This window comes from Ranitomeya variabilis, chromosome 4 (assembly GCF_051348905.1).
Source record: "Ranitomeya variabilis isolate aRanVar5 chromosome 4, aRanVar5.hap1, whole genome shotgun sequence".
NCBI lineage: Eukaryota > Metazoa > Chordata > Amphibia > Anura > Dendrobatidae > Ranitomeya > Ranitomeya variabilis.
In genome coordinates, this window is record NC_135235.1 from 151536958 (window position 1) to 151681136 (window position 144179).

The 144179-nt window shown below is 44.0% G+C and overlaps 1 protein-coding gene across 3 annotated transcripts; it reads left to right on the forward strand.

Moving 5' to 3' along the window:
• Window positions 1-13479: 13479 nt before the first annotated feature.
• LOC143768536 (uncharacterized) lies at window positions 13480-120050 on the forward strand. 3 transcript variants are annotated; one of them, XM_077257184.1, is made up of 5 exons: window positions 13480-13773; window positions 58703-58771; window positions 115995-116218; window positions 117848-117916; window positions 119915-120050. In XM_077257184.1, the coding sequence occupies exons 1-5, from the start codon at window positions 13762-13764 to the stop codon at window positions 119982-119984; spliced, it is 444 nt and encodes a 147-aa protein (XP_077113299.1). In that variant the 5' UTR covers window positions 13480-13761; the 3' UTR covers window positions 119985-120050. The 3 variants fall into 3 exon arrangements, 1 of the variants encoding a protein (XP_077113299.1); XR_013213931.1 differs by lacking the exon at window positions 13480-13773 and adding an exon at window positions 42252-42352; XR_013213930.1 differs by lacking the exon at window positions 13480-13773 and adding an exon at window positions 56873-57011.
• Window positions 120051-144179: the final 24129 nt, after the last annotated feature.

Consider the following 144179-nt stretch of genomic DNA (forward strand, 5'->3'; position numbering starts at 1 on the left):
TGAAGGAGAGTCTCCTCTCCTCCAGACCCTGGGAACCATACACTGGGAACTTCCGATTCCGATTTCCGATATCACAAAAATATCGGAACTCGGTATCGGAATTCCGATACAGCAAATGTCGGCCGATACCCGATACTTGCGGTATCGGAATGCTCAACACTAACTGTGGGGCATCATACTGTATGGTGCCCTGTGGGGTCACTGTTATGATCCCAGTGGCTGGGGATCACAGGAAATACTAGCTAAGTAACTAAACATAGACACGAGCTCTAGGGAAGTGGTAACTGGACTGACCGCAAAACCTGATCCTATACAAACACACTAAAGGTAGCCGGTAAACGTGCCTAAAATCCTGGACGTCTCGACGCAGCCTGAGAAAATGACTACCCCTAAAGAGAAAGCAAGACCTCACTTGCCTCAAGAGAAATAATCCCAAAGATATAGGAAGCCCCCAACAAATAATAACGGTGAGGTAAGGAGAAAAGACACATGTAGGAATGAAAACGGATTCAGCAAATGAGGACCGCTAATACTAGATAGCAGAAAACAGATAGCAAACTGTGCGGTCAGTAAAAAACCCTACCAAAATATCCACGCTGAGAATTCAAGAACCCCCACACCAACTAATGGTGTGGGGGGAGAAACTCAGCCCCCCAGAGCTACCAGCAAGCTGGGAAATCACATATTAGCAAGCTGGACAAGAAACATATAGAACACTGATGATCAAAAAATGAACAAAATGGAAACTTAGCTTCTCTTGAAGAGACTGGGAGCAAGGTAGTCAGAAGGAATCAGAATAGCACTGAATACATTGACAGCAGGCATAGACTGAGAGTCCAAGTGAGCTTAAATAGAAAACCAGCCCACAGATAACGAGACAGCTGATGCCAGACACAAACCTGCAGAAAGACAGCACTCACACAGTACCACTTGTGACCACAAGAGGGAGCCCAGAAATAGAGTTCACAACAGGTCACTATACTGTGGTCTTTGGGGCATAAGGGACAAGAAATAGTATCATACTGTGTGTGAATATTAATAAGCTTTGCTAGGGGAAATAGTGTGTGCATATAAGGGACTAAGCAAGCTTACAGAAGTAGCTTACCATAATTTTAAATTTGGCATGGTGTACTATGCACACCACAGTATTTATCCCTCTTTATTACCTTTCAAAGTTAGGAGATGTGCTGTTTTGTTGTCATACACTATCTGTAGAATTTGTCCACTGTTTCTCTCCCAATCTGTGTTACTAAGCTGAGAGATATGATGGCCTACTCTGTCCAGTTTCACCTCAAAATGGATGATGCATTCCCTGTCTCAGCTTTTATACAGGCTATTATAGTCTCTGCTTATAAACAGTGCTATACCATGTGATGTAATAACTGTAAGGCATTATGGGTGAGCTTGTCAGACCGCGTCCAGGGTCATGTGAGCCTGCTTTGATTGATACAATTTTCTTCATTGTGTAAAATGATGGTGTTTTGTTTTTTATTGGCAATTTATGCAAAAACAAATTGCTTTAATTAATCGCGTCCAGAATTTTCAACAATTAAATACAAATTTGATCTGCATGAAATTGATTAATTAATTCCTCTCTAAAACACATGTAATGTAAACAATCTGCATACCTGTGTATTTATTTCTGAGTATGTGATAAAAACAAGATATCTGAAATAACCTGATGTAAACATGGGGAAAACATATACAGGTTCTTCTCACAAAATTAGAATATCATCAAAAAGTTAATTTATTTCTGTTCTTCAATACAAAAAGTGAAACTCATTACATAGAGTCATTACAGAGTGATCTATTTCAAGCATATTTTTTGAGTAAATGTTGATGACTATGGCTTACAGCCAATAAAACCCAAAAAGTAATTATCTAAGTAAATTAATAAAAATCACCTGCAAAGGCTTCCTAAGCATGTAAAAAGGTCACCTAGTCTGTTTCAGTAGGCTCCACAGTCATGGGGAAGACTGCTAACTTGACAGATGTCCAGAAGGCAGTCATTCACACTCTCCACAAGGAGGGTAAGACATAATAGGTCATTGCCTGAGGAGCTGGCTGTTCACAGAGTGCTATATCCAAGCATATTTGTTATGAGTCGAGTTCCTGCCGCTGCACAGGGGGAATCTCGAACCATGTCCGCTGCGGTCTACCTTTCTCCTCCAGCCGCAGTTGGGCCTGCTCAACAGAGACGTCAGGCTCAAGCTGATACTGTGCTCTTGGTTATTGCTTCCTTTCTAGGCTCTGCCTTTGTAGCCAGTACTGATCAGCAGCGAGCAAGCGTTTCAGGGACTAAGTCCTGCTTTTCCCATACTGAGCATGCCCACAGGACGACCTCCCATTGGAGGTTGGGGGTCACATACTCAGGTCCTGTAGCAGCTCCTATTGGACCACTAGGAAGGTCCTTTAGTGCTGCAGCTATAAAAGGTTTGCATGGCCGCACAGCCATGCGCTAGTATAAATCAGTGTTTGTGTGTGTGGATGTATGCCTGTTCTGGTGAAAGCTCTGAATCATTCCCATCCCTAGAGTTGTTGAATTCTCGCAAATGTTGTAGCTGTCTAGTGCCAGATAGTGCCATCCAGCACCAGACACAAAATATACTGTGTCTATCCTGCAGTGACCGCCGCTGCGGTACTGTACGCACTGTGCGGCTTTTTTTAGCGTCTCCTGACAATCCGTCAGTGTAGGGTGGGAACTCCCATTTGATCCCAGCATCTGACTCAGGGTGTCCTAAGGCACGGGCTCAAAAGCCACCGAGGGTCAGAGTGGGATCAACCACCAGCATAGTGGGGGTGAGTTGCAGAGATCCCACTAGTATTCACTTGCTGCGCCCTGTGAATGTTAACAGGGCATAGCGTTATCTTTAACCCCGGCGACTCTGTGAACCAACAGAGTTCGCTCCTATACAGACCGGGTGACGGAACCCGTGTCTATTCTGGCGTAGTACCGCCATATAGTGCTGCCATTTACTAGCAGCAGGTTCCACTTCTGCACGGTGGACCCCGGGCTGTGAACACACCTATACTATCTCTATATATTCTCCGTGCTTTCTGCCAGCCCAAACAATATTAATGGAAAGTTGAGTGGAAGGAACAAAAGTGTGGTAGAAAAATGTGTGCAAGCAACCGGGATAAACACAGCCTTGAAAATATTGTTAAGAAATGTCCACTCAAAAATTTGGGGTGCTTCACAAGGAGTGGACTGCTGCTGTAGTCATTGCTTCAAGAGCCACCACACACAGATGTACTCAGGACATGGGCTACATGTGTTGCATTCCATGTGTCAAGCCGCTCTTGAACATTAGTCAACGCCAGAAACATCTTACCTGGGCCAAGGAGAAAAAGAACTGGACTGTTGCTCAGTGGTCCAAGGTGTTGTTTTCAGATTAAAGTAAATTTTGCATTTCATTTGGAAATCAAGGTCCCAGATTCTGGATGAAGAGTGGAGAGGCATGAGCTGCTTGAGGTCTAGTGTGAAGTTTCCGCAATCAGTGATGTTTTGGGGAGCCATGTCGTCTGCTGGTGTTGGTGCACTGTGTTTTATCAAGACCAAAGTCAGCGCAGGAAATTTTAGAGCACAAGCTTTTTGGAGATAGAAAATTCATTCTCCAGCAGGACTTTGCACCTGTCCCCTTTTCCAAAAGTAACAGTACTTGATTTAACCCCTTAGTGACAGAGCCAATTTGGTACTTATTGACAGCCAATTTTTACAATTCTAACCACTGTCAATTTATGAGGTTAAAGCTCTGGAACGCTTCAACACATCCCACTGATTCTGAGACTGTTTTTTCGGGACAAATTGTACTTCATGTCAGTGGTAAAATTTCTTTGATATGAATGCGCTTATTTATGAAAAAAATGGAAATTTGGCAAAAATGTTGAAAATTTAGCATGAAACACTAAACAAGAAAGAGGATATGCATACTACTGGGATCAACCAGAAAATAATTTTATTAATACAAAAAACACAAAGCAAGGTAGAACATACATTTAAAAACATTTAAAATCCAAAAAACAAACACATGGTCAATACACTATGTGCAAAACCCCCAGCAGATGGAACACAAATACCAACCAGCACCCAATAAATTACAATATATCAAACAAATGGCATTTGTATATACATGTCCAATCAAAAACCGCCCATATGCTATCGGCTATACCCTACCTATATCCTGCAAATGGACCACACAATAGTGTAAGGAACTGGACACAAATTTCATATCCTAGGCATAGTTACCAAAGTCGTGCCCCACCAAGGCATGTGCCATGAGGTAGTTAATAGGCGTAACCCCCAAACCTGGGAGCAAAGCAAATACTAAGGTCCAGGATCCCAAAGATAAAACTCACAAAGAAAGGCGCCAGGTAGAGATGCAGCAGTAAAGATACTAGTAAAGGTGCTCGTGCTGGGGGGGCGTGAAGACCCCACGCGTATCGACGCTATGTAAACGTCTTCATCAGGGGAGATATAGAATACGGACGCCCGACCTTGCTTTTATATAGTGAAATAAGCCATAATATTTACCACCTGTGAGGATGCGCGACGTGCAGATTTCCCAGAGCGTGTGCTAGTTGATTACCATTTCCGGTTCAAAGAGAACTTCATCATCGCGCCTGCGTAGGAGAGTAACCCAGCCGGCAAAATAGAGGCTGCGCACTGGTGAACGTCTCTCCAGTGTGGGATTTTGTCACAACCCAATGAGCAAGAAGCTCATCGTGGGTTGCGCCTGCGTAGTCCAGCAAAAAAGAGAGGGAGGGAGGGAGGGAGGGGGGAGCTCGGCAAAGATCAAGAAATGCCACAGTCAGTGCCTGCACAGATAAGCAGCACTGTCACACTACTTTAACCCATTGCAGGACTCAAAAATATTAAACGCAGTCACAGCGCCATGATCTATAATAAAAACGCCAATACAATACATGTGCTTGCGTACAAAAAAAGACTGTAGTATAGTATGTAGATGTAGTAAGGAGCTTACAGCCCCATTAGGGCTACCAGCCCCCCTGCTCAACACAAGTGTTAGGGACCCAGAAAGCTGGGTCACCAAAGCCACTAAAGTTCGGTATAGCCCAGGTGCTAACGGCACCCCGATTTCAGGCTTCCATGATTTAAGGAAGAGTTTTTTGGAAGAGTTGTTTTGGACCGGTCCAAAGAGAGGGGGGGGGGGAAAGGGGGGAAAAGGGGGATTTTTCCCAATACCCCTATGATAAGGCAGTAGTGAAGCCTCCCCTTAGTAAGGGTGCATTATACAGAATGGTCGCGCAGTGTAACAGCCAGGTAAAAGAAGAGCCAGGCAAAAAATAAATAATGCCAAAAAAAGAGGGAAAGAAATGGAACGCTCTTAGTGACAACTTCCTTATAATATTTTTACTAAATACCATTAATTCTGAAGGCAGACATAGATCGCCAATAATGACCGGACACAAAATAGCAAACCCTAACCAATGAAGACACTAGAACTGTATAAAACAGGAGAGAAGAGATACAGGCATAGCTTGACACATGACCACCAGCCATGCCCTGGTACTCCTATCTCATCTGTTGATGTAACTTGAGGGTCCCATAAGAGATGTAACAAGGGGACAATAACACATATTATATATCGTATAATACAGTCAAATAATAGATAATGCTTCAACGAGATACATAAAAGACAAATAGTCCAGTCATAGATGAAGACGGTAGATCAGAAATGGAAGGGCCAGTCATCTCAGAGAAATATTCCACCTAGGAGGGGGCCGAAGGAGGATAAATATGTCCGCAGGCTCTGAAACAAGATGTAAAACATAAGTATCCAAATACACAGACACAGACTCAGGTGTATGGAACAAAGGCCCACATCCCTCACATTTGTTTATAAAAGCCGGTGTACAGAAGTTCCTCGTTCATGCCTACCGGGGCCAGACTATTGAGGTTGTAAATCCATTTGGATTCTCTCTTTAAAAGCTCGGGCACCACACTTCCACCCCTGATGTCCGTCCTGACCACTTCCAAGCCCATGACCCTTAGTCCCCTTGATGATCCCCCATGATGGTGTAGAAAATGTGCAGCCACTGAGGAAAGCTGCTTACCTTTATCTAAGTCCTTCTGGGCCGTGTTGATATTGGATAGATGTTGCTGTGTCCGGCGCCTCAGTTCCTGAGTGGTATAACCCACATAAAGCTTTGGACAACTGCAATTCAAAGCATAGACAAGGTTTCGAGTACGACAGTTAAAATATCCAGTGACCTGGATCCTGTCCGGGCTGCTCGGGAGAGATATCCCTTTATCAGCTATCACATAGCTACAGATATTGCACCTACCACACGGATAGGACCCATGGATACTGCTGCCCGTCCTTGTTTTGGTGGTTTCCCGTCTGAAGTGACTTGACACTAATTCATCCTTCAGATTCTTAGACCTTCTCGCCACCATCTTGGGGGTGTTCGAAAGCCATGGTGAAAGCTTGGGTTCTGTCAGCAAAATGTCCCAGTACTTTTTGAGTATCGCATACACATCGCTCCATTGGTTGTGGTAAGTGGTAACCAGATTGATGGTCCGAACTGGGGTCCTGCTTTTGGGCTTTAAGATCTCCTCACGCAAGACCTGCTGGGAATGCTGGTATGCCTGGGTAATAATCTTCCTAGGATACCCTCTGGCCCGGAATCTCCCCGTCAACTTACGCGATTCTGCCCGAAAATCAGTCGGAGTGGTGCAATTTCTCTTCACCCTAAGGAATTGGCCCTTAGGTATGCTATTCCGTAGATGAGCCGGGTGGGCACTTGAGTAATGGAGCAAACTGTTCGTAGCCGTTTTTTTAGCAATTTCCAAACTTTTAATTTTTATGCCCTTAAATCAGAGAGTCCTATCACACAAAATAGTTAATAAATAACATTTCCCACATGTCTACTTTACATCAGCACAATTTTGGAAATATATTTTTTTGCTAGGACGTTATAAGTGTTAAAAGTTTGGCTGTCAGTTAAGCCTCTCAGCAGTGAACCCATGGGAAAAGCTTCCTGCATGATCAGCATGACGTAACTTTATACACACGTGGTCAACATTGTTGGTACCCCTCGTTTAATGACAGAAAAACCGACAATGGTCACAGAAATAACTTGAATCTGACAAATGTAATAATAAATAAAAAATCTATGAAAATGAACAAATGAAAGTCAGACATTGCTTTTGATCCATCCTTCCATAGAATAAAAAATAAAACTCATGAAATAGGCCTGGACAGAAATGATGGTACTCCTGAAAATAATGTGAACAAAGGGACATGTTAAATCAAAGTAACTAGCATCACAGGTGTCTACAATCTTGGAATCAGTGAGTGGGCCAGTATATAGAGATACAGATACTCACTTTGCTGTTTGGTGACATGTTGTGTATCACACTCAACCTAGACCAGAGGAAGCGAAGGAACGAGGGATACCAACAATTTTGACCATATGTGTACATCATAGAGCATACATCTATGCAAACATAGGGTAAATGTGAATCTGTTAGGGTTGTCGGAACGCAATAAATAAATATGAAAATAAATGAATAAATAAATAAATGAATTCAAACACACAATCTCCTATCTGGGGACGCCGGAATTCTAATAACAATACTGTTTGGTTCCTCACACACACAAAACATAAATGATCTTAGCGCACCGACGAGAGCGCCAAAGATTCTTTCATAGTTTTTGCCAATTAGACAGGAACTTGCTCATGAACCAATCTGAAGCCGAACCAGGAACTGAGCATGTGACAGCTAACCACCACTGAGAAGTCGCCTCACGAGCATGCTCAGTATAGCGAATCCCGGACTTAGTCTCAGGAGGGATTGCTCGCTGCTGTCTATTGCCATTTACTATAGCTGAACCTGGAGAGGCAGCAGTAATCAGGCGCACAGCCTGAGTCTCAGCAAGACGCTGAGAATGATGCCTTTGCTGAGCATCATTCACTGCGATCGAGATTAAATGGGGACCGCAGGAGAAGACAAGGCTTGGGATCCATCCTGTGCAGAGGGAGAGTCCAGGCGCCTAACAGAATCTCCATATAAAGAGCTTTGCAAAAAAAAGTATGTTTTTTGTTGATAAAGAGAAGTTCAAAGACCATTAGAGGACAAAACACATCACATTGTATTCACTTGAAATGTTCAATATCAATAATCTTGAACTTTTTTCTGTACATTAATAAATTATTTGAGTCACCTAATGATATGAGATGACGATTTTAGTCAGCTGACTGATATATAATTTATATTAGTAAAAAGTTCAGATAAAATCTTGTTTTGTAAAGTTAGCTTGATAGACTTTTTTGGTCTAGACCTGTGGTACAAATATACAATCATCCTTGTTTGTTGATTATTGTATTTTTTTCCCATTTTGTGATTATTGTGTTTAGTTGCCCATCTCTAAGCCTGGACAGGTACTTGAAGTATCCTATGTCTGAAAAAATAGTAACGATCTGTGAGCATGATTGATCATACCAGCTTTCTGAGCCCAGCATTAAAAGGTCAAACAGACTTGAAAATGTGACTTTTGCCTAGTAGGACGATCACTGAAACTAAGTGAGCTAGATAATAGACTCATGGAGCGATGTCTGTACTGAGATTATCAAGACTGAAATGAAAAACAATATATCTGTTCTTGCCTGATGGGTACTCAGCTGTTTCTTGCAATTTTCAGCTGCACATATTCCATGTGCTTCCTACCATGAATATATAATATAATAAATTGGCACTCAACTTGTATGCATCTGTTGCTTAGAAAGTGATATTTTTATTGCAGTCGAAAATAAATAAACGTTTCGGTCTTAACACGACCTTCTACAGTAAACTGCATCAAACATATTGTACAAGAAAAAAGGAAATTCAAAAGAATACATCAAAATGTAGAAAAAAATACAAACAGGAATATAAGATAAATCTCAAAAAACACTATTCCAAATCGCTGCATAGTGATGGAGGTGAGGGTAGGAAAAAATAAGGAGGGGAGAGAGGGAAATAATTACATACCCGACTGCTCTTGTGTTGTAACTAAATGGGTGTCACTGTACCCCAATCAAGGCAAAAGAAGGTACAGGGGCTCGCTCTGTAGAGATATATGGGAGAAGAAATCTCCCTACAGAATAAAAATATGTTTATGGATAATATGTAAGAAACCCGGTAATGTGTGAGAAAGGAGATAATATACTAACCAGATAAAATTTATGTCCAGTAAGAACAAAAGGTGTGGATCTTCAGATTTTTCATTGAGGAAATTACTGTAATAGTACTGTATTTTCCAGCGTAAAAGACGACTTTTTAACCCCTAAAAATTGTCCCAAAAGTCGGGGGTCGTCTTATACGCCAGGTACGGCGTGTGCAGGGAGCGATCCTGGATGTTCCCAGGGTCTGAAGGAGAGGAGACTCTCCTTCAGGCCTTGGGATCCATATTCATGTAAAAAATAAAGAATAAAAATAAAAAATATGGATATACTCACCCCTCCGATGAACCCTGGCTGTCACAGCTGCAAGCGTCTGCCTCTGTTCCTAAGAATGCAGAGAGTGAAGGACCTTCGATGACGCCGCGGTCAGGTGACCGGTCACCTGACTGCTCACATGACCGCGACGTCATCGAAGGTCCTTCACTCACTGCATTCTTAGGAACGGAGGCAGACGATTGCAGCGGTGACAGCCAGGGTTCGTCGGAGGGGTGAGTATATCCATATTTTTTATTTTTATTCTTTATTTTTTACATGAATATGGATCCCAGGGCCTGAAGGAGAGTCTCCTCTCCTCCAGACCCTGGGAACCACACGCCGTATAAGATGACTGGGTGTATAAGATGACCCCCGTCTTATACGGCGGGCATATCCCAAATTCCATATTTTATATGGAAAAGTTGGGGGTCGTCTTATACGCCCAGTTGTCTTATACACCAGAAAATACGGTATATATATATAAAAAGGCCTATTAGGACCCTGTGATGCCAAATGTGTATAATTTAACAAAAAATTAGAGTACTTAGGTGTCTTACCTAATATGGATCACTTGGCGTAGATGAGGTAAGTGGGAGTATACCTTGTAGCGTATCTATAGGATAAAATGTATTGAGACTGCAATACATATAGGTGGGTATAAATAAAATGGTGTATAGCTCACCAGAAAAGGTAACTTGCTAGTGAGATCACAAGCGGTTACTGGAGCCCACCTATAATACATATTGAATATGCAGCTAATATCAGAAGTAGCATATAGTATTGTAAGAGCTGGTTAGTGAGAATATACCCTGTGGCGTGTCTATAAGATTGCAGCCCGTATAGGTGTCAATAGTATAGTATGTTGCTCACCTGGAAGCGATAACTTGATGGTGAGGTAACTTGCAGTTTAATGGAGCCCACCTGTAGTAAACATTTATAAGTATGCAGCTAATATAAGGAGTAGATCGCCAACAAACAACAATACCACATATTAGGGGGAGGGAGAAGTCACAGAATCATATTATATATATGTATATTAATTAATCAACCCGCCCCCTGTGGAAACCTTTATATTAAGGACACATCCATAACCATAAAAAACTACTTCCCGAAGGAAAAATGATGTACTAGTCCATAAACAAAATATACAAAAGCTTTATTAAAGACATAAAAATACATGAAAAGACATTCACCAGGTGTTAAGTCAGTTATCACCCTATAACAGCATAATACCAGGGGCCCCACCCCCACCGGTTACCCCACACTTGTAAATAACTTCAGCTATTATACTTTCTATCAGAAAGTTAAAAATACTGGTGCATGTGCACCCATTACCTGTCACATGTGTGACCCACTGCTATATATTCCACTATGAAGCAACAACGCTGTTAACTATATTCCTCCATGAGGCATTGTACAGCGGTACCATCAATTATTTACTTAAGCACCAATACAGGGCATAAATTGATATCGCAGCGTCACACCGATATTCTTATTTTATTTTATAGATATTCTTATTTTATTTTATATACCGGTGCAAGACATATAGTTATATTGAGGTATCAGAAAGATCCTCCCTACTCCGAGCCTCATACACGGAACAATGGATGTATACTTACATCAGTGCAAAGTGCGCAGCAGGTACGGGGAACGAGGGGGGGTGAGCGCCCGCCCCAACGCGCGTTTCGGTCCGTCCTTCGTCAGGGGGCACGTACAAGGATGCATAGCGCATCAGTTTTACTAGTTACTTTTTAATGGAACAATTGCTTCCTCTTTTTGCCTGCATGTTTTCCTCATGTCATAAATAGATTTTACAATGTGGGCACGTCACAGTTTTACAACATTGCGCCCCATACTCATCCCACTTTAGAAATGTCCATTTTAGAACAGTGCAATAAAAAGAAATGATGGTGAATGCGATGTCAGGTATTTTACTGCAGTAAATATCCTAAGGTGTTGAGTGGCTTACACTTCATAATTAATGTTTATTCTCATTTAGAACATTAAATAATTATACATATAATCATCCTATTAAATGCCTTATCACCAGCTGATGAGAAAACATGCCCCAATTCTCAGTATGTCCAGATATATAAGGATCAGTCTCAATGCCATCATCAAAACATAGCTTTTGAATCTCTGAGAAGTTCAGAACTAAGAAAAGAAATCAGTCATGTCTGGAATCAAAGGAGCAAACTGCCAGAAGAGCTCATGCCAGAATCCATGCAAGGATCCCTGCCAAAAAGTGCCTATCTGTGTAAATCCTTGCCAAGACCGTAAGTTACTCTGTTTTGATTTTGCCTTTTTGCATTGTTGGTAAACTTTACACATTAATTATTATTAAAGAACTTTGCTCCAGAATTTTACATTAGTATTTTTTTTAACTAAGATATAAAAAAATGTAAAGAACTAATGCATTTAAAAACTGTAAAAAAAAAAAAAAGCCTTAGACGTCTTGCTGAAAACATGTCACATTTAAGGTTAGGTTTAGCTCACATTTCATATGCTCTTAGGTTCAGCCTGTGGGTATATACAGGCCAGATATATAATTTGCAGCTGTATGTCATTCAGCCGTATACTTCCTTTTTTGACTTGAAGTCGCTTTCTAGTGAGATGAATAGTTGAATATGCTTTTTTGATTCAGTGAAGTGACTAAAGTCATAGAAGTAGGGTATGTTTAATGTATTCAATCTTAAATAGTGTTTTCCATAGAAAAAGTAATTGATCTAGATATTCATTATGACAGCCATAATTTGTGCTATGAAATTGGATTTGACCTTCAAGGGTAAACTGTTCAGGAGGTAATGTCCTATAGTGTACAATCCCGCCTAAACATCTAAACTGTCCATCATTGTGCCTCCCATTGTTATGTCATATAATCACTGCAGACAATCAGAGGTCACTGATTGGTCTGCAGCTTTTACTATTGCATAGTTAGTATATGTGAAAACAGACACGTCTATCAAGTTCAACCAAGCTGACCTTAGTATATGGCTTTTTTATTTTTTGATAGACAGTTTAGCTGTTAAGAATATGTTATCCACTTCTAGACAATCTCTTCAAATTGATGACATTTGATATATTCTTCATAATGGTTTTCCACTGATTGTAGTATATACAGTAGTTCTTGATGCTACTTTTTGTTATACAGTGAATATGGTTACTGTGTACACAATTCTGTAGTTTTTAAAACTCTTTGTATACTATATACACAGGATATCAAAATGGTGTTACAGACTTTCAGATTTTTGGACTAACTGCTTTAAATTTTTCTTTCCAGATTAAGCAGAATAGAAATTACTACTAGAAGATTAATTTTAGACCAGCCATTGTAATACTAGAGGATTATAACACATATCTAAACTTTTTATTCTTATCTCTGGGAGCAAAGAATTGGAAATAATCCATTAAACAGTCTCATATTAAATTCTGTATGACTCGAATTTGATACAGAAACATGTGGAAGTGTTTTCTCTTAGAGGCATACAGACAAGGCCTGTAATAAATATAATGAGGCCATAGCCCAAAGAAGGTTTTTTGTCATATTAAAAATTCTGGCTGTCTGGGGCAATGAAAGCATTGTTAATAAAATCTCTCCTATTGTAAGGCAGTGAACAAGTCAGTGTACATGTCCTGGTTGTATGAGGCAGTAAAAAGGTAACAGTTAAAGGGAACCTGTCACCCCGTTTTTTCAGTATGAGATAAACATACCGTTAAATAGGGCCTGAGCTGTGCTTTACAATAGTGTATTTTGTGTACCCTGATTCCCCACCTATGCTGCCGAAATACCTTACCAAAGTCGCCGTTTTCGCCTGTCAATCAAGGTGGTCTGGTCAAATGGGCATGGTGGCATCGCTGTTTCTTCCCCCAGATCTTGCTTATCTTTCCGTTGGTGGCGTAGTGGTTTGCGCATACCCAACTGCCGAATCCACTGTGCAGGTGAAGAAAAAGAGCGCGATCTGCGCTAATCCCCTGGTTATCGTGGGGGCGGCCATCTTCCTGAGTCGCATCTCGGCTTCAGAAAAATGGCCGCCGTGATCTCCATCTGCGCACGCGCGGCATCCCGTGGCCATTTTCCTGATTCCCCGGGCAGCAGAGCACTCCATCTGCGCATGCGCGGCCTCAGGAAGATGGCCGCCCCCACCAATAACCAGGGGAATAGCGCAGATCGCGCTCTTTTTCTTCACCTGCGCAGTGGATTCGGCAGTTGGGCATGCGCAAACCACTACTCCACCAACAGAAAGATAAGCAAGATCTGGGGGAAGAAACAGCGATGTCACCACGCCCATTTGACCAGACCACCTTGATTGACAGGCGAAAATGGCGACTTTGGTAAGGTATTTCGGCAGCATAGGTGGGGAATCAGGGTACACAAAATACACTATTGTAACGCACAGCTCAGGCCCTATTTAACGGTATGTTTATCTCATACTGAAAAAACGGGGTGACAGGTTCCCTTTAAATTGTGGTTCATGGGGATCTTGTCTGCAGGTGGGAAAAGAGTCTAGCAGAAAGTTTTGGTATGTAGGAATTGACTAGTAGGCCCTTCCTTGACACCTGTCCTGCATAGGTGGTCGAACAGCATCCTATAGACTTCAACAGGTTGCGCCACAGCTCCATAGAACTCAGACTTTGTGCATAACCACAATACGACCATAATCATACATAACTCTGTATACATTGTTTCAAAATGCAGTGAACACAGAATGAATGTTTCTCTTTTCTAGCTTGCCAATCTGGCTCCCAGTACTCCGGCTACAGCAATCAACAAGGTCGTGGACAATTCCCCAGGCAAGGTAAAGATAAGGATAATTTTAGTTGGTTTTTCGCTGTCATCAGTGCTAATTAATTTCTCTATGCACAGATCAAAATCACTGTACTTAAAAGCTGCTTTATAAGGTGTGATTCATACGACTGCATCTGGCATAAAATATGAAGAAAAACTGTGCAGGTTTCCAAAGTTCCAGAAATTCTTGGTAAAATTAGGGCACTTTTTCCTTGTCTGTAAAAAACTTGAATAGGTTATTACGACTGTAATTATCATTTTTTACAGTTCAAAGTGAATGCAGCTAATTTAGAGGTTGTAGACATGGATCACTTATAGTCATAATGATTTATTATGGTTATCTAATGTCACTGAAAAAATGTTGAGTGTCTGTGAATTCTTGCTAAGCTGTCCAGAAAAGAAAATCAAACTAGTGACCTTGATAATGTAAAGTATACAGTCTAACAGAGCAATTCTTTATAAAATGTGATGATTCACAAAGACAACTTACAGGGCCACAAAGAGTGCTCAGTAGGGATCTGCACACTGTGTGTCTCATTACAAGGTATCCATATCTCATAAGCAGGAGAAATGCATCATTTTAGAAAATTCCCTTATTTTCCTGGAACATGCTCTTCTCCAGAACTTGACACAGGAACATTTATTTTAACTATTATGTATTCTGGTAGTTTTAGAATTTCTCAATGGGTGAGTGCATGAAAAAATAAAATATTTATCTTGCTTTTTCCTTTTGCGCTGTGCTCCAATTGCTTTACACATATACAATTCTGAAAAATAGCAAACACATATATAGTAAAGTTAATTCCAAAACAATAAATATTATGAAAGTCTTATCTTTAAACTGCAGGTAATTTATTCTGTTAACTTGTACTATGTATTGCTCTTTTGTATTGAACTGTCTATTGTAACTAAACCTTTATCTTTTTTTTTATATTTGAGTGGCTTTTTGTTTGCAAACAAGTGAGTGGGGGGTCTACATCCTAAGGGTACCGTCACATTTAGCGACGCTGCAGCGATCTAGACAACGATGCCGATCGCTGCAGCGTCGCTGTGTGGTCGCTGGAGCGCTGTCACACAGACCGCTCTCCAGCGACCAACGATGCCGAAGTCCCTGGGTAACCAGGGTAAACATCGGGTTACTAAGCGCAGGGCCGTGCTTAGTAACCCGATGTTTACCCTGGTTACCAGCATAAACGTAAAATAAAAAAACACATACTCACATTCCGGTGCCTGCGTCCGCTTCCCTGCACTTCTCCTGCATCCTGTGTAAGTGCCGGCCAAAGCAGAGCGGTGACGTCACCGCTGTGCTCTGCTTTACGGCCGGCCGGCGCTGACACATTATGCAGGAGGATTGCAGGGAAGCGGACGCAGGCACCGGAATGTGAGTATGTGTTTTTTTTATTTTACATTTACACTGGTAACCAGGGTAAATATCGGGTTACTAAGCGCGGCCCTGCGCTTAGTAACCCGATGTTTACCCTGGTTACCAGTGAAGACATCGCTGGATCGGTGTCACACACACCGATCCAGCGATGTCAGCGGGAGATCCAGGGACGAAATAAGGTGCTGGCCTTCTAGCTCCGACCAACGATGTCACAGTGGGATCCTGATCGCTGCTGCGTGTCAAACACAACGATATCGCTATCCAGGACGATGCAACGTCACGGATCGCTAGCAATATCGTTGTTAAGTTGTTCAGTGTGAAGGTACCTTAAGACCCGCACCAATCTCAATCGAGAATGTAGCTCAGGTGACAGAAGCACACTGCTCCTTCCTGATCCCACACACATTGCAGCAGATGGATTCAATACAACAGCTGGAGCTGTGCAGCACACAAGCGGCTTTTTGAGATAGGTGGCCGTCTCACTAAACTGCTTTTAATTAAAAGGGCACTTTAATGGCACTCAGATATAAAAAAATGATAAAGTTTATCTTCCTTGAAATAAATGACTAACTGATATATGTTCCCTTCTCCATCAGATCCCTGCAACCCCTGCTGTCCACCTCCCTGCTGTCCACCTCCCTGCTGTCCTGATCCCTGCTGTCCTGATCCCTGCCAAGGTCAAGGGAATTTCTATTGCAATAAATGAACATGTGACACCTGACTTTCTTCCTTGCATTGTTCCCCATCATTCCACAAATGTATTATAAATTGTCGGAATCAATTGAGAATCCTGACCTTCGCCTTTGCTTGCTGTTTACTCATCTGTTCTGTTATCCAATAAAATTCTGCTATTAACACATGGCATATAGTTTATGTATTCAAGTTCTTATGCATTAGAAATCTTTTATTATAGGGGATAAGAAATAACAACCCATGGACAGATGAAGGATCCCTTCTAAGACAAAAAGGCAGACATGTTTTCTAATCCAGAACAACACCTTTAACAAAAAAAACGTTAAATATCAAATGCCTCTCATATGCATCATATGCAATGCAAAGCCTTTTAGGTGTAAATATACTTAAAGTAGACAACAGTAACATAAAGCTACGATGAACCACCAATAATAATAATCTTTATACAGAGCACTGTATAATTCAGTAGATGCACCTACCGAACTCTATAAGTAACAGGATACAATTCAAACAATTAGAGGGAAAGGGGTGACACAAAAAGATAAAAAATATAAAGAGATCAGTGTCTAATCCCAGGTGATCTATAATAGGTCATTATCAAGTATGCAAAAAAATCACAAAGGGCTGGCTTTTAAAGTGTGGAGACCAAGTCTGCACCAAGCACCACAAAGTCCAAACCCACTCATATTTAATACATTATTTATACAAACATTCATAAAGACTGTACATACCCTAATTGTGAATAGCATAAATAACACCTTATGCATTTAAATATGTAAATATGGGTTGCCATAAATCACATAGGTGCTGTGTCCTGGGACAGCTGCGATCACATGACCTGGATGGGTTGCTTCATTTGGCGTCATGAGGGGCAGTCTCGACTCCATGGTTACCACCGTGGTCTGGATGGTTCTCCTGGATGCTGCTCATTACTGCGCAGCGGCCGTGCGTGTCATTGGGTATGCAGTCATGTGGCGATAGTCATGTAACCTCTCTTGTGTGACGCTCGCTGGTGGTGGGAGCCTGGTCTGATGCCCAGGTATGAGAGGGAGGTGGTGATTAGTCAGCTGGTCGATACTGATGAAAGAATTTGGCCTTATCACTGGCAATGATAGGTTATATTACTGTCACACCAGCCTAATTACGATTTTGGCGCACTTCTCTTTGGTGGTTCATTATTGGACCCCTGGAAGGTGTTATCTGCATATTCATGATCGACCTACAGGTGGTTGGATTCTAGTATCCATGAGTATAGGGATGCCGTGATTTGACTGGCTGAACACCTTTTCCAAACCTATGTAAACAAAGAACATATTACATTATAGCAGTGCTTTTTTTCCATCTTTTTAATATATAAAGTGTTATTCACAATTAGGGTATGTATACTCTTTATGAATGTTTGTATAAATAATGTATTTAATATGAGCGGGTTTAGCTGTTGTGGTGATTGGTGCAGACTTGGTCTCCACACTATCTAAGCCAGCCCTTTTTGATTTTTTGTATACTTGATAAAGACTTATGATGAGTAGTGATGAGCGAAGGCGCTCGCCACTATTCGTTACTCGCCCTAGTATCACGTTACTCGGTGTACTCGGCAAGCACCGAGCATTTCCGGGATTATTCTGCGGGAGCACGGGTCTTCACTCTGTAATTTTCGTGCTCTTTAGAGCGCTAATGAACATGCAGGGATTGTCTGCCATGCACTGAAATACCGCAGCCATCTTTCTTGTGGTATTACAATGATTGGCTGGCCGCACAGCATCATCAGGTCTATAAGAGACCGGACGCCGCAATGCTCAGTGCATTCAGCTCTGGACTCAGCTAGTGTAGGGAGAGCTGCTGCTGAGATAGGGTCAGATTTGATCCTTTATTAATTAGTGTGGGTCTACCATCACAGAATCCACAAATCCAGATGAACCAACAGTCCTTTTTAGGGCTAATTAGGGAGTATATTGATTGCATTGCTAGGTAGGCAGGGGAGTCTATGTGCACATATCCACATCAGTGCAAGGCATGCATGCACTGTATGTGAGTATATAGATTTCACTGCATACATCAAGAGGGTCCATTACTGCCTGCTGCTGCCTGTTTTATATACATCTAGCTGCAGGTGTCTGTGGTTAGGATTAATTTTCTACGGCACTTGAGTCCTGCTAATTTTATTACAAAGCAATCCAGAGCTCCCTTTTTGTCTACATTTATTTGCTTAATCACGCTGCAGAAAACAGCCAGTCATTTTAATACAACAACGTGAAAATCTAGCAATTTAAAACAGCTTTTTTGGCCTAGGCATCAGATGTGAGTGTGCAGAAAACTCTGGCTTTTTTTTGGTATTTTTTTGGTATTGTACTATTTTTTGGAGTGTCTTACAACATTTTTGGAGACCATTTTGCTGACCAAAAAATCTTTATCTGGCCAAAAAATATTTAGTTACAGTTCTTATATTTATCAGTGTGTTTTGAATGTCACACGCATCGCATATCATTGCGCTAAATATTTTACACTTTTACTACTCCAACATTTTTATTTCAGAGTCATAGCCTACTTATTGACACAATTTTGGTGGGCCCAAAAAATCAAGGCCACATTTTGATCAGTCTGTTATCTTCGTCAGATGCACGGTGTATCTGTGATGTCAAAATCCTCGCTTTGCTGATGGTGCATGCAGAGGACGAGGCCGTGGCAATGCTGAAAGGGGGTCACAACAAAGACCCACACTTTCTTGCTCGACCTTCCTGTCCCAGTTTCTAGAGGACTGCAGCACACCACTATTGAAGCCAGAGCAGAGTGAAATGGTTGTTGGTTGGATAATGCTTCCAGTCACTTAGCCACCACCACCGCCACATATTACACATGGTAAAGTCTGAGTAGCTGTGAGTGTGGACCGAATATTCCTCACCCTGATCCTCCTTCCTCCCACCATGCTGAGTGCCCTGAGACAACTGATCCCATACTTGGACACTTCGAAGAGCTGTTCACTTTTCCCTTTAATGATTCTGGACTCTCGGACATCAACTTGAAGTGGGGCCAGATGAGATCGCATTTAATGATGCCCAAAGATTTTCACAGCCACAGTCACAAGAAGGCAATGGTGGCAAAGAGTCACAAGAGGTGGACGATGATGAGACACAATTGCCAGAAAGTCAGAAGGAGGAGCAGGGTGCGGATGTGGAAGATGAGGTGGTGGATGACATAGAGACTAACCCAACCTGGCAGGAGGACATGCAGAGCGAGGATAGCAACACACATGGGGAAGGAGGCATATCACCCAAACCGGCAGTTAGAAGCAGTGTGGTGGCCACAGACAGAAGGCTTGCATCCATTCCCTGTAAAACCAACATGACGGAAGTTGCCATTCCAACTGTTAGATTTTCCAGAGTCTGGTTATTTTTTAAAGGCTATAAACATAAGGATGAATGACCTCGGGGAGATCAAAACATCCAACACCGTGGAGACACCATCACGTGTTTCTCAACGCAGTGATCCAGAACACTGCCCCCATCCCTTATGGGAAATATGCAAATGCATGTAGAAAAGCCGCGGAGAGACCATCACGTGTTTATCAACGCAAGCAATGAATAGCCAGGTCTTTCACCAGGAAGGAACAACCACGGGAAGGGCAGCATCCAATAAAGGAAAACCACCTATGCCAAAACATGGTATCCATCCACAGACAGCTGTTTCGGGGTATTTGCCCCTCATCAGTGTGGAGTAGGAAACCTGGCTATTCATTGCTTGCGTTGAGAAACACGTGATGGTGTCTCCGTGGCTTTTCTACATGCATTTGCATATTTCCCATAAGGGATGGGGGCAGTGTTCTGGATCACTGCGTTGAGAAACACGTGATGGTGTCTCTGCGGTGTTGGATGTTTTGATCTCCCCGAGGTAATTCATCCTTATGTTTATAGCCTTTTCACTAGGCACTGCTCCTAATAGCCAGTTTCCTACTCCACACTGATGAGGGGCAAATACCCCGAAACAGCTGTCTGTGGATGGATACCATGTTTTGGCATAGGTGGTTTTCCTTTATTGAATGCTGCCCTTCCCGTGGTTGTTCCTTCCCGGTGAAAGACCTGGCTATTCATTGCTTGCATTGAGAAACACGTGATGGTGTCTCCGCGGCTTTTCTACATGCATTTGCATATTTCCCATAAGGGATGGGGGCAGTGTTCTGGATCACTGCGTTGAGAAACACGTGATGGTGTCTCCACGGTGTTGGATGTTTTGATCTCCCCGAGGTCATTCATCCTTATGTTTATAGCCTTTTCACTAGGCACTGCTCCTAATAGCCAGTTTCCTACTCCACACTGATGAGGGGCAAATACCCCGAAACAGCTGTGTGTGGATGGATACCATGTTTTGGCATAGGTGGTTTTCCTTTATTGGATGCTGCCCTTCCTGTGGTTGTTCCTTCCCGGTGAAAGACCTGGCTATTCATTGCTTGCGTTGAGAAACACGTGATGGTGTCTCTGCGGCTTTTCTACATGCATTTGGTTATTTTTTAAAGACTCTGCCGATAACCCCAAACATGCCATTTGCAGCACCTGCCATGCCTGCATCAGCAGCAAAACTACCAGCCTGACCACCACCAGCATGATTAGGCACATGGCAGCAAAGCACCAGACTTTTTGGGCTGAACCCCAGGCTCCAGGAACACTGTGTGCAGGTGACACCACTGCTTCTTCCACTGTTTTGCATAGAAGCCAATCCCCAGTTCACCGTGCATGTGAAGATGCCTCGTGCCCTGCACCTGTTGTTGCCCACAGTGAACCAGCACCATCATCAAGCCCGTCCTTGTCCTTATCCTAGTGGAGCCTTCAGTTGTCTATACCCCAGTCATTGGAACACAAGCAGAAATTCCCAGCCAATGCCCCACAGGCCACAATACTAAATTCTAACATTTCTTGTCTGCTTGCGCCCAAAATGTTGCCTTTTAGGCTCATTGAGAGGGAAGCTTTCCCCAATCAGTTGGAGGCGGCCATCCCAAGGTATTCGGTCCCCAGTTACCACTATTTCTCCCAGTGTGCCACACCGGCATTATACCAGCACATGTCCCAAAACATTACCCGTGCCCTCAACAATGCTGTTACTGGGAAAGTCCACCTAACCACGGAAACATGGACAAGTGCTTGTGGGCAGGGATGGTACATCTCACTGACGGCACACTGAGTTAACATAGTGGAAGCCGGGACCCAGTCGGACCTTGGGATGAAACACATTCTCCCCACGTCTAGGATTGCGGGCCCTACGCCAATCAGGGTTGACCCCACAGTCTACAGCTCCTGCACCCCCCTCCTCCTCCTTTTCAGCCACTTTCTCTGAAATGCACACATCAGTCAGAAACAGGAAGCACTGCCTCAGCCAAGTGGCAACAGGTCGTGCTGAAGCTAATCTGCTTAGGTGACAAACCGCACAATGCTGAAGAGTTGTGCACAGCACTGAAATAGCAGTCAGATATATGGATGACATCGCTGAACCTTCACCCAGGCATGGCCGTGTGTGACAATGGCTGGAACCTGGGGCAGCTCTGAGGCAAGGTGAGCTCACACACATACCTTGCCTGGCCCATGTGCTTAATCTCATCGTTCAACGTTTTCTTAAAAGATACCCGGAGCTGCCAGATCTGCTAGTGAAAGTACGCCATCTGTCTGCCTGTTTTTGAAAGTCAGCTACAGCTTCAGCTGCCCTTGCCATGCTTGAACATTGTTTGCAGCTTCGGCACACCGACTGATGTGTGATGTCCCCACGTGTTGGAACTCTACAATGCATATGTTAGAAATGATTTGTGAGCAGAATAGGGCAGTTGTTGACTACGAGCATCAACAAGGCCATCATTTTTCAGTTCAGATTCCACACATAAGACCTCAGGAATGGACATGGATGTCAGTCATGTGTAGCCTCAAGTCATCCCAACGTAGATTGGTACACAATGAGGAAGAGTTGGAGGAAGAACAGAAGCTACTTTCATGTGCTATAGACTGTACTACAAGCACAGCTGTCATACCGTCTGTTCAGTGTGGATGGCCTGATGACAGGGAGGAGGTGGACAACATGGTCAGTCATCCTGTTGGTGAGGACATGGAAGTCTTAGCCTGTTAGCAGTCTGGCATGCATGGCTGACTTTATGCTGTACTGCATTTACTGTGACCCTCGCATTATTAAAATTTTCGGTGACACTCATTACTGGTTGGTGACCCATGCTACAAGAACTTTCAATCTCTTCTTCCAGAGGCAGACAGGTGTACTAAAATGTTGCAGTACCAGAGGGCCCTTGTAGGAGAGTTACTTAAAAAAACTCAAATGTGAGAAAACTGGCAGCAGATGTCAGAGTTTGTAGTACAACCAAGGAGTCCAATCGAGAGAGACAGAAGTACAATCCAGCTCAGACAGAAGTACAATCCAGCTCAGACAGGAGAACAATGGCAAAGTTCTGGGACAGTTTTCTCAGACCCTCCCATTGTGCCAGCACAGAGGCAAGGGGTGCTGTCACACGAAGTGCAATGTATGGGAAGATGCTGAGGGAGTACCTTGCAGATCGTATAAACATCCTCTGGGATTCCTCTGAGCCTTTTAATTATTGGGTATCCAAGCTGGACACATGGCATGAACTGGCTCTCTATGCCTTGGAAATCCTGGACTGCCCTGCTACTAGCGCTCTGTCAGAGCGGGATTTTAGTGCCGCTGGTGGAATTATGACAGATAAGCGCATCCGCCTGACAACTGAATATGCTGACAGGCTGACTCTTATAAAAATTAACAAGGGCTGGATTGGTCAAGACTTCTACACACCACCAAGTGAAAACAGCGAAACATAACCTCAAATACATTGTCTTTTTTGTGGAGGTGTATTCTCATGTACCTCTTCACAACCACACATGGGTATACGTTTCCTGATTTGGTCTGTTTGGTGTTATCCTCCTGCTTATCCTCATCTTCATCTTCCACAGCCATATGAACACCAGGGTAAACATATTCCGTGATGCAAAAGTGACTCATTTTTTTGTGCACGGGTCTTTTTATGATGTACAAAAAAATTCTTACTCTTCCCCCGGGGGAGAAATGTTTGTCAGCCCAATGTAATGTTTTGTAAATGTTTTTGTAAATTTTGTTGTAAAAATGAGAAATTGATAGGTTAACTTTTAACCCTTCTAACTTAAAAAAAATATGGTCACAAAATTGTATTTATGTAACGTACACATGTGGAAAATATTATTTGTTAACTATGTTGTGCGACATAATTCTCTGATTTAAGGGCATAATTATTAAAAGTTTGAAAAAGTTGAAATTTTCAAAATTTTCACCAAATTTCCTTTTTTTTCATATATAAACTCAGACATATGGAAGAAATGTTAACTCTATCATGAAGTACAATACGATATTAAAAAAAAGTATTTTTTGGCTTGGTTCTTAAGGTCAAAATTGGCCCGGTCATTAAGGGGTTAATCATAATGGGTGAGTATGATCCAGAATATACAGAATATGGATCAAAGTACTGCATGCTACAATAGTAATAGGACCTGCATTATTACTATTTTTCATCCAGAAAACTGGAACACATTTCATGATTAAAGGGATCACATTCTGTGTGACTACAGACTTCTGAATTCCCCCAGCACACGCACTATAATCGATACTTGGGATGAATGTATGTAGAGTTCTGGTGAAAAGTAGAAAACAACAAAAAAAATCAACTGATCAACATATGATTATTAACATAGCATAAGATTATATTACAGTTTTAGAACAGATCCACACTAAACCAACAGTCTATACAGAAGGAATTCTTACTAGACAGTATTAAAAAGACACATGGTACTATGCCCAATGTTATATATTTATTTGGCTTCATGTACACAGACTTTCTGGTTTCTTAATTTCTGTCTAAAGTACATTTATATATATATAAGGCTTGAGAAAGGCTCAGTTGAGCCGAAACGTTGCATGGAGATGTGGGTTTAATAAACACCTACATATTGTCCCAAAGACTATGGAGTGCTGCCTGCTTTTGTGAAAAAAAAAAATAAAATATATATATATATATATATATATATATTATATTGTTCAGGGTATTGGAATGCCATTATATCATCTCATATGCACCAACCCAATCGCTCATTATTATTAAATGATTCATTTGAGAATAATTATATGAGCTGTGCAGAGTCATGTTTGGAATAATTTTGAACTTATCTATTCTTATTAGGTATGCAGCCAAGTATTTATTGACTTATTTATTTTGTTTTGCTTATGTAAAGTTAAAATATGATGTACAGCGGTTGTCATAACTCACATTAGTTTATGATCCCAATGTGGCTCAAAACTATCTCCATCTCATACAGTTACATACTTTAGATGAGCATTTTTTAACAATTCAAATCCACCACCGAATATTTTGAAAATTTGATTTGCTGCAAATCGATTTGCCATGAATTACATTTACTATAGTTGCTCTGAAAAGAGGTCCCTTAGGAATGTATATAACTCCCTTAAAGCTCTTTGACTTATACACAACCTCAGAAATGTCACAGTTGCCTCAACATATATGACTATAGATAAACAGATGGTAACCATTTTTCACAGCTGCATACCTCCCAAGTAACTCAGATTGAGCAGAATAGTCCTCAATCTGGGTAGCTGTCCCGCTGTCCTTGGAGGTGAGACGTATGTCCTGACTTCAACATTATCGGTGTCTTCTGAGTGCAAATACAGTTAAATACAATGGTGGAAGAGAGAGCCATCGGAGCCCTACTCAATCATTTAGTGTGGGTAAAGACTGAACGAACTGAAAGTATCTTGAGGTCACGTGACATTCTTCAGTTAGATGACATATGGCATAGACCAGCTCAAAAAAGAATCATGACATAGAGGCATAGTGTATGCTTAATTGCAGGTATTATAATATGTCAGGTGTGGGGATCTCTGGGGGCACCATGCGATGTTGGGAGCTCTGGGGGTAACACACTGTATAGCAGGAGGATCTAGGGGAATAAAACAAGGTTGTGAGCTACGGGGGGATGTACTCTGGGTGGCGTTTGATGCATTATAATGTGTGGTGAACACTAAGGACACCATAAATTGTGGAGGGTTTTATGAGGACATCATACTGTGTGTGAAAGCATGATATACTGTGGGTGGCTGTGAGGGCATCAGGTTGAATCAAGGTAGCTTTGATGGCATCATATCGTCTGAGAGGAGATGAATGGTAATCATATTAGGTGAGGGGCATCAAACTGTATATGGTGTGATTGTGAGTAGCATCATACATTGTAGGTGGCTATGGGGGCAACATACTGGGTGTCTGGAGGATGATGGAAAAATCATACTGTGTGGAGGGGAATGTACTGTGGGGCATCATACTGTATGGTGCCCTGTGGGGTCATTATACTGTAGTCTTTGGGGCTTAAGGGGCAAGAAAAGGTGTCATACTATGTGTGAATATTAATAGGCTTCACTACGTTAAATAGTGTGTGTGCATATAAGGGTCTGAGCAAGCTTACAGAAGTAGCTTAGCATAATTTTAAAATTAGCATGGAGCACTACGCTCCCACAGTATTTATCCCTCTTTCTCACCTTTCAAAGTTAGGAGATGTGCTGTTTTGTTGTCATACACTATCTGTAGAATTTGTTCACTGTTTCTCTCCCTATGTGTGTTACTAAGCTGAGAGATGTGATGGCTTACTCTATCCAGCTTCACCTCGAAATGGCTGATGCATTCCCTGTCTCAGCTTTTATACAGGCTATTATAGTCTCTGCTTATAAACAGTGCTATACCATGTGATGCAATAGCTGTAAGGCATTATGGGTGAGCTTGTCAGACTGCGTCCAGGGTCATGTGAGCTTGCTCTGGTTGATACAATTTTCTTCATTGTGTAAATTGATAGTGTTTTGTTTTTTATTGGCAATTTATTTCCAAAACAAATTACTTTAATTAGTTGCGTTCAAAATTTTCAAAAAATTTATACAAATTTGATCTGTATGAAATTGATTAATTCCTCTCTAAAACACATGTAATGCAAACAATATACATACCTGTGTATTTATTTCTTAGTATGTGATAAAAACAAGATATCTGAAATAACCTGATTTAAACATGGGGAAAACATATAAAGGTTCTTCTCACAAAATTAGAATTTCATCAAAAAGTTTATTTATTTCAGTTCTTCAATACAAAAAGTGAAACTCATTATATAGAGTCATTACAGAGTGATCTATTTCAAGGATATTTTTTTCAGTAAATGTGGATGATTATGGCTTACAGCCAATAAAAACTCAAAAGTCATTATCGCAGTAAATTATAATAATTAATAAAAAACAACTGCAAAAGCTTCCTAAGCATTTAAAAAGGTCACCTAGTCTGTTCCAGTAGGCTCCACAATCATGGGGAATACTAATAACTTGACAGATGTCCAGAAGGCAGTCATTCACACACTCCACAAGGAGGGTAAGCCACAATAGGTAATTGCTAAAGGAGCTGGCTGTTTACAGAGTGCTGTATCTAAACATATTAATGGAAAGTTGAGTGAAAGGAACAAAAGTATGGTAGAAAAAGGTGTGCAAGCAATCGGGATAACCGCACCTTTGAAAAGATTGTTAAGAAAAGGCCACTCAAAAATTTGGGGGCTTCAGAAGAAGTGGACTGCTGCTGTATTCATTGCTTCAAGAGCCACCACACACAGATGTACCCAGGACATGGGCTACAAGTATCGCATTCCATGAGTCAAACCTCTCATGACCATTAGACAACGCCAGAAACATCTTACCTGGGCCAAGGAGAAAAATAATTTGACTGTTGCTCAGTAGTCCAAGGTGTTGTTTTCAGATGAAAGTAAATTTTGCATTTCATTTGGAAATCAAGGTCCCAGAGTCTGGCCAATTTTTCCAATCCGATCACTGTCAATTTATGAGGTGAAAGCTCTGGAACGCTTCAACAGATCCCACTGATTCTGAGACTGTTATTTCAGGACATATTGTACTTCATGTGTTAAGACTGGCAGCACGCACCGAGTAAATAGTGAGATGATATTTGGTGCGTTTGCAGCCCGGGGTCCACCGTGCAGGAGAGAACCCGCTGCTGACAAATGGCTGCACTACATGGCATTGGAAGCGAACTCTGTTACGTCACAGGGCCTCGGTACCGCACAAAGAGCGCAAGCAAAAAGTCACAAAACTCAGTTCCAAGACTCAGTATTGAGTTTGTCTAGACCACTTGCGTTCGACACCGCTACTGGGTGTCAGAGTATAACTAAAAGTAATTTTAACCCCTTCACCCCCGGAGCTTTTTTCATTTTAGTCATTTTCGTTTTTCACTCCCTTCCTTCCCAGAGCCATAACTTTTTATTTTTCCGTCAATATGGCCATGTGAGGGCTTATTTTTTGCAGGACGAGATGTACTTTTGAATGATACCATTGGTTTTACCATGCCGTGTAACAGAAAATGGGAAAAAAATTCCAAGTGCGATGAAATAGCAAAAAAAGTGCAATCTCACACTTTTTTTTGTTTGGCTTTCTTGCTAGGTTCACCAAATGCTAAAACTAACCTGCCATTATGATTCTCCAGGTCATTACAAGTTCATAGACATCAAATATGTCTAGGTTCTCTTTTATCTAAGTGGTAAAAAAAAATTCCAAAATTTGGAAAAAAAAATTGCGCCATTTTCCGATACCCATAGCATCTCCAATTTTCGTGATCTGGGGTCGGATGAGAGCTTATTTTTTGCATGCCAAGCTGGTGTTTTTAACAATACCATTTTGGTGCAGATACATTCTTTTGATCACCCGATACTGCATTTTAATGCAATGTTGCGGCGACCAAAAAAACGTAATTTTGCCGGTTTGATTTTTTTTATTGCTATGCCATTAAGTAATCAGGTTAATCCTTTGTTTTTATTGATAGATCGGGCGATTCTGAACGCGGCAATACCAAATATGTGTAGGTTTGATTTTTTTTTTATTGCTTTATTTTGATTGGGGTGAAAGGGGGTGATTTGAAATTTTATATATTTTTTATTTTTTTATATTTTTAAACACTTTTTTTTTTATTTTGACATGCTTCAATAGCCTCCATAGGAGGCTAGAAGCATGCACTACACGATCGGCTCTGCTACATAGAGGTGAAGCACAGATCACCTCTATGTAGCAGAAATGCAGGTGTGCTTTGAACGCCGACCACAGGGTGGCGCTCAAAGCAATCGGCCATCAACAACCATAGAGGTCTCAAGGAGCCCTCTGGTTGTTATGGCAATGCACCGATGACCCCCGATCATGTGACGGGGGTCAGCGGTGCGAGCACTTCCGGCCGCGAGGCCGTGAGCGCTAGTTAAATGCCGCTGTCAGCTTTGGACGGTGGCATTTAACTAGTTAATGGGCGCGGGCAGATCGCGATTTCGCTCGCGCTCATTGCGCGCACATGTCAGCTGTACAAGACAGCTGACATGTCGCGGCTTTGAGGTGGGCTCACCGCCGGAGCCCACCTCAAAGCGGGGGGATCTGCCAGCTGATGTACTATTCCTTCAGCTGGCAGAAAGGGGTTAAGAACAAGAGTGCGAGCAGTGCCGCACTGGCGGACGCCACTAACCACCCAGACTTGGGTAAGGGAAGCGCTCTAATAGCGCATGGCACCGCACTGGCGGTCACAGCAGTAGACGCTGTATAGTATGCTTAATGCTGATAGCTCAGCCGGGCGCTAGATAGCAGACATCCACCTTATGCGAACAGTCATACACAAGGGAGGAGATGTTTTAAGAATGACTTGCACTCATCAACACACACTTGTGTTCAAATGTACTCTAGCTCATGCCCATGCGGCCATGCGAACCTTTTATAGCTGCAACAAGTACAGGACCTTCCCAGAAGGACCAATGTGAGGCTGCCACAGAGGTTAAGCACCTTCAGGACCTTCCTAGAGGACCAATGGGATTTTCTGCAGTATCTAAGCATGTGACCATTGATCTCCAACAAGAGATCTTGCCCTGGGCATGCTCAGAAGGGGAAAAGCAGGACTTAGTCCCAAAAACGTCTGCTCGCCGCTGCCCAGTACTGGCTGCAATGGCACAAGCTGGAAAGGCAGCAGTAACCCTTTGCACAGAGACAGACTGAGCGAGATGCTGGGACCGACGTCTCCACTGCGGCAGGAGAAGAATGGGAGACCGCAGCGGAGATGGCCCGAGATCCCCCTGTGCAGAGGCGGGAACTCGCCACGCTCGAAGGCAGCAATGAGCTGCAGAGCCCGAATATTATCTGCAGGCTCCCAGGGCCTGTCCTCAGGACCATAACCCTTGCAGTCCACCAAATAAAATTTTTTGCAATGTACCACCTTGCACCCCAAAATAGCGTTCACCTCGTAATCGTCTGAAGACAAACCCAAGTCCCGGCAGATGACTCGGAAAACTGGGACATGTATACGGGCTTCAAGAGGGACACATGAATGGTGTTGGTGATACTCAGGCGTGGCGCAAGTGCCAGACGGTAGACCACTGGGTTAACCTGTTCGAGGACCTTGAAGGGGCCCAAGTAGCGAGATGCAAACTTAGTGAACTCAACTCGCAGCCTGATGTTACGGGCGGAGAGCCACACTAAGTTGCCAGGAGCAAAGGTCAGAGCGGGGCACCGATGTGCATCGGCGGAGGACCTCATTCTCTCCTTGGAGGCCCGAATGGCATCCTGAGTGCGGTCCCAAATGTCCCGTACCTCCACAGCCCAGTCTGCCACCCTGGAGTCAGAGGAAGACACGGGCATAGGCACAGGTACCCACGGATGCTGACCATAGTTAAGAAGGAATGGTGTCTGTTCAGTGGAGTCGACTACAGCGTTGTTCAGCGCAAACTCCGCCCATGATAGCAAGGATGCCCATTCATCCTGCCTGGCTGAGACAAAATGTCACAGATATGTGACCAAGGTCTGGTTGGCCCTCTCTACCAACCCATGCATCTCGGGATGATATGCAGAAGAGAGATTCAACTCAATGCTGAGAAGACGACAAAGCTCTGTCCAGAACCGAGATGCAAGCTGGTGACCCCAGTCACTGACAATTTTGTCCCGCATACCATGTAGACGGAAGATGTGTGTTATAAACAACGCCGCCAAGGCCGGTGCAGAAGGTAGCAGTGGAAGCGGCACAAAGTGCACCATTTTAGAAAAATGATCGGTGATAACCCAAATGATGGTACATCCACGAGTCTTGGGCAAGCCCACCACAAAGTCCATCCCGACCATCTTCCAGGGCCTGTCTGCCACTGTCAAGGGATAAAGAAACCCAGCTGGCCATTGTCGAGGAGACTTATTTTTGGCGCAGGAGACACACACCCGAATATAATCTCCGTTGTCACGGACCATATGCAGCCACCAGTACATCCTCACCAGCAGCTCAGATGTACAGATGTACTCTTTGTCCCAAAATGTCCACCCACCCTGGATGAATGAACCCAATAGAGAACCTCCAGTCACAAATTAATAGGTGCGAAAGTCTTGCCCGGAGGCACTGACTCTAGCGAAACCGGAGCTACGGTTCTCAGGCTCTCAGAAGGGACAATAAGCTGAGGCTCCCCTTCCTCCTCCTCAGAAGACACAACGGAGCGAGAGAGGGCATCAGCAGGAGTGTTCTTCTCCCCAGCGAGATAATAGAGGGTGAAGTGGAACCAGGAGAAGAGCAAGGATCATCTGGCCTGACGAGAATTTAGGCGCTGGGCTATTTGTAAATATACCAAATTTTGGTGGTCCGTGAAGACTTGGATGGGAAAACGAGCCACCTCCAAAAGATGTCTCCACTCCGAGAAGGACAACTTCATTGCTAGCATCTCCCTGTCCCCGATGGAATAATTCCTCTCCGCTCGTGTGAAGGTCTTGGAGAAGAAGAAGCAAGAATGCTTCCGACCTTGAGCATCCTTTTGGAAGAGGACTGCTCCAGCACCAACAGATGAGGCATCCACCTCCATTATAAACGGCTTATCAACCTCGGGATGATGTAGGATGGGAGCGCTAGCAAAATGAGACTTTATAGAAGAGAAAGCCTTGGAGACCTCTTCAGACCACAATTTGGGATTTGCTCCCTTCTTGGTGAGGGCTACCAAGGGAGCTACCAAAGATGAGAAGTGGGGAATGAACTGGCGATAGTAATTAATGAACCCCATAAGCGCTGCATCGCTTTAAGAGAATGGGGTTCTTGCCAGTCCATCACAGCCTGTAGTTTGGCAGGATCCATAGCCAATCCCTGGGTGGAGATGATTCAGCCCAGGAAAGGTAAAGACTCCTGCTCAAACATACCCTTCTCCAACTTTGCATAGAGGGAATTTGCCCGTAAGAGGTCGAAGACTCTGCCAACATCTCTCCAGTGGGAGTCAATATCTGGAGAGAAGATGAGAATATCATCCAGATAGACTACGACCGAAGTGGAGAGCATATCCCAGAAGATATCATTAACAAAGTCTTGGAAAATGGCTGGGGCACTACAGAGCCCGAAGGGCATCACCCGATACTCATAGTGCCCATCCCTGGTATTAAATGCCGTCTTCCTTTCGTCCCCCTCTCGGATGCGAATCAGGTTATAAGCACCCCGCAGATCTAATTTGGTAAATACCTTTGCTCCACGTAGCCTATCAAAGAGCTCAGAAATCAGGGGCAACGGGTACTTATTCTTAACAGTGATGGCGTTAAGACTGCTGTAATCTATGCATGGACGTAATTCTCCTTTCTTCTGCCTGAAGAAGAACCCCGCCCCTGCAGGTGACACTGACTTCCTAATTAACCCTCTTGCCAAATTCTCCTGGATGTATTGGGACATAGCCTCCATTTCCAGGAGCGAGAGGGGATAGACCCGTCCCCGAGGAGGTTCTGCTCCAGGCATGAGATCAATAGGACAGTCATAGGGGCGGTGAGGCAGAAGGGTCTCTGCAGCCTTTTTGGAGAAGACATCTGCATAGGACCAATAGCACTTGGGAAGGGAAGAAAGATCTGCAGGTATCTCAGTAGAGTAAACCTGAACGCGCTCCCTCACACATCTGCATTTACATGATTCACTCCAACATAATATCCTCTCAGAGGTACACTCAATATGTGGGGAGTGGAAACAGAGCCAGCAGAATCTCATCCATTCCCTCAGGAAGGACAAGAAGGGAAATAACCTCCTGGTGGGAAGGGGACATGGATAATGTGAAAGGGACAGTCTGGTGTGTGATTTGTGAGGGAAGTGTCGACCCATTCACTACTCTAACAGTCACCGGTTTGGTGAGCATCACCAGAGGTATTGCATGGCGCAGAGCAAAAGCAGAGGACATGAAATTCCCCTCTGCTCCAGAGTCCACACAAAGCTTGACTGTTAGAGTGGATGAGCCTAACGTGATTGTCCCTTTAAAGGACAGCTTGGAGGAAAATGCCGCTCTGTCTAGTGAACCTCCTCCAATGGTTACTAGACGCGGTCGTTTCCCGACCGCCGTGGACATTTATTGGCATAATGTCCTGGCTGTTAGCAATTTTTACAAACCATGGGTACTCAAGCAGTCTGAGACTTAGGTCACGCTCGAGAAACCTCCATGGCCTCATGGGAGTCAGATGCCTGAACAGGAGATTCTGGAGGGCTGGAGAACGTAGGAGTCAGCTGAAACTAACCTCTGCCTACACTGGGTCCGCTCTAACCTCCGCTTGTTAAAACGGAGGTCGATGCGGGTAGATATTGAAATGAGCTGCTCCAGTGTGGCGGGAATCTCCCTGGTGGCCAAGGCATCCTTCACATGGTCTGCCAGTCCTTTCCAGAACACCGGAATAAGGACTTTATCCGGCCACTCCAGCTCAGAAGCCAGAGTCTGGAATTGAACGGTGAACTGGCTGACCATGGACGAACCCTGTGTTATTGCCAACAATTGGAGCGTGGTATTGTGTGTGAAACGAGGTCCTAAAAAGACCTGATTCAGAGAGTCCAGGAAGAGAGGAGCTCTCTGCACCACACGATCATCACGCTCCCACAGCGTCATTGCCCACTCCAAAAACCCTGCCCGACAAAAGGGATAAAATAAATCCCACTTTAGCCCATTCCGCAGGAAAACGTGCAGCCAGGAGCTCTAGATGTATGGAGTACTGACTCACGAATCCCCGACATAGATTACTGTCACCACCAGCAAACTTGTCTGGAAGCAGGAGATGGGATAAAGTCGGAGCAGGGGTGGCAGAGGACAAACTGGCTGCAGCTACAGTTACACATTTTTTTTAAATGTACACTAGCGCATGGCCATGCAGCCATGCGTACCTTTTATAGCTGCAGTAAGTACAGGACCTTCCCAGAAGGACAAATGGGAGGCTGCGACAGAGGTTGAGCACCTTCAGGAGCTTCCTGGAGGACCAATGGGATTTGCTGCAGTATCTAAGCATGTGACCCTTGATCTCCAATGAGAGATCTTGCCCTGAGCATGCTCAGAAGGGGAAAAGCAGGACTTAATCCCAAAAACGTCTGCTCGCCGCTGCCCAGTACTGGCTACAATGGCACAAGCTGGAAAGGCAGCAGTAACCTTTGCACAGAGTCAGACTGTGCAAGACACTAGGACCAACATCTCCGCTGAGCAGACTCCACTGCGGCAGGAGAAGCATGGGAGACCGCAGTGGAGATGGCACGAGATTCCCCCTGTGCAGAGGTGGGAACTCGACCCCTAACATCATGTCAGTGGTAAAAATTTATTTGATATGACTGCGTTTATCTATGAAAAAAATGGAAATTTGGCAAAAATTTTGTAATTTTCAAACTTTTATTTTTTGTGCCCTTAAATCAGAGAGTCCTACCACACAAAATAGTTGATAAATAACATTTCCCACAAGTCTATTTTACATCAGCACAAATTTGGAAACATAATTTTTTTAGCTAGGACGTTATGTTAAAAGTTTTTCTCATTTTTCCAACAAAATTTACAAAGCCTGGGTTTTTAGGGTCCACCTGACATTTGAAGTGAGCTTGAGGGGTTAAAATGCCGATAAGTGATACTATTCTAAAAACTGCACCCCTGAAAGTGTGCAAAACCACATTCCAGAAGTTTATTAACCCTTCAGGTGCTTCACAAGAACCAAAACAATGTGGAAGGAAAAAATGAACATTTTACTTTTTTTTCACAAAAAAATGTAATTTGGAAGCAAACTTTTTTATTTTCACAAGTTTGTCAGGAGAAAATGGACCACAAAATTTGTTGTGCAATTTCTCCTCAGTATGCTGGTACCCAGTTTGTGGGGCAACACCACTGTTTGGACACATGGCAGAGCAAAGAAGTGAGGGAACACCATTTGACTTTTTGAATGCAAAATTAGCTGGATTTAATGGCAGTCATTAAGTCACGTTTGATGACCCACTGATGTGCCTAAACATTGGAAACCACCTAATTCTAACTCCAACCCTAATCCTAACCCTAACCCCAACACACCCCTAACCCTAATCCCAACCCTAACCATAACCCTAACCACAACACCATCCTAACCGCAGCACCAAAAACCTAACCCCATCACAACCCTAACCCCAAACCTAACGCTAGCCCAACCCTAACTCTAGCCCCAACCTTAACCCTAGCCCCAACCCTAAACCTAGCCAAACCCTAACCCTAGCTCTAATCCCAACCCTAACCCAAGCCTCAACCCTAACCCTAGCCCCAACACTAACCCTAGCCCAATCCTAGCCCTAGCCCAACCCTAACCCTAGCTCTAACCCTAGCCCCAACACTAACCCTAGCTCTAACCCCAACTTTAGCCCCAACCCCAAATCCTAGCTCTAACCTCATCTCTAACCCTTACCCTAATAGAAAAATGGAAATAAATACATTTATTGTCATGATTCTCAATGGCGAGAGAACATAGCCCAGCATATATGAGAACTAGCTCTTGGAAGATGGAAACTATACTGACCATGAACTAAACCTGCCGCACAACTAGAAGTGGCCGGGTAGCATGCCTACGTTTTTTTATTCCTAGATGCCCAGCGCCAGCCGGAGGACTACCTAATCCTAGCAGAGGAAAAGACAGTCCTGGCTCACCTCTAGAGAAATTTTCCCAAAAGGCAGACAGAGGCCCCCACATATATTGGCGGTGATTTTAGATGAAATGACAAACGTAGTATGAAAATAGGTTTAGCAAAATCGAGGTCCGCTTACTAGATAGCAGGAAGACAGAAAGGGCACTTTCATGGTCAGCAGAAAACCCTATCAAAACACCATCCAGAAATTACTTTAAGACTCTGGCATTAACTCATAACACCAGAGTGGCAATTTCAGATCACAAGAGCTTTCCAGACACAGTAACGAAACAGCAGCTGTGAACAGGAACAAAATGCAAAAACACACAAGGACAAAAGTCCAACTTAGCTGGGGGTTGTCTAGTAGCAGGAACAAGCACAGAAGGCTTCTGATTACATTGTTGACCGGCATGAAACTGACAGAGGAGCAAGGCTATATAGCGACTCCCACATCCTGATAGGAGCAGGTGAACAGAGGGGATGATGCACACAAGTTCAATTCCACAAGTGGCCACCGGGGGAGCCCAGAATCCAATTTCACAACAGTACCCCCCCCTCAAGGAGGGGGCACCGAACCCTCACCAGAACCACCAGGGCGATCAGGATGAGCCCTATGAAAGGCACGGACAAGATCGGAGGCATGAACATCAGAGGCAGTGACCCAAGAATTATCCTCCTGACCGTATCCCTTCCATTTGACCAGATACTGGAGTTTCCGTCTGGAAACACGAGAGTCTAAGATCTTTTCCACAACGTACTCCAACTCACCCTCAACCAACACCGGAGCAGGAGGCTCAACGGAAGGCACAGCCGGTACCTCATACCTGCGCAACAATGACCGATGAAAAACATTATGAATCGAAAAGGATGCAGGGAGGTCCAAACGGAAGGACACAGGGTTAAGAATCTCCAATATCTTGTACGGGCCGATGAACCGAGGCTTAAATTTAGGAGAAGAAACCCTCATAGGGACAAAACGAGAAGACAACCACACCAAGTCCCCAACACAAAGCCGAGGACCAACACGACGACGGCGGTTGGCAAAAAGCTGAGTCTTCTCCTGGGACAACTTCAAATTGTCCACCACCTGCCCCCAAATCAGATGCAACCTCTCCACCACAGCATCCACTCCAGGACAATCCGAAGATTCCACTTGACCGGAGGAAAATCGAGGATGAAACCCCGAATTACAGAAAAACGGGGACACCAAGGTGGCAGAGCTGGCCCGATTATTGAGGGCGAACTCCGCCAAAGGCAAAAAAGCAACCCAATCATCCTGATCCGCAGACACAAAACACCTCAAATATGTCTCCAAGGTCTGATTAGTCCGCTCGGTCTGGCCATTAGTCTGAGGATGGAAAGCAGACGAAAAAGACAAATCTATGCCCATCCTAGCACAGAATGCCCGCCAAAATCTAGACACGAATTGGGTCCCTCTGTCAGAAACGATATTCTCCGGAATACCATGCAAACGAACAACATTTTGAAAAAACAGAGGAACCAACTCGGAAGAAGAAGGCAACTTAGGCAAGGGAACCAGATGGACCATCTTAGAGAAACGGTCACACACCACCCAGATGACAGACATCTTCTGAGAAACAGGCAGATCCGAAATAAAATCCATTGAGATGTGCGTCCAAGGCCTCTTCGGGATAGGCAAGGGTAACAACAATCCACTAGCCCGAGAGCAACAAGGCTTGGCCCGAGCACAAACGTCACAAGACTGCACAAAGCCTCGCACATCTCGTGACAGGGAAGGCCACCAGAAGGACCTTGCCACCAAATCCCTGGTACCAAAGATTCCAGGATGACCTGCCAACGCAGAAGAATGAACCTCAGAGATGACTCTACTGGTCCAATCATCAGGAAAAAACAGTCTACCAGGTGGGCAACGATCAGGTCTATCCGCCTGAAACTCCTGCAAGGCCCGCCGCAGGTCTGGAGAAACGGCAGACAATATCACTCCATCTTTAAGGATACCTGTGGGCTCAGAATTACCAGGGGAGTCAGGCTCAAAACTCCTAGAAAGGGCATCCGCCTTAACATTCTTAGAACCCGGTAGGTAAGACACCACAAAATTAAACCGAGAGAAAAACAACGACCAGCGCGCCTGTCTAGGATTCAGGCGCCTGGCAGACTCAAGGTAAATTAAATTTTTGTGGTCAGTCAATACCACCACCTGATGTCTGGCCCCCTCAAGCCAGTGACGCCACTCCTCAAAAGCCCACTTCATGGCCAAAAGCTCCCGATTCCCAATATCATAATTCCGCTCGGCGGGCGAAAATTTACGGGAAAAAAAAGCACAAGGTCTCATCACGGAGCAATCGGAACTTCTCTGCAACAACACCGCCCCAGCTCCGATTTCAGAAGCGTCGACCTCAACCTGAAAAGGAAGAGCAACATCAGGCTGACGCAACACTGGGGCGGAAGAAAAGCGGCGCTTGAGCTCCCGAAAGGCCTCCACAGCATCAGGGGACCAATCAGCAACATCAGCACCCTTCTTAGTCAAATCAGTCAATGGTTTTACAACATCAGAAAAACCAGCAATAAATCGACGATAAAAGTTAGCAAAGCCCAAAAATTTCTGAAGACTCTTAAGAGAAGAGGGTTGCGTCCAATCACCAATAGCCTGAACCTTGACAGGATCCATCTCGATGGAAGAGGGGGAAAAAATGTATCCCAAGAAGGAAATCTTCTGAACCCCAAAAACACACTTAGAACCCTTCACACACAAGGAATTAGACCGCAAAACCTGAAAAACCCTCCTGACCTGCTGGACATGAGAGTCCCAGTCATCCGAAAAAATCAGAATATCATCCAGATACACAATCATAAATTTATCCAAATAATCGCGGAAAATGTCATGCATAAAGGACTGGAAGACTGAAGGGGCATTTGAAAGACCAAAAGGCATCACCAAATACTCAAAATGGCCCTCGGGCGTATTAAATGCGGTTTTCCACTCATCCCCCTGCTTGATTCGCACCAAATTATACGCCCCACGGAGATCAATCTTAGAGAACCACTTGGCCCCCTTTATACGAGCAAACAAATCAGTAAGCAGTGGTAACGGATATTGATATTTAACCGTGATTTTATTCAAAAGTCGATAATCAATACACGGCCTCAAAGAGCCGTCTTTCTTAGACACAAAGAAAAAACCGGCTCCTAAGGGAGATGACGAAGGACGAATATGTCCCTTTTCCAAGGACTCCTTTATATATTCTCGCATAGCAGCGTGTTCAGGCACAGACAGATTAAATAAACGCCCCTTAGGGTATTTACTACCCGGGATCAAGTCTATGGCACAATCGCACTCCCGGTGCGGAGGTAGTGAACCAACCTTGGGTTCTTCAAAAACGTCACGAAAGTCAGACAAGAATTCAGGAATCTCAGAGGGAATAGATGATGAAATGGAAACCAAAGGTACGTCCCCATGAGTTCCTTTACATCCCCAGCTTAACACAGACATAGCTCTCCAGTCGAGGACTGGGTTATGAGATTGCAGCCATGGCAATCCCAGCACCAAAACATCATGTAGATTATACAGCACCAGAAAGCGAATAACCTCCTGGTGATCCGGATTAACACGCATAGTCACTTGTGTCCAGTATTGTGGTTTATTACTAGCCAATGGGGTGGAGTCAATCCCTTTCAGAGGTATCGGAGCCTCCAATGGCTCCAAATCATACCCACAGCGTTTGGCAAAGGACCAATCCATAAGACTCAAAGCAGCGCCAGAGTCGACATAGGCGTCCGCGGTAATAGATGACAAAGAACAAATCAGGGTCACAGATAGGATAAACTTAGACTGTAAAGTGCTAATTGAAACAGACTTGTCAGGCTTCTTAGTACGCTTAAAGCATGCTGATATAACATGAGTTGAATCACCACAATAGAAGCACAACCCATTTTTTCGTCTAAAATTCTGCCGCTCGCTTCTGGACAGAATTCTATCACATTGCATATTTTCTGGCGTTTTCTCAGTAGACACCGCCAAATGGTGCACAGGTTTGCGCTCCCGCAGACGCCTATCGATCTGAATAGCCATCGTCATGGACTCATTCAGACTTGCAGGCACAGGGAACCCCACCATAACATCCTTAATGGCATCAGAGAGACCTTCTCTGAAAATCGCCGCCAGGGCGCACTCATTCCACTGAGTAAGCACAGACCATTTGCGGAATTTTTGGCAGTATATTTCAGCTTCATCTTGCCCCTGAGACAAGGACATCAAGGCCTTTTCCGCCTGAAGCTCTAAATGAGGTTCCTCATAAAGCAACCCCAAGGCCAGAAAAAACGCATCCACATTGAGCAACGCAGGATCCCCTGGTGCCAATGCAAAAGCCCAGTCTTGAGGGTCGCCCCGGAGCAAGGAAATTACAATCCTGACCTGCTGTGCAGGGTCTCCGGCAGAGCGAGACTTCAGGGACAAAAACAATTTGCAATTATTTTTAAAATTTTGAAAGTGAGATCTATTCCCCGAGAAGAACTCAGGCAAAGGAATTCTAGGCTCAGACATAGGTGCATGAACAACAAAATCTTGCAAATTTTGTACCTTTGTGGCAAGATTATTCAAACCTGTAGCTACACTCTGAAGATCCATTTGAAACAGGTGAACACAGAGCCATTCAAGGATTAGAAGGAGAGAAAGAGAGGAAGGCTGCAGTATAGGCAGACTAGCAAGTGATTCAATTAGGAGCACACTCAGAACTAGAGGAAAAAAAAAAAAAAAAAAAAAAAAATTGTAGCAGACTTCTTTTTTCTCTCCTTTCTCAGCCAGTAATTTAACCCTTTTTTTGGGCCGGTCAAACTATCATGATTCTCAATGGCGAGAGAACATAGCCCAGCATATATGAGAACTAGCTCTTGGAAGATGGAAACTATACTGACCATGAACTAAACCTGCCGCACAACTAGAAGTGGCCGGGTAGCATGCCTACGTTTTTTTATTCCTAGATGCCCAGCGCCAGCCGGAGGACTACCTAATCCTAGCAGAGGAAAAGACAGTCCTGGCTCACCTCTAGAGAAATTTTCCCAAAAGGCAGACAGAGGCCCCCACATATATTGGCGGTGATTTTAGATGAAATGACAAACGTAGTATGAAAATAGGTTTAGCAAAATCGAGGTCCGCTTACTAGATAGCAGGAAGACAGAAAGGGCACTTTCATGGTCAGCAGAAAACCCTATCAAAACACCATCCAGAAATTACTTTAAGACTCTGGCATTAACTCATAACACCAGAGTGGCAATTTCCGATCACAAGAGCTTTCCAGACACAGTAACGAAACAGCAGCTGTGAACAGGAACAAAATGCAAAAACACACAAGGACAAAAGTCCAACTTAGCTGGGGGTTGTCTAGTAGCAGGAACAAGCACAGAAGGCTTCTGATTACATTGTTGACCGGCATGAAACTGACAGAGGAGCAAGGCTATATAGCGACTCCCACATCCTGATAGGAGCAGGTGAACAGAGGGGATGATGCACACAAGTTCAATTCCACAAGTGGCCACCGGGGGAGCCCAGAATCCAATTTCACAACAATTTATTTTATGATTTTTACCTAACTAAGGGGATGATAAAAGGGGGTTTGATTTACTATTATTTTTATTTTCTGACAGCGGCATTTAACTACCACTTACTGGACATGCTTTGCAAAACTCCTGCCCATCAGTGACCCTGTCACATGATTGTGGGTCACCCATAGGTTGGCATGACAACCACAGGTCTCCAGCAGACCTGTAAGGTTGTCTTTGCCAGATTGTTATGAGTGCCACCCTGCGGTCAGCACCAATAGCAAGTGAACATTTCTGCAACACACAGGCGATCTGACCATCGCCTGTCCATAGCAGAGGAGATCAGAGTACTGCAGCTTCCAGTCTCCCATGGAGATTATTAAAGCATGTGTAATGCCCGGGAGACCGAGGTACCCAGCACCAGATCAATGAGGTCCGTCTCTTGAGGGGGATGTCACTAGTGGCTTGACCCGGTGCTGTGGCCTCAGGCGATGCACAATGTAAGGGGTATCATGAAGGAACAGACACTTACTTGATCAGCAGCAGGTCCTCTCAGCTGTGATGACCCCGATCCTGGATCGATGGCTATTGTCCAAATGAAAGACTGAGGCGCTGAAACGTTTAACCAGTTTACTTCAACACAAAGGGACTTGCAATCGATACTGTCACCGGAGTCTGTATGAGAATTCTGAATTACTCTGACCCTGTCAGGATTTCCACCTCTTATTATGCACAGTTTCTATATGGCCCTGCTGCTGTTTGTGAACTGGCTGCCGACCCAATCTGTCTCTTCTGTGCTCTGGTTTGACGGACAACCCGAGTCCTTTTTGTCAGCTTACCCTCTCTGGGAGTACCGCTGAACTCTGTGTCTGTTGCTGTGTCTTACCCTGGTGAAGCTGATATCACCTCACTTCCTTCCGGTTGCTGTATTATATATAATAAATATAGCCACGGATCTGGTATCCGTCTCTGCACCTATTCTGGGTAGAGATTATTGCTACCCGGTTCTCACAATGTCCTTTTTCTCTATTCCTCTTTTCCTACTATGGGTATTACGGGCCTATAATCCGTCATAGGGCGGTTAGGAGTTCAGTTATACGACCTCTCACTTTCAGCTCCTCAACCCAACTGCCAGTCCCTCTCTCAGACCAGAATAGATCAAGGGGAGTCTCTGGAGCTCCCCCTTCTGGCCGGAGATGGTAGTGCAGTCTTGGTATTTTAATATTTGTCTTTGGTGTCAATAACTATTTTTGTGGTAAATACCCCTAGGGGCGCCACATTCCCCCTTAGTTAAGAACAGTACTCCGGGACTGTGGGATGATAACATTTTGAAATAAAAAATTGATATGTACAGAGTCTTAAAAATGAAAAGTTACAAAAACCACTCAAAGAAACAAAAAAAATGGAATTCTGTAAAAAGTCACTTCAAATAGCGTCCATTAATACAGTTCTATCTTTGAAGGTACTAGGAAGCAAAGTTCACAAAGCAGTCTTTCCGGAGCTTTGATATAGTGTTTCCGGGCTGATAAAAAGTTCAAGAATATGCAAGAAGTTCATACAGGTAAGTCTCTGTAGGTACTGGGCTTAAACGTTACAGAACGATAACAATGACTATAGTCTTATAGTTGGTAATCCGCATACCTGGCCGGTAATTGACCCTGGGTACTACGCTGGGATCTACGTAATAGCGGTGTCTCTTTATGTGGTGTACTACTGTCTACTGCGGATATAGTATCTGCCCTCTCTGCTAAAGATAATTCCACCACTATGGGGTTGGCAAGTCCACCGTGAATGGGATCACTCTGATCAGGAATCTGTTCTTCCTGACCTGGAACCTCTTGTAGTACGGGGTCAACCTCTTCCTGTCTTGGGACTTGTAATATTGGATCCGGTGTTGGATAAAAGGCCACCATGGGAACCACTACTGCACCATGGTATGTTAGTAGGGTTTTGGGAAAGTCTCCTATACAGGTGTGATACATTTCCTCCTCTTTTTCCTTTACTGGTTGAACCTGTATAGGTTGAATAACTTCTGATTCTGGCTGGACAACTTCTGGCTCTTTCAACGTTTCCGGACATAATTTAAGATTGTCTCTTGACACTAGTACAGATGTTAAACCTCCGTTTTTGCTAATGAGACACATTTTAGGATTATCCATTCTTGTTGGTAAAACTGTGTAGGGTACAGCTTCCCTTTGATTATCCAGTTTATTGGTTCGACGATTCCTCTTGAGTACTTGGTCACCCGGTCTTAATGGAGTTGCTAGAGCATTCTGGTTGAAAGTTCGCTCTTGTCTTTCTCTGGTTTGCTGGAGGCTTCTTTCCACACTCTCTTGCACTTGGCGATACTGCTTTTGCCGTACGACATCCCAATTGGAGTCTTGAACTTCTGCGTCTGGTTTCAGAATTCCCATTTCTAGATCGATTGGCAATTGGCCGGGTCTTGCACGCATAAGATAAGCTGGGGTGCAGTTGGTAGAGCTCACCGGGACATGATTATACAGATCCACCAAGTCAGGCAATTTCTCTGGCCATTGATTCCTTTCCGTTTCAGGTAAAGTCTTTAGTAGGTCTATCACAATATGGTTCATCTTCTCACATAAGCCGTTTGTTTGCGGACGATAGGCTGTCGTCCGGATCTTTTTGCAACCATACATATTACAGAATTCTCTGAAGATCTCTGATTCAAAGGCTGTACCCTGGTCAGTGAGAACCTGTTCCGGATATCCATGGGGTCTACAAAAGTACGTTTGGAACGCTTTGGCTGCTGTTTTTGCAGTCAGATCTTTTACAGGTACTACTACCAAGAAGTGCGAATAATGATCCACGATGGTCAAGGCATAGACATAACCGGACCGGCTCGGTGTCAACTTCACGTGGTCCATGGCTACCAGTTCAAGTGGTTGTTTGGTGATTATGGGCTGCAGTGGTGCTCTTTGGCTCTTTTGATCATTCCTTCTGAGGTTGCACGGGCCACAGTTTCTACACCACTGTTCGATTGATTTTCTCATCCCGACCCAATAAAATCTTTCTTTCAGAAGTACTTCTAGCTTTTTCCAACCAAAGTGACCAGCACCATTGTGGTAAGCCTCGAGGACCATCCTCACATCTTGTTTAGGCACGATAATCTGCCAAACCAATTCATGTGTTTTCGGATTGGTGTACCTTCTACAGAGTTTCCCTTAATACAGGAACATTTTGCCTCTCTCTTTCCAGAGTTGATGCGTCTCTTCTGGGGCATCCTCATAGGGATATGCACTTTGCTCAGTCAATAGTTCCTTCACTAGCTTCACAGCCGGATTACTATCTTGGGTGTCAGCCCATCTATGGTGTGCTAACGGATTAAAATTCACTTCTTGTTGTTTCTGATAGGTATTTGACTGACGATGTTTTACCTTGGGCTGATGAAAGGCTGGTAGTTCAATTTCTTCAAGCTCCCCCGTTTCTTCTTCTACATCTCTCAAGTGTGGCATCTGGGATAGGGCATCGGCATTTCCATTCTTGCGACCTGCTCGATACTTGATCACGAAGTTGTAATTAGATAACCGGGCTATCCATCGCTGTTCTAACGCACCTAATTTAGCCGTGTCTAGGTGGGTCAATGGATTATTGTCAGTATAGACAATAAATTCTGCACCGGTCAAATAGTGTTTGAAACGTTCAGTCACAGCCCAAACTACTGCCAGTAGCTCCAATTTGAAGGAACTATAATTTTCAGAATTTCTTTCAGTAGGCCGGAGTTTTCTACTTGCAAAGGCGATGACTTTCTCCCGACCTTCTTGCTTTTGTGACAGCACCGCTCCCAATCCCACATTACTGGCATCGGTGTAGAGGATGAAAGGTTGATGGTAATCCGGGTACGCCAGAACTTCTTCTCCGGTTAGTGCCTTCTTTAGTTGTTCAAAGGAGTCTTCTCTTTCATCGTTCCACTGAAAAGGAGGGTTTCGGTTTGAAGCTTTCTTCGTCTGCCCTATCAAAGCAACTTGCAAGGGTACTGCCAATTTGGTAAATCCTTTTATAAATCTACGATAGTAACCCACTAATCCCAAGAATTGCCTCACTTCTTTTGCGTTGGTAGGTCTTGGCCAATCCCTTATGGCAGTTATTTTCTCGGGATCCGGTGCTACTCCCTCCGAACTCACGATGTGCCCTAAGTATTGTACCTTTGGCTTGAGAAGGTGACATTTGGATGGTTTGATTTTCATACCATACTTGGATAAGGCTTCGAACACCTCTGCCAGGTCTGTTAAGTGCTGTTCGTAAGTCTTTGAGTAGACGATCACATCATCTAGGTACAGGAGGACGGTCTCGAAGTTCTTGTGTCCGAGGCAACATTCCATCAGTGGCTGGAAAGTACCGGATGTGTTGCAGAGTCCGAACGGCATGCGATTAAATTCGCTTAGACCCATTGGTGTGGTGAATGCCGTTTTTTATTTATCTCTCTCAGCCACAGGGACTTGCCAATACCCGCTTGTTAAGTCTAAGGTGGAAAAATAATTAGCAGATTTTAAAGCAGTCAAGGACTCTTCTATCCTAGGCAAGGGATAGGCGTCTTTATGGGTGATGTTATTAATCCGCCGGTAGTCTACGCACATTCTCATGCTTCCGTCCTTTTTTTTGACAATCACCAGAGGGGCCGCCCAAGGGCTACAACTATCTCTTATTACCCCGGCCTGTTTCATCTCTCTCAGCATGTCCTTCGCGCATTGATAGTGAGCGGGCGGTATGGGTCTATATCTTTCTTTTATCGGGGGATGGTCACCGGTGGGGATTGTATGTTCCACCCCTTCTATCCGTCCGAAGTCCAATGGGTGTTTACTGAAGACCTGTTCATATTCCGTCACTAATCTATACACCCCTTGTCTTTGATAGGTAGGTGTTGAATTTACACCCACGTCTAGCTGTTGGCACCAATCCTCCGATTCTCCATCTGAGCCGTTATCTTCCACCTGACAGGTTGATTCTAAGGGCTCAACGGTTGTGATGGCATTGTTGTCAACAGTATATAACTTTGCCACTGTAGCGTACCTTGGCAAAGTGACCTCTTCCTCTCCACAGTTCAAAAGTCGTACCGGCACCCATCCCCGGTGTTCCTCGACCACCCCTCGTGCCGTGAGTATAGTGGGCCTGCTGTCGGTGTACGCTGGTTCTATTAAGGCTTGATAGTCTCGTCCTTTAGTACCAATGGCCGCTCTACACCATACCAGCATTTTTGTTTTTGGTGGGATTACAATAGACGTTGGATCACTCACCCTCACACTGCCGATTTCTCCACCTGCAACTTCTATCTGTTGCCTTAACATCAACACTTTTATTTCCCTCCGGAGAACTCTCTGCTGGCAGGATCGGGCAGTTTCAGCAATTTGTTGTAAGACAGAAATAACTTCGGAAAAGCAGTTCTCTAACACATTCATTCCTATCAAAACAGTTGGTTCACAGTTCTGTCGGTCAACATCAACGACAATTATACCCTGTTTCTTCAATTCTGCTTTACCAATCTTTATAGTCATCTCCCTGAATCCTAGTTTCGGTACCAACTTACCATTACTGGCCCATATATTTAGTTCAACATCAGAGGGTCCTTTATCAATATCTACCTCAGCCCAGTACCTCTTATAAAGGATATATGGTATAGATGAAATCTGGGAACCTGTATCCAGCAAAGCGTTGAGGGGAATTCCGTCCAGCACGATAGGGATGATGGGTCGTCCTCCGATGTACCTGTCGTGCCAGGGTGTTGGGCCTTGAAAATTCATTCCTGCGAAGCGGCCCGCATTCCCAGGAGATTCCCGTTTAAATCACAATTTCGTGCAAAGTGGACTGGCTGCTGGCAACGGCGGCAAATGGGCTGTCCATCCGGTTGGTAGCGGTCACGGGGTCGTCCTCTCCATGTCGGGTATCTCCGGGACCTCATCCATGGAACATCCTCTCTACGGTTTGCCAACTCCATCTTGGGTTCTCTCATCTCCTGCATGGTTTTAGCCATTGAAGCAACAACATCAGTTAAAGAGTCAAGCTTTTGCTGAAGAGCCTCATTAGTAATGGGCCCCAGAGACTTAGCACTGGCACCGGACGTAGCTGATGTCACTGGCATTCCCCGTTGCTGAAGTGCATCTGCCTTGGGTTGTGTGAGATCCTGATCCCGAGGTGCCTCTGCCAGCTGGAGACGTATAGCGCTCTCCTTTAATTGGGCAAATGTCAATTCAGGGTTCTTAAAAACAAGCATGCTCACATGCCCCCGGTGAGAAGGGGTGTAGAGTCCCTCAATAAATTGATCTCTTAGCAGTTTATCGGCTCCTGTGTTAAAAATGGGTTCAGACAGTGTAAGTGATTTAAGGGCTTCCTGCAGGTTTAAGGCAAAATCTCTCACGCCCTCATTAGCTTTTTGTTTGCAATTAAAGAATCGTACTTTAGCTTTGCTGCTGGCAGTGCTTTCAAATGTAGCTTTTAATCCAGCAAATATGCGTTCAACAGTACCTTTTAGATCAGTTGCCCATGCCGTGACTTCTCGCTTAGCATGGCCACTTGACTGCATCATCAGGAGACTAACACGCTGAGCTTCACCCACGGGGAACATATCAAAATGAGCCAGCATCTTTTCCCTGAAACCGTCAATGGTATTAGGTTCACCTTCATACATTGGAAGCCACGGGCCACCCGGGGTATATGGCATCAACACCGGCATGATGGGCGCCACTCCTTGCACTGCTGCGCTGCTAGGCTCTCTATCGACACTCTGTCTTTCAGCTGCATTAGCGTCGCTGGGTACTGTGGCGTCTCCGTGCTGCGACATACTGTACCCCCTTAGTTAATCCAGACCCCTCCAGTCCCAGCTTCCGTCTAGATAATGTAGATTTGTTCCTCTGTGCAGCAGGATGACAATGACACGCCCCCTGCTGCCTCTAACTGCCGCACGCTCTGTGATGGTGGATTTTGAAGTTTTTCAGTTAGACTGGGGCTTGGGTAATGACGTAGCTCGATTAAAAGTTTTGTGCCTAACGGTTATGAGATGATTACATCAGGGGATGGCGGCCATTTTTACCCCATTATAACCAATGGAGAAAAGTCACTTTCAATAGTTTTCAATGGGGAACGGGATTTTCTTTAACAAAGTCAATATCCAAGATTTTTCATCCAAATTTTCACAGTTTCAGACTCCAATTACGGTACACAATACCCGGTGTACGGGCTGGCCCGATCCTGTTCGTGACGCCAGTTGAAACGCCCGGGAGACCGAGGTACCCAGCACCAGATCAATGAGGTCCGTCTCTTGAGGGGGATGTCACTAGTGGCTTGACGCGGTGCTGTGGCCTCAGGCGATGCACAATGTAAGGGGTATCATGAAGGAACAGACACTTACTTGATCAGCAGCAGGTCCTCTCAGCTGTGATGACCCCGATCCTGGATCGATGGCTATTGTCCAAATGAAAGACTGAGGCGCTGAAACGTTTAACCAGTTTACTTCAACACAAAGGGAATTGCAATCGATACTGTCACCGGAGTCTGTATGAGAATTCTGAATTACTCTGACCCTGTCAGGATTTCCACCTCTTATTATGCACAGTTTCTATATGGCCCTGCTGCTGTTTGTGAACTGGCTGCCGACCCAATCTGTCTCTTCTGTGCTCTGGTTTGACGGACAACCCGAGTCCTTTTTGTCGGCTTACCCCCTCTGGGAGTACCGCTGAACTCTGTGTCTGTTGCTGCGTCTTACCCTGGTGAAGCTGATATCACCTCACTTCCTTCCGGTTGCTGTATTATATATAATAAATATAGCCACGGATCTGGTATCCGTCTCTGCACCTATTCTGGGTAGAGGTTATTGCTACCCGGTTCTCACAATGTCCTTTTTCTCTATTCCTCTTTTCCTACTATGGGTATTACGGGCCTATAATCCGTCATAGGGCTGTTAGGAGTTCAGTTATACGACCTCTCACTTTCAACTCCTCAACCCAACTGCCAGTCCCTCTCTCAGACCAGAATAGATCAAGGGGAGTCTCTGGAGCTCCCCCTTCTGGCCGGAGATGGTAGTGCAGTCTTGCTATTTTAATATTTGTATTTGGTGTCAATAAGTATTTTTGTGGCAAATACCCCTAGGGGCGCCACACATGCAAAAAGTTAAAAAAAAGTTTTAAAAAATGTAAAAAGATATATATATGTGTATATATATATATATATATATATATATATATATATATATATATATATATATATATATATATATATGTATATACATATACACTATGTTCCAAATTATTATGCAAATGAAATTTTTCTCGGATTTTCCTAAATGGTCAGTGCAAATGACAGTCAGTCTAATAAAAGTCATCACCCGTTAGAGTATACATCGAATTTTATTGAAGAAACCTCCCAATGATAACAGTATAATATCCAAAATGAATAAAAACTCAAAATGCACTGTTCCAAATTATTAGGCACAGTAGTATTTCTAAACATTTGATATGTTTTAAAGAACTGAAAATGCTCATTTGTGGAATTTGCAGCATTAGGAGGTCACATTCACTGAACAAAAAAGCTATTTAACTCCAAAACATCCTAACAGGCTAAGTTACATGTTAACATAGGAGCCCTTCATTGATATCACCTTCACAATTCTTGCATCCATTGAACTTGTGAGTTTTTGGAGAGTTTCTGCTTGTATTTCGTTGCATAAAGTCAGAATAGCCTCCCAGAGCTGCTGTTTTGATGTGAACTGCCTCCCACCCTCATAGATCTTTTGTTTGATGATACTCCAAAGGTTCTCTATAGGGTTGAGGTCAGGGGAAGATGGTGGCCACACCATGAGTTTATCTCCTTTTATTCCCATAGCAGCCAATTACTCAGAGGAATTCATTGTCATGCATGAATATGATTTTGTTCCTGAAGGCACGTTTCTGCTTTTTAGACCATGGAAGAAAGTTGTCAGTCAGAAACTCTATTTACTTTGCTGAGGTCATTTTCACACCTTCATGAACCTTAAAGGGCCCTACCAGCTGGTTCCCCATTATTCCAGCCCAAAACATGACTCCTCCACCTCCTTGCTGACGTCACAGCCTTGTTGGGACATGGTGGCCATCCACCAACCATCCACTACTCTATCCATCTGGACCGTCCAGAGTTGCTCGACACTCATCAGTAAACAAGACTGTTTTAAAATTAGTCTTCATGTATGTCTGGGCCCACTGCAACCATTTCTGCTTGTGAACACTGTTTAGGAGTGGCCGAATAGTAGGTTTATGCACCATAGCAAGCATTTGAAGGATCCTACACCTTGAGGTTCGAGGGACTCCAGATGCACCAGCAGCTTCAAATAACTGTTTGCTGCTTTGTAATGGTATTTTGGCAGCTGCTCTCTTAATCCAATGAATTTGTCTGCCAAAAAACTTCCTCATTATGCCTTTATTTGCATGAACTCTGTATGTGCTCTGTTTCAGTCACAAATCTCATCAGAGTATGATGATCACTCTTAAGTTTTCGTGAAATATCTAATTTTTTCATACCTTGTCCAAGGCATTGCACTATTTAACGCTTTTCAGCAGCAGAGAGATCCTTTTTATTTCCCATATTGCTTGAAACCTGTGACCTGCATAATAATGTGGAACATCATTTTTGAGTAGTTTTCCTTTAATTAGAATCACCTGGAAAACTAATTATCACATGTGTATAAGATTGATTTCAGTGATTCATTGAGCCCTGAGACACAATACCATCCACGAGTTTATTTGAAAAACAAAACAATTAAATCTTTAAGACACTTAAATCCAATTTGCATAATAATTTGGAACACAGTGTATATATATATATATATATATATATATATATACATAGTATATATATACCATATATACTCGAGTATAAGCCGAGATTTTCAGCCCAAATTTTGGGCTGAAAGTGCCCTTCTTGGCTTATACTCGAGTCACGGTCGGTGGTGGGGTCGGCGGACGAGGGGGAAAGAGGATTGTCGCATACTCACCTAGTCCTGGCGCTCCTGGCGCTCCCCCTGCCTGTAACACTGTCTTCGGGTGCCGCAGCTCTTCCCCTGTTCAGCGGTCACGTGGGACCGCTCATTAAAGTTATGAATATGGACTCCACTCCCATAGGGGCGGGGCCGCATATTCATTTCTCTAATGAGTGGTGCCAGTGACCGCTGACAGAGGAAGAGCTGCGGCACCCGAAGACAGTGTGACAGGCAGGGGGAGCGCCAGGAGCACCGGAACTAGGTGAGTATTTTATATTCACCTGTCCACGTTCCACCCGCTGGGCGCCGCTCCGTCTTCCTTTCCTCTTGCTCTGACTGTTCAGGTCAGAGGGCGCGATGACGTACTAGTGTGCGCGCCACCCTCTGCCTGAACAGTCAGTGTGGAGAGACGCCGAGACGGGACGCTGAGGAGCTGCAAGCAAGAGAGGTGAGTATGTGATTTTTTTTAATTGCAGCAGCAGCAGCAGCGTTATATATGGCACAGCTTTAAATGGAGCATCTATGTGGCAATAATAAACGGTGCAGAGCATATATGGCACAGCTTTATAAGGAGCATCTATGGGGCCATAATGAACGCTATAGAGCATATATGGCACAGCTTTAAATGGAGCATCTATGGGGCAATAATAAACGGTGCAGAGCATATATGGCACAGCTTTATAAGAAGCATCTATGGGGCCATAATGAACGCTATAAAGCATATATGGCACAGCTTTATAAGGAGCATCTATGGGGCAATAATGAACGGTGCAGAGCATATATGGCACAGCTTTATAAGGAGCATCTATGGGGCCATAATGAACGCTATAGAGCATATATGGCACAGCTTTATAAGGAGCATCTATGGGGCAAAAATGAACGCTATAGAGCATATATGGCACAGCTTTAAATGGAGCACCTATGGGGCCATAATGAACGGTGCAGAGCATTCTATATGGCACAGCTATATATGGATCATCTACGGGGCAATAATCAACGGTATGGAGCATTATATATGGCACAGCTTTATATGGAACCTCCTTTGGGGCAATAATGAACGGTATGGAGCATCTATTTTTATTTTTGAAATTCACCGGTAGCTGCTGCATTTCCTACCCTAGGCCTATACTCGAGTCAATAAGTTTTACCAGTTTTTTGTGGCAAAATTAGGGGGGTCGGCTTATACTCGGGTCGGCTTATACTCGAGTATATACGTTATATATATATATATATATATATATATATATATATATATATATTATTTATATAAAACAGTTCAATTTCAAATAACCTCCCTTTCGCCCCATTCAAAATCAAACAAAGAAAAAATCAAACATACACGTATTTGGTATCGCCGAGTTCAGAATCGCCCAATCTATCAATCTATCAATATTAAAAAATAATTAACCCAATCGCTAAATGGCGTAACGAGAAAAAAGTTAAAAGTATCAGAATTAAGCCGATACATTGCAATAAAATGCAATAAAGGGTGATCAAAAGATTGTTTCTACACCAAAATGGTATCAATAAAAATGTCAGCTCGGCGCATAAAAAATAAGCCCTTACCCAGCCCCAGATCATAAAAAATGGAATATGGAGCCATTTTTTTTCAAAGTTTTGAATGTTTTTTCACCATTTAAATAAAAAATAAACTATACATTTTTCCGTCTTCAGATCTGTGTGAGGGCTTGTTTTTTCTGAGGGAAAAGATGGCATTTTTAGTGATATTTTTATTTATATCCAATTTTTTATCACTTTTTTGTGTACTTTTTGTACATTTGTACAGTAGAATATTTAAAATAACTGTGTTTAATGTCACAATTTTTTATGTGATGGGAATGTGCTACATGCAACAGTACCATATAGGTGTACTTTTATGTTTATTTTGCTTTTGCACAATAAAATATTCATATGCATATTCATTAGGAAGACTTTTTTTGTGATCTTTATACTGTTTGCTTTGTGAGGTTAATTTATATTTTTATAATTTATTCTTACCATTTTTCCTTAGCCCCTCTACGAGAATTGGACATTTTATACAACTGGCTGTTACTGTAAGTCTACAGGCACACTATCAGTATGTGGTCAGTATTTTACATCAGTATTTGTAAGCCAAAACCAGGAGTGGAAGAAACAGAGGAGAAAGCTATAATAGAAACCCGTCAACAAGTCTGTATTTTTGACTCACTCTTGGTTTTAGCTAATAAATAGTGTTGAGCGATACCGTCCGATACTTGAAAGTATCGGTATCGGAAAGTATCGGCCGATACCGGCAAAGTATCGGATCCAATCCGATACCGATACCCGATACCAATACAAGTCAATGGGACTCAAGTATCGGACGGTACCCCTGATGGTTCCCAGGGTCTGAAGGAGAGGAAACTCTCCTTCAGGCCCTGGGAACCATATTAATGTGTAAAAGAAAGAATTAAAATAAAAAATATTGCTATACTCACCTCTCCGAGGGAATCGGCAGCGGTGTTTGCTTAAAATTCGCGCTTTTCTTTCCTTACGTGAAGTCCCGGCTTTGTGATTGGTTGCGTCGCAGTCACATGGGCGACGCAACCAATCACAGCAAGCCGTGACGTAATTTCAGGTCCTTAAGGATTTTAAAATTACGTCCCGGCTTTGTGATTGGTTGCATCGCAGTCACATGGGCGACGCAACCAATCACAGCAAGCCGTGACGTAATTTCAGGCCCTTAAGGATTTTAAAATTACGTCCCGGCTTTGTGATTGGTTGCGTCGCAGTCACATGGGCGACGCAACCAATCACAAGCCGTGACGTCACGGGAGGCTGGACACGCGCGCATTTTAAAATGCGCGCTTGTCCAGCCTCCCGTGACGTCCCGGCTTGTGATTGGTTGCGTCGCGGTCAACCAATCACAAGCCGGGAGGCTGGACACGCGCGCATTTTAAAATGCGCGCTTGTCCAGCCTCCCGTGACGTCCCGGCTTGTGATTGGTTGCGTCGCGGTCAACCAATCACAAGCCGGGAGGCTGGACACGCGCGCATTTTAAAATGCGCGCGTGTCCAGCCTCCCGTGACGTCACGGCTTGTGATTGGTTGCGTCGCCCATGTGACTGCGACGCAACCAATCACAAAGCCGGGACGTAATTTTAAAATCCTTAAGGACCTGAAATTACGTCACGGCTTGCTGTGATTGGTTGCGTCGCCCATGTGACTGCGACGCAACCAATCACAAGCCGGGACTTCACGTAAAGGAAAGAAAAGCGCAAATTTTAAACAAAGAACGCTGCCGCTTCCCTCGGTAAGGTGCAGGCTGCGTCGGAGAGGTGAGTATAGCAATATTTTTTATTTTAATTCTCTCTTTTACACATTTTTACAATAATGTTGTTTCGATACCGATACCCGATACCACAAAAGTATCGGATCTCGGTATCGGAATTCCGATACCCGCAAGTATCGGCCGATACCCGATACTTGCGGTATCGGAATGCTCAACACTACTAATAAATACTGATGTGAAATACTGACCAAATATTGATAGTGACTGTAGCCTAAGATTTTGGGTGTCAGTTAAGCCTCCCAGCAGTGAACCCAAGGGCAAAGCTTCCTGCATGATCACCATGACGTAACTATATACACACGTTGTCAAAATTGTTGGTACCCCTCCTTTAATGACAGAAAAATTCACAATGGTCACAGAAATATATTGAATCTGACAAAAGTAATAATAAAAAATCTATGAAAATGAACAAATGAAAGACAGACATTGCTTTTCAACCATGCTTCCACAGAATAAAAAAAAAAATAAAGCTCATGAAATCGGCCTGGACAGAAATGATGGTACTCCTAAAAATAATGTGACAAAAGGGACATGTTAAATCAAAGTGTGTCCACTAATTAGCATCACAAGTGTCTACAGTCCTGGAATCAGTGAGTGGGCATGTATATAGGGCTACAGATACTCACTGTGCTGTTTGGTGATATGGATTGTATCACACTCAACATGGACCAGAGGAAGCAAAGGAACGAGGGGCACCAACTATTTTGACCATATGTGCACATCATAGAGCAGGAACATGTTTCCCATTAACATACATCTGTCACACATCAGGAAAGGGTGAATCTGTTAGGGCTGTTGGAACGCACTAAATAAGTGCGTTCGCCACCCGGGGTCCACTGTGCAGAGATGGCAAACTGCAGCTAGAGGGCAATGGCAAATACTAGCAGCAAGCAAAAGTGACTCGCACTAAGTCAGTGGAGAAACACGTGGCTGTGCCAATCGCACACAGCGATGGGAAAGGAACTCTGCAATAGGACTGTTTATCGGCACACAGTCGCAGAGTGAATATGGCGCTAAATGCGTACCCTGTTTGCTTCACAGGAGCACGCAAGCCCCACTGGGGCAAGGGAACTGGTAGTGGACTCAAAGCAATCACAGAGCTCCTCTCCTGAGAGGCCTGCATTCTAAAGGCACTAGAGCCTGACCTGAACTCAAACACAATCTCCCCTCCGGGGAAGTCAGATTTCAAGAGGCACTAGGCCTGCCCTGAACACATACAACTGAGTCCACAATACCGTTAGTTTCCTCACACACACAAAACATAAATGATCTTAGTGCACCAACTGGCACGCCAAAGATCCTTTTATAGTTTTTGCCAATCAGACATTGCTCACGGACCAATACAAAGCCAGACCAGGACCTGAGCATGTGACGCCGACCACCATTGAGAAGTCGCCTCACGAGCATGCTCCATAGAGCAAATCCCGGACTTAGTCTCAGGAGGGATCGCTTGCTTCTGTCTATTGCTAGTTACTATAGCTGAACCTGGAGAGGCAGCAGTAATCAAGCCTGAGTCTGAGCAAGATGCTGAGACTGACGTCTTTGCTGAGCATAATTCACAGCAGTTGATACTGAATGGGGGACCGAAGGAGAAGATCAAAGCTTGGAACCCACCTATGCAGAGGGAGAATCTCGTCGCCTAACGGAATCTCCATAAAAAGAGCTTTGCAAATAAAAGTGTGTTTTTAGTTGATAAAGAGAAGTTCTTAGACCATTATAGGACAAAACTCATCACATTATATTCGCTTGAAAGATTGAATATCACTAACATGATTGTTATATTCTTGGGCTTTTTTCTGTACATTAATAAATTATTTGAGTCACCTAATGATGTGAGATGATGATTTTAGTCAGCTGACTGATATAGAACATTATATTAATAAAAAGTTCAGATAAAATATGCTGTTGTAAAGTTGGCTTGCAAGACTTTTTGGTCTAGACCTGTAGTACAAATATACAATCATCCTTGTTTGTTGATTATTGTATTTTTTTCCCATTTTGTCATTATTGTGTTTAGTCGCCCATCTCTAAGCCTGGACAGGTACTTGAAGTATCCTATGTCTGAAAAAATAGTAACGATCTGTGAGCATGATTGATCATACCAGCTTTCTGAGCCCAATGTTAAAAGGTCAAACAGACATGAAAATGTGACTTTTGCCTAGTAGGAAGATCACTGAAACTAAGAGAGCTAGATAATAGTCTCATGGAGCGATGTCTGTACTGAGATTATCAAGACTGAAATGAAAAACAATATTCCTGTTCATGCCTGATGGGTACTCAGCTGTTTCACGCAATTTTCAGATGCACATATTCCATGTGCTTCCTACCATGAAGACCTTTGTGTTCACAGGATTGCAGAACCTAGCACATTAATAGCCATTACCAAAAAGGTGGCCCATGGCCATCATGATTAACTGTACAAGGATGCATAGCGCATCAGTTTTACTAGTTACTTTTTAATGGAACAATTACTACCTCTTTTTATATTTTACAATGTGGGCACATCACAGTTTTACAACATTGCGCCCCATACTCATCCCACTTTAGAAATGTCCATTTTAGAACAGTGCAATAAAAAGAAATGATGGTGAATGCGATGTCAAGTATTTTACTGCAGTAAATATCCTAAGGTGTTGGTTGGCTTACTCTTCATAATTAATGTTTATTCTCCTTTAGAATATTAAATAGTTATACATGTAATCATCCTATTAAATGCCTTATCTCCATCTGATGAGAAAATATGCCCCAATTCTCACTATGTCCAGATATATAAGGATCAATCTCAATGCAATCATCAAAATATAGCTTTTGAGTCTCTGAGAAGTTCAGAACTAAGAAAAGAAATTAGTCATGTCTGGAATCAAAGGAGCAAACTGCCAGAAGAGCTCATGCCAGAATCCATGCAAGGATCCCTGCCAAAAAGTGCCTATCTGTGTAAATCCTTGCCAAGACCGTAAGTTACTCTTTTTTAGTTTTGCCTTTTTGCATTGTTGGTAAACTTTACACATGAATTAGTATTATAGAACTTTGCTCCAGAAATTTACATTAGTATTTTTTTTAACAAAGATATAAAAAATGTAAAGAACTAATGCATTTAAAGACTGTAAAAAAAAAAGCCTTAGACGTCTTGCTGAAAACATATCACATTTAAGGTTAGGTTTAGCTCACATTTCATATGCTCTTAGGTTCAGCCTGTGGGTATATACAGGCCAGATATATAATTTGCAGCTGTATGTCATTCAGCTGTATACTTTCTTTTTTGACTTGAAGTCACTTTCTATTGAGATGAATAGTTGAATATGCTTTTTTGATACAGTAAAGTGATTAAAGTCTTAGAAGTAGGGTAAGTTCAATGTATTCAATCTTAAATAGTGTTTCCATAGAAGTAAATCTAAAACATGTATAAAAAGTAATTGATCTAGATATTCATTATGACAGCCATAATTCATGCTATGAAATTGGATTTAACCTTCAAGGGTAAACTGTTCAGGAGGTAATGTCCTATAGTGTACAATCCCTCCTAAACATCTAAACTGTCCATCATTGTGCCTCCCATTGTTATGTCATATAATCACTGCAGTCAATCAGAGGTCACTGATTGGTCTGCAGCTTTTACTATTGCATAGTTAGTATATGTGAAAACAGACACGTCTATCAAGTTCAACCAAGCTGACCTTAGTATATGGCTTTTGTTATTTTTTGATGGACAATTTAGCTGTTAAGAATATGTTATCCACTTCTAGACAATCTCTTCAAATTGATGATATTTGATATATTCTTCATAATGGTTTTCCACTGATTGTAGTATATACAGTAATTATTGATGCTACTTTTTGTTATACAGTGAATATTGTGTACACAATTCTGCAGTTTTTAAATCTCTTTATATACTATATACACAGGATATCAAAATGGTGATACAGACTTTCAGATTTTTGGACTAACTGCTTTAAATTTTTCTTTCCAGATTAAGCAGAATAGAAATTACTACTAGAAGATTCATTTTAGACCAGCCATTGTAATACTAGAGGATTATAACACATATCTAAACTTTTTAGTCTTATCTCAGGGAGCAAAGAATTGGAAATAATCCATTAAAACAGTCTCATATTGAATTCTGTATGACTCGAATTTGATACAGAAACATGTGGAAGTGTTTTCTCTTAGAGGCATACAGACAAGGCCTGTAATAAATATAATGAGGCCATGTAATAAATATAATGAGGCCATAGCCCAAAGAAGTTTTTTTTGTCATATTAAAAATTCTGGCTGTCTGGGGCAATGAAAGCATTGTTAATAAAATCTCACCTATTGTAAGGCAGTGAACAAGTCAGTGTACATGTCCTGGTTGTATGAGGCAGTAAAAGAGTAACAGTTAAATTGTGGTTCATGGGGATCTTGTCTGCAGGTGGGAAAAGAGTCTAGCAGAAAGTTTTGGTATGTAGGAATTGACTAGTAGGCCCTTCCTTGACACCTGTCCTGCATAGGTGGTCGAACAGCATCCTATAGACTTCAACAGGTTGCGCCACAGCTCCATAGAACTCAGACTTTGTGCATAACCACGATACGACCATAATCATACATAACTCTGTAGATATTGTTTCAAAATGCAGTGAACGCAGAATGAATGTTTCTCTTTTCTAGCTTGCCAATCTGGGTCCCAGTACTCCGGCTACAGCAATCAACAAGGTCGTGGACAATTCCCCAAACAAGGTAAAGATAAGGATAATTTTAGTTGGTTTTTCGCTGTCATCAGTGCTAATTAATTTCTCTATGCACAGATCAAAATCACTGTACTTAAAAGCTGCTTTATAAGGTGTGATTCATAGGACTGCATCTGGCATAAAATATGAAGAAAAACTGTGCAGGTTTCCAAAGTTCCAGAAATTCTTGGACAGTCAGTAAAATTAGGGCAGTTTTTCCCTTGTCTGTAAAAAACTTGAATAGGTTATTATAACTGTAATTATCATTTTTTACAGTTAAAAGTGTATGCAGCTAATTTATAGGTTGTAGACATGGATCGCTTATAGTCATAATGATTTATTATGGTTATCGAATGTCACTGTAAAAAATGTTGAGTGTCTGTGAATTCTTGCTAAGCTGTCCAGAAAAGAAAATCAAACTAGTGACCTTGATAATGTAGAGTATACAGTCTAACAGAGCAATTCTTTATAAAATGTGATGATTCACAAAGACAACTTACAGGGCCACAAAGAGTGCTCAGTAGGGATCTGCACACTGTGTGTCTCATTACAAGGTATCCATATCTCATAAGCAGGAGAACTGCATCATTTCAGAAAATTCCCTTATTTTCCTGGAACATGCTCTTCTCCAGAACTTGACACAGGAACCTTTATTTTAACTATTATGTATTCTGGTAGTTTTAGAATTTCTCAATGGGTGAGTGCATGAAAAAATAAAATATTTATCTTGCTTTTTGCCTTTGCACTGTGCTCCAATTGCTTTACACATATACAATTCTGAAAAATAGCAAACACATACATAGTAAAGTTAATTCCAAAACAATAAATATTCTGAAAGTCTTATCTTTAAACTGCAGGTAATTTATTCTGTTAACTTGTACCATGTATTGCTCTTTTGTATTGAACTGTCTATTGTAACTAAACCTTTATCTTTTTTTTTATATTTGAGTGGCTTTTTGTTTGCAAACAAGTGAGTGGGGGTCTACATCCTAAGACCCGCACCAATCCCAATTGAGAATGTTGCTCAGGTGACAGAAGCACACAGCTCCTTCCTGATCCCGCACACATTGCAGCAGATGGATTCAATACAACAGCTGGAGCTGTGCACCACACAAGCGGTTTTTTGAGAGATAGGTGGCGGTCTCACTAAACTGCTTTTAATTAAAAGGGCACTTTAATGGCACTCAGATATAAAAAAATGATAAAGTTTATCTTCTTTGAAATAAATGACTAACTGATATATGTTCCCTTCTCCATCAGATCCCTGCAACCCCTGCTGTCCACCTCCCTGCTGTCCACCTCCCTGCTGTCCACCTCCCTGCTGTCCACCTCCCTGCTGTCCTGATCCCTGCTGTCCTGATCCCTGCCAAGGTCAAGGGAATTTCTATTGCAATAAATGAACTAGTGACACCTGACTTTGTTCCTTGCATTGTTCCCCATCATTCCGCAAATGTATTATAAATTGTCGGAATCAAATGAGAATCCTGACCTTCGCCTTTGCTTGCTGTTTACTCATCTCTTCTCTTATCCAATAAAATAACACATGGCTTATAGTTTATGCATGCAAGTTCTTATGCATTAGAAATCTTTTATTACAGGGAATAAAAAATAGCAACCCATGGACAGATGAAGGATCCTTTCTAAGAAAAAAAGGCAGACATGTTTTCTGATCCTGAACAACACCTTTAACAAAAAAAACATTGAATATCAAATGCCTCTCATATGCAATGCAAAGCCTTTTAAGTGTAAATATACTTAAAGTAGACAACAGTAACATAAAGCTACGATGAATCACCAATAATAAAATTTAGTGTTGAGCATTCCGATACCGCAAGTATCGGGTATCGGCCGATATTTGCGGTATCGGAATTCCGATACCGAGTTCCGATATTTTTGTGATATCGGAAATCGGAATCGGAAGTTCCCAGTGTATGGTTCCCAGGGTCTGGAGGAGAGGAAACTCTCCTTCAGGCCCTGGAATCCATATTCATGTGTAAAATAAAGAATAAAAATAAAAAATAGGGATATACTCACCCTCTGACGCGCCCTGGTTGTAACCGCTGCAACCGGCAGCCTCGGTTCCTAAGAATGAGCGAGTGAAGGACCTGCGATGACGTCGCGGCTTGTGATTGGTCACATGAGCGGTCACATGAGCGGTCACGCGACCAATCACAAGCCGTGACGTCATCGAAGGTCCTTATTTCGGCATTCTTAGGAACGGAGGCACCGCTAAGAGCAGGGGCCGCCGGAGGGGTGAGTATATCAATATTTTTTATTTTTATTCTTTATTTTATACATGAATATGGATCCCAGGGCCTGAAGGAGAGTTTCTTCTCCTTCAGACCCTGGGAACCATTCCGATATTTTTTGTCCCATAGATATGCATTGGTATCGGGTATCGGTATCGGCGAGATCTGATATTTTGCCGGTATCGGCCGATCCAATCCGATACCGATACCTTTGCATATCGGAAGGTATCGCTCAACACTAATAATAATCTTTATACAGAGCACTGTATAATTCAGTAGATGCACCTACCGAACTCTATAGGTAACAGAACACAATTCAAACAATTAGAGGGAAAGAGGTGACACAAAAAGATAAAAATTATAAAGAGATCAGTGTCCAATCTCAGGTGATGAATTTCAAAGAAATGATTTGCATTCCTTCATCAAAATACAAAGCTCTGATCTATAATAGGTCATTATCAAGTATACAAAAAAATCACAAAGGGCTGGCTTTTACAGTGTGGAGACCAAGTCTGCACCAATCACGACAAAGGCCAAACCCACTCATATTAAATACATTATTTATACAATTTTGGTGCATTTCTCTTTGGTGGTTCATTATTGGCCCCCTGGAAGGTGTTATCTGCATATTCATGGTCGACCTACAGGTGGTTGGATTCTAGTATCCATGAGTATAGGGATGCCATGATTTGACTGCCTGAACACCGATGTAAATAGAGAATATATTACATTATAGAGGTGCCTTATTTCCATCTATTTAATATATAAAGTATTATTCAAATTAGGGTATGTATACTTTTAATGAATGTTTGTATAAATAATGTATTTAATATGAGTGGGTTTGGCTGTTGTGGTGATTGGTGCAGACTTGGTCTCCACATTATCTAAGCCAGCCCTTTTTGATTTTTTGTATACTTGATAAAGACTAATGATGAGTAGTGATGAGCGAACGTGCTCGCCATTATTCGTTGCTCGCCGGAGTATCACGGTACTCGGTGTACTCAGCAAGCACCGAGCATATCCGGGATTATTCAGTGGGAGCTCGGGTCTCCGCCCTGCAATTTTGATGCTCTTTAGAGCGCCAATGAACATGCAGGGATTGTCTGCCATGCACTGTAATACCGCAGCCATCTTTGTTGTGGTATTAGAGTGATTGGCTGGCCGCACAGTGTCATCAGGTCTATAAGAGACTGGATGCCGTCCTGCTTGGTGCATTCAGCTCTGGACTCAGCTAGTGTAGGGAGAGCTGCTGCCTGGAAAGGGTCAGATTTGTTCTTTTATTACTTAGTGTTGGTCTACCATCACAGAATCCACAAATCCAGATGAACCAACAGTCCTTTTTAGGGCTAATTAGGGAGTATATTGATTGCAGTGCTAGGATGGCAGGGGAGTCTATGTGCGCATATCCACATCACTGCAAGGTATGCAGGCACTGTATGTGAGTATATAGATCTCACTGCATACATCAAGAGGGTTCATTACTGTCTGCTGCTTCCTATTTTATATACATCTAGCTGCAAGTGTCTGTGGCTAGGATTAATATTTTATGGCACCTGAATCCTGCTAATTATATTACAAAGCAATCCAGAGCCCCCTTTTTTGTCTACATTTATTTGCTTGATCACACTGCAGAAAACAGCCAATCATTTTAATACAACGATATGAAAGTCTAGCAATGTAAAACAGCTTTTTTGTTCTAAGCATCTGATGTGAGTGTGCAGAAAATTCTGGCCTTTTTTTTGGCGCTGTAGTATTTTTTGGAGTGTCTTACAACATTTTTGGAGGCCATTTTGCTGACCAAAAAATCTTTATCTGGTCAAAAAAAATATTTAGCTACAGTTCTTATATTTATCAGTGTGTTTTGTACGTCACATGCATTGCATATCATTGCGCTAAATATTTTACAATTTTAGTACTCCAACATTTTTTTGAGTGTCATAGCCTACTTATTGACACAATTTTGGTGGGCCCAAAAAAATCAAGGCCACAATTTGATCAGTCTGTTATCTATGTCAGGCGCACTGTGTATCTGTGATGTCAAAATCCACGCTTTGCAGGCATGCATTGCATTGTTTTGTCTGCTAGCCTTGGTCTACTCATTATCTAGTGGTTTAAAATAAAAAAAAGGCCACACATTTAAACGGTCTGTTTTCTCCGTCAGACATCTGGTGTATCTGTGGTGTCCAAATCCTTGCTTTGTAGGCATACGTTATTATTATTATTATTATTATTATTATTATTAATTTATATAGCACCATTAATTCCATGGTGCTGTCATTGTGAAAAGGGGTTACATACAGGGTTATAGATATCATTAACAGTAAACAAATTTACAGTGACAGAATGGTACAGAGGGGAGAGGACCCTGTCCTTGCGGATTTACATTCTTCAGGATTATGGGGAAGAGACAGGAGGTCGATGTGCTGTATCACTGGTGGTTGTGAGGCGGCAGCTCGGGTGGTTGATCAGGCGGCAGCTCTGGCTGTGGCGATGCGGCAGCTCGGTTGGCTGGTGATGTGGCGGCAGCTTGGGTGGTTGGTGATGTGGCAGCTCTGGTGGTTGGTGAGGCGACAGAATGGTTATTGCATGCTGCAGGCTTTCCTGAAGAGATGGGTTTTCAGGTTCTGTCTGAAGGATCCGAGGGTGGTGGATAATCGGACGTGTTGAAGCGTAGAATTCCAGAGGATGGGGGATATTCGGGAGAAATCTTGGAGGTGGTTGTGTGAGGAACGAATAAGTGTAGAGGAGAGTAGGAGGTCTTGGGAGGATCGAAGATTACGTGAGAGAAGATAGTGGGAGATTAGTTCAGAGATATAGGGAGGGGACAGGTTTTGGATGGCTTTGTAGATCAGTGTTAGTAGTTTGAACTGGATTCGTTGGGGAATTGGGAGACAGTGGAGGGATTTGCAGAGGGGTGAAGTGGGGGAGTAGCGAGGAGAGAGGTGGATTAGTTGAGCAGCAGAGTTGAGGACAGACTGGAGTGGTGCAAGGGAGTTAGCGGGGAGGCCACATAGGAGGGTTTTGCAGTAATCAAGGCAGGAGATGATGAGGGCATGCACAAGAGTTTAAGTAGATTGTGGGCTGAGGAAGGGACGGATTCTGGCAATATTTTTGAGTTGGGGCAACAGGAGGTGGCAAGAGTTTGGACATGTGGTTTGAAGGTCAGGGTAGAATCGAGAGTTACCCCGAGGCAGCGGATTTCAGGTGCGGGAGAGAGCGTGATGCCATTTACCATAATAGATAGATCAGGTAGGGGGGATATGCGAGATGGGGGAAAGATGATGAGTTCGGTTTTGTCTACATTGAGTTTCAGGAAGCGAGATTTGAAGAAGGTGGATATGTCTGACAGACACTCGGGGATTCTGGACAGAAGAGAGGCGACATCTAAGCCAGAGAGGTAGATCTGAGAGTCATCTGCATATAGGTGGTACTGGAAGCCATGGGACTTTATGAGTTGTCCTAGGTCAAGGGTATAGATGGAAAAAAGTAGAGGCCCTAGGACAGAGCCTTGAGGGACTCCAACAGAGAGGGGGTGGGGTGAGGAGGTAGTGTGGGAGTGAGAAACGCTAAATGTGCGGTTGGAAAGGTATGAGGCAATCCAGGACAGGGCAAGGCCTTTGATGCCGAGGGAAGAAAGAATCTGTAGCAGTAGGTAGTGGTCGACTGTGTCATTGCATGTTTTTCCTGAGGGCCTTGGTCTACTCAGTATTTAGTGTTTTAATTTAAAAAAAAAAAAAATCAGATTTTAACTGTCTGTTATCTCTGACAAAAGCTCGCTGTACCTGTGGTCTCCAAATACTTGCTTTTCAGGCATACTGATCACATTTAAGTTTTCTCCACATTAATCCATTTGTATTGAACTTTTCAAATATTTCAGTAGTCCATTAAAAATGGGCAAGGCAAGGGGCAAAGGATGGGGAAGTGGACGTGATGCTGATGGTGCATGCAGAGGACGAGGCTGTGGCCAAGCTGGAAATGGGCCACAACAAAGACCCACATCTTCTCGCTCGACCTTCCTGTCCCAGTTTCTAGGGGACTGCAGCACACCACTATTGAAGCCAGAGCAGTGTGAAATGGTTGTTGGTTGGATAGTGGTTAATGCTTCCAGTCACTTAGCCACCACCACCACCATGTCTTACACACGGTAAAGTCTGAGTAGCTGTGAGTGTGGACCGAATATTAATCACCCTTATCCTCCCACCATGCCGAGTGCCTTGAGACAACTGATCCCACACTTGGACACCCTGAAGAGCTGTTCATTTTTCCCTTTAAAGATTCTGGACTCTCAGACTGTCAACTTGAAGTGGGGCCAGATGAGATTGCATGTAACGATGCCCAAAGATTTTTACAGGCACGGTCACATGAAGGCGATGGTGGGAAAGTGTTACAAGAGGTGGACAATGATGAGACATAATTGCCAGAAAGTCAGGAGGAGGAGCAGGGTGCAGATGTGGAAGATGAGGTGGTGGATGACATAGAGATTGACCCAACCTGGCAGGAGGACATGCAGAGCGAGGACAGCAGCACACATGGGGAAGGAGGCATATCACGCCAACTATCAGTTAGAAGCAGTGTGGTGACAACAGTCAGAAGACTAGCATCCATTCCCCGTAAAACCAACATGATGGAAGTTGCCATTCCAACTGTTAAACTTTCCCACGTCTGGTTATTTTTTAAAGACTCTGCCGATAACCCCAAACAGGCCATGCCTGCATCAGCAGGAGTAGCAAAACTACCAGCCTGACCACCACCTGTATGATTAGGCACATTGCATCAAAGCTCCAGACTTTGTGGGTCAAACCCCTGGCTCCAAGAACACTGTATGCAGGTGACAGTACTGCTTCTTTCACTATTTTGTATAGAAGCCAATCCCCAGTTCACCGTGCATGTGAAGATGCCTCGTGTCCTGCATCTGTTGTTGCGCACAGTCAACCAGCACCATCATCAAGCCCGTCCATGTCCTTATCCCAGCGGAGCGTTCAGTTGTCTATACCCCAGTCATTGGAACGCAAGAGGAAAATACCCAGTCAATGCCCCACAGGCCACAATCCTAAATTATAACATTTCTTGTCTGCTTGCGCTCAAAATGTTGCCTTTTAGACTCGTTGAGAGGGAAGCTTTCCACAACCAGCTGGCGGCGGACATCACAAGGAACTCAGTCCCAGTCACCACTATTTCTCCTGGTGTGCCGTACCGTCATTATACCAGCACGTGTCCCAAAACATTACCCATGCTCTCAACAATGCTGTTACTGGGAAAGTCCACCTAACCACGGACACGTGTGCATTGATGTTAAATCTCACTGACGGCACACTGGGTTAACATAGTGGAAGCCGGGACTCAGTCAGACCTTGGGATGGAACACTTTCTCCCCACGCCGAGGATTGTGGGCCCTACATCAATCAGGGTTGCCCCCACAGTCTACAGCTCCTGCACCTCCTCTCCTCTTCAGCCTCCATATATCACATATCACAAGAAGTGCAATGTATAGGAAGATGCTGAGGGAATACCTTGCAGATCGTACAAACATCCTCCAGGATTCCTCTGTGCCTTTTAACTATTCGGTATCCAAGCTTGACACGTAGCATGAACTGGCTCTCTACGCCTTCGAAGTCCTGGCCTGCCCTGTTACTAGCGTTCTGTCAGAGCGGGTTTTTAGTGCCACTGATGGAATTATGACAGATAAGCACATCTGCCTGTCAATAGTGTTGAGCGATACCTTTCGATATTTGAAAGTATCGGTATCGGATTGGATCGGCCGATATCCAAAAAATATCGGATATCGCAGATACCGATACCCAATACCAATACAAGTCAATGGGACACAAATATCGGAAGTGATCCTGGATGGTTCCCAGGGTCTGAAGGAGAGGAAATTCTCCTTCAGGCCCTGGGATCCATATTCATGTAAAAAATAAAGAATAAAAATAAAAAATATGGATATACTCACCCTCGGACGAGCCCTGGCGGTCACGGCTGCATGCGTCTGCCTCCGTTCCTAAGAATGCAGAGTGAAGGACCTTCGATGACGTCGCGGCTTGTGATTGGTCGCGTGACCACTCATGTGACCGCTCACGCGACCAATCACAAGCCGCGACGTCATCGCAGGTCCTACACTCACTGCATTCTTAGGAACGGAGGCTGCCGGTTGCACCGCTGAGGTCCAGGGTCTGTCGGAGGGGTGAGTATATCCATATTTTTTATTTTTATTCTTTATTTTTTACATGAATATGGATCCCAGGGCCTGAAGGAGAGTCTCCTCTCCTCCAGACCCTGGGAACCATACGCACCGCACATGCCTGGGAACTTATAGGAACTTCCGATTCCAATTTCCGATATCACAAAAATATCGGAACTCAGTATCGGAATTCCGATACAGCGAATATCGGCCGATACCCGATATTTGCTATATATATATATATATATCGGAATGCTCAACACTACCTGTCAACTGAAAATGCTAACAGGCTGACTCTAATAAAAATGACCAAGGCCTGGATTGGTCAAGACTTCTGCACACCACCAATTGAAAGCAGCAAAATATATAACCTCAAATACATTGTCTTTTTTGTGGAGGTGTATTCTCATGCACCTCTTCAAACCCCACATGGGTATGCGCTTCCTGATTTGGTCTGTTTGGTGTTATCCTCCTCCTTATCCTCATATTCCACAGTCATACAAACACCAGGGTGAACGTATTCTGTAATGCAAAAGTCACTCGTTTTTTTGTGCAAGGGTCTTTTTATAATGCTCATTAAGAATTTTAAACCAAAAAAAATTCTTACTCCTCCAGGACAAATGTTTGTCAGCTCAATGTGATGTGGTCCCTAAAAAAATGTTTTTGTAAATTTTGTTGTAAAAATGAGAAATTGCTGGATAACTTTTAACCTTTCTAACTTCTCATAAAAAAAGTTTACAAAAAATTGTATTGATGTAAAGTACACATGTGGGACATATTATTTAATAACTATTTTGTGCGACATAACTCATTTCCTTTTTTTTCACAAATAAACTCTGACATATGGAAGAAATTTTACCACTATCATGAAGTACAATATGTGTTAGGGATCGAGTTCCCGCCTCTGCACAGGGCGAATCTCAAACCATCTCCGCTGCAGTCTCCTATTCTTTTCGAGCCACAATGGAGCCTGCTCAGCGGAGACGTCGGTCCCAGCGTCTGGCGCAGCCTGATATGGTGCCGATGGTTACTGCTGCCTTTCCATGCTCAGCCATTGTAGCCAGTACTGGTCAACGGCGAGCAGACGTCTCTGGGACGTAGTCCTGCTTTTCCCCTTCTGAGCATGCCCAGGGTTAGACCTCTCATTGGAGGTCGGGGGTCACATGCTCAGGTACTGCAGCAGCTCCCATTGGTCCTCTAGGAAGGTCCTGAAGTGGCTCAGGTACTGCAGCAGCTCCCATTGGTCCTCTAGGAAGATTCTGAAGTTGCTGCAGCTATAAAAGGTTTGCATGGCCGCACGGTCATGCGCTAGTATCAACTAAGTTACGTATTCAGCGCCAGTGTGGTCATATGTATGTGGTTTCAGGGTTCAGCTGAAATAAGCCCCTAGAATACTGGCACCTCCGGTGAGGAGTTTTATGTGAGAGGATTCAGGGCCCGGCTGAAATAAGCCCCTAGAATACCGGCATCTCCGGTTAGGAGTTTTGTGTGTGCTATTCTGACTGCATGACCACTGTTCGCTCTATTTGGTAGCTGTGCTCCTCTGTGAGGTTAACAGGGCACAGCATTCTCTTGTCTTAAGTGACTCTGTGAAGTAACATAGTTCACTTATACTGCCATATAGTACCGTCAGTTACTAGCAGCGGGTTTTACTCCTGTATAGTGGACCCCAGGTTGCGAACGCACCTTTTACTTTATAAATATATATTTGGTGCGTTCCGCTAAACCCTAACAATATGTAATGAAAAAACAGTCTTTTTTGTCTTGATTATTAAGGTCAAAATGGGCCGGGTCATTAACCAACTGTTAACCAACAGTCTATACAGAAGGAATTGTTACTAAACAGTATAAAAAAGACACATGGCAGTATGCCCAATGTTATATATTTCTTTAGCTTCATGAACACAGACTTTATGATTTCTTAATTTCTGTCTAAAGTGCATTGTTATTGTTTTTATATATATACTTTAACATTGTTCAGGGTATTGGAATGCTACAATATCATATCATATGCAGCAACCCAATGGCTCATTATTATTAAATGATTCATTTGAGAATATTTATATGAGCTGTGCAGAGTCATGATTGGAATAATTTTGAACTTATCTATTCTTATTAGGTATGTAGCCAAGTATTTATTGACTTACTTATTTTGTTTTGCTTATATAAAGTTAAAATATTATGTACAGCGGTTGTGATAACTCACATTAGTTTATGATCCCAACGTGGATCAAAACTATCTCCATCTCATACATTTACATACTTTAGATGAGCATTTTTTTACAATTCAAATCCACCAAATTTGATTTACTGCAAATCAATTCGCCGTGAATTACAATTACTATAGTTGCTCTGAAAAGAGGTCCCTTAGGAATGTATATAACTCACTTTAAGCTCTTTGACTGACACACAACTTCAGTAATGTCACAGTGGCCTCAACATATGTTACTATAGATAAACAGATGGTAACCATTTTTCACAGCTGCATACCTCCCAAGTAACTCAGATTGAGCAGAATAGTCCTCAATCTGGGTAGCTGTCCCACTGTCTTTGAAGGTGAGAAATATGTCCTGACTTCAACATTATCGGTGTCTTCTTAGTGCAAATGCAGTTGAATACAATGGCGGAAGAGAGAGCCATCGGAGCCCTACTCAATCATTCAGTGTGGGTAAAGACTGAAAGACATGAAAGTATCTTGAGGTCATGTGACATGCTTCGGTTAGTTGACAGATGGCACAGACCAGCTCAAAAAAGAATCATGACATAGAGGCATAATGTATGCTTGATTGCAGGTATTATAATATGTGAGGTGTGGGGATCTCTGGGGGCACCATGCGATGTGGGGAGCTCTGAGGGTAACACACTGTATAGTAAGAGGATCTGGGGGAATCAAACCAGGTTGTGAGCTACGGTGGGATGTACTCTGGGTGGCTTTGGATGCATCATACTGTGTGGTGAACACTAAGGACACCATAAATTGTGGAGGGTTTGGTGAGGACATCATACTGTGTGTGAAAGCATGATATACTGTGGGTGGCTGTGAGGGCATCAGGTTGAATCAAGGCAGCTTTGATGGCATCATATCGTCTGAGAGGAGATGAATGGTAATCATATTAGGTGAGGGGCATCAAACTGTATATGGTGTGATTGTGAGGAGCATCATACATTGTAGGTGGCTATGGGGGCAGCATACTGGGTGTCTGGAGGATGATGGAAAAATCATACTGTGTAGAGGGGAATGTACTGTGGGGCATCATACTGTATAGTGCACTGTGGGGGCATTATACTATGGTCTTTGGGGCATAACGGGCAAGAAAAGGTATCATACAGTGTGTGAATATTAATAAGCTTCACTAGGGGAAATAGTGTGTGTGCATATAAGGGACTGAGCAAGCTTACAGAAGTAGCTTAGCATAATTTTAAAATTGGCATGGTGTACTATGCACACCACAGTTTTTATCCCTCTTTCTTACCTTTCAAAGTTAGAAGATGTGCTGTTTTGATGTCATACACTATCTGTAGAATTTGTCCACTGTTTCTCTCCCTATTTGTGTTACTAAGCTGAGAGATGTGATAGTTTACTTTATCCAGATTCACCTTGAAATGGCTCATGCATTCCCTGTCTCAGCTTTTATACAGGCTATTAAAGTTTCTGCTTATAAAGAGTTCTATACCATGTGATGTAATAGCTGTAAGGCATTATGGGTGAGCTTGTTAGACTGCGTCCAGGGTCATGTGAGCCTGCTCTGGTTGATACAATTTTCTTCATTGTGTAAAATGATGGTGTTTTGTTTTTTATTGGCAATTTATGCGAAAACAAATTGCTTTAATTAGTCGCGTCCAGAATTTTCAACAATTTAATATCCCGGTCAGACGCCTCTCAATCAGCCAAAGCAGATCTCCACTTTGGCAGTACCCCAAAACACAGTATCTGCAAATTGAGATTCTGATTTGGCTTTTATCCTAAGTCATGTGACAAGGCTCGTTAAAGGGTCGATATTGGCTATTAGGATTGCTACTTCCAATAGTTGGCATTGCTAAAGGAGCTGGCTGCTCACAAAGTGCTGTATCCAAACATATTAATGGGAAGTTGAGTGGAAGGAACAAAAGTGTGGTAGAAAAAGGTGTGCAAGCAACCGGGATAACCGCAGCCTTGAAAAAATTGTTAAGAAAAGGCCACTTTTAATGTGGGGGGCTTCACAAGAAGTGGACTGCTGCTGTAGTCATTGCTTCAAGAGCCAACACACACAGGACATGGGCTACAAGTGTCACATTCCATGTGTCAAGCCGCTTATGACCATTAGACAACACCAGAAACATCTTACCTGGGACAAGGAGAAAAAGAACTGGACTGTTGCTCAGAGGTCCAACGTGTTGTTTTCAGATGAACGTAAATTTTGCATTTCATTTGGAAATCAAGGTTCCAGAGGTTGGCCAATTTTTACAATTCTGATCACTGTCAATTTCTGAGGTTAAAGCTCTGGAACGCTTCAACAGATCCCACTGTGTTAGGGCTAGCCGAATGCACCAAATAATTATAAGGATGGTATAAGGTGGGTTCACAGCCCGGGGTCCGCCATGCAGAGATGGAACCTGCTGCCGAGTAATGATGGACTATATGGTGGTAAAATATGGATACACACACGGGTTAGCCTCACCCGGTATGAAGGAAGCGTACCCTGTTGCTTCACAGGGCCGCTGTACCGCACAAAGAGCGCAAGCAAAGAGTCACAGAACTCTATCCCAAGACTCAGGGAAAGAGTTCCTCTAGACCTCTGGCGCTCATCACCACTACTGGGGTGTCAGAGATTAATAGAGCTAATTAGGGTTGAGCGAAACGGGTCGATCATTTTCAAAAGTCGCCGACTTTTGGCTAAGTCGGCGTCTCATGAAACCCGATCCGACCCCTGTGCTTGTCGGCCATGCGGTACGCGACTTTCGCGCCAAAGTCGCGTTTCAATCACGCGAAAAGCGCCATTTCTCAGCCAATGAAGGTGAACGCAGAGTGTGGGCAGCGTGATGACATAGATCCTGGTCCCCACCATCTTAGAGAAGGGCATTGCAGTGATTGGCTTGCTGTCTGCGGCGTCACAGGGGCTATAAAGGGGCGTTCCCGCCGACCGCCATCTTACTGCTGCTGATCTGAGCTTAGGGACAGGTTGCTGCCGCTTCGTCAGAAGCAGGGAGAGCGTTAGGCAGGGTCCACTAACCACCAAACCGCTTGTGCTGCAGCGATTTCCACTGTCCAACACCACCTTCGGTGTGCAGGGACTGTGGAAGCTATTTTTTTTTTTTTCCCCTCAGCGCTGTAGCTCATTGGGCTGCCCTAGAAGGCTCCGTGATAGCTGTATTGCTGTGTGTACGCCACTGTGGAAACCAACTGCTTTTTTCAAAGCACATATCCTCTTGTTCCTTCCTTTCTGCACAGCTATCTTTTTTGTTTGTCCACACTTTTTATTTAATTTGTGCATCAGTCCACTCCTATTGCTGCCTGCCATACCTGGCTTACATTACTGCAGGGAGATAGTAATTGTAGGACAGTTTTTTTTTTGTTTTTGTTTTTTTTGTGGGAGATTAAGATTGGCATTTCTGCTACAGTGCCATCCCTGTGTGTGCCATCTCTCACTGAGTGGGCCATAGAAAGCCTATTTATTTTTTCCGTGATTTGTGTTCTAAATTCTACCTCAACACAAAAACACTACATCAATCAGTGGGAGAAAAATATTGGCCTCAGTCAGGGCTTGTGTGCCACTGCTGTGTGTGCTATCTCTCATTCAGTGGGCTATAGAAAGCCTATTTTTTTTTTTTTTTTTTTTAATATTATTTGGTTTCTAAAGTCTCCCTGAAAAAAAAAAAAATACCTAAAAAAAAAAAACAGTGGGAGAGTAATATTGCCCTTTCAGCTTGTGTGCCAGTCTTGACTCCTGGGTGTGCCACCTCTCTCCCTCTCATTCAGTGGGCCATAGAAAGCCTATTTATTTTTTTTTTTAAATATTATTGGGTTTCTAAAGTCTCCCTTAAAAAAAAAAAAAAACATAAAAAAACAGTGGGAGAGTAATATTGCCCTTTCAGCTTGTGTGCCAGGCTTGACTCCTGGGTGTGCCACCTCTCTCCCTCTCATTCAGTGGGCCATAGAAAGCCTATTTATTTTTTTTTTTAAATATTATTGGGTTTCTAAAGTCTCCCTTAAAAAACAAAAAATACATAAAAAAACAGTGGGAGAGTAATATTGCCCTTTCAGCTTGTGTGCCAGGCTTGACTCCTGGGTGTGCCACCTCTCTCCCTCTCATTCAGTGGGCCATAGAAAGCCTATTTATTTTTTTAAAAAAATATTATTGGGTTTCTAAAGTCTCCCTTAAAAAAAAAAAAAAAACATAAAAAAACAGTGGGAGAGTAATATTGCCCTTTCAGCTTGTGTGCCAGGCTTGACTCCTGGGTGTGCCACCTCTCTCTCTCATTCAGTGGGCTATAGAAAGCCTATTTTTTTTTTTTTTTTTTTTTTTATATTATTTGGTTTCTAAAGTCTCCCTGAAATAAAAAAAAAACTTAAAAAAACAGTGGGAGAGTAATATTGCCCTTTCAGCTTGTGCGCCAGTCTTGACTCCTGGGTGTGCCACCTCTCTCTCTCTAATTGTGGGCCATAGAAAGCCTTTTTTTTTTTTTTTTTTTTTTAATATTATTTGGTTTCTAAAGTCTCCCTGAGAAAAAAAAATAAATAAATTAGGTGGGAGATTAATATTGACATTAGTGCTTGAGTGACAGTCCTGCGTGTGTGTCATCTCTGTGATTTTGTGCCACAGAAAACAGAGTGTGTAACATTGTGCCTGATTTTCCTTGTGGTCTCACCAACCTGTTAAGGGATATTGAAATCATACTGAAGTTATAGCTCACCGTGTAAGTTGTTTGACAGCAACAAATAAAGTTACTTTGGTTAAGATTTTAAAACAATGAGGAAGTCTGGTGCAAGAGGTCGTCGTGAGCGTTCATTGTCAGCTGGTAATGATGGTAGTGGTAGTGGAGCATCAGGTGGTCGTGGGGATAAAAATATTCCACCTAAGTCTGGAGCTGTGGAGCCAGTTTCGTCGTCAGGCTACACAAGGCCTCGAACGCTCTCTTTTCTGGGAGTAGGAAAACCGCTTTTAAAGGCGGAGCAGCAACAGCAAGTTTTGGCTTACATTGCAGACTCAGCCTCTAGCTCTTTTGCCTCCTCTTCCGAAACTGGTAAATGTAAAAGCAGCGCGTCGCTTGTGGATGTTCACGGTCAGGGACAAGTCGCTTCCTTGTCCTCCTCAGCAAAAACTACAACAAGAGAGAAGGATGCAGCAGGCGACACAACGGGTCACTCCATGGAGCTCTTTACACATACCGTCCCTGGCTTAGAAAGTGAAACATTTAACAGGCCATGCCCATTACAAGTATATTCTGACATGGAGTGCACTGATGCACAGCCACAGCCAGAGTACTATGCTGCTCCTTTGACTCAGACCACCACATTGCCCTCTCAGGGTACAGATCCACAATCAGACCCTGATGAGACTATGTTGCCCCGCCACGAACGCTATACCACCGACCGACACAGTGACACAGACGAAGTTGCACACGAGCTCGAAGAGGAGGTAATAGATGACCCAGTTATTGACCCCGATTGGCAGCCATTGGGGGAACAGGGTGCAGGCGGCAGTAGTTCAGAAGCGGAGGTGGAGGAGGGGCCGCAGCAGGCATCAACATCGCAACAGGTTCCATCTGCCGGGCCCGTATCTGGCCCAAAACGCGTGTCAAAGCCAAAACCTGTTGGAGCACAGCGTTGCCATCCGGTTAAAGCTCAGTTTGCAATCCCTGAAAAGGGATCCGAGTCTAGGAAGAGTGCAGTCTGGCATTTTTTTAAACAACATCCAACTGATCAGCGCAAAGTCATCTGTCAAAAATGTTCAACTAGCTTAAGCAGAGGTCAGAATCTGAAAAGTCTAAATACTAGTTGCATGCATAGACACTTAACCACCATGCATTTTCAAGCCTGGACTAACTACCAAACGTCCCTCAAGGTTGTAGCACCCTCGGCCAATGAAGCTAGTCAGCAACGCAACATCCCTTCCGTCACTGTAAGGCCACCATTTTCCGCACCACCGGCAGTATCTGTGCAGGTTTCTTTGCCAGCCAAAAGCAGTCAGGGTCAGGGAATCACCAGTTTTGTAGGAGGAAATATTGCATCTAGGGCACCGGCGGAAACAATACCGTCTCCAACCGTCTCTCAGTCTGCCATGTACACCGGCACACCCGAAAGTTCCACGATCTCCAGCTCTCCAGTCCAGCTCACCCTACATGAGACTCTGGTTAGAAAAAGGAAGTACTTATCCTCGCATCCGCGTACACAGTGTTTTAACGCCCACATAGCTAGACTAATCTCGTTAGAGATGATGCCCTACCGGTTAGTTGAAAGCGAAGCTTTCAAAGCCCTGATGGAGTACGCTGAACCACGATACGAGCTACCCAGTCGACACTTTTTTTCCAGAAAAGCCATCCCAGCCCTGCACCAGCATGTTAAACAGCGCATCGTCCATGCACTCAGGCAATCTGTGAGTACAAAGGTGCACCTGACTACAGATGCATGGACCAGTAGGCATGGCCAGGGACGTTATGTGTCCATCACGGCACACTGGGTGAATGTGGTGGATGCAGGGTCCACAGGCGACATCAATTTAGGGACAGTTGTGCCTAGCCCACGGTCTAGGAAACAGTTGGCTGTAGGCGTTCGCACCCCCTCCTCCTCCTCGTCCTCCTGCAGAAGCTACAGCTCTTCCACAGAACGCAGTCTGCCAACCACTCCATCGGCAGATGACACTGTTGCACACCAGTTGTCCCATTATGGGCCAGCTACTGCCAAGCGTCAGCAGGCTGTATTGGCTATGAAGTGCTTGGGCGACAACAGACACACCGCGGAAGTTCTGTCCGAGTTCTTGCAACAAGAAACGCAGTCGTGGCTGGGCACAGTAGATCTTGAGGCAGGCAAGGTAGTGAGTGATAACGGAAGGAATTTCATGGCTGCCATCTCCCTTTCCCAACTGAAACACATTCCTTGCCTGGCTCACACCTTAAACCTGGTGGTGCAGTGCTTATTGAAAACTTATCCTGGGTTCTCCGACCTGCTCCTCAAAGTGCGTGCACTTTGCTCACATATCCGACGTTCGCCTGTACACGCCAGCCGTATGCAGACCTATCAGCGGTCTTTGAACCTTCCCCAGCATCGCCTAATCATAGACGTTGCAACAAGGTGGAACTCAACACTGCACATGCTTCAGAGACTGTGCGAACAGAGGCGTGCTGTTATTTATTTGTGGGAGGATACACGGGCAGGCAGTAGGATGGCAGACATGGAGTTGTCAGGTGTGCAGTGGTCTAAGATACAAGACATGTGTCAAGTCCTTCAGTGTTTTGAGGAATGCACACGGCTGGTTAGTGCAGACAACGCCGTAATAAGCATGAGCATCCCCCTAATGCGTCTGCTGATGCAAAGTTTGACGCACATAAAGGAGCAGGCGTCTGCACCAGAGGAAGAGGAAAGCCTTGATGACAGTCAGCCATTGTCTGGTCAGGGCAGTGTACAGGACGAGGTAGCGGGCGAAGAGGAGGTGGAGGACGAGGAGGATGATGGGGATGAGTATATTTTTAATGCCGAACCTTTCCCGGGGGCACAGGAAATTGGTTGCGTGTCACGGCCGGGTTCTGGTTTTTTGAGGGACACAAGTGACGTAGATTTGCCTGCAACTGCCCCTCAACCAATCACAACCGGAGATTTGACAACTGGAACTTTGGCCCACATGGCGGATTATGCCTTACGTATCCTAAAAAGGGACACACGCATTACGAAAATGATGAACGATGACGATTACTGGTTGGCCTGCCTCCTTGATCCACGCTATAAAGGCAAATTGCAAAATATTATGCCACATGAGAACTTGGAACTAATATTAGCAACCAAACAATCAACTCTTGTTGACCGTTTGCTTCAGGCATTCACAGCACACAGCGCACGTGATCGTTCTCACACGAGCTCCAGGGGGCAGCAGACTAGGAGTGTTAGGGGTGCACACATCAGAAGTGGCGTTGGACAGAGGGGTTTTCTGACCAGGTTGTGGAGTGATTTTGCTATGACCGCAGACAGGACAGGTACTGCTGCATCAATTGAAAGTGACAGGAGACAACATTTGTCCAGTATGGTTACTAACTATTTTTCATCCCTTATCGATGTTCTCCCTCAACCGTCATTCCCATTTGATTACTGGGCCTCCAAATTAGACACCTGGCCAGAATTGGCAGAATATGCATTGCAGGAGCTTGCTTGCCCGGCAGCAAGTGTCCTATCAGAAAGAGTATTCAGTGCTGCAGGTTCAATATTAACCGAAAAAAGGACTCGTCTGGCTACCCAAAATGTTGACGATCTAACATTCATTAAAATGAACCACAACTGGATTTCGAAATCTTTTGCCCCACCTTGCCCGGCCGACACCTAGCTTTCCTATGAAAAGCTCTTGCCTGTGAATTACTTTTCTAATGTCTAATTTGCTGCAGCTGATTGTACAGCATACGACATGTTTACACCTCCCTAAATGGCAAAACTCCCCACACGGGGCCGTGGTATCGCGACTTGGCGCAAGCACCCGTGAGACTGCTGTTTGTCTGAAGAGGTGGGTGTGCTCGCTTTTGGTTGACGGCATTGCTACTGGGTCCCTCATAGTACAATGTAGTGTCTCTGGCGGTGGTGGTGCGCACCCAACGTCAGACACACCGTTGTAACATGAGGGGCCCTGGGGCGGTCCCGCCGGCCTCAAGAGAGTTCCCCCCTACCCCAGCTCAAAATGTGCTCTACCACGTGCAAAATTATGTCGCACAGCTCCACCAATCTTTAGTCTATTCGCTGACATCATTCAATGTCTGGCACTGACAATACAAATTTGTAGACATCTATGATGCAACTTAAAGTAGTCTGTGTCTGTGTCCTATATTGGCACCATTAAATAGTTACTGCCAAATTACTATGTCAGAAACTCAGTAGATGAGCCCACCCCTGTACCTAAGTATGCCACCTTTTTTTTTGTTTTGGTTGTTTTGCGAGACATTAACATCTATTTATATTTTGGGAGTACTGGGACAGACACTCCTTGCACTACTCCTCCACTCACCACCAAGCTGCCTGTGTATCCATGTAACCGCTGTAAAGCTGCCATGAGCCTATTGTTTGTTATTTTAGGCCTTTGATAGCCTGTCTGCGGTCCCTACTTTAAATACTCCTCCACTGACCACCAAGCTGCCTGCCCGTGTATCCATGTAACCGCTGTAAAACTGCCATAAGCCTATTGTTTGTTATTTTAGGCCTTTGATAGCCTGTCTGCGGACCCTACTTTAAATACTCCTCCACTGACCACCAAGCTGCCTGCCCGTGTATCCATGTAACCGCTGTAAAACTGCCATGAGCCTATTGTTTGTTATTTTAGGCCTTTGATAGCCTGTCTGCGGTCCCTACTTTAAATACTCCTCCACTCACCACCACCAAGCTGCCTGCCCATGTATCCATGTAACCGCTGTAAAACTGCCATAAGCCTATTGTTTGTTATTTTAGGCCTTTGATAGCCTGTCTGCGGTCCCTACTTTAAATACTCCTCCACTGACCACCAAGCTGCCTGCCCGTGTATCCATGTAACCGCTGTAAAACTGCCATGAGCCTATTGTTTGTTATTTTAGGCCTTTGATAGCCTGTCTGCGGTCCCTACTTTAAATACTCCTCCACTGACCACCAAGCTGCCTGCCCGTGTATCCATGTAACCGCTGTAAAACTGCCATGAGCCTATTGTTTGTTATTTTAGGCCTTTGATAGCCTGTCTGCGGTCCCTACTTTAAATACTCCTCCACTGACCACCAAGCTGCCTGCCCGTGTATCCATGTAACCGCTGTAAAACTGCCATGAGCCTATTGTTTGTTATTTTAGGCCTTTGATAGCCTGTCTGCGGTCCCTACTTTAAATACTCCTCCACTCACCACCACCAAGCTGCCTGCCCATGTATCCATGTAACCGCTGTAAAACTGCCATAAGCCTATTGTTTGTTATTTTAGGCCTTTGATAGCCTGTCTGCGGTCCCTACTTTAAATACTCCTCCACTGACCACCAAGCTGCCTGCCCGTGTATCCATGTAACCGCTGTAAAACTGCCATGAGCCTATTGTTTGTTATTTTAGGCCTTTGAAGCCTGTCTGCGGTCCCTCCTTCCACTAGTCCTCCACTGACCAGACCACTGCTGCCCGTGTACCCCTGGAACCAATTATAAAGTGCCTACAGCCAGCCCATTTTCTTATGTTAGGCCTTTGAAGCCTGTCTGCGGTCCCTACTTTAAATACTCCTCCACTGACCACCAAGCTGCCTGCCCGTGTATCCATGTAACCGCTGTAAAACTGCCATGAGCCTATTGTTTGTTATTTTAGGCCTTTGAAGCCTGTCTGCGGTCCCTCCTTCCACTAGTCCTCCACTGACCAGACCACTGCTGCCCGTGTACCCCTGGAACCAATTATAAAGTGCCTACAGCCAGCCCATTTTCTTATGTTAGGCCTTTGAAGCCTGTCTGCGGTCCCTACTTTAAATACTCCTCCACTGACCACCAAGCTGCCTGCCCGTGTATCCATGTAACCGCTGTAAAACTGCCATGAGCCTATTGTTTGTTATGTTAGGCCTTTGATAGCCTGTCTGCGGTCCCTACTTTAAATACTCCTCCACTCACCACCAAGCTGCCTGCCCGTCTATCCATGTAACCGCTGTAAAACTGCAATGAGCCTATTGTTTGTTATTTTAGGCCTTTGATAGCCTGTCTGCGGCCCCTACTTGCAATACTCCTCCACTGACCACAATGCTGCCTGGAGTGCCTGCCTGTGTATCCATGTAACCGATGTAAAACTGCCATGACTGCCTACTGTTTGTTATTTTAGGCCTTTGATAGCCTGTCTGCAGCCCCTACTTGCAATACTCCTCCACTGACCACACCAATGCTGCCCGTGTACCCCTGGAACCTATTTAAAAGTTCATAGAGCCTAGTTATATATTTTATTTACTATTAATAAGGCCATGATGGACTACGCTGTACCACGCTACAAGCTAACCAGTCGACACTTCTTTTGCGAGAAAAGCCATCCCAACCCTCCACCAGCATGTAGAAGACCGCATTGTCCATGCACTCTGGCAATCTGTGAGTACAAAGGTGCACCTGACAACAGACGCATGGACCTGTAGGCATGGCCACGGAAGATTACGTGTCCATTACGGCGCAATGGGTTAATGTGGTGGATGCATGGTCCACAGGGGACAGCCTACTAAGTCTGTCTGCAGTCCCTAATTCAAATTGTCCTCCACTGTCTAAATCGGAGCTTCCACCTTCTGGCTTTCGGCCTATAGTATCAGAAATTAAACTGCATTTGGCCTTCAACTTTGGTTAGGGCCTACTAATGGCTTCTGCCCCTCCCTGGTGTTTCCCTCAACTAAATAAAGCTGAGCTTCAACCTTCTGCTCCAAATTACCATTTTAAAAAATGCAATAGGCTTTTCCGGCCTACTAAAGGTGTCTGTCTGTGTGCCCCTGCCTGGTGTTGTCCTCAACTAAATAAAGCTGAGCTTCAACCTTCTGCTCCAAATTACCATTTTAAAAAATGCAATAGGCTTTTCCGGCCTACTAAAGGTGTCTGTCTGTGTGCCCCTGCCTGGTGTTGTCCTCAACTAAATAAAGCTGAGCTTCAACCTTCCGGCTCTCATTAAGTGGTTTTAAAAAAAAAAAATGGTGGTTAGGGCCTACTAACGGCTTCTGCCCCTCCCTGGTGTTGCCCTCAACTAAATAAAGCTGAGCTTCAACCTTCTGCTCCAAATTACCATTTTAAAAAATGCAATAGGCTTTTCCGGCCTACTAAAGGTGTCTGTCTGTGTGCCCCTGCCTGGTGTTGCCCTCAACTAAATAAAGCTGAGCTTCAACCTTCTGCTCCAAATTACCATTTTAAAAAATGCAATAGGCTTTTCCGGCCTACTAAAGGTGTCTGCCCCTCCCTGGTGTTGTCCTCAACTGAACAAAGCTGAGCTTCCACATTCTGGCTTTCGCCCTATACTATCAGATATTAAACTGCATTTGGCCTACTAGTGTGGTTAGGCCCTTGAAACAGTGTCTGCTGCTCTTGGGTTTGCTACTCCACTGAACAAAGCAATGCCGCCTGTTTAGTCCTGTTACCAATTTTGAACTGCATGTAGCCTTCTTTATTCTTTGGCCCTATATCTGTTTCCTCCTCATCCTGCCCATTGCCCAGCCACTGCTAAATGAGTCTGCTGGTACATTGACCTAGACCACTACATTCCCCTTGTACTCTACACAGCCAGAATCTGTCCCTGCTGAAAGTAAGGTTCCCCTTCCCGCATGTTATACCACCTTACACAGGGACAAAGAGGAAGGTGCAGATGAAAGTGCAGGTTCCTTCATCAGGTGGGGGGGCATACTCGTTGGCGACGTCACTGGCACAGGGCCCCTCAGAGTACGCAAAAGTGTCGCTGCTGGTGGGAGACGCCCCCGCCATGCAAACACACCGCCGTACTTTGAGGGGCCCTGTGCCAGTGGCAATGCGAACGAGTGGGCCCCCCCCTGCTTGCTCAGGATCACAGCACTTGCAACTTTTAAATACTTACCTTTCCCTGCAACACCGCCGTGACGTAGTCCGCATTTCCTGGGCCCACGAAAAACTTGAGCCAGCCCTACTCCCCCCACAACTTTCCCCCAATTCCCTATGCCCAACTATTATTATACAGTTAATTAAGATTGGCAAGCTTCAGAAACAAGAATGGATGTTTTTGGCATTAAAATGGGCACTGTAGGTGTTTTCCTGGCCTCCACTCACTGCCGACTATGCTTCCCCATTGACTTGCATTGGGTTTCGTGTTTCGGTCGATCCCCGACTTTTAGCGATAATCGGCCGACTGCACTCGACTCGACTCTGGACAAAATCGGGTTTCCCAAAACCCTACTCGATCTTAAAAAAATGAAAGTCGCTCAACCCTAGAGCTAATAATTTACTGCACAAGAGTGTGTGCAGTGCCGCTCTGGCGGATTCCACTAACCACCCAGACTTGGGCCAGGAAACGCTCTATTAGCGCACGGCGCCGCACTGGCCGTCACTGCTATCAGATGCTCTATCGTGTGCTAGCTGTGCGTGATACCACTGTCAGGCGGTAGATAGCTTCCACCATTCGCAAACAGTCAACAATACTAGGGATGGGAATGATTTGGAGCTTTCATCCATCGACAGGCATACATCCACACACACAAATTAAAAAGTTTATACTAAAGCATGGCGTGTAGCCATGCGAAACTTTTATAGCGGAAGCTCTCCGGGACCTTCCTAGTGGTCCAATAGTAGCTGCTACAGGACCTGAGCATATGACCCCTGACCTCCAATGAGAGGTCGTCTCTTGGGCATGCTCAGAAGACGAAAAGCAAGATGCCTGCTCACTGCTGATCAGTACTTTTTACAATGGCTGAGCCTGGAAGAACAGCAGCAACCAACTGCAAAGTATCAGCTTAATCCAGATGCTGGGACCAATGTCTATGCTGAGCAGGCTCCACTGCAGCTGGAGGAGAATGGGAGACCACAGCGGAGATGGTTCGAGATTCCTCTTGTGCAGTGGTGGGAACTCGACACCTAACACACTGATTTTGAGACTGTTTTTTCTGGACATACTGTACTTCATGCCAGTGGAAACATTTCTTTGATTTGACTGCATTTACTTATGCAAAAAATGGAAATTTAGCAAAAATTTTGAAAGTTTTGCAATTTTCAAACTTTTAATTTTTGTGCCCTTAAATCAGAGAGTCCTACCACACAAAATTGTTAATAAATAACATTTCCCACATGTCTACTTTACATCAGCACAATTTTGGAAACATAATTTTTTTTTGCTAGGATGTTATATACAGTTAGGTCCATATATATTTGGACAAAGACAACATTTTTCTAATTTTGGTTATAGACATTACCACAATGAATTTTAAACAAAACAATTCAGATGCAGTTGAAGTTCAGACTTTCAGCTTTCATTTGAGGGTATCCACATTAAAATTGGATGAAGGGTTTAGGAGTTTCACCTCCTTAACATGTGCCACCCTGTTTTTAAAGGGACCAAAAGTAATTGGACAATTGACTCCAAGGCTATTTCATGGACAGGTGTGGGCAATCTCTTCGTTATGTCATTCTCAATTAAGCAGATAAAAGGCCTGGAGTTGATTTGAGATGTGGTGCTTGCATTTGGAAGGTTTTGCTTTGAAGTAAACATGCCGTCAAAGGAGCTCTCCATGAAGGTGAAACAAGCCATCCTTAAGCTGTGAAAACAGAAAAAACCCATTCTTTGGACAGATGAAACCAAGATCAACCTCTACCAGAATGATGGAAAGAGAAAAGTATGGCGAAGGCGTGGTACAGCTCATGATCCAAAGCATACCACATCATCTGTAAAACACGGCGGAGGCAGTGTGATGGCTTGGGCATGCATGGCTGCGAGTGGCACTGGGTCACTAGTGTTTATTGATGATGTGACACAGGACAGAAACAGCCGAATGAATTCTAAGGTATTCAGAGCCATACTGTGAGCTCAGATCCAGCCAGATGCAGCCAAATGGATTGGTCGTCGTTTCATACTACAGATGGACAATGACCCAAAAAGCAACCCAGGAGTTTATTAAAGCAAAGAAGTGGAATATTCTTAAATGGCCAAGTCAGTCACCTGATCTCAACCCAATTGAGCATGCATTTCACTTGTTAAAGACTAAACTTCAGACAGAAATGCCCCCAAACAAACAGCAACTGAAAACCACTGCAGTGAAGGCCTGGCAGAGCATCAAAAAGGAGGAAACACAGCGTCTGGTGATGTCCATGAGTTCAAGACTTCAGGCAGTAATTGCCAACAAAGGGTTTTCAAGCAAGTACTAGAAATGAACATTTTATTTACAATTATTTAATCTGTCCAATTACTTTTGGTCCCTTTAAAAACAGGGTGGCACATGTTAAGGAGCTGAAACTCCTAAACCCTTCATCCAATTTTAATGTGGATACCCTCAAATGAAAGCTGAAAGTCTGAACTTCAACTGCATCTGAATTGTTTTGTTTAAAATTCATTGTGGTAATGTCTATAACCAAAATTAGAAAAATGTTGTCTCTGTCCAAATATATATGGACCTAACTGTATATATGTCAATATAACAGAAAATGCCCAAAAGTGACAACATACTAAAAACTGCACCCCTCAAGGTGTGCAAAACCACATTTAAGAGGTTTATTAACCCTTCAGGTTCTTCACAAGAACTAAATCAATGTGGAAGGAAAACATAATAATAACAATCTTTATTTATATAGCGCCAACATATTCCGCAGCACTTTACAATTAAGCTGGGACATATACAGACAAATTCAATACAAGTTAAGACAATTTAAACAGTGACATTTGGAGTGAGGTCCCTGCTCGCAAGCTTTCAATCTACAAGGAAATGGGGGGACACAATAGGTGAAAAGTGCTTGTTATTTCAGGTCTGGCAATTATAATAAATAGGGATTTTCATATAAAGCTGCATGATCCGGTCATCAGCCTGTGTGTTTAAGTGCAATAGTCAAGTATCAAGTGCAGTTATCATGTGCATGGAGGGTGTGGAGACAGATGAATAGTAGGGTGCAGATTTAGAATAATATTTGGAAAGAGGGAACAGGGCAAAGTTAGTTTACTGAGTAGTTGATGTGGTAGGCTTGTTTGAAGAGATGGGTTTTTAGAGCGCGCTTGAATAGGTCGGGGCTAGGTATCAGTCTGATCGTCTGGGGAAGTGCATTCCAGAGAGCTGGCGCAGCACGAGAGAAGTCTTGCAGACGGAGGTGCGAGGTTCGGATTACGGGGGATGTTAGCTTTAGGTCATTTGTAGAACGGAGGGCACAAGTAGGGCGATAGACAGAGGTGAGAGAGGAGATATAAGACAGTGCAGAACTGTGGAGGGCTTTGTAGGGGGGGAGAGAGATGAGTTTATACTGGACCCTGTAGCGAATGGGTAGCCAGTGTAATGACTGGCACAAGATGGAGGCATCGGTGAAGCGGTTGGACAGAAATATGACCCTGGCTGCCGCATTCAAGATGGATTGGAGAGGAGAAAGTTTGGTAAGAGGGAGACCGATCAGAAGAGAGTTGCAGTAGTCCAGACGAGAATGAATAAGAGCGACAGTAAGAGTCTTAGCAGTTTCAAAGGTGAGAAAAGGTCGGATTCTGGAGATGTTTTTAAGATGCAGGTGACAAGAGCGAGTGAGTGATCGGATATAGGGAGTAAAGGAAATTTCGAAGTCGAATATGACCCCAAGACAGCGGGCATGCTGCTTGGGAGTTATGGTTGAACCCTCCAGGGTAATTTCGATGTTGGGAAGAGTGAGGTTAGTAGAAGGGAGAAAAACAAGAAGTTCCGTTTTGGAGAGATTTAGTTTCAGATAGAGGGAGGACATGATGTTAGAGACAGCAGACAGACAATCCTTGGTATTTTGAATTAGGGTAGGGGTGATGACAGGGGAAGAAGTGTATAATTGGGTGTCATCAGCATAGAGATGATACTGGAACCCAAATCTGCTGATTGTTTGTCCAATAGGGGACGTGTATAGAGAGAAGAGGAGGGGGCCTAGGACTGAGCCCTGCGGAACCCCGATAGTAAGGGGACGAGGACAGGAAGAGGAGCTGAAAAAGGATACAGTGAAGGAGCGGTCAGAGAGGTAGGAGGAGAACCAGGAGAGGGCTGTGTCCTTGAGGCCTATGGAGCAGAGCATAGTGAGAAGGAGCTGTTGATCCACAGTGTCAAATGTGGCAGAGAGATCCAGGAGAATCAGCAGAGAGCAATGACCTTTGGATTTAGCTGAACATTTTACTTTTTTCACAAAAAAATTACTTTAGAAGCAATTTTTTTTATCTTCACAAGTTTGTCAGGAGAAAATGGACCTCAAAATTTGTTGTGCAATTTCTATTGAGTATGCTGGTACCCAGTTTGTGGGGCAAAGCCACTGCATGGATGCATGGCAGAGAACAGAAGTGAGAGAGCACCGCTTGATTTTTTAAATGCAAAATTGGCTGATGTGCCTAAACATTGTAAACCACCCAATTCTAACTCCAACCCTAATCCCAACCCTAACAATAACCCTAACCACAACACCACCCTAACCCCAACACCACTAACCTAAAATCAGCACAACCCTAACCCTAGCTCTAATCCCAACCCAATCCCTAGCCTCAACCCTAATTCTAGCCCCAACTCTATCCCTAGGCCAACCCTAGCCCAACCATAACTCTATCCCTACCCTAACCCTAACCCTAGCTCAAACCCTAGCTCCAACATTAACCCTTGCTCTAACCTCAACTTTAGCCCAACCCCAAATCTTAGCTCTAACCCCAACTCTAACCCTAACTCTAATGGAAAAATGGAAATAAATACATTTATTTTATTATTTTTACCTAAATAAGGGGGTGATAAAGGGGGGTTTACTTTACTATTTGTTTTAATCTCTGACAGTGGCATTTAACTACTACTTACCTGACATGCTTTACAAAAGTCCTGCCCATGGGTGACCCTGTCACATGATTGTTGGTCACCCATGGGTTGGCATGACAACCACAGGTCTCCGGCAGACCTGTCAGGTTGTCATTGCCAGATTGTTATGAGTGCCACCCCATGGTCAGCACCAATAGCAAGTGAACATTTCTGCTACACACAGGCGATCTGATCATCGCCTCTGCATAGCAGAGGAGATCAGAGTACTGCAGCTTATAGTTTACCATGGAGATTATTAACCACTTTATGCCATTAGAAGTACTATTCCATCCATGTGACCAGGGCCCTACTTCCCATGGACGGAATAGTACAATCATAGGCGATCGGCCGTGCTCACGGGGGAAGTGCGGCTGATCGCCGCCGGTTGTCAGCTGATTATTATTACAGCTGACATCCTGCACTATGTGGCACATCTGGCACATTAACCCCCAGAACACTGCGATCAAACATGATCGCAGCATTCCATCAGCATAGGGAAGCATCGCGCAGGGAGGGGGCTCCCTGCGTGCTTCCCTGAGACCCTGGGAGCAACGCGATGTCATCGTGTTGTTCACAGGGTCTCCTACCTCCTCCTCCCTGCAGGCCCTGGATCCAAAATGGCCAAGGAGCTCCATCCGGGTCCTGCAGGGAGGTGGCTTGCAAGCACCTGCTTAGAGCAGGCATCGGAAAGCCTTTGCAAAGTGCTGTGTGCAGTGTATGCTTCCTCTGGCTGGCGTCTGCTTGTCTCCGTGGCTACACGTCCTCCTGATGTCTTCAGCTGCTGGCCCACTTTGCTGACGTATCGGTGGTGGACATGGACCAATGAAGTCGGACGCCAAGGCCCTGGCTTACGGCCTTTGCCATGCCATTGTAAGTGCAGTGTATACCGCAAAACTCCACTTTTGGTGGACTAATTTCCTCCCCTACATAAATACCTGTATTTTACGCCCTGACACCATGCCCCCGAAGAAGCTACACAGTGAAATGCGCGTTGGGGTTCTCTCTCCACATCCATTTAAGGTTGGTTTACTCCTATGGCATTCTATTGTGGTTATCTACTTGACTTCTCTGTTTTTCATTATATGGCATGTATGCCTTATAGAATAACTTGTGGAACACTCTGTCTTTGTCTTGGCAGTAACCTTTTTTATATAGGGACTTTATAGCTACTATTATCAATATGCACTTGGCACTTTATATGATATAATTTGAGTCTCCTCTATATATATTTTTTGCATTTTGTACTGCTATCTGATAGTAATACTCTATGCTGTGGACGTGTTCCATCCTGCTACATAGACAATCTTACTCACCACTTCTAGTCTGCCTACAACTAGTCTGACATATTTACATACCTTCCATTTTGGACGTGGCACCCAAAGGTGTCACAATCCCCCCCTTTTTCCTTAATTTTTCATATTTTGTATCATCTTTAATACTATTTTAATGTATTTTCCTAAATAAAGATTTGCATGATTTTCATCTTATATCGCTCTGTGGTACATATCTTTTTGTTTGGTTTTTTATTAAGTATTTTGTGTGACATAACTCTGTGATGTAAGGGCATAAAAATTCAAAGTTGCAAAATGTTCTAAATTTTCGCCAAATTTCCGTGTTTTTCACAAATAAACGCAGGTAATATCAAATAAATTTTACCACTAATATGAAGTACAATATGTCACGAAAAAACAATGTCAGAATCACTGGGATCAATTGAAGCGTTCCAGAGTTATAACTTCATAAAGGGACAGTGGTCAAAATTGTAAAAATTGGCCCGGTCATTAACGTGCAAACCACCCTTGGGGGTAAAGGGGTTAAAGCATGCAAAAAGTAAAAACGTTTTAAAAAAATATAAAAAAATATATACATAACAGTTCAAGTTCAAATCACCTCCCTTTCGCCCCATTCAAAATAAAACAATAACAAAATCAAACATACACATATTTGGTATCACCGAGTTCAGAATCGACCAATCTATCAATATTAAAAAAGAATTAACCCAATCGCTAAATGTCGTAACGAGAAAAAAATTCAAAGTATCAGAATTAAGTTTTTTTGGGCACCGATATATTGCAATAAAATGCAATAAAGGGTGATAAAAAGATTGTATCTACACCAAAATGGTATGAATGAAAATGTCAGCTCGGCGCACAAAAAATAAGCCCTCACCCAGCCCCAGATCACAAAAAATGGAGACACTACATGTCTTGGAATATGGAGACTTTTTTTTCAAAGTTGGATTGTTTTTCCACCACTTAAATAAAAAAGAAACTTTACATCTATATTGTCTTTCATCTCGTAATGACCTGGAAAATCAAAGTGGCAGGTCAGCTTTAGCATTTAATGAACATGGTAAAAAAAAAAAAGAAAAAGAAAAAAACAACTGTGAAATTGCACTATTTTTGCAATTTCACTGCACTTAGAATTGACCAGTACGCAATATGTTAAAACCAATGATGTTGTTCAAAACTACAACTTGTCTCACAAAAATCAAGCCCTCACATGGCCATATTGATCGAAAACTATAAACAAAATGGCTCTGGGAACAAGGGAAGCAAAACACGAAAATGCAAAAACTGAAATACATCTGGTTGTAAAGTGGTTAACTTGTTGTCCTTGGCTGGATTTGGACCCATGACCTTAGTACTACAAGTTATTAGTACTTACTACTAAATATTAAAGAGATTAATGTCTGAAACAAAGAGCACTTAGCCTTTCAACTAAGCTAAGGGTGGAGAAAGGATTTGGGGGATTTTTGCATAACTCCAGCTACAGTAATATGGACTTTTCAGAATTTTTTTTCTTTATTATATTCCTGCACCATACAGTAAAAGTGGAAAGAAAGCTTTATCCTTTGGGTGAGTATGATTACAATCATACCATATTAATATAGTTTTCTTATATTTTGTTACTTTTGCAAACTAAGAATTATATTGTAGAAAAATAAGTATTAGACCTACCGGTAATTATGTTTCCAGGAGTCTATACTGACAGCACCCTGGAGGATGTCCTCCTCCTCCTTGCTGGGACAGGAAACACACGAGAGTTCAAATATCCGGTCCCACCCACCAATCCTCAGTGTTGTCACAAGAACCATCTCATGGAATGATGCAAATAAAAACTTTTAATGACAGGATCACATTACAACATAGTATATAAATACATATATGAATATACATGAACTTATAACAAACTGGGAGGGGAACTACCAGTGCTGTCAGTGTGGACTCCTGGAAAAATAATTACCGGTAGGTCTAATACCTATTTTCCAGGACGTCCCTCCTGACAGCACCCTGGAGGGTACCAAAGCACCTCCTTAGGGTGGGATTACCGCTTGGAGGACATTCCTCCCGAAAGCAGTGTGCTGACCGGACATAACATCAAGTTTATAATGTTTACAGAAGGTGCTAGCATTGGCCCATGTTGCGGCCTTATAAATGTGTTCCTCTGAAGCTCCTGCCCGCTCCGCCTAGGAGGCAGAAACCCCACGAGTAGAGTGGGCCCTTAAGCCTACTGGAGGGGACATACCCTCCGACTGATAAGCATCTGAGATTACCTCTGTGATCCAACGCGCAATTGAGGCCTTAGAGGCCTTCCTACCCCTGTTCTTTCCCCCAAAAAGAATAAAGAGGTTTGGATCTATACGCCAAGTCTCTGTAGCCTTCAAATAGTCTAAAACCCCCTGTCTGACATCCAGTGAGTGGTGGCCTTTCTCTTACTCGTTGGAAGGGTTATTACAAAAAGAAGGAAGTATTATCTCCTGATTCCTATTTTTGGCAGAGCCTACCTTTGGGATAAATGCTGGATCTAGTTTCAGAATTAAACTATCATCCCTAATCTGGAGATACGGGTCTCTGATACACAGAGCTTGAATCTCTCCAACCCTCTTGGCCGTAGTGATCGCCACTAAGAAAGCAGTTTTCCGTGTGCAAATAGAAATAGGCATATCTTCACCCAGGGCGTAAGAACCTTTACACAAGGCCCTAAGGACTAAGTTAAGGTCCCAAGATGGGGACAAATGTCTAATGGTGGGACGCATTCTCTGGGTGGCCTGAATAAACCTTATTTTCCATGGGTGAGATGCCAAAAGATAGTCCAGAAAGGAGCTTAGTGCAGACACCTGTACTTTTAATGTGCTGGGTCTAAGACCCATGTTGAACCCTTTTTGTAGGAAGTTTAAGATACCCGGAACGTCTGGAGAGCCTGACACAACATCGGACCTGCCACATTCTAGACAAAATCATTTCCAAATTTTTCGATAAATGTCTGAAGTTACAGGTTTCCTACTAGCCTGGATAGTAGCTATGACTTGATCTGACAAGCCTTTAGACTTCAGGATGTCTTTTTCAGGATCCAGGCTGAAAGACGGAGTTTGCTTGGATTTGGATGGTACACTGGCCCCTGGTGAATGACTTTCCCCTTGAGGGGCAACTCGACTGTGTTGTCGATCGCTAAAGTCCCCAGTAAGGGAAACCAGCTTCTTCTTGGCCAGTATGGAATGATCAAAATGACCTTTGCTCGATCCTCCTTGATTTTCCGTAGAACAGCTGGAATTAATTCCAGGGGTGGGAACGCATATGAGAGAGGCTGGTCCCACTGCTGGCTCAGTGCATCTACCCCGTCTGGAAGATCCGAGGGGTTCAGAGAGAAGAATCTTGAGACCTTCGAGTTTATTCTGTTTGCAAACAAGTCTATGTTGGGGGTACCCCACCGGTGACATAACTTCAGGAAGATACTCTGATTCAGTTCCCACTCTGTTGGACACAGTTGCCCTCTGCTCAGATAATCTGCTATCATGTTCTGAGAGCCTTCTAGGTGGATAGCCATTATAGATAGAACTGTATCCTCTGTCCAGTTTAAAATCGTCTCTGCTAGATCCTGCACTGGTCGATATCTCGGGCCTCCCTGATGATTCAGGAATGAGACTGTCGTCACATTGTCGGAGAAAATTTTTACATGACGATCTGAGAGCGTGAGCCGATTTCGCCTTAACGCTTCCCATACGGCATATAGTTCCTTGAAATTGGAGGATCTGTCTCTGATGCTTGCTGGCCACCTGCCCTGGAAGATTCTGCCCTGTAGATGAGCTCCCCAACCCCATGCGCTGGCGTCCATGGTGACAATTACGTAAGGGAAGGTAGACCATAGAACGCCCACCTTCAGGTTCTCTGTCTGTGTCCACCAGTGGAGAGATCTCCGTGTTGGACCTGCCAGCCTCAAGGGGGCATCTAGAGAAGACTGACGGTGATCCCAAACCGACAGGATCTGTCTTTGCAGGGGTCTTAGTGTGTCTGTGCCCACCTGACACATGGTATGCAGGCCGTCATTAGGCCGAGTACTTTCATCGCAATCCTTATGGAAACTCGATGTTCCAATAGATACCTGACACGAGTTTGAATTGTCACTCGCTTGACATCTGGTAATATGGATATTCTGCATCTGGAATCCAGGCACACTCCCAGGAAAATCTTCCTTTGTTCTGGTAGTAGGTCGGACTTCTGCCAGTTTAGTACCCATCCAAGATGTTTCATTACTGAAATCGTCCGAGTCCTGTGATCCACCAGGAGCTCTACCGAATCTGCCACGAGAAGAAAGTCGTCCAGGTACGGAATTATTATAATACCCTGGCTTCTCAGGAAGGCCACCATCTCTGATACAAGTTTTGTAAAAATATGAGGAGCAGAAGTCAGCCCAAAGGGGAGGCCCTGAAACTGGTAGTGGCAGGTCCGGGTTGGCAGAGCTACTGCAAACCTCAGCAGATTCTGAGACGAGGGGTCCAGCGGGACCTGACAATAGGCACTCTTTAGGTCGAGTGTGCACATAACAGCATTCTGAGCTATAAGATGAACTGCCGACTGGATAGATTCCATTCGGAACCTTTTGTATCTTACCCAGGCATTCAAAGGCTTTAGATTTATTATGGTGCGAGTGTCGCCCGATGGCCTTGTGATAGTGAATAGGGATGAATAGTGCCCCCTTCCTATCTCTGATGGAGGGACCAGGATTATTACCTCTGTACTGAGCATGTCTTGTAAATCTTTTAGTATGCCAGAGTCTGCCGTAACTATAGTAGGTGCAATATACCTTTCTGGGGAAGGGGAGTAAAGCTCTATGCTGTATCCCTCTAACACGGTTCTGCGAACCCATTGATTTTGAGTGATGTGGGCCCAGTTGATTCTGCTGTCATATCTGATAAAAATGCCATGGCTGACTTCATAATAGGTATGGAGCTCAGAATATCAGATCTAGGGGTCTTGTTGGCTAGATGATCTTCCAACTGACCCATCCATAGGTACATAGATCTGGCCACCGAAGTGGCTGCTATGTTTGTCCTAATCAGTGCCGCAGAAGCCTCCCAGGCCCACTTTAGGAGAATGTCAGCTTTCCTATCCATAGAGTCACGCAAACTAGAAGAGTCCTCGAAAGGTATAGCAGTCTTTTTGGTGACTTTTGCAACTGGAATGGCAATTTTAGGGACCTCCTCCCATAACTTGACTTCCTCTGGGTCGAATGGCAAATGACCTTTAAAGTCACGAGATAGCACCAGCCGGCGCTCAGCATCTTTCCACTCTTCTAGGACCATGGCTTTGATATGATCACTTATGGGAAACACAGTCTGGTTTTGCGCCACAAGTCCCCTGAACATCAAGTCCTGTCTGGAATGTGGTTTAGAAGTGTCCTCGATCTGCATAGTATTCCTCACTGCCTGGACAAGCTCATCTATCTCCTCGGACTGGAAGAGGTACTTCCTGGCTCGATCCTGGATCTCTACCGGAATCTCTCCCTCCTCTTCTGATAGAGTATCCCTTAACTCGGAACCTTCATCAGAAGAATACTCTGGCTTCCCCTGGTCTTCTTCCCACCTGGCTCGCTTACGACCAGCTATGGGACTGGCAGGGCGCGAATGTGAGAGGCTGGATATGGAGGCCTGAACCTCCTCCCGTATTAGGGATCTCATCTCTGAAAGCAGTGATGTCTGCTCATCCTTCATGACCCTAGAAGTACAGGGTGTGCAGAGGGTCTTGCCATGGGAGTCTGGGAGCTTTATATGGCATGCAGGACATCTTCTGGTCTTCACTGTGACCTTTCCAGATTTTTTAGCCGTGGCTGGGGGAGCAGTGGGGTTTCCCTTATCCTAAATGACATAAGATAGGGAGTAATAGGCTAGATGGTGTGAGTGGTGTTATCTGAGGGGTGAGGATGAACTGCACCAGGCAGACTTACCCTTGCTCTTTAATCCTGTCTTCCATAGCTGGTCTGGAGCCAACAACACACCCCCTGCACAATGCTGGAGTCTAATGATAGTAGCTGCTGCGCTGCACTGCGTACTCCTGATGGAGTGCCTGCTCTCCCCGCTCATAGAACGCCACCGGAAGTGACGTTTCGCTGGCCCTGACAAAACCGGAAGTGACACAGCTCCTCTTGTCCCAGAAATGCACGTCAGGTGCAGCGTCTCCAGAACAGCACGCCTTGCTGAATGGAGACCCGCCAGGATCACCGCCGTGTCCTGAGCGGAGAGCCTCCCACCGGGAAGAGCAGCTCAATCCCAGAGCTTCGTCCCACTCCAGGCCTTTGGGGTAGAGGGACTCCCCACTGGGGAGTTTCGACCCTGAGCCTCTTGACAGGGGGAAGGATTGGATGACCGCACCATCCCCCTGAGCTCGGTAAGCTTGCGCAGCTCTTTCCTCGTGTGTCCTTCCATGCAGGGACAGGAAAAACACTGAGGATTGGTGGGTGGGACCGGATATTTTAACTCTCGTGTGTTTCCTGTCCCAGCAAGGAGGAGGAGGACGTCCTCCAGGGTGCTGTCAGGAGGAACGTCCTGGAAAAAATGTTTATACATTTACACATTCTGAGAGCTATAAGTTTTTATTTTTCCTCCTTCAGATTTGTGTGAGGGCTTGTATTTTCTGAGGGAAAAGATGACATTTTTAGTGATATATTTATTTATATCCAATTTTGTATCACTTTTTTTGTACTTTTTGTACATTTGTACAGTAAAATATTTAAAATTACTGTGTTTAATGTCACAATTTTTTATGTGATGGGGATGTGCTACATGCAACAGTACCAAATAGGTGTATGTTTATGTTTATTTTGTTTTTACACAATAAAATATTCATATGCATATTCATTAGGAAAACATTTTTTGTGATCTTTACATTGTTTGTTTTGTGAGGTTATTTTACATTTTTTTAATTTTTTCTTAACTTTTCTCCTTAAGCCCTCTACGAGAATTGGACATTTTATACAACTGGCTGTTACTGCAAGAGTTTGGCTGTCAGTTAAGCCTCCCAGCAGTGGACCCATGGGCAAAGATTCCTGCATGATCACCATGATGTAACTATATACATACGTGGTCAAAATTGTTGGTACCCCTCGTTTAAAGACAGAAAAACCCACAATGGTCACAGAAATAACTTGAATCTGACAAAAGTAATAATAAATAAAAAAATCTATGAAAATGAACAAATGAAAGACAGAAATTGCTTCCACAGAATTAAAAAAAAATAAAACTCATTGAATAGGCATGGACAGAAATTATGGTACCCCTGAAAATAATGTGACCAAAGGTGTTGTGAATTCCGTTCTTGGGCTCCCTCCTGTGGTTGTGAATGGTACTTTTGGGAGTTCTGCCCTTGGGCTCCCTCTGGTGGGTTCGAGTGGAACTGCTGCTCCTGGAGTTTGGCCTGGCAGCTGACTTCACTAATCGGCTCCCTTGGCCTTGGTATTTAACAGAGCTCTGGTCTGTAATTTATGCCAGCTGTCAATGTTTTTCTAGGTTAGACTCAGTCTTCTCCTTGGATCTCTCTGATGGCCTGTCCATGCCAGCATAAGATAAGTTCTTGCTAGTTCTTGTACTTACTGTTCAGTTTAAAGTTATGTCTCTTTTTGTCCAGCTTGTCATTATGAAATGTTCAGCCTAGCTGGAAGCTCTGGGAAAGCAGAGTTGCCCCTCCACACCGTGAGTCGGTGTGGAGGTTATTTTTGTAATCTCTGCGTGGATTTTTAGGTTCTATATACTGACCGCACAGTGCCCTTTCCTATTTTTGTCTATCTAGTCAGAGTTGGCCTCCTTTGCTAAAATCTGTTTTCATCCCTGCGTTTGTCATTTCCCTCTCCACTCACAGTCAATATATGTGGGGGGCTATCTTTCCTTTGGGGAATTTCTCTGAGGCGAGATAGTTTTCTATTTCCATCTTGAGGGGTAGTTAGTTCTTAGGCTGTGAAGAGGCGTCTAGGGAGTGACAGGAACGTCCCACGGCTATTTCTAGTGTTTGTGTTAGGATTAGGGATTGCGGTCAGTAAAGCTACCATCTCCTCAGAGCTAGTCCAGGATCTATTTTACCAACCAGGTCACATCAGTGCTGCTCCGTACCCATCAGGTCATTTCAGTGCTGCTCCGTACCCATCAGGTCATATCAGTGCTGCTCCGTTCCCACCAGGTCATATCAGTGCTGCTCTGTTACCACCAGGTCATAACAGTACAGCTGGCCCACAATGTGTTAAATACATCTCTAAAGAGGGAAAAGAAAGTTCTGAGTCATTTATTTTTATTTTTTTTTGTAGCTTGTTTTGTCTTTTTTTCCCCTTAATCTTTGGGTGGTTCAAGATTTGGGTACTGATATGGAGGTTCAGGGTTTGTCCTCGCGTGTTGATCATCTCGCTGCAAGGGTACAGAATATCCAAGATTATGTTGTCCAGACTCCGGTTTCTGAGCCTACAATTCCTATTCCTGATTTGTTTTCTGGGGATAGATCTAAATTTTTGAACTTCAAAAATAATTGCAGATTGTTTTTTGCTCTGAGACCCTGTTCCTCTGGTGACTCCGTTCAGCAGGTGAAGATTGTTATTTCTCTGCTCCGTGGAGACCCGCAAGACTGGGCATTCTCCCTTGAGCCAGGGAGTCCTCCATTGCTCAATGTAGATGCGTTTTTTCAAGCACTCGGACTGCTTTATGATGAACCTAATTCTGTGGATCAGGCAGAAAAAATCTTGCTGTCTCTGTGTCAGGGTGAGGAAGCAGCAGAAGTTTACTTTTAGAAAGTGGTCTGTGCTTACAAAATGGAATGAGGATGCCCTGGCAGCTATTTTCAGAAAGGGTCTTTCTGAAGCCCTTAAGGATGTTATGGTGGGGTTCCCCACACCTGCTGGTTTGAACGAATCAATGTCTCTGGCCATTCAGATTGATCGGCGCTTGCGTGAGCGTAAGGTGGTGCACCATATGGCGGTGTCCTCTGGGCAGAGTCCTAAGCCTATGCAATGTGATAGGACTTTGACTAGAGCAGAACGGCAAGAATTCAGACGTCAGAATGGGCTGTGTTTTTACTGTGGTGATTCTGCTCATGCTATTTCTGATTGTCCTAAGCGTACTAAAAAGGTCGCTAGGTCTGTTGCCTTTAGTACTATACAGCCTAAATTTCTCTTGTCTGTTACTCTGATTTGCTCACTGTCGTCCTTTTCTGTAATGGCATTTGTGGATTCTGGCGCTGCCCTGAACTTAATGGACTTAGACTTTGCCAGGCGCTGTGGTTTTTCCTTGGAGCCTTTGCAGAGCCCAATTCCCTTGAGGGGGATTGATGCTACGCCATTGGCCAAGAATAAACCTCAGTACTGGACACATTTGACCATGTACATGGCTCCAGCACATCAGGAAAATATTCGCTTTTTGGTGGTGCATAATTTGCATGATGTTGTTGTGCTGGGTTTTCCATGGTTACAGGTACATAATCCGGTGCTGGATTGGAAATCTATGTCTGTGACTAGTTGGGGTTGCCAAGGGATACATTGTGATATTCCTGTGATGTCAATCTCCTCTTCCCCTTCTTCTGAAGTTCCTGAGTTTTTGTCGGATTTCCAGGATATATTTGATGAGCTAAGTCTAGTTCCCTGCCACCTCATAGGGACTGTGATTGTGCTATTAATTTGATTCCTGGCTGTAAGTTCCCTAAGGGGCGACTTTTCAATCTGTCAGTGCCAGAGCATGCCGCTATGCGGAGTTATGTAAAGGAGTCCTTAGAGAAGGGGCATATTCGCCCGTCTTCGTCACCGTTGGGAGCGGGGTTCTTTTTTGTTGCCAAGAAGGATGGCTCCTTGAGACCCTGTATAGATTATCGCCTTCTCAATAAGATCACGGTTAAATTCCAGTACCCTTTACCTTTACTTTCAGATTTGTTTGCTCGGATTAAAGGGGCTAGCTGGTTTACCAAGATCGATCTTAGAGGGGCGTATAATCTTGTTCGTATTAAACAGGGTGATGAATGGAAAACAGCATTTAATACGCCCGAAGGCCATTTTGAATATCTGGTAATGCCTTTCGGGCTCTCTAATGCTCCACCTGTGTTTCAGTCCTTTATGCATGATATTTTCCGGGAGTATCTGGATAAATTTATGATTGTATATTTGGATGATATCTTGGTTTTCTCCGATGATTGGGAGTCTCATGTGAAGCAGGTCAGGATGGTATTTCAGATCCTTCGTGCTAATGCACTGTTTGTGAAGGGGTCTAAGTGCCTTTTTGGAGTTCAGAAGGTTTCTTTTTTGGGTTTCATTTTTTCACCCTCGGCTATTGAAATGGACCCTGTTAAGGTCCAGGCCATTCATGATTGGACTCAACCTACATCTGTGAAGAGCCTACAGAAATTTTTGGGCTTTGCTCATTTTTATCGCCGCTTCATTGCTAATTTTTCTACTGTGGTTAAACCTCTGACCGATTTGACCAAGAGAGGTGCTGATGTGGTGAATTGGTCCTCTGCGGCTGTGGAGGCCTTTCAGGAGCTTAAGCGTCGTTTTACTTCTGCCCCTGTGTTGCGTCAGCCAGATGTTTCTCTCCCTTTTCAGGTTGAGGTTGACGCTTCTGAGATTGGGGCAGGAGCCGTTTTGTCTCAGAGAAGTTCTGATGGCTCTTTGATAAAACCATGTGCTTTCTTCTCCAGAAAGTTTTTGCCTGCTGAGCGTAATTATGATGTTGGCAATCGAGAGTTGTTGGCTATGAAGTGGGCATTTGAGGAGTGGCGTCATTGGCTTGAGGGAGCTAAGCATCGAGTTGTGGTCTTGACTGATCATAAGAATTTGATTTACCTCGAGTCTGCCAAGCGGTTGAATCCTAGACAGGCTCGATGGTCTTTGTTTTTCTCCCATTTTTATTTTGTGGTCTCGTATCTTCCGGGATCTAAGAATGTGAAGGCGGATGCCCTTTCTAGGAGTTTTCTGCCTGATTCTCCAGGAGTCCTTGAGCCGGCTGGTATTCTCAAGGAGGGGGTGATTCTTTCTGCCATCTCCCCTGATTTGCGGCGGGTGCTTCAGGAGTTTCAGGCTGATAGACCTGACCGCTGTCCTGTGGGGAAACTGTTTGTTCCTGATAGATGGACTAGTAAGGTAATTTCTGAGATTCATGGTTCTGTATTGGCTGGTCATCCGGGGATTTTTGGTACCAGAGATTTGGTTGCCAGGTCCTTTTGGTGGCCTTCCTTGTCGCGGGATGTGCGTTCTTTTGTGCAGTCCTGTGGGACCTGTGCCCGGGCCAAGCCCTGCTGTTCCCATGCTAGTGGGTTGCTTTTGCCTTTGCCGGTTCCTGAGAGGCCCTGGACGCATATTTCCATGGATTTTATTTCTGATCTTCCTGTCTCTCAGAATATGTCTGTCATCTGGGTGGTTTGTGACCGGTTTTCTAAGATGGTCCATTTGGTACCTTTACCCAAGTTGCCTTCCTCCTCTGATTTGGTTCCATTATTTTTTCAGCATGTGGTTCGTTTGCATGGCATTCCGGAGAATATTGTGTCTGATAGAGGTTCCCAGTTTGTGTCTAGGTTTTGGCGGTCCTTTTGTGCTAGAATGGGCATTGAGTTGTCTTTTTCTTCGGCATTTCATCCTCAGACAAATGGCCAAACTGAGCGAACCAATCAGACCTTGGAAACCTATTTGAGATGCTTTGTGTCTGCGGATCAGGATGATTGGGTGGCCTTCTTGCCGTTGGCCGAGTTTGCCCTTAATAATCGGGCCAGTTCGGCTACCTTGGTTTCGCCTTTTTTTTGTAACTTCGGTTTTAATCCTTGTTTTTCTTCGGGGCAGGTTGAGCCTTCGGACTGTCCTGGTGTGGATTCTGTGGTGGACAGGTTGCAGTGGATTTGGACTCAAGTGGTGGACAATTTAACGTTGTCTCAGGAAAGGGCTCAACTTTTTGCTAACCGCCGTCGGTGCGTTGGTCCCCGGCTTCGTGTTGGGGATTTGGTCTGGTTGTCTTCTCGTCATGTTCCTATGAAGGTTTCTTCCCCTAAATTTAAGCCTCGTTTTATTGGTCCTTATAAGATTTCTGAAATTATTAATCCGGTGTCTTTTCGTTTGGCCCTTCCTGCTTTTTTTTCCATTCATAATGTGTTCCATAGATCTTTGTTGCGGAGATATGTGGTGCCCATGGTTCCCTCCGTTGACCCTCCTGCTCCTGTGTTGGTTGACGGGGAGTTGGAATATGTGGTGGAGAAGATTTTGGATTCTCGTCTTTCGAGGCGGAAACTTCAGTATCTGGTCAAGTGGAAGGGTTATGGCCAGGAGGATAATTCTTGGGTTTTTGCCTCCGATGTCCATGCGGCCGATTTGGTTCGTGCTTTTCATCTGGCTCGTCCTGATCGGCCTGGGGGCTCTGGTGAGGGTTCGATGACCCCTCCTCAAGGGGGGGTACTGTTGTGAATTCCGTTCTTGGGCTCCCTCCTGTGGTTGTGAATGGTACTTTTGGGAGTTCTGCCCTTGGGCTCCCTCTGGTGGGTTCGAGTGGAACTGCTGCTCCTGGAGTTTGGCCTGGCAGCTGACTTCACTAATCGGCTCCCTTGGCCTTGGTATTTAACAGGGCTCTGGTCTGTAATTTATGCCAGCTGTCAATGTTTTTCTAGGTTAGACTCAGTCTTCTCCTTGGATCTCTCTGATGGCCTGTCCATGCCAGCATAAGATAAGTTCTTGCTAGTTCTTGTACTTACTGTTCTGTCATGTTCTCAATGGCAAGAGAACATAGCATCAGCATATATAGGAACTAGCTCTTGGAAGATGGGAACTGAGCTGACCATGAACTAAACCTAACGCACAACTAGCAGTGGCCGGGTAGCATGCCTACGTTGATTCTAGATGCCCAGCACCAGCCGGAGGACTAAATAATGCTAGCAGAGGAAAATATTAGTCCTAGCTCACCTCTAGAGAAATACCCCGAAAGGAGACAGAGGCCCCCCACATGTATTGGCGGTGAATCAAGATGAAATAACAAACGTAGTATGAAAATAGGTTTAGCAAATTTGAGGTCCACTTACTACATAGCAGAAGACAGAAAGGACACTTTCATGGTCAGCTGAAAACCCTATCAAAATACCATCCAGGAATTACTTTAAAACTCTGGCATTAACTCATAACACCAGAGTGGCAATTCCTGTTCACAAGAGCTTTCCAGACACAGTAACGAAACTACAGCTGTGAACTGGAACAAAAATGCAAAAACAAACATGGACAAGAGTCCAACTTATCTAGTAGTTGTCTAGGAGCAGGAACAAGCACAGAGAGGCTTCTGATAACATTGTTGACCGGCAAGCAACTAACAGAGCAGCAAGGTTATATAGCGACTCCCACATCTTGATGGGAACAGGTGAACAGAGAAGATGAAAACACCAGTTCAATTCCACCAGTAGCCACCGGGGGAGCCCAGAATCCAAATTCACAACAGTACCCCCCCCTCAAGGAGGGGGCACCGAACCCTCACCAGAACCACCAGGGCGATCAGGATGGGCCCTATGAAAGGCACGAACCAGATCAGAGGCATGAACATCAGATGCATTCACCCAAGAATTATCCTCCTGGCCGTATCCCTTCCACTTGACCAGATACTGGAGTCTCCGTCTGGAAACACGAGAGTCTAAGATTTTCTCCACAACGTACTCCAACTCACCCTCAACCAACACCGGAGCAGGAGGCTCAACGGAAGGCACAACCGGTACCTCATACCTGCGCAATAATGACCGATGAAAAACGTTATGAATAGAGAAGGATGCAGGGAGGTCCAAACGGAAGGAAACAGGGTTAAGAATCTCCAATATCTTATACGGGCCGATGAACCGAGGCTTAAACTTAGGAGAAGAGACCCTCATAGGGACAAAACGAGAAGACAACCACACCAAATCCCCAACACAAAGCCGAGGACCAACACGACGGTGGCGGTTGGCAAAAAGCTGAGTCTTCTCCTGGGACAACCTCAAATTGTCCACCACCTGCCCCCAGATCTGATGCAATCTCTCCACCACAGCATCCACTCCAGGACAATCCGAAGATTCCACCTGACCAGAGGAAAATCGAGGATGAAACCCCGAATTACAGAAAAACGGGGACACCAAAGTGGCAGAGCTGGCCCGATTATTGAGAGCGAACTCTGCCAATGGCAAAAAAGCAACCCAATCATCCTGGTCAGCAGACACAAAACACCTCAGATATGTCTCCAGGGTCTGATTAGTCCGCTCGGTCTGGCCATTCGTCTGAGGATGGAAAGCGGACGAAAAAGATAAATCTTTGCCCATCCTAGCACAGAATGCCCGCCAAAATCTAGACACGAATTGGGTCCCTCTGTCAGAAATGATATTCTCAGGAATACCATGCAAACGAACAACATTTTGAAAAAACAGAGGAACCAACTCGGAAGAAGAAGGCAACTTGGGCAGAGGAACCAAATGGACCATCTTAGAGAAACGGTCACACACCACCCAGATGACAGACATCTTCTGAGAAACAGGCAGATCTGAAATAAAATCCATCGAGATGTGCGTCCAAGGCCTCTTAGGAATGGGCAAGGGCAACAATAATCCACTAGCCCGAGAGCAACAAGGCTTGGCCCGAGCACAAACGTCACAAGACTGCACAAAGCCTCGCACATCTCGTGACAGGGAAGGCCACCAGAAGGACCTTGCCACCAAATCCCTGGTACCAAAAATGCCAGGATGACCTGCCAACGCAGAAGAATGAACCTCAGAGATGACTCTACTGGTCCAATCATCAGGAACAAACAGTTTATCAGGTGGGCAACGATCCGGTCTATCCGCCTGAAACTCCTGCAAGGCCCGCCGCAGGTCTGGAGAAACGGCTGACAATACCACTCCATCCTTAAGGATACCTGTGGGCTCAGAGTTACCAGGCGAGTCAGGCTCAAAACTCCTAGAAAGGGCATCCGCCTTAACATTCTTAGAACCCGGTAGGTATGACACCACAAAATTAAACCGAGAGAAAAATAATGACCAGCGCGCCTGTCTAGGATTCAGGCGCCTGGCGGTCTCAAGATAAATCAAGTTTTTGTGGTCAGTCAATACCACCACCTGATGTCTGGCCCCCTCAAGCCAATGGCGCCACTCCTCAAAAGCCCACTTCATGGCCAAAAGCTCCCGATTCCCAACATCATAATTCCGCTCAGCGGGCGAAAATTTACGGGAAAAGAAGGCACAAGGCCTCATCACGGAGCAGTCAGAACTTTTCTGCGACAACACTGCCCCAGCTCCGATCTCAGAAGCGTCGACCTCAACCTGAAAAGGTAGAGCAACATCAGGCTGATGCAACACAGGGGCAGAGGAAAAACGGCGCTTAAGCTCCCGAAAGGCCTCCACAGCGTCAGGGGACCAATCAGCAACATCATCACCCTTCTTAGTCAAATCGGTCAATGGCTTAGCAATATCCGAAAAACCAGCAATAAATCGACGATAAAAGTTAGCAAAGCCCAAAAATTTCTGAAGACTCTTAAGAGAAGAGGGCTGCGTCCAATCACAAATAGCTTGAACCTTGACAGGATCCATTTCAATGGAAGAGGGAGAAAAAATATATCCCAAAAAGGAAATCCTCTGTACCCCAAAAACACACTTAGAACCCTTCACACACAAAGAATTAGACCGCAAAACCTGAAAAACCCTCCTGACTTGCTGGACATGAGAGTCCCAGTCATCCGAAAAAATCAGAATATCATCCAGATACACAATCATAAATTTATCCAAATAATCGCGAAAAATATCATGCATAAAGGACTGGAAAACTGACGGAGCATTTGAAAGACCAAAAGGCATCACTAAATACTCAAAGTGGCCCTCGGGCGTATTAAATGCGGTTTTCCACTCATCCCCCTGCCTGATTCGCACCAAATTATACGCCCCACGAAGGTCAATCTTAGAGAACCACTTGGCCCCCTTTATGCGAGCAAACAAATCAGTCAGCAACGGCAATGGGTATTGATATTTAACAGTGATTTTATTCAAAAGCCGATAATCAATACATGGTCTCAAAGAGCCGTCTTTTTTTGACACAAAGAAAAAACCGGCTCCTAAGGGAGATGACGATGGACGAATATGTCCCTTTTCCAAGGACTCCTTTATATATTCTCGCATAGCAGCATGTTCAGGCACAGACAGATTAAATAAACGACCCTTTGGGTATTTACTACCCGGGATTAAATCTATGGCACAATCGCACTCTCGGTGCGGAGGTAATGAACCAAGCTTGGATTCTTCAAAGACGTCACGATAGTCAGACAGGAACTCAGGAATTTCAGAGGGAATAGATGATGAAATGGAAACCACAGGTACATCCCCATGAGCCCCCTTACATCCCCAGCTCAACACAGACATAGCTCTCCAGTCGAGGACTGGGTTGTGAGATTGCAGCCAAGGCAATCCTAGCACCAAATCATCATGTAGATTATACAGCACCAGAAAGCGAATAATCTCCTGGTGATCCGGATTAATACGCATAGTTACTTGTGTCCAGTATTGTGGTTTATTATTAGCCAATGGGGTGGAGTCAATCCCCTTCAGAGGAATAAGAGTCTCCAAAGGCTCTAAATCATACCCACAGCGTTTGGCAAAGGACCAATCCATAAGACTCAAAGCGGCGCCAGAGTCGACATAGGCGTCCGTGGTAATAGATGACAAAGAGCAAATCAGGGTCACAGATAGAATAAACTTAGACGGTAAGGTGCAAATGGAAACAGATTTATCAAGCTTTTTAGTGCGCTTAGAGCATGCTGATATAACATGAGTAGAATCACCACAATAGAAACACAACCCATTTTTCCGTCTAAAATTCTGCCGCTCGCTTCGGGACAGAATTCTATCACACTGCATACTCTCTGGCGACTTCTCAGTGGACACCGCCAGATGGTGCACTGGTTTGCGCTCCCGCAAACGCCTATCGATCTGAATAGCCATTGTCATGGACTCATTCAGACCCGCAGGCACAGGGAACCCCACCATAACATCCTTAATGGCATCAGAGAGACCCTCTCTGAAAGTCGCCGCCAGGGCGCACTCATTCCACTGAGTAAGCACAGACCATTTACGGAATCTTTGACAGTAAATTTCCGCTTCATCTTGCCCCTGAGATAGGGACATCAAAGTTTTTTCTGCCTGAAGCTCCAAATGAGGTTCGTCATAAAGCAACCCCAAGGCCAGAAAAAACGCATCCACATTGAGCAACGCAGGATCCCCTGGGGTCAATGAAAAAGCCCAGTCTTGAGGGTCGCCCCGGAGCAAGGAAATCACAATCCTGACCTGCTGTGCAGGGTCTCCGGCAGAGCGAAATTTCAGGGACAAAAATAATTTGCAATTATTTCGAAAATTCTGAAACCCAGATCTATTCCCCGAGAAAAATTCCGGCCAAGGAATTCTCGGCTCAGATACAGGTGCATGACAAACAAAGTCTTGCAAATTTTGTACCTTCGTGGCGAGATTATTCAAACCTGCAGTTACACTCTGAAGGTCCATTACAAACAGGTGGACACAGAGCCATTCAAGGGTTAAGAGGAGGTAAGAAGCAGCTAGACAGCAATTAAGGGCTAGGCAGCAAAACTCTGAGGGGAAAAAAAAAAAAAAAAATTCCCTTAAACACTTCTTTTTCTCCTGCTTCAGCCCAAACAATTAACACTTTGTGGGCCGGTCAAACTGTCATGTTCTCAATGGCAAGAGAACATAGCATCAGCATATATAGGAACTAGCTCTTGGAAGATGGGAACTGAGCTGACCATGAACTAAACCTAACGCACAACTAGCAGTGGCCGGGTAGCATGCCTACGTTGATTCTAGATGCCCAGCACCAGCCGGAGGACTAAATAATGCTAGCAGAGGAAAATATTAGTCCTAGCTCACCTCTAGAGAAATACCCCGAAAGGAGACAGAGGCCCCCCACATGTATTGGCGGTGAATCAAGATGAAATAACAAACGTAGTATGAAAATAGGTTTAGCAAATTTGAGGTCCACTTACTACATAGCAGAAGACAGAAAGGACACTTTCATGGTCAGCTGAAAACCCTATCAAAATACCATCCAGGAATTACTTTAAAACTCTGGCATTAACTCATAACACCAGAGTGGCAATTCCTGTTCACAAGAGCTTTCCAGACACAGTAACGAAACTAAAGCTGTGAACTGGAACAAAAATGCAAAAACAAACATGGACAAGAGTCCAACTTATCTAGTAGTTGTCTAGGAGCAGGAACAAGCACAGAGAGGCTTCTGATAACATTGTTGACCGTCAAGCAACTAACAGAGCAGCAAGGTTATATAGCGACTCCCACATCTTGATGGGAACAGGTGAACAGAGAAGATGAAAACACCAGTTCAATTCCACCAGTAGCCACCGGGGGAGCCCAGAATCCAAATTCACAACACTGTTCAGTTTAAAGTTATGTCTCTTTTTGTCCAGCTTGTCATTATGAAATGTTCAGGCTAGCTGGAAGCTCTGGGAAAGCAGAGTTGCCCCTCCACACCGTGAGTCGGTGTGGAGGTTATTTTTGTAATCTCTGCGTGGATATTTAGGTTCTATATACTGACCGCACAGTGCCCTTTCCTATTTTTGTCTATCTAGTCAGAGTTGGCCTCCTTTGCTAAAATCTGTTTTCATCCCTGCGTTTGTCATTTCCCTCTCCACTCACAGTCAATATATGTGGGGGGCTATATTTCCTTAAGGGAAATTTCTCTGAGGCGAGATAGTTTTCTATTTCCATCTTGAGGGGTAGTTAGTTCTTAGGCTGTGAAGAGGCGTCTAGGGAGTGACAGGAACGTCCCACGGCTATTTCTAGTGTTTGCGTTAGGATTAGGGATTGCGGTCAGTAAAGCTACCATCTCCTCAGAGCTAGTCCAGGATCTATTTTACCAACCAGGTCACATCAGTGCTGCTCCGTACCCATCAGGTCATTTCAGTGCTGCTCCGTACCCACCAGGTCATATCAGTGCTGCTCCGTTCCCACCAGGTCATATCAGTGCTGCTCTGTTACCACCAGGTCATAACACAAAGGGACATGTCAAATCAAAGTGTTTCCACTAATTAGCATCACAGGTGTCTACAATCTTGGAATCAGTGAGTGGGCCTGTATATAGGGCTACAGACACTCACTGTGCTGTTTGGTGACATGGTGTATCATACTCAGCATGGACCAGAGGAAGCAAAGGAAACAGGGGTACCAACAGTTTTGACCATGTGTGCACATCATAGAGCAGGAACATGTTTCCCATCGTAACATACATCTATGTCAAACATCGGGAAAGGGTGAATCTGTTAGGGTTGTCGGAACGCACTAAATAAATATGAAAATAAAGTGCGTTCGCCACCCGGGGTCCACGGTGCAGAGATGGCAAACTGCAGCTAGAGAAGAATGGCAAATACTAGCAGTGAGTGAAAGTGACTCACACTGAGTTAAAGTCACTCAGTGGAGAAGCACGTGGCTGTGCCAATCAAACACAGCAACAGGAAAGGAACATTGCAATAAGACTGTGTTTATCTATACTCAATCGTAGAGTTAATATGGCGCTAGACGCGTGGCCTGTTAGCTTCACAGGAGTACGCAAGCCCCACTGGGGGAAAGGAACCGGTAGTGGACTCCAAGAACTCACAGAACTCCTCTCCTTAGAGGCCTGAATTCTAAAGGCACTAGCGCCTGCCCAGAATTCAAACACACAATCTCCTCTCCGGGGAAGCCGGAATTCTAAAGGCAATAGGCCTACCCTGAGCACATACAACCGAGTCCAGAATACCGTTAGGTTCCTCACACACAACATAAATGATCTTAGCACACCGACGGGTGTGCCAAAGATCCTTTTATAGTTTTTGCCAATTAGACAGGACCTTACTCACGGACCAATCCGAAGTCGGACCAGGACCTGAGCATGTGACAGCCGACCACCACTGAGAAGTCACCTCACGAGCATGCTCAGTAGAGCAAATCCCGGACTTAGTCTCAGGAGGGATAGCTTGCTACTGTCTATTGCCAGTTACTTTAGCTGAACCAAGAGAGGCAGCTGCAACCAAGCGCACAGCCCGAGTATGAGCAAGACACTGAGACTGATGTCTTTGCTGACCATCATTAACTGCGGTCGAGGGAGAATCCTGGCTCCTATCATTAACCCCTTTCCTAGCGCCCCCCTGCGAGCTTTGGCATGCTTGAAGGCCACAATAAGCTGGGGGCACGAATGTGCTCAACAGGCTCCCAGGTCCTATCCTCTGGCCCATGACCCTTCCAGTCCACTAAATTAACTTTTTTGCCATGTATCAACTTGGAACCGACGATCACATTCACCTCAAAGTCATCCGAGGACATTCCCGACGTCTCGGCAGATGACTCAGAAAACCGGGACATGCGAACGGGTTTCAAGAGGGACAAGTTAAAGGTGTCGATGATATTCAGGTGTGTTGGAAGGGACAGGTGATACACCACAGGATTAACCTGCTCCAGTATTTTAAAAGGACCTAGGTGACAGGGAGCAAACTTAGTTGACTCTACGCACAGCTTGATATTACGAGCTAAGAGCCACACCAAGTCGCCCAGAGTGAAGACCAGAGCGGGATGGCGATGTACATCAACAGAAACACTCATTCTCTTCTTAGAGGTCTTGATGGCATCCTGTGTGTCATCTCAGATGTCACTAGCCTCCACAGCCCAGTCTACCAACCTAAAGTCAGAAGACGAGATGGGCATGGGGACGGGAACACTCGGATGCTGACCTTAATTAAGGAGAAATGGAGTCTGCCCTGTAAAATCAGCAACCGTATTGTTAAGAGCAAACTCTGCCCAAGACAAAAAAGATGCCCAATCATCATGCCTGGCAGAGATGAGGTGCTGTAGGTATGTGACCAGAGACTGATTGGCCCTCTCCATCAACGCGTTCATCTCAGGATGATAAGGTGAAGAGAGATTAAGCTCAATACTGAGCAGACGACAGAGCTCTCTCCAGAACCGAGAAGCGAACTGGGGACCCCGGTCATTGACTATCATGTCAGGCATGCCATGAAGAAGGAAAATATGCTTCACAAAAAGCGCAGCCAAGGCCCGTGCTGACGGATCTCGTGGCAGAGGAACTAAGTGTACTATCTTGGAGAAATGGTTGGTGACTACCCAGAAGACTGTATTGTTACGAGACTTGGGCAAACCCACAACAAAGTCCATCCCAACCATCTCCCAGGGCCTATCTGCCACAGACAAGGAATGTAACAAGCCCACTGGCCTCTGCCGGGATGGCCGATTCCATTCGCAGCCAGCAATGAAACCTCACCAAAAACTCAGACATCCTTTTGATCCTGAAATGTCCACCCAACCTAGACTAGTGAGCCCAAGAGAGAACCTTTGGCCGCAGATTTGGAGGTATCAGAGTCACTGACTCAAGTGAAACTGGGGCTACCATTCGCAGACTCTCCAACGGGACGTGTTATGGTCCTGGTGGTTATGAACACATGAACTGACCTGATGAGTAAACCAAAAATAAGGACAAGCTCTGGGAATGTGGGAACTTTACTGACCGCAATCCTGATCCTATCAACACACACTATAGGCAGCCGTGGAGCGTTCCTTACTCGGCCTAGATGCCTCTACACAGCCTGAGAAACTAGCTACCCCTAGAGAGAAACAAAGCCTCACTCGCCTCAGAGAAATGTTCCCCAAAGTGTAGGCAGCCCCCCACAAATAATAACAGTGAGTTAAGGGGAAAACACAAACATAGAAATGAAAACAGGTTTTAGCAAATGAGGCCCGCTAATAACTAAATAGTCAGAAGATAGCAAGGAATCTGTGCGGTCAGTATAAAATACTACAAAAATTATCCACGCAGAGAATACAAAAAGACCCCCAAACCGACTCATGATGTGAGGGGCGCAACTCCGAACCCCAGAGCTTCCAGTTAGCAATCAAATAGCATATAAGCAAGCTGGACTGAACTCATCATATACTGAGAAACATTTTCAAAAATCAATGAGCAAAAATGGACTAGCATGAACTTAGCTTCTCCACGAGGAGACAGGTCACAAGGGAAGTCCCAGAGAGATCTGAACCAGTACTGAATACAACGACAGCAGGCAACAAGTAAAGGTCCAGATGGAGTTAAATAGGCAGCAAGCCTAGCAGGAAACGAGGCAGCTGGGGTCCAGCTACAGACCAGCCGTAACACTCAAAGCCACCAGAGGGAGACCATGAACAGAACTCACAAAGTACCACTCATGACCACAGGAGGGAGCCCGAGAACGGAATTCACAACAGGGACGATAAGCTGAGGCTCGTCCCGCACCTCAGATGAGACAACAGAACGGGATAGAGCATCGGCATGGACATTTTTCATCTCAGGTAGAAAATGAAGGGTGAAATTAAATATGGAGAAGAATAAGGACCACCTGTCCTGGCAAGAATTCAACCACTGGGTAGTCTGCAAGTACAGCAGATTTTTGTGGTCGGTCAAGACTTGGATGGGGAAATGTGCCACTTCTAGGAGTTGTCTCCACTCAGAGAAAGCCAGTTTCATGACCAGTAACTCCCTATCCCCAATGGAATAGTTTCTCTCTGCCAGTGTGAAAGTCTTGGAAAATAAAAAACATGGATGTTGATGACCTTGAGCATCCTTCTGCTACAGGACTGCTCCAGCACCAACGGAAGAGGCATCCACCTCCAATATGAAAGGTTTATTCTAATTAGTACGGTGTAACATGGGAGCCCTAGCGAAATGAGACTTTACAGAGATAAAGGCCTTGGAGCCCTCTTCCGACCACAACTTGGGGTTAGCTCCTTTTTTGATGAGGGCTACCAGAGGAGCTACCAGAGTAGTGAAGTGCGGGATGAGCTGGTGATATTACTTAATGAACCCCATGAAGCGCTGCGGTGCTTTCAGAGAGTGGGGCTCCTGCCAGTACATTACAGACTCCAGTTTGGCAGGATCCATGGCCAAACCCTTGGCTGAGATGATAATCAATGATCAATGATCAATCAATGATCAACTCTGCTGCCCGCCTAATCCACCTCTCTCCTCGCTACTCCCCTGCTTCTCCCCTCTGCAAATCCCTCCACTGGCTCCCAATCCCCCAACGAATCCAGTTCAAACTACTAACACTGATCTACAAAGCCATCCACAACCTATCCCCTCCCTATATCTCTGAACTAATCTCCCAATATCTTCCTTCACGTAATCTTCATTCATCTCAAGACCTCCTACTCTCCTCCGCACTTATTCGTTCCTCACACAATCGCCTCCAAGATTTCTCCCGAATATCCCCCATCCTCTGGAATTCCATGCCTCAACACGTCCGATTATCCACCACCCTCGGATCCTTCAGACGGAACTTGAAAACCCATCTCTTCAGGAAAGCCTACAGCCTACAATAACCGAGCCGCCGTCTCACCACCGCCAGAGCCGCCGCCGCCCACCCCTACCTTCTGTATCTTCCCCACTATCCCATAGAATGTAAGTCCGCAAGGACAGGGTTCTCTCCCCTCTGTACCAGTGTGTCACTGTAAACCTGTTTACTGTAAATGATAGCTATAACCCTGTATGTAACCCCTTTCTCATGTACAGCACCATGGAATTAATGGTGCTATATAAATAAATAATAATAATAATAATATAGCCAAGGAAAGGCAAAGACTCCTGCTCAAACACACACATCTCTAACTTAGCAAACAGTTAATTGGCACGTAGGAGCTCAAAAACTTTACAGACATTCTTTCGATGGGAGTTGATATCTGGGGAGTAAATAGGTATGTCATCCAGATAGACAAATACAGAGGTGGATAACATATCCCGAAAGATGCTGTTAGCAAAGTCTTGGAAGACGGCAGGAGCATTACACAGTTCGAACGCCATCACCAGATACTCATAGTGGCCTTCCCATGTGTTAAACACGGTCTTCCGTTCATCTCCCTCACAAATACGTATCAAATTGTATGTGCCACGCAGATCTAACTTACCCTCACTCCTCGTAGCCTATGAAAAATCTCCGAGATGAGTGGTAGAGGGTATTTATTCTTGATAGTAATTCAGACCCCTGTAATCTATGCACAGACATAGTTCTTTGTTTTTCTTCTGAACAAAGAGCCCAACCCGGCGGGAGGCACTGACTTCCTGATAAACCCTCTTGCCAGATTCTCTTTAATATATTGTGACATTGCCTCGGTTTCCGGGAGAGATAGAGTATAAACACATCCCCGGGGAGGCTCAGCACCTGGCAAAAGATCTATAGGACAGTCATAGAAGTGGTGGAGTGGAAGAGTCTCTGCTGCCTTTTTGGAGAACACGTCCGCATACTGCCAACAATGTTTAGGGAGAGAGGTTAGATCTGCAGTGACTTCTGATGTGGCAACCTGAACCTGACACATTCCAAGCTAATATACTCCCAGTAGACCAGTCAATATGAGGGGAGTGATAACGCAAAAAGGTTATCCCTAATAACATCTCGTCGATACCCTCGAGCATGACTAGCAGTGAAATTATCTCCTGATGTTCTGGAGACATGACCAGAGAGAGTGGAATGGTCTGATTTGTAATTTGTGAGGACAATGCGGACCTATTAACCACCTGGACGGTATCTGGCCTGGAGAGCATTACCAGGGGTATTTTGTGCCGTTGGGCAAAGGCAGAGGACATAAAAATGCCCTCAGCCCCGGAATCCACGCAAACCTCCACCTAACCTCCACCAAAAAGGTGGTCAAAAGAAAGTGTCGCCCTAAAGGTCAACGTGGAAGAAAATGCAGCCATGTCTAATGAGCCTCCTCCTACAGCCACTAGACGCGGTAGTTTCACTGCTGTTTGGCACACTTGTTGGCATAATGACCAGGCTGCCTGCAAACATGGCAGATCGAGGGTGCACGAGTGGACCAAGACTTAGGTCCCACTCGAGAAACCTCCATGGCCTCCTGAGGTTCAGAAACCTAGGCCGAAGATTTCAGAGTTTTGGCAAAATTTGGAGCAAGCCAAAACCTCTGCCGACACTGGGCTCGCTCCAACCCACGCTCTGTATGCCGAAGGTCGATGCGAGTGGATACCAATATCAATTCCACCAGTGAGGCCAAAACCTCCCTAGTGGCCAGAACATCCTTAACATGATGAGCCAGTTCCCTCCAAAAGACAGGGATGAGGACTTTATCCAGCCACTCCAGCTCCAAAGCTAGAGTCCGGAAATGGATGGCAAAATGACTGACCATGGAGGAGCCCTGAGATAAAGAGAGGTCCTAAAAAGACGCGGTTCAAAGTGCTCAAATAATGCGGGGTGCCCTACACCACCAGATGATTGCGCTCCCACAGTGGTGTAGCCAACTTCAGTGCTCTGTCCGTCATCAGAGAGATCACAAATCCCACCTTAGCCCGTTCTGATGGGAAAGGAGACTCTAGCAGCTCTATATGTATAGCACACTGGTTCACGAATCCCCTACAGGTTTTACCTGTCACCTGTGAACTTATCGGGCAGAGGGAGACGAGAGAGAGACAGAACCGAGGTGGCAGTGGACACACAAGTTGCAGCTTCTGAGGCTGCCTGAGCCGCTACCGCAGTGACATCCGCAGCTGTGGTCATGCACTCGAGAGCGGACAACCTGCCTTCCAGCTGCTGGATGTATCATTGTAATTGCTGCTCGTCCGCCATTGCTAGCCAGACCCTCGTGCTAAGATACTGTTAGGCTTGGCGGAACGAACTAAATAAATATGAAAATTAAGTGCGTTCGCCACCCAGGGTCCACTGTGCAGAGATGGCAAACTGCAGCTATAGGGCAATGGCGAATACTAGCAGCGAGCGAAAGTGACTCGCACTGAGTTAACGTCACTCAGTGGAGAAGCACGTGGCTGTGCCAATCACACACAACGACGGGAAAGGAAATCTGCAATAGGACTGTGTTTATCGGCACACAGCCGCAGATAGAATATGGCACTAAACACGTACCCTGTTAGCTTCACAGGAGTACGCAAGCCCCACTGGGGCAAGGGAAACGGTAGTGGACTCCAAGCACTCACAGAGCTCCTCTACAGAGAGGTCTGAATTCTAAAGGCACTAGCACTTGCCCTGAACTCAAACACACAATCTCCTCTCTGGGGAAGCCACATTTCCAAAGGTACTAGGCCTGCCCTGAGCACATACAACTGTCCATTATACCGTTAGGTTCCTCACACACACAAAACATAAATGATCTTAGTGCACCAAACGTCGCCAAAGCTCCTTTTATAGTTTTTGACAATTAGACAGGACCTTGCTCACGGACCAATCCAAAGCCAGACCAGGACCTGAGCATGTGACGGCCAACCACCCTTGAGAAGTCGCCTCACGAGCATGCTCAGTAGAGCGAATCCCAGATTTAGTCTCAGGAGGGATCGCTTGCTGCTGTCTATTGCCAGTTACTATAGCTGAACCTGGAGAGGCAGCAGTAATCAAGTGCACAGCCTGAGTCTGAGCAAGATGCTGAGAATGATGTATTTGCTGAGCATCATTCACTGCAGTTGAGACTGAATGGGGGACCGCAGGAGAAGACAAGGCTTGGGGTCCATCCTGTGCAGAGGGAGAATCCCGGCGCCAAACAGAATCTCCTTAAAAAGAGCTTTACAAAAAAAAGTATGTTTTTAGTAGTGATGAGCGAACATACTCTTTTCTCAAGATTTCCCGAGCATACTCGTGTGACCTCCGAGTATTTTTTAGTGCTCGGAGATTTAGTTTTCCTCACCATAGCTGAATGATTTACATCTCTTAGCCAGCTTGATTACATGTGGGGATTCCCTAGCAACCAGGCAACGCCCACATGTACTTATGCTGGCTAACAGATGCAAATCATTCAGCTGCGCAGATGAAAACTAAATCTCCGAGCACTAAAAAATACTCGCAGGTCAACGAAGCGTACTCAGGAAATCTCGAGTAACGAGTATATTCGCTCATCACTAGTTTTTAGGTGATAAAGAGCAGTTCTTAGACCATTAGAGGACTAAACTCATCACATTATATTCGCTTGAAAGGTTCAATATCAGTAACATGATTGTTACATTCTTGAACTTTTTTCTGTACATTAATAAATTATTTGAGTCACCTAATGATATGAGATGAGGATTTTAGACAGCTGACTGATATATAATATTATATTAATAAAAAGTTCAGATAAAATCTTGTGTTGTAACGGTAGCTTGCTAGACTTTTTTGGTCTAGACCTGTGGTACAAAGATACAATCATCCTTGTTTGTTGATTATTGTATTTTTTTCACATTTTTTCCTTATTGTGCCTGGACACATATTTGAACACATAGTAAGGATCTGTGAGCAGGTTTGATCATACCAGCTTTCTGAGCCCAACTTTAAAAGGTCAAACAGACTTGAAAATGTGACTTTTGCCTAGTAGGAAGATCACTGAAACTAAAAGAGCCAGATAATAGACTCATGGAGCGATGTCTGTACTGAGAGTATCAAGATTGAAATGAAAAATAATATTTCTGTTCTTGGCTGATGGGTACTCAGCTGTTTTGTGCAATTTTGGACTGCACATATTCCATGTGCTTCCTACCATGACGACCTTTGTGTTCACAGCATTGCAGAACTAAGCACATTAAAAGCCATTATCAAAAATGAGACACATGGCCATCATGATTATCTGTACAAGGATGCAAAGCGCATCAGTTTTACTAGTTACATTTTAATGGAACAATTGCTTCCTCTTTTTGCCTGCATATTTTTCCTCATATCATAAATAGATTTTACAATGTGGGCACGTCATAGTTTTACAACATTGCGCCCCATACTCATCCCACTTTACTAATGTCCATTTTAGAACGGTGCAATAAAAAGAAATGATGGTGAATGCGATGTCAAGTATTTTACTGCAGTAAATATCCTAAGGTGTTGGGTGGCTTACACTTCATAATTAATGTTTATTCTCCTTTAGAATATTAAATCATTATATACTTACTCATCCTATTAAATGCCTTATCTCCAGCTGATGAGAAAATATGCCCCAATTCTCACTATGTCCAGATATATAAGGATCAGTCTCAATGCTATCATCAAAACAGCTTTTGAGTCTTTGAGAAGTTCAGAACTAAGAAAAGAAATCAGTCATGTCTGGAATCAAAGGAGCAAACTGCCAGAAGAGCTCATGCCAGAATCCATGCAAGGATCCCTGCCAAAAAGTGCCTATCTGTGTAAATCCTTGCCAAGACCGTAAGTTACTCTTTTTTAGTTTTGCCTTTTTGCATTGTTGATAAACTTTACATATTGATTAGTATTATAGAACTTTGCTCCAGAATTTTACATTAGTATTTTTTTAACAAAGATATAAAAAAATGTAAAGAATTAATGCATTTAAAGACTGTAAAAAAAAAAAAAAAGCCTTAGAAGTCTTGCGGAAAACATGTCACATTTAAGGTTAGGTTTAGCTCACATTTCATATGCTCTTAGGTTCAGCCTGTAGGTATATACAGGCCAGATATATAATTTGCAGCTGTATGTCATTCAGCCAATATGCTTTTTTGATACAGTTAAAGTGATTAACGTCTTAGAAGTAGGGTATGTTCAATGTATTCCATCTTAAATAGTGTTTCCATAGAAGTATATCTCAAACATGTATGAAAAGTAATTGATCTAGATATTCATTATGACAGCCATAATTCGTGCTATGAAATTGGATTTAACCTTCAAGGGTAAACTGTTCAGGAGGTAATGTCCTATAGTGTACAATCCCTCCTAAACATCTGAACTGTCCATCATTGTGCCTCCCATTGTTATGTCATATAATCACTGCAGACAATCAGAGGTCACTGATTGGTCTGCAGCTTTTACTATTACATAGTTAGTATATGTGAAAACAGACAAGTCTATCAAGTTCAACCAAGCTGACCTTAGTATATGGCTTTTTTATTTTTTGATGGACAGTTTTGATGTTAAGAATATGTTATCCACTTCTAGACAATCTCTTCAAATTGATGACATTTGATATATTCTTCATAATAGTTTTCCACTGATTGTAGTATATACAGTAGTTATTGATGCTACTTTTTGTTATACAGTGAATATGGTTACTGTGTACACAATTCTGTAGTTTTTAAAACTCTTTGTATACTATATACACAAAATGTCAAAATGGTGTTACAGACTTTCAGATTTTTGGACTAACTGCTTTAAATTTTTCTTTCCAGATTAAGCAGAATAGAAATTACTACTAGAAGATTAATTTTAGACCAGCCATTGTAATACTAGAGGATTATAACACATATCTAAACTTTTTATTCTTATCTCAGGGAGCAAAGAATTGGAAATAATCCATTAAAACAGTCTCATATTGAATTCTGTATGACTCGAATTTGATACAGAAACATGTGGAAGTGTTTTCTCTTAGAAGCATACAGACAAGGCCTGTAATAAATATAATGAGGCCATAGCCCAAAGAAGGTTTTTTTGTCATATTAAAAATTCTGGCTGTCTGGGGCAATGAAAGCATTGTTAATAAAATCTCACCTATTGTAAGGCAGTGAACAAGTCAGTGTACATGTCCTGGTTGTATGAGGCAGTAAAAGGGTAACAGTTAAATTGTGGTTCATGGGGATCTTGTCTGCAGGTGGGAAAAGAGTCTAGCAGAAAGTTTTGGTATGTAGGAATTGACTAGTAGGAACTTCCTTGACACCTGTCCTGCATAGGTGGTCGAACAGCATCCTATAGACTTCAACAGGTTGCGCCACAGCTCCATAGAACTTAGACTTTGTGCATAACCACAATACGACCATAATCATACATAACTCTGTAGATATTGTTTCAAAATGCAGTGACCACAGAATGAATGTTTCTCTTTTCTAGCTTGCCAATCTGGGTCCCAGTACTCCGGCTACAGCAATCAACAAGGTCATGGACAATTCCCCAAACAAGGTAAAGATAAGGATAATTTTAGTTGGTTTTTCACTGTCATCAGTGCTAATTAATTTCTCTATGCACAGATCAAAATCACTGTATTTAAAAGCTGCTTTATAAGGTGTGATTCATAGGACTGCATCTGGCATAAAATATGAAGAAAAACTGTGCAGGTTTCCAAACTTCCAGAAATTCTTGGACAGTCGGTAAAATTAGGGCACTTTTTCCATTGCCTGTAAAAAACTTGAATAGGTTATTACGACTGTAGTTATCATTTTTTACAGTTCAAAGTGAATGCAGCTAATTTATAGGTTGTAGACATGGATCACTTATAGTCATAATGATTTATTATGGTTATCGAATGTCACTGTAAAAAATGTTGAGTGTCTGTGAATTTTTGATAAGCTGTCCAGAAAAGAAAATCAAACTAGTGACCTTGATAATGTAAAGTATACAGTCTAACAGAGCAATTCTTTATAAAATGTGATGATTCACAAAGACAACTTACAGGGCCACAAAGAGTGCTCAGTAGGGATCTGCACACTGTGTGTCTCATTACAAGGTATCCATATCTCATAAGCAGGAGAAATGCATCATTTTAGAAAATTCCCTTATTTTCCTGGAACATGCTCTTCTCCAGAACTTGACACAGGAACCTTTATTTTAACTATTATGTATTCTGGTAGTTTTAGAATTTCTCAATGGGTGAGTGCATGAAAAAATAAAATATTTATCTTGCTTTTTCCTTTTGCGCTGTGCTCCAATTGCTTTACACATATACAATTCTGAAAAATAGCAAAGACATATATAGTAAATTTATTTCCAAAACAATAAATATTATGAAAGTCTTATCTTTAAACTGCAGGTAATTTATTATGTTAACTTGTACCATGTATTGCTCTTTTGTATTGAACTGTCTATTGTAACTAAACCTTTATCTTTTTTTTATATTTGAGTGGCTTTTTGTTTGCAAACAAGTGAGTTGGGGTCTACATCCTAAGGGTACTGTTACACAAAACGATTTGCCAACGATCACGACCAGCGATACGACCTGGCCGTGATCGTTGCTAAGTCGTTGTGTGGTCGCTGGAGAGCTGTCACACAGACAGCTCTCCAGCGACCAACGATGCCGAAGTCCCCGGGTAACCAGGGTAAACATCGGGTTACTAAGCGCAGGGCCGCGCTTAGTAACCCGATGTTTACCCTGGTTACCAGCGTAAACGTAAAATAAAAAAACACATACTCACATTCCGGTGCTTGCGTCCGCTTCCCTGCACTTCTCCTGCATCCTGTGTAAGCATCGGTCAAAGCAGAGCGGTGACGTCCCCGCTGTGCTGTGCTTTCACTTTACGGCCGGCGCTCACAGTCAGTGCAGGGAAGCAGACGGCCAGGGACCCTGACGGACACTGGAATGTAAGTATGTACTGTTTGTTTTTTTTACATTTACGATGGTAACCAGGGTAAACATCGGGTTACTAAGCGCGGCCCTGCACTTAGTAACCCGATGTTTACCCTGGTTACAATCGAACGCATCGCTACATCGGTGTCACACACACTGATGCAGCGATGACAGCGGGAGATCCAGCGACAAAATAAAGTTGCAAACGATTTGCTACGACGTACGATTCTCAGCGGAGTCCCTGATTGCTGCTGCGTGTCAGACACAGCGATATCGTATGGATATCGCTGGAACGTCACGGATCTGCCGTCGTAGCGATCAAAGTGCCAATGAGAGACGGTACCCTAAGACCCGCACCAATCCCAATCGAGAATTTAGCTCAGGTGACAGAAGCACACGGCTCCTTCCTGATCCCGCACACATAGCAACGGATGGATTTAATACAACAGCTGGAGCTGTGCAGCACACAAGCAGCTTTTTGAGAGATAGGTGGCGGTCTCACTAAACTGCTTTTAATTAAAAGGGCACTTAAATGGCACTCAGATATAAAAAAAAATGATAAAGTTTATCTTCTTTGAAATAAATGACTAACTGATATATGTTCACTTCTCCATCAGATCCCTGCAACCCCTGCTGTCCACCTCCCTGCTGTCCACCTCCCTGCTGTCCACCTCCCTGCTGTCCTGATCCCTGCTGTCCTGATCCCTGCCAAGGTCAAGGGAATTTCTACTGCAATAAATGAACATGTGACACCCGACTTTGTTCCTTGCATTGTTCCCCATCATTCCGCAAATGTATTATAAATTGTCGGAATCAATTGAGAATCCTGACCTTTGCCTTTGCTTGCTGTTTACTCATCTGTTCTGTTATCCAATAAAATTCTGCTATTAACACATGGCTTATAGTTTATGTATTCAAGTTCTTATGCATTAGAAATCTTTTATTACAGGGAATAAAAAATAACAACCCACGGACAGATGAAGGATCCTTTCTAAGGAAAAAAGGCAGACATGTTTTGTAATCCAGAACAACACCTTTAAGAAAAAAAAACGTTGATTATCAAATGCCTCTCATATGCATCATATGCAATGCAAAGCCTTTAAAGTGTAAATATACTTAAAGTAGACAACAGTAATATAAAGCTACGATGAACCACCAATAATAATAATCTTTATACAGAGCACTGTATGATTCAGTAGATGCACCTACCGAACACTATAAGTAACAGAATACAATTCAAACAATTAGAGGGAAAGGGGTGACACGAAAAATAAAAAATATAAAGAGATCAGTGTCTAATCCCAGGTGATGAATTTCAAGAAATGATTTGCATTCCTACATCAAAATACAAAGCTCCGATCTATAATAGGTCGTTATCAAGTATACAAAAAAATCACAAAGGGCTGGCTTTTATAGTGTGGAGACCAAGTCTGCACCAATCACTACAAAGGCCAAACCCACTCATATTAAATACATTATTTATGCAAACATTCATAAAAAGTATACATACCCTAATTGTGAAAAGCATAAATAACACCTTATACATTAAAAAGATGTAAATATGGGTTGCCATAAATCACATAGGTGCTGTGTCCTGGGACAGCTGCAATCACATGACCTGGATGGTTTGTTTCCTTTGGCATCATGGGGGGCAGTCTCGATGCCATGGTTACCACCGTGGTCTGGATGGTTCTCCTGGATGCTGCTCATTACTGCGCAGCGGCCGCGCGTGTCATTGGGTATGCGGTCATGTGGCGATAGTCATGTAACCTCCCTTGTGTGACGCTCGCTGGTGGTGGGAGCCTGGTCTGATACCCAGGTATGAGAGGGAGGTGGTGATTAGTCAGCGGGTCGATACTGATAACAGAATTTGGCCTTATCACTGGCAATGAAAGGTTATATTACTGCTACACCAGCCTAATTACAATTTTGGTGCACTTCTCTTTGGTGGTTCATTATTGGACCCCTGGAAGGTGTTATCTGCATATTCATGATCGACCTACAGGTGGTTGGATTCTAGTATCCATGAGTATAGGGATGCCATGATTTGACTGGCTGAACACCTTTTCCAAACCTATGTAAACAAAGAATATATTACATTATAGAGGTGCCTTTTTTCCATCTTTTTAATATATAAAGTATTATTCAAATTAGGGTATGTATACTTTTAATGAATGTTTGTATAAATGTATTTAATATGAGTGGGTTTGGCTGTTGTGGTGATTGGTGCAGACTTGGTCTCCACACTATCTAAGCCAGCCCTTTTTGATTTTTTGTATACTTGATAAAGACTAATGATGAGTAGTGATGAGCGAACGTGCTCGCCACTATTCGTTGCTCGCCGGAGTATCACGGTACTCGGTGTACTCGACAAGCACCGAGCATTTCCGGGATTATTTAGCGGGAGCTCGGGTCTCCGCGCTGCAATTTTGATGCTCTTTAGAGCGCCAATGAACATGCAGGGATTGTCTGCCATGCACTGTAATACCGCAGCGATCTTTGTTGTGGTGTTACAGCGATTGGCTGGCCGCACAGTGTCATCAGGTCTATAAGAGACTGGAAGCCGCCCTGCTTGGTGCATTCAGCTCTGGACTCAGCTAGTGTAGGGAGAGCTGCTGCTGAGAAAGGGTCAGATTTGTTCTTTTATTACTTAGTGTTGGTCTGCCATCACAGAATCCACAAATCCAGATGAACCAACAGTCATTTTTATGGCTAATTAGGAAGTATATTGATTGCAGTGCTAGGATGGCAGGGGAGTCTATGTGCGCATATCCACATCACTGCAAGGTATGCAGGCACTGTATGTGAGTATATAGATCTCACTGCATACATCAAGAGGGTTCATTACTGTCTGCTGCTTCCTATTTTATATACATCTAGCTGCAGGTGTCTGTGGCTAGGATTAATTTTTTATGGCACCTGAATCCTGCTAATTATATTAAAAAGCAATCTAGAGCTCCCTTTTTTGTCTACATTTGTTTGCTTGATCACACTGCAGAAAACAGCCAATCATTTTAATACAACGATATGAAAGTCTAGCAATTTAAAACAGCTTTTTTGTTCTAGGCATCTGATGTGAGTGTGCAGAAAATTCTGGCCTTTTTTTGGCGATGTAGTATTTTTTGGAGTGTCTTACAACATTTTTGGAGGCCATTTTGCTGACCAAAAAATCTTTATCTGGTCAAAAAAATATTTAGCTACAGTTCTCATATTTATCAGTGTGTTTTGTACGTCACATGCATTGCATATCATTGTGCTAAATATTTTACAATTTTAGTACTCCCAACATTTTTTTTGACTGTCTTAGCCTAATTATTGACACAATTTTGGTAGGCCCAAAAAAATCAAGGCCACATTTTGATCAGTCTGTTATCTCCGTCAGGCGCACGGTGTATCTGTGATGTCAAAATCCACGCTTTGCAGGCATGCATTGCATTGTTTTGTCTGCTAGCCTTGGTCTACTCATTATTTAGTGGTTTAAAATAAAAAAGGCCACACATTTAAACGGTCTGTTATCTCCGTCAGACACCTGGTGTATCTGTGGTGTCCAAATCCTTGCTTCGTAGGCATACGTTATTATTATTATTATTATTATTATTATTAATTTATATAGCACCATTAATTCCATGGTGCTGTACATGTGAAAAGGGGTTACATACAGGGTTATAGATATTGTTAACAGTAAACAAATTTACAGTGACAGACTGGTACAGAGGGGAGAGGACCCTGTCCTTGCGGACTTACATTCTTTGGGATAATAGGGAAGAGACAGGAGGTTGGTGTGCTGTAGCACTGGTGGTGGTGAGGCGGCAGCTCAGGTGGTTGATGAGGCGGCAGCTCGGGTGGTTGGTGAGGCGGCAGCTCTGACGGTGGCAATACGGCAGCTCAGGTGGTTGGTGAAATGGCGGCAGCTTGGGTGGTTGGTGATGTGGCGGCAGCTCGGGTGGTTGGTGAGGTGGCAGCTCGGGTGGTTGGTGAGGCAGCAGAATGGTTATTGCATGCTGTAGGATTTCCTGAAGAGATGGGTTTTCAGGTTCCGTCTGAAGGATCCGAGGGTGGTGGATAATCGGACGTGTTGAGGTGTGGAATTCCAGAGGATGGGGGATATTCAGGAGAAATCTTGGAGGCGGTTGTGTGAGGAACGAATAAGTGTGGAGGAGAGTAAGAGGTCTTGGGAGGATCGAAGATTACATGAGGGAAGATAGTGGGAGATTTGTTCAGAGATATAGGGAGGGGACAGGTTGTGGATGGCTTTGTAGATCAGTGTTAGTAGTTTGAACTGGATTCGTTGGGGAATTGGGAGATAGTTGAGGGATTTGCAGAGGGGTGAAGCAGGGGAGTAGCGAGAAGAAAGGTGGATTAGCTGAGCAGCAGAGTTGAGGACAGACTGGAGTGGTGCAAGGGAGTTAGCGGGGAGGCCACATAGGAGGGTTTTGCAGTAATCGAGGCAGGAGCTGATGAGGGCATGCACAAGAGTTTTAGTAGACTGTGGGCTGAGGAAGGGATGGATTTTGGCAATATTTTAGAGTTGGAGGTGACAGGAGGTGGCAAGAGTTTGGATGTGTGGTTTGAAGGACAGGATAGAATCGAGAGTTACCCCGAGGCAGCGGATTTCAGGTGCAGGAGAGAGCATGATGCCATTTACCATAATAGATAGATCAGGTAGGGGGATACGCGAGATGGGGGAAAGATGATGAGTTCGGTTTTGTCTACATTGAGTTTCAACAAGCGAGAGTTGAAGAAGGAGGATATGTCTGACAGACACTCTGGGATTCTGGACAGAAGAGAGGTGACATCTGAGCCAGAGAGGTAGATCTGAGTGTCGTCCGCATATAGGTGATACTGGAAGCCATGGGACTTTATGAGTTGTCCTAGGCCAAGGGTATAGATGGAAAAAAGTAGAGGCCCTAGGACAGAGCCTTGAGGGACTCCAACAGAGAGGGGGTGGGGTGAGGAGGTAGTGTGGGGGTGGGAAACGCTAAATGTGCAGTTGGAAAGGTATGAGGCAATCCAGGACAGGGCAAGTCCTTTGATGCCGAGGGAAGAAAGAATCTGTAGCAGTAGGTAGTGGTCGACTGTGTCATTGCATGTTTTTTCTGCGGGCCTTGGTCTACTCAGTATTTAATGTTTTAAATTTTTTTAAAAATCATATTTTAACTGTCTGTTATTTCTGACAGAAGCTCGGTATATCTGTGGTCTCCAAATACTTGCTTTTCAGGCATACTGATCACATTTAAGTTTTCTCCAAATTAATCCATTTGTATTGAACTTTTCAAATATTTCAGTAGTCCATTAAAAATGGGCAAGGCAAGGGGCAAGGGACGGGGAAGTGGACGTGATGCTGATGGTGCATGCAGAGGACGAGGCCATGGCCAAGCTGAAAATGGGCCACAACAAAGACCCACATCTTCTCGCTCGACCTTCCTGTCGCAGTTTCTAGGGGACTGCAGCACACCTCTATTGAAGCCAGAGCAGTGTGAAATGGTTGTTGGTTGGATAGTGTTTAATGCTTCCAGTCACTTATCCACCACCACCACCACGTCTTACACACAGTAAAGTATGAGTAGCCGTGAGTGTGGACCAAATATTAATCACCCTTATCCTCCCACCATGTCGAGTGCCTTGAGACAACTGATCCCACACTTGGACACTCTGAAGAGCTGTTCACTTTTCCATTTAAAGATTCTGGACTCTCAGATGGTCAACTTGAAGAGGGGCCAGATGAGATCGCATGTAACGATGCCCAAAGATTTTTACAGGCACGGTCACATGAAAGCGATGGTGGGAAAGTGTTACAAGAGGTGGACGATGATGAGACATAATTGCCAGAAAGTCAGGAGGAGGAGCAGGGTGCAGATGTGGAAGATGAGGTGTTAGATGACATAGAGACTGACCCAACCTGGCAGAAGGACATACAGAGCAAGGACAGCAGCACACATGGGGATGGAGGCATATCACCCCAACTGGCAGTTAGAAGCAGTGTGGTGACAACAGATGGAAGACTTGCATCCATTCCCCGTAAAACCAACACGACGGAAGTTGCCATTCCAACTGTTAAATTTTCCCGAGTCTGGTTATTTTTTTAAAGACTCTGCCGATAACCCCAAACAGGCCATTTGCAGCACCTGCCATGCCTGCATCAGCAGATGTAGCAAAACTACCAGCCTGACCACCACCAGTATGATTAGGCACATGGCAGCAAAGCTCCAGACTTTGTGGGCCGAACCCCAGGCTCCAAGAACACTGTATGCAGGTGAAAGTACTGCTTCTTCCACTATTTTGTATAGAAGACAATCCCCAGTTCACCGTGCATGTGAAGATGCCTCGTACCCTGCATCTGTTGTTGCCCACAGTCAACCAGCACCATCATCAAGCCTGTCCATGTCCTTATCCCAGCGGAGCCTTCAGTTGTCTATACCCCAGTCATTGGAATGCAAAAGGAAAATACCCAGTCAATGCCCCACAGGCCACAATCTTAAATTATAACATTTCTTGTCTGCTTGCACTCAAAATATTCCCTTTTAGACTCGTTGAGAGGGAAGCTTTCCGCAACCAGCTGGCGGCGGCCATCCCAAGGAACTCGGACCCCAGTCGCCACTATTTCTCCTGGTGTGCCGTACAGTCATTACACCAGCACATGTCCCAAAACATTACCCATGCTCTCAACAATGCTGTTACTAGGAAAGTCCACCTAACCACGGACACGTGGGCATTGATGGTACATCTCACTGACAGCACACTGGGTTAACATAGTGGAAGCCGGGACTCAGTCAGACCTTGGGATGGAATACATTCTTCCCTCGCTGAGGATTGCGGGCCCTACATCAATCACGGTTGCCCCCACAGTCTACACCTGCACCTTCTCTCCTCTTCAGCCTCCATATATCACATATCACAAGAAGCGCAATGTATAGGAAGATGCTGAGGGAATACCTTGCAGATCATACAAACATACTCCGGGATTCCTCTGTGCCTTTTAACTATTCGGCATCCAAGCTTGACACGTAGCATGAACTGGCTCTCTACGCCTTCGAAGACCTGGCCTGCCCTGTTATTAGCGGGTTTTTAGTGCCGCTGGTGGAATTATGACAGATAAGTGCATCTGCCTGTCAACTGAAAATGTTGACAGGCTGACTCTAATAAAAATGACCAAGGCCTGGATTGGGCAAGGCTTCTGCACACCACCAATTGAAAACAGCGAAATATAACCTCAAATACATTGTCTTTTTTGTGGAGGTGTATTCTCATGCGCCTCTTCAAACCACACATGGGTATACGCTTCCTGATTTGGTCTATTTGGTGTTATCCTCCTCCTTATCCTCATATTCCACAGTCATACAAACACCAGGGTGAATGTATTCTGTGATGCAAAAGTCACTCGTTTTTTTGTGCAAGGGTCTTTTTATAATGCTCGTTAAGATTTTTAAACCAAAAAAATTCTTACTCCTCCAGGGGAAATGTTTGTCAGCTCAATGTGATGTGGTCCCTAAAAAAATGTTTTTGTAAATTTTGTTGTAAAAATGAGAAATTGCTGGATAACTTTTAACCCTTCTAACTTCCCATAAAAAAATGTTTACAAAAAATTGTATTGATGTAAAGTACGCATGTGAAAAATATTATTTAATAACTATTTTGTGCGACATAACTCTCTGATTAAAAGTTTGAAAATGTTGAAATTTTCAAAATTTTCCTTTTTGTTCACAAATAAACTCAGACATATAGAAGAAATTTTTCCACTCTCATGAAGTACAATATGTGTTAGGGATCAAGTTCCCGCCTCTGCACAGAGCGAATCTCAAACCATCTCCGCTGCGGTCACCTATTCTTCTCCAGCCACAGTGGAGCCTGCTCAGCGGAGATGTCAGTCCCAGCATCTGGCTCAACCTGATACAGTGCGGATGGTTACTGCTGCCTTTCCAGTCTCAGCCATTGTAGCCAGTACTGGTCAACGGCGAGCAGACGTCTCTGGGATGTAGTCCTGCTTTTCCCCTTCTGAGCATGCCCTTGGTAAGACTTCTCATTGGAGGTCGGGGGTCACATGCTCAGGTACTGCAGCAGCTCCCATTGGTCCTCTAGAAAGGTCCTGAAGTGGCTCAGGTACTGACTGCAGCAGCTCCCATTGGTCCTCTAGGAAGATTCTGAAGTTGCTGCAGCTATAAAAGGTTAGCATGGCCGCACGGCCATGCGCTAGTATCAACTAAGTTACGTGTTCATCGCCAGTGTGGTCATATGTATGTGGTTTCAGGGTTCAGCTGAAATAAGCCCCTAGAATACTGGCACCTCCGGTGAGGAGTTTTATGTGAGTGGATTCAGGGCCCGACTGAAATAAGCCCCTAGAATACCGGCACCTCCGGTGAGGAGTTTTGCGTGTGCTATTCTGACTGCATGACCACTGTTCGCTCTATTTGGCAGCTGTGTTCCTCTGTGACATTAGCAGGGCACAGCGTTCTCTTGTCTTAAGTGACTCTGTGAAGTAACAGAGTTCACTTATACCGCCATATAGTACCGTCAGTTACTAGCAGTGGGTTTTACTCCTGTATAGTGGACCCCAGTCTTTTTTGGCTTGATTATTAAGGTCAAAATTGGCCGGGTCATTAACCAACTGTTAACCAACAGTCTATACAGAAGGAATTCTTACTAAACAGTATAAAAAAGACACATGGCAGTATGCCCAATGTTATACATTTCTTTGGCTTCATAAACACAGACTTTATGATTTCCCAATTTCTGTCTAAAGTGCATTGTTATTGTATATATATATATATATATATATATATATATATATATATATATATATACTCATTGTTCAGGGTATTGGAATACCACAATATCATCTCATATGCAGCAACCCAATGGCTCATTATTATTAAATGATTCATTTGAGAATAATTATATGAGCTGTGCAGAGTCATGTTTGGAATAATTTTGAACTTATCTATTCTTATTAGGTATGCAGCCAAGTATTTATTGACTTACTTATTTTGTTTTGCTTATATAAAGTTAAAATATTATGTACAGCGGTTGTCATAACTCACATTAGTTTATGATCCCAACGTGGACCAAAACTATCTCCATCTCATACATTTACATACTTTAGATGAGCATTTTTTTACAATTCAAATCCACCAGCTTCACAGAATATTTTGAAAATTTGATTTGCTGCAAATCGATTCGCCGTGAATTACAATTATTATAGTTGCTCTGAAAAGAGGTCCCTTAGGAATGTATATAACTCCCTTTAAGCTCTTTAACTTACACACAACCTCAGAAATGTCACAGTGGCCTCAACATATGTGACTATAGATAAACAGATGGTAACCATTTTTCACAGCTGCATATCTCCCAAGTAACTCAGATTGAGCAGAATAGTCCTCAATCTGGGTAGCTGTCCTAGAAGGTGAGAAGTATGTCCTGACTTCAACATTATCGGTGTCTTCTTAGTGCAAATGCAGTTGAATACAATGGCGGAAGAGAGAGCCATCGGAGCCCTACTCAATCATTCAGTGTGGGTAAAGACTGAAAGACCTGAAAGTATCTTGAGGTCACGTGACATTCTTCGGTTAGTTGACAGATGGCATAGACCAGCTGAAAAAAAGAATCATGACATAGAGGCAAAATGTATGCTTGATTGCAGGTATTATAATATGTGAGGTGTGGGGATCTCTGGGGGCACCATGCGAAGTGGGGAGCTCTGGAGGTAACACACTGTATAGTAGGAGGATCTGGGGGAATCAAACAAGGTTGTGAGCTACGGTGGGATGTACTCTGGGTGGCTTTGGATGCATCATACTGTGTGGTGAACACTAAGGACACCATAAATTGTGGAGGGTTTGGTGAGGACTAGTGTTGAGCGATACCTTCCGATACTCAAAGGTATCGGTATCGGATGGTATCGGCCGATATCCGAAAAATATCGGATATCGCCGATACCCGATACCCGATACCAATGCAAGTCAATGGGACACAGGTATTGGAAGGTATCCTGGATGGTTCCCAGGGTCTGAAGGAGACAAAACTCTCCTTCAGGCCCTGGGATCCATATTCATGTAAAAAATAAAGAATTAAAATAAAAGATATGGATATACTCACCCTTCCGGTGGCCCCTGGACCTTACCGATGTAACCGTTCCTAAGAATGAGGAGTGAAGGACCTTCGATGACGTCGTGGCTTGTGATTGGTCACGTGACCGCTCATGTGACCGTCATCGCAGGCCCTACACTCACTCATTCTTAGGAACGGAGGCTGCCGGTTACATCGGTAAGGTCCAGGGTCCGCCGGAGGGGTGAGTATATCCATATCTTTTATTTTAATTCTTTATTTTTTACATGAATATGGATCCCAGGGCCTGAAGGAGAGTCTCCTCTCCTCCAGACCCTGGGAACCATACACTGGGAACTTCCGATTCTGATTTCCACTATCACAAAAATATCGGCACTCGGTATCGGAATTCTGATACCGCAAGTATCGGCCGATACCCGATACTTGCGGTATGGGAATGCTCAACACTAGTGAGGACATCATACTGTGTGTGAAAGCATGATATACTGTGGGTGGCTGTGAGGGCATCAGGTTGAATCAAGGCAGCTTTGATGGCATCATATCGTCTGAGAGGAGATGAATGGTAATCATATTAGGTGAGGGGCATCAAACTGTATATGGTGTGATTGTGAGGAGCATCATACATTGTAGGTGGCTATGGGGGCAGCATACTGGGTGTCTGGGGGATGATGGAAAAATCATACTGTGTGGAGGGGAATGTACTGTGGGGCATCATACTGTATAGTGCACTGTGGGGGCAATATGCTATGGTCTTTGCGGCATAACGGGCAATAAAAGGTATCATACTGTGTGTGAATATTAATAGGCTTCACTAGGGGAAAGAGATGTGATAGTTTACTCTATCCAGATTCACCTTGAAATGGCTGATGCGTTTCCTGTCTCAGCTTTTATTCAGGCTATTATAGTCTCTGCTTATAAAGAGTGCTATACCATGTGATGTAATAGCTGTAAGGCATTATGGGCGAGCTTGTCAGACTGCGTCCAGGGTCATGTGAGCCTGCTCTGGTTGATATAATTTTCTTCATTGTGTAAAATTATGGTGTTTTGCTTTTTATTGGCAATTTATGTGAAAACAAATTGCTTTAATAAGTCGCGTCCAGAATTTTCAGCAATTTAATATCCCGGTCAAACGCCTCTCAATCAGCCAAAGCAGATCTCCACTTTGCACTGACGAGGGGCAGTACCCCAAAACACAGTGTCTGCAAATTGAGATTCTGGTTTGGCTTTTATCCTAAGTCATGTGACAAGGCTCGTTAAAGGGTCGATATTGGCTGTTAGGATTGCTACTTCCAATAGGTGGCATTGCTAAAGGAGCTGGCTGTTCACAATGTGCTGTATCCAAACATATTAATGGAAAGTTGAGTGGAAGGAACAAAAGTGTTGTAGAAAAAGGTGTGCAAGCAACCGGGATAACCGCAGCCTTGAAAAAATTGTTAAGAAAAGGCCACTCAAAAATTTGGGGGGCTTCACAAGAAGTGGACTGCTGCTGTAGTCATTGCTTCAAGAGCCAACACACACAGGACATGGGCTACAAGTGTCACGTTCCATGTGTCAAGCCGCTCATGACCATTAGACAACACGAATAACATCTTACCTGGGCCAAGGAGAAAAAGAACTGGACTGTTGCTCAGAGGTCCAACGTGTTGTTTTCAGATGAACGTAAATTTTGCATTTAATTTGGAAATCAAGGTTCCAGAGTTTGGCCAATTTTTACAATTCTGATCACTGTCAATTTATGAGGTTAAAGCTCTGGAACACTTCAACAGATCTCACTGTGTTAGGGCTAGCGAAATGCACCAAATAATTATAAGGATGGTATAAGGTGGGTTCACAGCCCGGGGTCCACCGTGCAGAGATGGAACCTGCTGCCGAGTAATGATGGACTATATGGCGGTAAAATATGGATACACACACGGGTTAGCTTTACCCAGTATGAAGGTAGCTTACCCTGTTGCTTCACAGGGCCGCTGTACCGCACAAAGAGCGCAAGCAAAGAGTCACAGAACTCTATCCCAAGACTCAGTGAAAGAGTCCCTCAAGACCTCTCGCACTCGTCACCACTACTGGGGTGTCAGATTTTAATAGAACTAATAATTTACTGCACAAGAGTGTGTGCAGTGCCGCTCTGGCGGATGCCACTAACCACCCAGACTTGGGCCAGGAAAGCGCTCTATTAGCGCATGGCGCCGCACTGGTGGTCACTGCTATCAGATGCTCTATCGTGTGCTAGCTGTGCAGGATAGCACTGTCAGGCGGTAGATAGCTTCCACCATTTGCAAACAGTCAACAATACTAGGGATGGGAATGACACACACGTTAAAAAGTTTATACTAATGCATGGCGTGTAGCCATGCGAAACTTTTATAGCGGAAGCTCTCCGGGACCTTCCTAGTGGTCCAATAGTAGCTGCTACAGGACCTGAGCATATGACCCTTGACCTCCAATGAGAGGTCGTCCCTTGGGCATGCTCAGAAGAAAAAAAGCAGGATGCCTGCTCACTGCTGATCAGTACTTTTTACAATGGCTGAGCCTGGAAGAACAGCAGCAACCAGCTTGAGCCAGATGCTGGGACAAATATCTATGCTGAGCAGGCTCCACTGCAGCTGGAGGAAAATGAGAGACCACAGCTGAGATGGTTCGAGATTCCCCTTGTGCAGTGGTGGGAACTCGACACCTAACACACTGATTTTGAGACTGTTTTTTCGGGACATACTGTACTTCATGCCAGTGGTAAAATTTCTTTGATTTGACTGCATTTACTTATGCAAAAAATGGAAATTTGGCAAACATTTTGAAAATTTTGCAATTTTCAAACTTTTAATTTGTGTGCCCTTAAATCAGAGAGTCCTATCACAAAAATTAGTTAATAAACAACATTTCTGAAATATCTACTTTACATCAGCACAATTTTGGAAACATATTTTTTTTTGCTAAGACGTTATAAGTCTTAAAATTTTTTCTCATTTTTCCAACAAAATTTACAAAACCTGTTTTTATAGGGTCCACCTGACATTTGAAGTGAGTTTACGGGGTCAATATAACAGAAAATGCCCAAAAGTGACACCATACTAAAAACTGCACCCCTCAAGGTTTGCAAAACCACATTTAAGAGGTTTATTAACCCTTCAGGTGCTTCACAAGAACTAAATCAATGTGGAAGGAAAACATGAACATTTTACTTTTTTCACAAAAAATTTACTTTAGAAGCAATTTTTTTTTATCTTCAGGAGAAAATGGACCTCAATATTTGTTGTGTAATTTCTCTTGAGTATGCTGGTACCCAGTTTGTGGGGCAAAGCCACTGCTTGGACGCATGGCAGAGAACAGAAGTGAGAGAGCACCGCTTGATTTTTTGAACGCAAAATTGGCTGATGTGCCTAAACATTGGAAACCACCCTATTCTAACTCCAACCCTAATCCCAACCCTAACCATAACCAAAACACCACCCTAACCCCAACACCACTAACCTAACATCAACACAACCCTAACCCTAGCTCTAATCCCAACCCAAACCCTAGCCTCAACCCTAATGCTAGCCCCAACTCTATCCCTAGGCCAACCCTAGCCCAACCATATCTCTATCCCTACACTAACCCTAGCTCTAACCCTAGCTCCAACACTATCCCTTGCTCTAACCTCAACTTTATCCCAACCCCAAATCTTAGCTCTAACCCCAACTCTAACCCTAACTCTAATGGAAAAATGGAAATAAATACATTTATTTTATTATTTTTACCTAACTAAGAGGGTGATAAAGGGGGGTTTACTTTACTATTTTTTTTAATCTCTGACAGTGGCATTTAACTACTACTTACCTGACATGCTTTGCAAAAGTCCTGCCCATGGGTGACCCTGTCAAATGATTGTGTGTCACCCATGGGTTGGCATGACAACCACAGGTCTCCAGCAGACCTGTCAGGTTGTCATTGCCAGATTGTTGTGAGTGCCACCCCGTGATCAGCACCAATAGCAAGTGAACATTTCTGCTACACACAGGCGATCTGATCATCGCCTGTGCGTAGCAGAGGAGATCAGAATACTGCAGCTTCTATTCTCCCATGGAGATAATTAACCACTTTATGCCATTAGAAGTTCTATTCCATCCATGTGACCCGGGTCCTACTTCCCATGGATGGAATAGTACAATTATAGGCGATCGGTCGTACTCACGGGGGAAGCGCGGCTGATCGCCGCCGGGTGTCAGCTGATTATTACAGCTGACATCCGGCACTATGTGGCACATCTGGCACATTAACCCCCGGAACACTGCGATCAAACATGATTGCAGCGTTCCATCAGCATAGGGAAGCATCGCGCAGGGGGGGGCTCCCTGCATGCTTCCCTGAGACCCTTGGAGCAACGCGATGTGATTGTGTTGTTCAGAAGGTCTCCTACATCCTCCTCCCTGCAGGCCCTGGATCCAAAATGGCTGTGGAGCTCCATCCAGGTCCTGCAGGGAGGTGGCTTGCAAGCACCTGCTCACAGCAGGCGTCGGAAAGCCTTTGCAAAGTGCTGTGTGCTGTGTGCAGTGTGCGCTTCCTTTGGCTGGCATCTGCCTGTCTCTGTGGCTATGCATCCTCCTGATGTCTTTGGCTCCCGGCCCACTTTGCTGACGCATCGGTGGTGGGCATGGACCAATGACGTCGGACGCCGAGGCCCTGGCTTTCGGCCTTTGCCATTGTAAGCACCGTGTATACCGAAAAACTCCACTTTTGGTGGACTCATTTCCTCCCCTACATAAATACCTGCATTTTATGCCCTGACACCATGCCCCCCGAAGAAGCTACACAATGAAACGCGTGTTGGGGTTCTCTCTCCACATCCATTTAAGGTTGGTTTACTCCAGTCCTAAGGCATTCTATTGTGGTTATCTACTTGACTTCTCTGCTTTTATTATATGGCATGTATGCCTTATAGAATAACTTGTGGAACACTCTGTCTTTGTCTTGGCAGTAACCTTTTTTATATAGGGACTTTATAGCTATTATTATCAATATGCACTTGGCACTTTATATGATATAACTTGAGTCTCCTCTATATGTATTTTTTGCATTTTGTGCTGCTATCTGATAGTAATACTCTATGCTGTGGATGTGTTCCATCCTGCTACATAGACAATCTTACTCACCACTTCTAGTCTGCCTACAACTAGTCTGACATATTTACATACCTTCCATTTTGGACGTGGCACCCAAAGGTGTCACAATCCCCCCCTTTTTCCTTAATTTTTCATATTTTTGTATCATCTTTAATACTATTTTAATGTATTTTCCTAAATAAAGATTTGCATGATTTAAATCTTATATCGCTCTGATGTCCATATCTTTTTGTTTGTTTTTTTATTAAGTATTTTGTGTGACATAACTCTGTGATTTAAGGGCATAAAAATTCAAAGTTGCAAAATTTTCTAAATTTTCGCCAAATTTCCGTGTTTTTCACAAATAAATGCAGGTAATATCAAATAAATTTTACAACTAACATGAAGTATAATATGTCACGAGAAAACAATGCCCAAATAAGTCCTGCTATGGACACCCCCCACCAAATATAGTGTAATAAACACCTCCCATGGGACTTATTTGGGCCTGTCCTTGTAAGGACAGGAGTAATTGCTGGGGCACGAGAGGGGAGTAGGGAATAGGTCCCCGCCCCTTATTTCTACTGCTTTACTGGACCCTCCCTGGGACCCCTTCTCATCTGTGTGGGTACCCCATGTCTACAATCGGTGAGATTGAACCAGTTTTTTATTGTGCACAGTTTTCGGCGTGAGCACCTTCATTTGTTTATTACTGTTTGTCCATTTTAACAATAATAGTAAAAGTTATGTTTTAATTATGGGTTATACTCTTCCAGCTGATTAGTATTGCAATAAAATGCAAAAAAGGGTGATAAAAAGATTGTATATACACCAAAATGGTATCAATGAAAATGTCAGCTCGGCGCACAAAAAATAAGCCCTCACCGAGCCCCAGATCACAAAAAATGGAGACACTACATGTCTTGTAATATGGAGACTTTTTTTTCAAAGTTTGGATTGTTTTTCCACCACTTAAATAAAAAAGAAACTATACATGTATATTGTCTTTCATCTCGTAATGACCTGGAAAATCAAAGTGGCAGGTCAGCTTTAGCATTTAATGAACATGGTAAAAAAAAAAGAAAAAGAAAAAAACAACTGTGGAATTGCACTATTTTTGCAATTTCACTGCACTTAGGCCATGTGCACACGTTCAGGATTTTTCGCGTTTTTTCCGCGTTTTTTCGCTATAAAAACGTGATAAAAACGTGAAAAAAATGCTTACATATGCCTCCTATTATTTACAGGGTATTCTGCATTTTTCGTGCAAATGTTGCATTTTTTTCCGCAAAAAAATCGCATCGCGGAAAAAAAAGCAACATGTTCATTAAAAATGCGGAATTGCGGGGATTCTGCACACCTAGAAATGCATTGATCTGCTTACTTCCCGCACGGGGCTATGCCCACCATGCGGGAAGTAAGCAGATTATTTGCGGTTGGTACCCAGGGTGGAGGAGAGGAGACTCTCCTCCACGGACTGGGCACCATATAATTGGTAAAAAAAAAAGAATTAAAATAAAAAATAGTGATATACTCACCCTCTGATGGCCCCCGAAGTGTTCCCGCCTCTACGGTGCATGCTCTCTCTTCCGTTCCTATAGATGGTGTGGTTCAGGACCTGTGATGATGTCGTTGTCTCGTGATTGGTCGCGTGACCGCTCATGTGACTCACGTGACCAATCACAAGCCGCGACGTCATCGAAGGTCCTGAACCACACCGGCATCTATAGGAACGGACGCCGCTGAGGAGATTGGCTGTCTGCAGAGGGTGAGTATAGGCATTTTTTTATTTTTTTTATTATTTTTAAACATTCTATCTTTTACTATAGATGCTGCATAAGCAGCATCTATAGTAAAAAGTTGGTCACACTTGTCAAACAGTATGTTTGACAAGTGTGACCAACTTGTCAGTCAGTTTTCCAAGCGATGCTACAGATCGCTTGGAAAACTTTAGCATTCTGCAAGCTAATTACGCTTGCAGAATGCTAAAAAAAACGCGAAAAAAACGGAAAAAAAAGGCAAAAAAAAATGCGGATTTCTTGCAGAAAATTTCCGGTTTTCTTCAGGAAATTTCTGCAAGAAATCCGGACGTGTGCACATTCCCTCAGAATTGACCAGTACGCAATATGTTAAAACCAATGATGTTCAAAACTACAACTTGTCTCACAAAAAACAAGCCCTCACATGGCCATATTGATCGAAAACTATAAACAAAATGGCTCTGGGAAGAAGGGAAGCAAAACACGAAAATGCAAAAACTGAAATACATCTGGTTGTAAAGTTGTTAACTTGTGGTCCTTGGCTGGATTTGGACCCATGACCTTAGTACTACAAGTTATTAGTGCTTACTACTAAATTTTAAAGAGATTAATGTACTTAGCCCCATACATGCCTTGCAACTAAGCTAAGGGTGGAGAAAGGATTTTGGGGATTTTTGCATAACTCCAGCTACAGTAATATGGACTTTTCAGAATTTTTTTACTTTATTATATTCCTGCACCATACAGTAAAAGTGGAAAGAAAGCTTTATCCTTTGGGTGAGTATGATTGCAGTTATACCATATTAATATTGTTTTCTTAGATTTTGTTACTTTTGCAAACTAAAAATTATATTGTAGAAAAAAATGTTTATACATTGACACATTCTGAGAGCTATAAGTTTTTATTTTTCCGCCTTCAGATTTGTGTGAGGGCTTGTGTTTTCTGAGGGAAAAGATGACATTTTTAGTGATATATTTATTTATATCCAATTTTTGATCACTTTTTTTGTACTTTTTGTACAGTTGTAGAGTAAACTATTTAAAATAACTGTGTTTACTGTCACAATTTTTTATGTGATGGGGATGTGCTACATGCAACAGTACCAAATAGGTGTATGTTTATGTTTATTTTGTTTTTACACAATAAAATATTCATATGCACATTCAATAGGAAAACATTTTTTGTGATCTTTACATTGTTTGTTTTGTGAGGTTATTTTACATTTTTTTTATTTTTTCTTAACTTTTCTCCTTAACCCCTCTACGAGAATTGGACATTTTATACAACTGTCGGTTACGGCAAGAGTTTGGCTGTCAGTTAAGCCTCCCAACAGTGGACCCATGGGCAAAGATTCCTGCATGATCTCCATGATGTAACTATATACATACGTGGTCCCCTCGTTTAAAGACAGAAAAACCCACAATGGTCACAGAAATAACTTGAATCTGACAAAAGTAATAATAAATAAAAAATCTATGAAAATGAACAAATGAAAGACAGACATTGCTTTTCAACCATGCTTCCACAGCATTAAAAAAAAAATAAAACTCATTGAATAGGCATGGACAGAAATTATGGTACCCCTGAAAATAATGTGACCAAAGGGACATGTCAAATCAAAGTGTTTCCACTAATTAGCATCACAGGTGTCTACAATCTTGGAATCAGTGAGTGGGCCTGTATATAGGGCTACAGACACTCACTGTGCTGTTTGGTGACATGGTGTATCACACTCAGCATGGACCAGAGGAAGCAAAGGAAAGAGGGGTACCAACAGTTTTGACCATGTGTGCACATCATAGAGCAGGAACATGTTTCCCATCGTAACATACATCTATGTCAAACATCGGGAAAGGGTGAATCTGTTAGGGTTGTTGGAACGCACTAAATAAATATAAAAATAAAGTGTATTCGCCACCCGGGGTCCACGGTGCAGAGATGGCAAACTGCAGCTAGAGGAGAATGGCGAATACTAGCAGTGAATGAAAGTGACTCACACTGAGTTAAAGTCACTCAGTGGAGAAGCACATGTCTGTGCCAATCGAGCACAGCAACAGGAAAGGAACATTGCAATAAGACTCTGTTTATCCATACGCAGTCATAGAGTTAATATTGTGCTAGACGCGTAGCCTGTTAGCTCCACAGGAGTACGCAAGCCCCACTGGGGCAAAGGAACCGGTAGTGGACTCCAAGTACTCACAGAACTCCTCTCCTTAGAGGCCTGAATTCTAAAGGCACTAGCGCCTGCTTCGAATTCAAACACACAATCTCCTATCGGGAAAGCTGGAATTCTAAAGGCAATAGGCCTGCCCTGAGCACATACAACCGAGTCCAGAATACCGTTATGTTCCTCACACACAACATAAATGATCTTAGCGCACCGACGGGCACGCCAAAGATCCTTTTATAGTTTTTGCCAATTAGACAGGACCTTGCTCACGGACCAATCCGAAGCCGGACCAGGACCCGAGCATGTGACGGCCGACCACAACTGAGAAGTTGCCTCTCGAGCATGCTCATTAGAGCGAATCCCGGACTTAGTCTCAGGAGGGATAGCTTGCTACTGTCTATTGCCAGTTACTATAGCTGAACCTGGATAGGCAGCTGTAACCAAGTGCACGGCCCGAGTATGAGCAAGACACTGAGACTGATGTCTTTGCTGAGCATCATTCACTGCGGTCGAGACTGAATGGGCGACCACAGGAAAAGACAAGGCTTGGGGTCCATCCTGTGTAGAGGGAGAATCCTGGTGCCTATCATTTACCCCCTTCCTAGCACCCCCTGCCAGCTATGGCATGCTTGAAGACCACAATAAGCTGGGGGCATGAATGTGCTCAACAGGCTCCCAGGTCCTATCCTCTGGCCCATGACCCTTCCAGTCCACTAAATTAACTTTTTTGCCTCGTATCACCTTGGAACCGACGATCACATTCACCTCAAAGTTGTCCCAGGACATTTCTGACGTCTCGGCAGACGACTCAGAAAACTGGGACATGTGAACAGTAGTGTTGAGCGATACCGTCCGATACTTGAAAGTATCGGTATCGGATAGTATCGGCTGATACCCGAAAAGTATCGGATATCGCCGATACCGATACCCGATACCAATACAAGTCAATGGGACACCAAGTATCGGAAGGTATCCTGATGGTTCCCAGGGTCTGAAGGAGAGGAAACTCTCCTTCAGGCCCTGGTATCCATATTAATGTGTAAAATAAAGAATTAAAATAAAAAATATTGATATACTCACCTCTCCGGAGGCCCCTGCACCTCACCGCTGTTAACCGGCAGCCTTCTTTGCTTAAAATGAGCGCGTTTAGGGCCTTCCATGACGTCACGGCTTCTGATTGGTCGTGTGCCGCTCATGTGACCGCCAGGCGACCAATCACAAGCCGTGACGTCATTCTCAGGTCCTAAATTCCTAGAATTAGGAATTTAGGACCTGAGAATGACGTCACGGCTTGTGATTGGTCGCGTGGCGGTCACATGAGCGGCACACGACCAATCAGAAGCCGTGACGTCATGGAAGGTGCTGAACGCGCTCATTTTAAGCAAAGCAGGCTGCCGGTTACTACCAGGGCGCATCAGAGGGTGAGTATATTCCTATTTTTTATTTTAATTCTTTATTTTTTACATGGATATGGATCCCAGGGCCTGAAGGAGAGTTTCCTCTCCTTCAGACCCTGGGAACCATACACTGGGAACTTCCGATTCCGATTCCCGATACCACAAAAGTATCGGATCTCGGTATCGGAATTCCGATACCGCAAGTATCGGCCGATACCCGATACTTGCGGTATCGGAATGCTTAACACTAGTGAACAGGTTTCAAGAGGGACACTTCAGAATGGGCAGCGGATGCGTTGAAAAACTGCATCCCCTGCCCACGTCATGCACAAATTTCACAACGTGCGTCGGTACGTCGGCCCGATGCATAGCGACGGACCTGTACCGACGCAAGTGTGAAAAAGGCCTTTATGAGCATTGAATTAAAAAAAAAAAAACGGAAAAAAACGGCATGGGCTCCCGCACAATTTTCTGCGCCAGAGAGGGGAAACCGACAGCCAGGGGCCAATATTTGTAGCCTGCTATGAATATCAGCCCGCAGCTGTCTGCGTTGCCTTTTCTGGCTATTAAAATAGGGGACCCCCCAAAAAATGACGTGGGGTCCCCCTATATTTTATAGCCAGAAAGGCTACGCAGACAGCTGCGGGCTGATATTCATAGCCTAGAGAGGGGCCATGGATATTGGCCCCCCTCTGGCTACAAATACCAGTCCGCAGCCGCCCCAGAAATGGGGCATCTGTAAGATGCGCCAATTCCGGCACTTAGCCCCTCTCTTCCCACTCCCGTGTGGTGGTGGGACATGGGCTAATAAGGGGTTAATGTCACCTTATTGTAAGGTGACATTAAGCTGGGTTAATAACGGAGAGGCGTCAATAAGACACCTATCCATTATTAATCCAATAGTAAGAAAGGGTTAATAAAACACGCACACATTAGGAAAAAAGTATTTTAATATTCTTCATTTAACCATACTTACCATACTTCAGCGCCTGCAAAAAACGTAAAATAATAAACCATATACTACCTGTCCACCGTAGTCCAATTAATAAAGAGTGTCCCACGACAATCTCTCCTATAGAACAGTGACATCGGGTAGCTCCTGCCGTGCATCACTGAGGTTACTAAAGTTCAAAGTCTTACTTTATGGCAATTGCTGCCTGGGAAAATTTCTCACCCAGCAATGCCATAAGTCAGACTAGGGACTTTTTTTTTTACAGCGGCGGAGGAATACCTTCCTCCCGTCATTGTGTTTCTGGAGCCCCTAGAGAGCAGTCGCATTATCTGATGCTGCTGCTCTCCACGGGAGATCGTCGTAGGACACTCGTGGATTTCTGCGGACAGGGAGTATATTGGTTGTTTGTTTTTTTCATATTTTTTACAGGTTGACACTGGCTTCAGGGATCAAAATGACAAGTAATGGTGAGTATGAACTCTATGTTTAATGTACTGTATGTCTATATGTATGTCATGTATGTAATGTATGAATGTACTGTATGTAGTATGTATGTAGTATGTATGTATGTAGTATGTTTATAGTATGTATGTATGTAGTATGTAAGTATGTAGTATGTATGCAGTATGTATGTAGTATGTATGTATGTATGTATGTAGTATGTATGTATGTACTGTAGTATGTATGTAGTATGTATATAATATGTATATAGTATGTATGTAGTATGTATATAGTATGTATGTAGTATGTATGTATGTAGTATGTATGTAGTATGTATGTATTATGTATGTAGTATGTATGTAGTATGTAGTACGTATGTATATAATATGTATGTAGTATGTATATAGTATGGATGTAGTATGTATGTAGTATGTATGTATGGAGTATGTATGGAGAATGTATGGAGTATTTTTTTTTTCATTCAGCACATTAGCCGGATGATGGGACTACTACTGTCCCATCATTGGCTAATGTGTCAATCACTGTCAGGGAAGCAGGCATCATCTGATGGGACTTGTAGTCCCATCGGATGATGCCTGCACACACGCACAGACCCCCAGCACGCCACACAGAGACCCCCGGCACGCTGCACAGAGACCCCCCACGCTACACAGAGACCCCCCACGCCACACAGAGATCCCCCATTGATCCCGGGCAGCCCACATACAGCCCGGCACGCCGCACAGAGCCCAGGAAGCCCACATACAGCCCCGGCACACTGCATAGAGCCCGGGCAGGCCCGCATACAGCCCCAGTAGACACGTACAGATCCCTGGCAGGCCCGCACAGACCTCGCCCGCACACACAGACACTCACAGTGTCCGCCCACGCACCGCCCACACTCTTCCCCCCTCCAGAACAGCATATATAAGGACAGAAAGGGCTTATTTATGTTCCGATATTTGTGTCCCATTGACTTGCATTGGTATCGGGTATCGGTATCGGCAATATCCGATATTTTTTGGATATCGGCCGATCCAATCTGATACCGATACTTTTGAATATCGGAAGGTATTGCTCAACACTAGAGAAGAGAGATTAAGCTCAATACTGAGCAGACGACAGAGCTCTCTCCAGAACCGAGAAGCGAACTGGGGACCCCGGTCATTGACTATCACGTCAGGCATGCCATGAAGAAGGAAAACATGCTTCACAAAAAGCGCAGCTACGACCCATGCTGATGGATCTCGTGGAAGAGGAACTAAGTGTACCATCTTGGAGAAATGGTTAGTGACTACCCAGATGACTGTATTGTTACGAGACTTGGACAAACCCACAACAAAGTCCATCCCATCCATCTCCCAGGGCCTATCTGCCACAGACAAGGAATGTAGCAAGCCCACTGGCCTCTGCTATGATGGCCGATTTCATTCGCAGCCAGCAATAAGACCTCGCCAAAAACTCAGACATCCTTTTGATCCTGAAATGTGCACCCAACCTAGACTAGTGAGCCCAAGAGAGAACCTCTGGCCACAGATTTTGGAGGTATCAGAGTCACTGACTCAAGTGAAACTGGGGCTAACGTTCGCAGACTCTCCAACGGGACGATAAGCTGAGGCTCGTCCCCCACCTCAGATGAGACAACAGAACGGGATAAAGCATCAGCATGGACATTTTTCTCCTCAGGTAGAAAATGAAGGGTGAAATTAAATAGAGAAGAATAAGGACCACCTGTCCTGGCAAGAATTCAACCACTGGGTAGTCTGCAAGTACAGCAGATTTTTGTGGTCGGTGAAGACTTGGAAGGGGAAACGTGCCACTTCTAGGAGGTGTCTCCACTCAGAGAAAGCCAGTTTCATGGCCAGTAACTCCCTATCCCCAATGGAATAGCTTCTCTCCGCCAGTGTGAAAGTCTTGGAAAAGAAAAACAATGGATGTTGATGACCTTGAGCATCCTTCTGCTACAGGACTGCTCCAGCATCAATGGAAGAGGCATCCACCTCCAATATGAAAGGTTTATTCTCATCAGCACGGTGTAACATGGGAGCCCAAGCGAAATGAGACTCTACAGAGATAAAGGCCTTGGAGCCCTCCTCCGACCACAACTTGGTGTTACAGTAGCTCCTTTTTTGGTGAGGGCTACCAGAGGAGCTACGAGAGTAGTGAAGTGCGGGATGAGCTGTCGATATTGATTAATGAACCCCATGAAGCGCTGCAGCGCATTCAGAGAGTGGGGCTCCTGCCAGTACATTACAGACTCCAGTTTGGCAGGATCCATGGCCAAACCCTTGGCTGAGATGATATAGCCAAGGAAAGGCAAAGACTCCTGCTCAAACACACACTTCTCTAACTTAGCAAACAGTTAATTGGCACATAGGAGCTCAAAGGTTTATAGACATTCTTTTGTTGGGAGTTGATATCTGAGGAGTAAATAGGTATGTCATCCAGATAGACAAATACAGAGATGGATAACATCTCCCAAAAGATGCTGTTAGCAAAGTCTTGGAAGACAGCAGGAGCATTACACAGTTCGAAAGCCATCATCAGATACTCATAGTGGCCTTCTCATGTGTTAAACACGGTCTTCCATTCATCTCCATCATGAATACATATCAAATTGTATGCGCCACGCAGATCTAACTTACCCTCACTCCTCGTAGCCTATCAAAAATCTCTGAGATGAGTGGTAAAGTGTATTTATTCTCAGGGGTGGGATTCAGCCGGTACGACCCGGTACGGGGCAGCCGTTTACTAAAATTTCTATCTGCCAGCGTTCCGGTAATTGAAAAATGGTTACCACGCCCCCGGACCGCCTCTGGTAAGTTGCTGTGTGGTCGCTGGAGAGCTGTCACACAGACAGCTCTCTCCAGCGACCAAGCGACTTCGGCATCGCTGAAACTGTCTTCAGCGATGCCGAAGTCCCCATGTAAAAAAAAAAAAACCACTACATACGCACCTTCTGTCGTCCTTCATGTCCCTCGGCGCTTGCCGCACTGACTGTGTCTCAGCGCCGGCCGGTCGTAA

Coding starts and splice junctions, on each gene's coding strand:
- LOC143768536 (XM_077257184.1), top strand. Junction 58,772..115,994: donor TGGACAATTCCCCAAACAAG/GTAAAGATAAGG, acceptor CCTTATCTCCAG/CTGATGAGAAAATATGCCCC. Junction 117,917..119,914: donor TGGACAATTCCCCAAACAAG/GTAAAGATAAGG, acceptor CTTCTCCATCAG/ATCCCTGCAACCCCTGCTGT.